General features: G+C 42.9%; 1 protein-coding gene across 10 annotated transcripts; it reads left to right on the top strand.

The window, feature by feature from the left end:
* Positions 1 to 9,296: 9,296 nt before the first annotated feature.
* On the top strand, positions 9,297 to 109,844 carry BCAS1 (brain enriched myelin associated protein 1). 10 transcript variants are annotated; one of them, XM_075901170.2, is made up of 14 exons: positions 9,297 to 9,448; positions 16,867 to 16,948; positions 18,740 to 18,827; positions 38,897 to 39,486; positions 52,490 to 52,633; positions 53,614 to 53,658; positions 58,264 to 58,404; positions 63,943 to 63,978; positions 64,284 to 64,499; positions 82,319 to 82,495; positions 92,953 to 93,018; positions 99,477 to 99,530; positions 100,012 to 100,263; positions 108,409 to 109,844. In XM_075901170.2, exons 2-14 carry the CDS (start codon positions 16,877 to 16,879, stop codon positions 108,484 to 108,486), a joined length of 1,959 nt encoding a protein of 652 aa, XP_075757285.2. In that variant the 5' UTR covers positions 9,297 to 9,448; positions 16,867 to 16,876; the 3' UTR covers positions 108,487 to 109,844. The 10 variants fall into 10 exon arrangements, with proteins under 10 accessions (XP_075757285.2, XP_075757291.2, XP_075757290.2 ...); XM_075901172.2 differs by having other exon boundaries at positions 9,380 to 9,448; positions 16,872 to 16,948; XM_075901171.2 differs by lacking the exon at positions 9,297 to 9,448 and adding an exon at positions 10,020 to 10,154.
* The last annotated feature ends 34,335 nt before the right edge of the window (positions 109,845 to 144,179 follow it).

A 144,179-nucleotide genomic window follows, 5' to 3' on the forward strand; every position in this document is an offset into this window, starting at 1 on the left:
ATCTTGGGGGATAATGCACTTGACCTCAGTGAACTTAGAATTTTTTATTGTGGAAATCCTTTTATTTTGTAATGCTCATTTGTAGATGTGAATTAAGCAACCATCAGTAGGGAGTTGACTCAGACTTCATAGCTAAACTGTGAGTCATGCCATAGTGAACTTAAAGATCTATCAAGGGATCAACAAATGTTGATTCTTCTCTCATTTCATGGTCAATGACTTTGCTTAGAGGACATGGAAAGTGTTAGATACCACCACATCCTCTCTTATGCTGTCTAGAAAACAAAAGGGTTAATTCAATATGAGCCCTACTCATATGGGGAGGATGTGAGAAGCTCTGACCCCCACCCAGCCCTCTGCCAATTGGATTGTTGCATTTTGGTTAAAATAAGCAATTGTCAGTAGAATCAAACTGTATCACAGCTCCGCCTTTTTTTTTCCACCATCCTCCTCTGGATTCCTAACTTAGCTCCCTCTAGTGCTGGTATGCAGGTATTGTCACCCACTTATTCCTGTTCCTTTCAATCAGCTTTAAATAGAGCAACCTGCTAATAATCCCTATCGAATATCAAATCATTGGGTCAGCCCCATTACAGGGATCACAGATAAAGCAGAGAACAAAATAGGTGCACACATGGGCTGACGTTTTAAATCTCTCCTCAGTTGTAAACATTTGATTTGTGCTGGCATCAGTATTAGACATGAATAAATAAAAATGACTAGCCAGTTGATTAATGGGCCAGCGCCCCTTTATAATTTAACAGGAAGGCTAATGAAGCTGTCTAACACGGAAGTTCGAGTTGCTCTGGGAAGCACTTCCTGCACAAGATTTTGATAGTGACAGTCTCCTTAAAAATTCCTGATAGAAAAAGCAGCCTTTTAAATTGCTGGGAGAGAACTGAAGCTATTGTTCCTTGAGGAGAAATTCATCCTGGCATCCCCCAGAGCCTCTAGTGAAGGTAATTAACTGCATAGTTAGAAGCGTTGTGCAGGGGCTACTGTCAAAGCCAGGATACTAGCCTAGATGGGCCAGTGAATATTCATACACTCCTATCTCCAGTGTATGAATATTCAGAGTATCTTTGAACTGGATGTAAACAAGGACAATAAAAGCGGTTCTGAAATATTTCTCAGAAGAAGTTATACTCTGACAGTGGGTAACTGTACATTAAGAGGTGTCTGAAAAATAAAATCCCTTTAACAGGAATAAGACTAAGTTCTGCTCTGTTATAGATCAGATTCATCCCTGGTGTAACTTCATTGACTTCAATGCATATAGAACTACAATGGTTTGTTTTTGATGTTACAAATACTTCTTACCAAATCATGGACAAGAAAATGAGTTACAAAGGTTGCAGAGGCTTTGACTTCAGATTCCTATTGAGCTCCACAGGCACTCGGGGACCACAGCACCTTGTAGAATCAGACTGTTTCTGAACATGTGAGGAATCTAAGAGATCCAAACTCAGCCTTTCACTTCCATGGAGGGAGGAATTGGGATTAGTTTGATAAGGACTCTAATCATAGAATCATAAAACACTAGAACTGGAAGGGCCCTCGAGAGCTCATCATGTCCAGTCCCCTGCCCTTATGGCTGGACCAAGTACCAAGTAGATCCATGGTGTCCAACCAGTTCTGAAGCAGTAGCCACTATAGTAGCTACTGCTATAGCGAACTAGCCACACACAACCAGCCAAATAGCCACCTGGCTAGTGGCTAGCATGTTGGACACCACAGATCTAGATCATCCCTGATTGATGTCTGTCTAACCTCCTCTTAAATATCTCAAGTGATGGAGAGTTCCACAATCTCCCTTGGCAATTTATTCCAGTGTCTAACCACCCTGACAGTTAGGGAGTTTTTCCTAACATCCAACCTAAACCTTCCTTGCTGCAATTCAAGCCCTTTGCTTCTTGTCCTATCATCAAAGGTCAAGAAGATAAAAGAGCCAGGCCCAAGCATAGTTGAGGATGGTTTTGATCCATCATTCCTTGGGTTATGGGCTCAGCACACTTCCACTGCAGCACTCTGCTCCCTTTTATTTAAGGTTGCCTTACAATGGCAGAAAATGAACAAGCCTTTAGATCAAAATGTTAAATGAGTTCCACCCAGCTCAAACCAAATTGAGTGACACAGTGAAGGAAAAATGCCAGGGCAAGTAATTGTGAGAAGAAAATCCTTTGGTAAATAAAAGAAAGCAAACAGTCTCCAATGTAAATACCATGAGCTAGAAGCTGGATACAAAGAATGACCTGCCACTTAGAAACAGGGATTGGTTGTGTCTCAGTGTGTGTTATACGTGATGATACAGATGACAGTCAACATTATGGTTTTGGACAGAAAAAGTGAATGCAGTAAAAAGGACTGTGGGGTGGAAATCCAGGGTCCTTGCTCTGCTTTACCTCAGTGCTCACTCAGACAATCTCTTAACGGAAATTTGCCTGAGTTTCGATAGTTTTTAAATCTAGCTCTTGCACTAGGAAAGTGATTACAAGATAAGGTCCTAGGTCTGAAATCAGAGAATAAAAGGTAGAGTTGCTCAGAAATTTTCTGACAATGTTTTTCCATCAAACTGCCAATTTGTCAAAAGCAAAACACTTTGTGGAAATGTCAATTTTGATGTGTGTGTCTCCCAATTTTAGAAAAAATTCAAAAAGTGTTTTAAAGTCAAAACATTCAGTTTCTGCATTTTTAGAACAGGAGTTTTGTTTTTCATTTAAAAATGACTTTCGGTTTCACATTTTTATATTAAAAATGACACATGTCCAAGTAGAATGAAGCATTTTAATTTTATTGGAAGAAAACATTTCAGTTTTTTTCCCCAGATATTTTATGGAAAATTTCAAAATGTTTGTCTTCAATCTTTCTCAGAACAAACAACTGCAACTTGTGGAATTTCCCCCAGAACAGAAAATATACTTTGTACCCCACTTAATAAATGTTAAGTTATACCTACTAGCTTTTTGATAACATATGATAAATACAAAGAGCTATACAGCACATGCAAACTGGAAAAAAAATCAGTTCATCCCTACTCGTTTTAGCTTCCCCACTAGGTTTCATAAGTAGCCAGGTCCTAAGACTAATGTCCATTCCATCTAAACCAATGGAGACCAAGTGAATCAGACTTAGCTTCTAATACAGCAGTAGAAAATAACTCGCCTGCAGGCCAGATGTGGATCACCAGGGTTAGCCCCTAGAGGGTCTCTGGAACTTTATTGACATGCGCCACCATAGGTGCAGGTAATTGAAGCTCCTGTTCACTATGGTTGCTGTTCCTGACCAATGGGAGCTATGGGAAGTAGCACAAAGCAGCACACTTCTTCCTGTAGCTCCCATTGGCCGGGAATGGCGATCCACAGCCAACAGGAGCTTCAAGTGGCCGTACCTAGTGCCACAACTGGGTATTTTTGCACCCAGGGCAAACTATTAATTATGCGCCCCCTCTCCTTAAGTTAGCATGTGTCATGTTATTTACTTTTGCAGCTTATTATTTTTACTGATTGCATCTTTGTGCCCTTGATGTGCCCAGGGCCAGTGCTCCACTTGCCCCACCCTTGTTACAGCTCTGGCCGTACCTCTGGAGGTGCAGTCAAATAAAGCACCGGTGGCCCACTTGCAGCTAACCCTGGCAAACTTCATCAATCTTCTTGCCCACCTCTGTTCTAATAGAAGCAACTAGAATTTGGCAGTTGGGTTATACTGTAGTTCTTTATTTGGTTTACCATTCACGACTGCAAATTGCTATTCAGTGAGAACCTTTCTTTTGATAGTTGGTTGTGGTCACCATAATCAAATGTTGCTCTCTGTGGAGTTATAAGCCCAGAATGTACATTGTTATTTGGGCCAATAGCAAAGTTATAAAAAGGCTAAAAAATCATTTTTATTAAACAAAAACACCCCCTGAAGTGACATGAGCTAGGGTAAAATAATCCTCATGCTTAGAGAATGGGTTGATCACTAGCAGAGATCCAGATGTGTCCCTATCCACTCCCATGGATCTGTATCAATAGTTATATAGGATGAACCCTCTGGATTGACAGTGTTAGGGACAGGATACTACAACAGTTAAACCATTGGTCTGTTCCTGTATCAAGAATAATAAAAGGTACCAACCAAAGGGAAATGAGCAAGCTGGGATGTGGAAAGAAATGTATGGCATGCATTGGCTTTGTAAGTTAACTGAGTTCTGAGATCAGGTATGGCACAGACATTGCAGTGCTAGAAGCTAGCTGATTAACATAGTTGAACACTTGAAATTGATATGGCATCTGTGCCACCCTGACAGGGCTGCAGAGGAAGCGTGAGTGAGAGCCTCTGGGAATCCTCCCACAGGTTCTCCAGTAATAATTTTCACGTTGTACGAGATACCACTATGGTTTGAAGACGTGTGACACTCGGGTTGGTACACTTTTGCTTTAGTTAAGCAGCATGGTCTAAAGCTCTGCATGTGGGCCCCAGAAATTGAAACACGTGCATTCTAAGCCCAGCTCTGAAACTGTTTTGCTTTGTGTCCTTGTGTGAATCTTTTTACTCTCCTGTTTTACAGATGGGGAAAGGCAGGTCATCAATAAGAAGGTGGTCAGGGAAGATGTGGGACCCTTATTGGATGAGGGAGGTAACCTAGTGATAGATAATGTGAGAAAAGCTGAAGTACTCAATGCTTTTCTTGCCTCTGTCTTCCCAGACAAGGTAAGCTCCCAGACTACTGCACTAGACCACAGAGTATGGGAGGAGGTGGGCAGCCCTCAGTGGAGAAAGAACAGGATTAAGAACTATTTAGAAAAGTTGAACATACATATCCATGGAGCCAGATCTAATGCATCCGAAGGTGTCGAGGGAGTTGGCTGATATGGTTGCAGAGCCATTGGCCATTATCTTTGAAAACTCGTGGGCTGTGTCTACATTGGCATCCCTTTCCGGAAAAGGGATGCTAATGAGACACTTCGGAATTGCAAATCCGTGGGGGATTTAAATATCCCCCGCGGCATTTGCATTTACATGGCTGCCGCTTTTTTCCGGCTCGGGGTTTTTGCCGGAGAAAAGCACCAGTGTAGACACAATTCTCCTGAAAATAAGCCCTTCTCCGGAAGATCCCTTATTCCTACTTTCAAGGGAATAAGGGATCCTCTGGAAAAGGGCTTATTTTACGGAGAATCGTGTCTAGACTGGCGCTTTTCTCCGGCAAAAACCCCGAGCCGGAAAAAAAAGGCAGCCATGTAAATGCAAATGCCGTGGGGGATATTTAAATCCCCGCGGATTTGCAATTCCGAAGTGTCTCATTAGCATCCCTTTTCCGGAAAGGGATGCCAATGTAGACACAGCCATGGTGATCGGGGAAAGTTCCAAACAATTAGAAAAAGGCAAATGTAGTGCCCATCTTTTAAAAAGGGAAGAAGGACAATCCAGGGAACTACAGACTAGATAGCCTCACCTCAGTCCCCAGAAAAATCATGGAGGGGATCCTCAAGGAATCCATTTTGAAGGAATGGAAGAGAGGAAAGTGATCAGGAATAGTCAATATGGATTTACCAAGGGCAAGTCTTTATTTGGCACTGGTGAGGCCACATCTGGAGTATTACATCCAGTTTTGGATCTCCCACTATAGAAAGGATGTGGATGTATTGGAGAGAGTCCACCAGAGGGCAACCAAAATGATGAGGGGGCTGGAGCACATGACCTACAAGGAGAGGCTGAGGGATTTGGGCTTATTTAGTCTGCAGAAGAGAAGAGTGAGAGGGGATTTGATAGCAGCCTTCCAAAGAGGATGGAAAAAGGCTGTTCTCAGTAGTGACAGATGGCAGAACAAGGAGCAATGGTGTCAATTTACAGTGGGGGACGTCTAGGTTGGCTATTAGGGAAAACTATTTCCCTAGGAGGGTGGTAAAGTACTGGAATGGGTTACCTAGGGAGGTGGTGGAATCTCCATCCCTACGGGTTTTTGAGTCGCAGCGTGACAAAGCCCTGGCTGGGATGATTTAGTTGAGGTTGGTCCTACTTTGAGCAGGGGGCTGGATTCAATGACCTCCTGAGATCTCTTCTAGCCCTAGGATTCTATGATTCTAAGTCATGACTGACCAACCTTATTGGCTTCTATGACAAGGTAACTGGCTCTGGGGCTATGGGGAAGGCAGTGCAGGTGATATGCCTTGACTTAAGCAAAGCTTTTGATATAGTCTCTGTGATGGGGTGTCTATCCTGCATTGGCCCTTTAAAGGTAAAACCCAGCCCTGGGAGAGGGCTGAGGGAGCAAAGCCCACAGCTGAAGCAGATGCTGCCAATGAGGGCCCAGATGGGGGCTGGATAAATAAGGGCTCCAGGAGGGAGATAAGGACAGAGACACTCTTGTTCTAGCTGGGGAGCAGGAAGGACCCAACTTCAAGAAAAGCGGGAGGCTTCCTGGACAATGTAGTGCTGAGAAAAGGCAGGCCGGGCTGGGGAGCTCTGGCTTGGCCTCACTTGCAGGCTGCAGGGCCTGAGGCAAGGCCTGAGTGTACTAGGGCTTCAGGGAGACAGCAAGGCTAGAAAGAGGCAGCTGGTCTGCACCCCCCTTGCCAATGATGAGTGGCCATTTCAGACTGCAGTTTGCCCCTGTGGCAGGGGCTAATGACGATTGGCTGTGGGTACTGAGACAAGATGGGAATAGGGGGTTCCCTGGGAGGGGAGGACCCCAGAGTGCAGAGACACAGGACTGCTGGTAAACCTCCCAAAAGGGGGATGACTGACAACTGTAGTGGGCACTGCTAGAGGACAGTGTCCTGAAGAGGATGCTGTGATCCAGAAGCAATGCGGGTCCAGAACTGGAATGTGGAGTGAGGACACAGGGAGACACCTGTCAGAAGGAGGCTTCTGGCAGGGAGATAAGAGCTAATTCCCAGTGCTACCAGCAGGAGGTGCTATGGGGGCGAGTCCCACCCTGTGACAGTCTCCTGCAATATTCTTGCCAGCAAGTTAAAGAAGTATGGATGGATAAATGGGCTGTAAAGTAGATAGAAAGCTGCCCAGATTGTCAGGTACAACGGGTAATGATCAACAGCTCGATGTCTGGTTGGCAGTCGGTATCAAGCAGAGTGCCCCAAGGGTTGCTTCTAGGACCAATTTTTTTCAACATCTTTATTAATGACCTGGATGAGGGGATGGATTACCTCCTCAACAAGTTTGTGGGTGACACTGAGCTAGAGGGAGAGGTAGATACTTTGGTGGGTAGGGATAGGGTCCAGAGTGACCTAGAAAAATTGGAGGATTAGGCCAAAAGAAATCTGAGGAGGTTCAACAAGGACAAGTGCAAAGTCCTGCACTTAGGAAGGAAGAATCCCAAGCATTGTTACAGGCTGGAGCCCGACTGGCTAAGCAGCAGTTCAGCAAAAAAAAAAAAAAAAAAAACCTGGGGGTTACAGTGGATGAGAAGCTGGATATGAGTCTACAGTGTGCCCTTGTAGCCAGGAAGGCTAATGGCATATTAGGGTGCATTACGAGGAGCATTTCCAGCAAATCTAGAGAAGTGATTATTCCCCTTTATTCGGCACTGGTAAGGCCACATCTGGAGTATTGCATCCAATTTTGCCTCTTCCCTCCATTACAGAAATGATGTGGACGCACTGGAGAAAGTCCAGCAGAGGGCAACAAAATGATTAAGGGGCTGTAGCACATGATTTATGAGAGTTTGAGGGATTTGGGCTTATTCAGTCTACAGCAGTGAACAGTCAGGGGGGATTTGATAGCAGCCGTCAATACCCGAAGGAGGGTCCCAAAGAGGATAGAGAGGGACTGTTCTCAGAGGTAATAGATGGCAGAATGAGGGGCAATGATCTCAAGTTGCAGTAGGGAAGATTTAGGTTGGATATTAGGAAAAACTATTTCACTAAGAGGGGGGTGAAGCACTGGGATGGGTTAACTAGGGAGGTGGTGGAATCTCCATCCCTAGAGGTTTTTAAGTCTTGGCTTGACAAAGTCCTGGCTGGGATAATTTAGTTGGGGTTGGTCCTGCTTTGGGCAGAGGGTTGGACTCGATGACCACCTGAGGTCTCTTTCAACCCTATGATTCTAAGTGGGTTTTAGTACCAACGAAACTTATTCCCAAATAAACATTAGTTTTAAGGTGCCATGGGACTCCTTGTTGTTTTGTACTAGAAGATTTACCTGATGTTGCTCAGGTCCTTAATTCAATTAATTTTTGTTTTTTGGAAAATAAAATTAAAATGCACCTGCTTCATTTAAATCATTGCTCTGAGGTGGGACTGGGGGCGAGGGGTGGAGGGTATGCAAGCTGCCCTGGGGAGAAAGGACTATCCCAGCCCTCTCTCTCTCTCTGCAGCAACTTGGGGCCAGGTGAAAAGCACCTCTTCATGACCGCTGCAGCTCCAGTGGGCACAGCTGGCAGACGGGTACATGCCCCTCCCTGGCGGGGTCATGACCAGGTTCCTCTGCCCCTGAGTTCCCTTGTCAGAATGCAGCAAACTGTACACTTTCCCTTTGCTCCCTGATAAAGAGGAACAGCCAGCAATGCCCCCATATAAATTAGGGGGGAGCAGCTTCCTTGCCTTTCCTAAACGGTGCCAGAGGATGGGAGGCTCATAACTGGGGCAGTCCCAGATGGGGGGGCATGCCCCCAGCCCGCCCCTTTCCAGTGCCTTGTGACTCTTTCCTTTATGGTTTTATGAGAAACAGTCCCATCCCAGGCACATCCCATTTTCCTGGCACAACCAAGCTCTTGCCTGCATTTGGAAGCTGTATTTGGTATTCCTAGCTCTTACTCTTTAGGAGGAGTCCTTGAACAGACAGACACACACAGAGACTCTCTCAAATATACAGTAGACTGTGGGAGCACCTCAGAGCCCCAATAATTCTCCAGCACCCCATTGGGCTGAGTCCTGTAAAACACAGAGTAAAAAGACAATCCCTGTCTCAAGGTCTATATATAAAATAGTAAAATGAAGGTTAAATATTTAATTTTCGCAATGCTCTGAAAATAAAAATGGATATATAGTATTGCCCTTTTCAGAAGGAAATATAAGATCCATCTCATCTACACTGAACAGGAAAATCATCAATGATTTTCCCTTGGTCTGTTTTGGCAATGTGAGGGAAATTGTGCTCTTTTAAATAGTGTTCAGCAAATAGTTGTTAACCCTGGGAAGAAACAGAATGTATTGCTGCTGGGACAGCACAGTGTAAGAAGTCAGCAGAGAAAAAAAAGTGAAGCAAATGGATGCAACTGAACAGGTTTGAGTGGCCCTAACGTCCAGGAACAGAAAATAGTTGGACAGGGCTGGTAGAGTAGTGCACTCCACCCCTCTCTTTATTTGCACCTAGTGTTCCTGAGTGTTCTGACAGCTGATTGTTAAAGCCACAACAAGCTACAGCTGGCAGCTGTTCACTGAGGGACTGCAGCACTGCCACCTAAACAGCTCCAGTGGTCGTGGGACTCTTTGGAAAGAGCCTCTACAAGGTAATATTCAGGGTAATTATTTCTCCTGTGTCTTGGACTGGGCTGTTTTCCTGATGTACTTCTATCCCACAATTCAATCTAGATCTGTCTGTTCTCATGAATTTTTGTGAAGGATGCAGCTGCACAGTTGTGTCTTGATTTGTTTATTGTTCAGCGTGGCTTGTGCACGTCATCTTTTACTTTGCATCACCATTTGCCAGCTGATGCTTAGTGCAAATTGACAGAAAGACAAAAGGAAATAGACTTTCCAAGAGAGATGCTTGCCAAATTGCATGGGGGCTATTAACGCTTTCTTGATACTTGTTGAATTTCCCTCTTAAGATTTCCCAGGAGAGCATGGGGTGTCTATAAATGCCAGTCTTAGCTAATTTACCCTTCCTGTTTGACTAATGCACATCATGCAATGCACTACTATCTTGCAAAGCTTGAATGTGAACATTTAAGGATTTCAATTTTGCACCTTCTGAATGAGTAGCCACAGCTTTGTTGCTGTTTGAATTTTTCCGGGGTGGTTCTTGTTTGCTCAGTGTGAGTAATTTCACTCCTCCCTTGTTCCTTCTGGTCCCTTCCCTTCTGTGTAAGGTGGATAAAATCTCCTTTCCAAGTTCAAGAGTCCTGTTCCACCTCCCACAGCTTGTTAGATCACAACTCCTGTCCCACCCATCTTCTGCAAAGAGTGAATGAGAGCTGGATGACTTCTGTGAAGGTAGGAAGGGGATTTTCTGAGGGCCCTACCCCACCTCCTAGTCCGTCTTTGGTTACATATGGGTCGGATCAAAAGCTTCTTGCACTCGTTGGATATTTGTACAGTGACAGATCCTTGTACACCTCTGCTCTGCATTTATTTTATTTTCCTCTCTCAGCAGCCACCTGCAGTGCAGATCCAATCAGACTTACTTATGCTCTCACTGAAAATCAGCAGCAAAACACGCTGTTCCCTAGGCACAGAACATAGTGAAACAAGAACTAAGCCTGACTGATTGTAAAGGGACTTCCAGCAAAGCACATGGCTGTTTCAGTGCTGAATTAACTGAATGCCTGAGCTCCTTGTGTACGTTCCTCTATTACTGAACGCTATCTGATTGTGGTATTACAATCTTAGGTTGGTCAATAAATGGCATTTAAAGGGTTAGTTTCAGAGTGGTTTCACACAGCATGGGCAAGAGATCACTTTTTATTTATTACTTGGTCAGTCTTTACTCTGCAAAACCACAGAACCAGACCTATGATTTTTAGATGGTGGGGGAAGGGAGGATGATATTCACCCTTACATAGGGAGATAGGGAGCCACACAAAGACTGAACTTCTCCCTTAAGGAAAGTGCTTTGGTTCCAAAAATATATATAAATGCTACTCCTCACAGCAAGTTGGAACAATTAGCCTATTTCTTTCGGAATTTCTTTTCTCAGTTCAAAACAGAAGAGGTGAAAAAGTGTTCCGAAGAGGAACTATTCACAGGTTGTGTTTGACTTGGACATAGCATGCTTTCCTTTTAAATCCAGTTAGACTACATTCCTGTCTTCCAGGTTTGACTGATTCTCCTGCAAGGTTACAGTTGCAACTTGATATAAAAACCTGTAGCCTCTTAAAAAAAAAAATGCCAGGCTGATGACAAGATTACCTTTGTCTTCCTCCACAAGGCAAGGACTTTCTCTTCCCACTCGATTCCCATGAGGGTGTATCACTCTACCAAAAAAAAATCACTATTTGCCCCCAACACAGGCTAGGTCTGGAAGAGGTTTATTAGCAAATCTTATGTGGAATCATGCTTTGCCTACATGCCCGTATCTGGAAGAGACAAGCTCTTTGAGGGCATGGACCATCTTTTTATTTTGCGTTTGTACAATGCCTAGCACAATGTGGTCCTGTTCCATGACTGGAGGGGGCTTATAAATAAGTGATGCACTGGTAAAGTATAAAATCTGAGAGACATGAGGAGATCCCATCAGGCAGCTCTAAGAGAGACTGACTCTCAGACAGTGACAGAAAAGATCAGATTCTGCTTAAAAAGAAAATATGCAGATGATCATAGAATTTAAAGTGAAGTGCATATGAAAGTTCAGGCATTTTGTTAATTTTGCACCAAAGCTTAAATAATTTACTTAAATCAATATGAACTACAGCTGCTGAGTACCTGTGAAAACCAGGTGGCTTTTTTATGTGGGTGTCTAAATGGATTCTGGAGCTTAACTTTGGGCAACCCAATTTCCAAACCACTGATCTAAATAAATTTGCTGGTATTGAAAGGTTCTGGCATGACAGCCTTGGCTAGTAAAGTTCAGAGAATAAATATAGAAGAGAATGTAGCTGTGCACACATCCTCAACCCAGCAGCCTATCAAAGCACCACCTTGCTGACTTGGAGAAGGGGGAGTTCCACCTTAATTTCTTTATATGGGATTGTACTGTGATTTTAAGTAATCTGTTGTAATAGCAGACTGCCCCGACTGTCTATTACATGGTGATGAGCTAACAAGCTTGGCCTGTCAGACTAGAAGAAAGGAGGGAATTATAATGCTCCTAAGTGCCATTGTGAGATTTTTCCTCATAGGTACATATAAAATAGTGTGGGCATTTTCATGCCTAATCTGTGCATACATTTACTGAAATTGCATGTGCAAATAACATACTTGCATGCACAAATGGCTGCTTGGACCTCTAAGCAGCAAAGTTGGCAGTAATTGTCATGGTTTGCACCAATTGCTTGTGCATATATTATACACTCACATTTTGTTAATGGAGCTGGGCTTCACCTCTTTTGCTAACTGGCCTTAAAAATTAGACAAACTGCCATAAAATGAGTTCTGCTTCTGTCATCTGAGCGAGAATAGCATACTGGAAAGATGTTACCCATGTTGATTAGATGTGTGCAAAAAAGATCCTGCCAAACAAGTGCTTTCCTTGGGAAAGAGTTTAGGACATTGGAAATGGTCCCTAAATAGAGCCCTGATTCTAGTCATTCTGCACTTGGATGAATTCAGCTTTGATTTGAACTGCATAGACTGACACTTTAACTATTTCAGTAATAGACCTAACTGACCTACTGGAGGCACTTTAGCCTGTTAGGTGAAGGGAATATTTGAAAAAAAAAAAAAAACCCTGCACCTCTGTGAAAATTTGAGTTTTTACAGCATGATCTTAGGGCATCACTGCCCCCTGCACTCCTCAGAGCAAGGCTGCCCCCTCTATAGAGGCAGGCAGGGGGAGTGGCCGTTGGTGGCGCACACGGCCCCTCCTCCTTTGTGCCTCCCCCCTCCCCAAGTGCATCTTGTGCCCCTACTGGTAGAAGCGGGGCAGAGTGTGAAGCCCTGGCCAGGCTGCCATCTTACCTGGGTGGTAGTGGGGAAGCGCCTCCTGCTCCATCTCTTCCTGTCACCACCTCAGACCTAGCCCCACCACCCTGCAAAATTAGCCACCACGGCTGCTGGAACCGAGTTGCTGCAAACAGCCAGTTTCAGCTCCAGCAGCTGCCACAGCCCAGCAGCCAGCAGTTTGCGGATCAACACCAGTCCACAGACAGGTGCTTGGGAACTGCTACTGAAGAATGTCTGTCACAGCAGGGGCTGGTTTTGCTTGGCCCTGAGGCACTATAGCAATAAACATGAATAATACAATCTGTTTTCTGCTGGAATTATATTTTTCAATCAAAGTTATACATTTAATGTTATGTACGAACATAAAATTACTAGACCAGGTTCTGATCTCAGTAATTTATCATTCAGGTGCAACTGAAATCTGAATTGTATGAATATCAAACTGATACAAATGAGTTTACAGTTAGGCCCTAGAGACTCTTGTCAAAATACCTAGATGCTGTGTTCTTTTTCTTTCAAATGCACATATATCTGTTACAACTGCATACATGGAAATATGCATAAGTGGAAAGTGAAGTACCTAGTTTGCAAACATTGCTTACATTGTGTAAGTTGTATAGTCCGCTTGTATAAGCAGTTAAACCTAGTTACATTGTTCATGGAAAACAGAAATAAAATCTCCAGATTCAACTAGATCCTGAATTTTCCTACTGAGATTAAGCAGTAAGAGTTGAACCCTTTTTAAAAAAATCTCCAGATAACATGCTACTTACTGTTGCTAGGCAACAGAACTACCCAACCCTGTGGGGAAATATTGGCCATTTTCCAGAAAAAGTCAAAAGTCCTGATGTATAACTCAATTATTAGCTAAAACGATAAGCCTCTTGTAAAACTTCACAGTCTGAAGTTAGGGCTCAATGCTACTGTCTGTACCCACACAAGTATTCTTATTGAAGTCAATATATCAGCTGTGTTTATGTACTGAAATCAATTGGTAATATTTCAATGTTCACTGCAGTCTGGTATCAGACCCTTAAAGTGCAGCAATAAGGGTGCGAGAGAGAGGCTCAGGGCTTGTCTACACTGGCACATTGTGTCACCAAAAACTGCCTTTTGGCGACAAAACGGTGAGAGTGTTTACATGACAATACGAATTGTGTTGGGAAAATTTGTGTTACCAGTTTTGGCAACAAAAAACTTCCAGCCCTGTGAGACACTTGTCTTTCTCTATCTCTTTAAGAGCTAGTGTGGACTCTGCTGTTTGTTTTGTTGAGAGAACTGGCTTTCACCAGTCTCCCACAATGCCTGCCCTGGTGGCTGTGCTCAGTATTTTGTGATTTCTGCTGCTCGGCAGGCATGCAGCCCTCCTTTTTCAAAGCTCCAGATGCTCTGTTTGGGGAACAGAGACCAAATCATTGAAATGCTTTTGTTCTGCCCTGCTAGGAATACAGCAACAGGCAGACTGATGCTGCAGGAGGAGGGCTGGGGAGACTGCTGTGCTGGTTTCACATTCCTCAGCCCAGAGAGCTCACAGAGCTATGAGGAAATCTCAAAAAGTGCAGAGATCAGCTGTGCCATCCCACAACACTGCTCTATGGGATACTTACTCTGTGGGATGCTTTGCTCTATCTGTCTTCGGAGCTAGCAATGTGGCTATGAAATGTTGACAATGGGAGGCAGAAAAACTGGTTTGACTTGTTTTCACTTTTGGCGACAGCACTTTTGTCATCAAACCTTCTCAGTATAGACATAGCCTCACCAAATTTGGGAGTTTGCATACAAAAGGAACCAGTTTTGAACTAGCTCAGGGTGAGATGGGGGTGTGAGGAGAAATCCTATTCGATGAGGTTTAGCAAAACCATTCCAGATTTTAGCCCATTTCATGACAATTTGGTCCCTAACTGTGACCAGTTATTTAAACTTTCAATCTTGGTGGCTTCAAATACTAAGAGACCTTGTTCTGAATGAGTTTTGCATAACTAAAGGTTTAATTACCCCTGCATTTCCTCCATCTTGAATATTTAATGATTGCCTAATGAAAACAGCTAGAAAAAAATTCTCCTCTGAGGTACATCTAAGCAACATGACCAAAGCCATCTGGGAGTGAAAGAAAGAACTCAGCACTTACTGCCTAATTAAAACAACAAACTGGATCCTCATTTTCAAAGAGGAAAACACAAAACTGCCTGCCAATTGGGGCTTAAGATTGCTTTGCTTCTTTGTGTACAGCTAGGGTTGCCAGGTGCCTGGTTTTTGCCTGGACAGTTCAGTATTTGGGTGCCCTGTCCGGTAAAAAAACCTCCAGAAAATACCAGACATGTGCAATGTCCAGTATTCCTGTTTCCCTCGGAGAGAAGCCCTTATCTGGTGGTGGCAGGGGAGTGAGGACTGCGGGAAGCACGGGGGGGAGGGGCAATTTTCCCCTGCCGCATCTGGCGGGGGCGGGGGAGTGAGAAGTGCAGGGCCATTTAAAGGTGCAGCGCCCCCCCTCTTTTTTTGTGCTTAACAACTTTGGTCTCCCCCCCCCCCTTTTTTTCCTCAACAGAATTTTTCCCTGGTGTTTTTTTTTGGGGGGGGGGGGGTGTGAATGGGTGGTGTTTGGTATTTTTTGTTAAACCATCTGGCAACCCTATGTACAGCACTTTGATACAATCAGTCAAAAGACAGAATGGGATGAAGTGGAATGAACTACTAAGGTCGGCAATGACAGTAGAACTTCACAGTCCCTAAATACTTGGGAATTTGCAGTTTTAAGGTCTGATTCAGGCGGGGGGGGGGAGGGGAATAACTTCCACAGGACCCCAGGCAAGGTCTGGGGGAGCCTGACTCCATACTCCCAGAAAGGGCAGGGCCTTGGGCAGAAGGAACATGGCTGAGGGTAGCGCTTGGTGTCTTTTCATTGACTTCTAAGGCTGTTAGATCCTGTCGTTTCTGAATTAAACTATTATTACCTCACTGAAATATCTCACCTGGACATGACCCCCACATTTGGAGCTATCATTGGGTCTTCCCTGCTCTTGTGCCTGGGGGAATTCTCTCCCTGACACTGTCTGGTGCTTTTATCCCACTAGATGCCATTGGCCAGGTGTGTGAGGCTGTTGGGAGGCAGAACGTCTCGTGTGCAGTATGGCAAATGCTACAGACCATTCTCTGACAAGAGCCAGATTTTCAAAATGCCTGCGAGCACTTTCCTCATCCTCCTTTTAATTGCACTTCGTATGAGAGCAGCTGGGATAATCTCTACGCTCCCTCCCTCCCATATTTCAGTACTAGATACTCATGGTGTGCATCTAGACTGGCAAGATTTTGCGTAAAAGCAGCCGCTTTTGTGCAAAAATTTGCCAGCTGTCTACACTGGCCACTTGAATTTGTGCAAGTGCACTGACATTCTAATATAAGAATTCAGTGCTTCTTGCAGAAATACTTGACGCTCCCGCTCAGGGATAAGCCCTCTTGTGCAAGAATACTTACGCAAGAGGGCTAGTGTAGACAGGCACCTTAATTTTTTGCGCAAGAAAGCCCGATGGCTAAAATGGCCATTGGAGCTTTCTTGCACAAAAGCGTGTCTATACTGGGCATGGATGTTTTTGCGCAAAAGCGTCCGTGCCAATCTAGATGCTCCTTTGTGGAAATACTTTTAATGGAAAAACTTTTCCGTTACAAGTATTTCTGCAAAATCATGCCAGTCTAGACGCAGCCACAGTGTTTAGCCTCTCATCTTAATAATGGGCAATTCCTTGCATATCCTATGTCTTCTTTGCAGCTAGCAGCCACAGGCTCTATGCTCTTATTTCACACAGTTCATATAGTCTAAACAAGCAAAATGTGTCAGCTGCAACTAAACTTCATAAAGAAGCCAGAAATATTTGGGAATATGCCCTCTTTTTGGTGAGCAGTTGTCAATAGGGCAAACTATATCCAAGCAATGAGGCCTGTAGTATCAGAGACCGTGATGTAATAAAGAACTTTCTCCAAAGCAGATGAAACTTTCCGGAAAATTTTAAGGTGTCTGTCAAAACCTGTGTTCAGTTGCCTTCTCTTAATTTGATAGATTCCTTCACAGCCATGCATTAACTCTGCATTAATAAATGGTTTTTCTCCATAGTGCAGCAAATATGGGAAATAATTTGACGGTTCAAGAAGAAGCTGAAGACCAAGATAACGTGTGCACAACAGAGAATTATCAGGTAACCAAAAAAACCTCATCCCTTGACTATTGTTGCATTAATAAGAAAGGCACCCAGAGTCCTGTTCAAACTGCCATTGGTGCTTTTGAAAATCCCACTCTCATTGTATAAAACCTTCCTATGTTACGGGCTTCAGTATAGATTTCTTGTTCCTGTGTATATAGAGTAGGAGGAAAGGGTGCACAGCAGTGTCCCCTGTAAGATGAGCACTTGGGCAACCATATAGGAGAAATTCAGGTGCTGCCCACAGCCAGCAGAATGTGTTTATACTGGTGGTGCACATCTGCACGTGCCGTGGTGCACATAACAAAATTTATTCTGCACATGGGTTGAAAAAACAAAAGAAGAAACTAGCTGAAGTTACCGGGCGTTGCTCGGGAAACTGGAGGAACAAAATGGAGAAAAAACAGTAGTCCATTATCTTTTTTTGAATGGTAGAAAAGTTGCACTGATTTCTATAGGTATTAAAATATAGGTCCACGTCATCCCCGGAGGAGGGGGAGGGTGCGACCCCAGGTGGAGAGGAGGTTACACATGGGAGGAGTGCCCCAGCTCTCACCTGGGGCTACAGGTGCTGCGGGGGGCAGAGCAGGTGTCTGAGCTGTTGTGCACATGGTGGGTTGGAGCACTATGTGCCGGCATAGGGGGAAGGTCGGGGGGTCGCTTATGTAACCTCACAGGTGGGAGGGGGATAGTCCTGGATGGTACTGGGGGCCGCAGGTGGCAGGCATGGAACCTAGGGTGGGCGGGGCGGCCACGGCAGCGCAGTGCGGCCCCTGCAGCGCAGTGCAGCAGGTTACTTTTTGATTTTTACAGCTTGACCTCAGGCCCAATCAGGTCCAAAAGTACCTTAAAACCTTCTCCTGGATGAAAGGTTATCCCATGCAAAGTTTGGTTGCAGTAGCTCTTATAGTGTCCAAGTTATTAGCGCACACACTTATAAACATTCTCCTTTATATATTAGATACTGGTGCACAGGCCCCAAAATCTTGAGATAAAGTATTATCCTGATTGATTTCAATATGAAACCCCCTATTGATGTCATTGGCACCACATTTTCACTCCTCTCCTTTTGATGGGAACACTAACACAATACATTCTAATCATTTAGGTGCCTATGGGTGTGTCTAGACTACATGCCTCCGTCGACGGAGGCATGTAGATTAGACAGATCGGCAGAGGGAAATGAAGCCGCGATTAAAATAATCGCGGCTTCATTTAAATTTAAATGGCTGCCCCGCTCTGCCGATCAGCTGTTTGTTGGCAGATCGGGGCAGTCTGGACGCGCCGCGTCGACAAAGAAGCCTTTCTTGATCGGCACAGGTATGCCTCGTGAAACCAGGGTTACCTGTGCCTATCAAGAAAGGCTTCTTTGTCGACGCGGCGCATCCAGACTGCCCCAATCTGCCGACAAACAGCTGATCGGTAGAGCAGGGCAGCCATTTAAATTTAAATGAAGCCGCGATTATTTTAATCGCGGCTTCATTTCCCTCTGCCGATCTGTCTAATCTACATGCCTCCGTCGATGGAGGCATGTAGTCTAGACACACCCTATATGCCTTAAGATCTGGGCCTCGGGCATGAAAACTCCTATTTTTAAAGATATTTAGGCATTGTTCTACTCAATTTCTAAGGTTTTTAAGTCAATTTTAAAATTGGACTTAGAAACCTAGGTCACTTAAACACTTGAATTTTTTTTTATCAGATATCTTCTGCTACATTGTGCAAATTCTTGACAATGTGTATTCTAAGGCATGCAGCTAAGCAAATATATAAAATTTGGTGTTTCAGGTTGCGTCTGAACCTCCTGCCTGTGCTAAAAATGGACCTGTCACACTTCAGGCTGTACAGACTGATTCTTCTGAAAACAATGATAAAGGTATGTAGTGGAAAGGGAGAGCTGTCACATCCACTCTGCTTCTGCTAGCAGCTAGGAAGATGCAATACTAAAGCTGAAACAATAAGAGCCATGTTCAGTATCAGATGAAAAGATTAGTTTGTGTGTCAGTTCAGACTTGTGAATCATCACTTGTGGTTTCCAAAGCCTAGGCTTCTCAAGAAGGTAAGACAGCTGCAGCCTTTGCTAATTCAAATACTCTCATTAAGATGTTTATTTAATCAGATTACGAGTCTGCTGCTTCAAACCCTGCCCAAATTATAAAGTGTTACACAGTAGACTGAATATTTCAGACCCGATTAATCAGAGTCCCCAGTGGGCACAAAGAGGCTATGTCTACACTTGAAGCTTCTTGCGCAAGTATGGCTGTTGCGCAAGAATCCGCAGAGCGTCCACACTGCTCGCCCACTCTTGCGCAAGGAAATTTACAGTACGGCGAGGCAAGAGAGAGCTTCTTGTGCAAGAGCTACGCTCTTTTTTAACAGGTGTAAGTCCTCTTGTGCAGGAGCTCTTGTGCAAGAGGGCAGTGTGGACGCTGGGCAGGGATTTCTTGCACAAGAAAGCCCTATGGCTAAAATGTCCATCAGAGCTTTCTTGCGCAAGAGAGCGTCCACACTGCCATGGGCGCTCTTGCGCAAAAGCGCAGCTCGCACATGGCAGTGTGGACGTTTTCTTGCACAAGACTTCTTGCACAAGAACCCTTGCACAAGATGTTCTTGTGCAAGAAGCCACCAGTGTAGACACAGCCAGAGATTATAGCACAAGTGTAGATGTGACAGAAGGACCCTCTGTACCTCTACCTGAGCTCAGGAATTAGGGGGCATTTTGGGGTGGACTAAGGATGGACTGGAATTGGTGAGGATTGGCCAAAGGAGGAAGGGCATGATTTAAGGTGTGAAACGGTATAGCTGGGGCAGCTTACTTTTCAGATACTTTATGCAGCTGCATAGCCGCATAGGAACCTTTGCAACAAGGAGCACAAGTGAAGGCCACCCTGAAGACCCCATCAATCCTTGTAAGCCCCTTCAAGAGGCCCTGAGATTGAGGGTACATGATGGGAAGGTATTTCACAGAATGGGATGGAGAATACTTAACATTCTAGAGGATGTAAATGTCGCTTGCGGGTCAGCAGCAACAATGATACTCAGCGAGGAGTTACCAAGTTATTTCACTGCGCTCATGGGGACTGTACTAGTCACTTGCTTGGAAACTGATCATTAAAGGGAGAAGGAGAGGATAAGTACTGATATTTAGGAAGTTGTCAGGATTTATTGCCGAGGTGTCCTCACAGGTCTCTGGCTCCATTGATGATGACAACCCAGAAGGCTGCTTGTGCAAAAAACCCTCTTGCACAATGCTTTTATTCCTGAAAATAATGAGCATAATGGCATTGCTCAAGAGGGTTTTTCTTGTGCAAGAAGGGGCAATGTAGACAGCTCCTTCTGGCGCAAGAGGCTCTTCTGCAAAAATGGTGGCTCATTAGGTATGCAAATGATACTCAGCGATATTCCACACTTAGTCACATTTGCATATTTCTCGTGCAAGAAGTCGCAAGTGTAGACATAGCCCCGGAATGTCCCCCTTATGGCTCAGCTGAGGACCAGATCTCCACTACTGTGAGGCCCCCTCCTTCAGTTGCTCTCTATGTGGTTTCTTTCCCTGTTCTTTCAGCCTAGATTGCTCCCTCTTCATGGTCTTGGCACCTCACTATAGTTCTCCTTTTCCAGGATCTCAGCACTGCAATAGACAACCATCACTGTTTTTTGCTCTACTGCCACTTTTCCAGTGGCTGTAGCAGAACCTGGGCCCATCCTTTGCTCAAGGTTCCATCTCAGGGACCCTTCATCTAGCAACCACAATCTACACAGTCTCAAACTCTTGTTTTACCGGGGCTCCATCCTATCTTTGTTCACTATTGTCTGCTCCCCTTCGGTTTTTCTAAGATCCTTGTAGCAAGTCTACAACCTCTGATATTGTTGTTAAAGACTCTGCATTCACAGGCAGGATTGCAGGGCTTATATCCAATGTTTCCCCTAATTTTTTTCCATCCATGTACAAAATAAATTTTACGTGCACCAAGGCACAGGCAATAGAAACACTTGCTGTGGGCTCTTGGTAGCTGTGAGCACTCTGCCAATCAACTGGGTTGCACCTGAAACTCTCCTGGGCAGCCACCAAAGCACTCATCTTACAGGGAACACTGTTCACATCCCCTCGGACATGGAAATCAGATTGGAGGGGGAGGAAGTTTTATGCCAGATGGTTAGCAGGTATAAACCAACGTTCCTCCAGTGATCTGGACCTTAATCTGCTCAGATGGGATATATTCTGGTTTACTGACATGCACCCAAATTGCTACAGTTTCAGGATTTAAGACCTATTTCTAGATTGCTAACAAGACTGTTGTAAGGAAAGGCAAGGTGCATGTTATTGCAGAGGTACCAAATAAATAAAGTTACATATTATATATTTATAGTTCCCAAAATAAAGTGGAGTTGAATGAGAGGAAGGATTAGAAACCAAATGAATGTTCCTAAGAAATGTCAATAAAAAACATGTAAACATTCTTCTTCTTCTTCATCTCCTCTCAACTTTTGGGCAAAAATCAAGCACAGTCTCTGTTACTGGATGTCTTTTCTGTCTGGAACACATTGACTGAAAAAAATCACTTTCCTGACTCTAAAATACAGGGAGTGGGAATATGCAAGTTCATGCTTTTGTTGCCTAGACAGAAAAATACATTCAACACACATTTTTATTTATGTATTGCTTAAGCCTCTGTACTTCAGGGCTGCGTCTAGACTGGCATGATTTTGTAATGTACAAAATCAGTGGTTCTTGCACAAATACTCTGATGCTCCCGCTCAGGGATAAGCCTTCTTGCGCAAGTATTATTGTGGAAGAGGGCCAGTGTAGGCAGCAACGTTAATTTCTTGCACAAGAAAGCCCGATGGCTAAAATGGCCATTGGAGCTTTCTTGCACAAGAGAGCGTCTACACTGGCACGGATGCTTTTGCACAAAAGCAAATCTTTTGCACAAAGGCACATGCCAGTATAGATGCTCTCTTGCGCAAATACTTTTAACAGAAAAACTTTTCTGTTAAAAGTATTTGTGCAAAATCATGCCAGTCTAGACGCAGCCCAAGTGTCTAAACTGGACAGAAAATGGCAGCTGCTTTCATTAGTTATCTACAAATTTAAAAGTATAGTACACAGGCACGAAATCATAATTTACATAGCTACATATGGAGCAGGCCAGCTGAGAAAAGCAATATATTTTAAGTTGATCCAATAAAACATATTACTTCTCCCACCTTGTATCTCTAAAATCCTGGGACTAACTCAGCTACCACCACATTGCATAGCTACATATGTGACAGTTAGGGTTGCCAGGTGTCCGGTATTCTACTGGACAGTCCAGTTTTTGGGCCCTCTGTCCAGTAAAAAATTTCAGAAAATACCAGACATGTGCACTATCCGGTATTTTCTGGTTTTCCAGCTGGGTGCCTGAGGGAAGCCTGGCAGAATGGAGGAAGTGACTGGGAGGCAGGGCACAATTGGTGCTGGGAGCCTCTGGTTGCACCTGAGGAGGAAGGGAAGCCCTGTCTGTGCTCCTGAGCACTGGTCAAGCACATGGTGGAGCTGCAGCCAGACTTGATTGTATTTCACTGGGACCGTGCATGGGACAGGCAGCACCCTAGGATCTGCATGTGCCTGAGTCAGTTCCACTCCCTGCCGGCTACTTTGACACCTCCCCCCCCCCCCCCGCTCTCTTCCCGGCTGGCCGGTTCTCCCTCACTTCTCCTCCTGATCTTCCCTAGCCAGCCCTGCTTCCGGCAGCCAGTTCTTCCCTCCTCCTCTTGATCTCCCGCCCTCCCCCTCAACCAGCTCTCCTTCTCACCGGCCGGTTCCTCCTCCCAATCTTCCCCGGCCAGCCCTGCTGCCCCTGACCCCTCGCCTGCTCTGCTTCCCACCCTCCCCTTCCTCCCTGCCATACCCCGCCCCCGATCAAGTGTGTCTTTTTTTTTTTTTTTTTTGTGACTACCTGGTAACCCTAGTGACCATAAGGACTGTAGCATGATTTGGAAATTTGTGGTTAGCCAAGGATTCCATCACATCTACACTGCAAGACCAAAGGCTGGGTTATCTGTGTTTGGAGACTATCATAACGTAATTCAGCCCTGTCACGGGGCAAGCTCACCACCACAGTGTCTCTTGCTGGTAGCCCTGGGAATTAGCTCTTGTCAGCTAGCTGGACACCTCCCTCTGGCTGATGTCTCCCCGTGTCCTCCCTTCCTATTCCAGTGTGGACCCACGTCATTCTTGGACCGTGGTGTCCTCTTCAGGAAAGTGCCCACTCCAGTGTATCTCAGCCCACTTCCAGGGGAGGGTGTGTAGGTATCAGTCTCTGTACTCTGGAGTCCTCCCCTCCCAGGGAACACCCAGTTCCCCTGTACCCTGCTTGCCTCAGTGACCCACTCACTGTCAGTCTTCATCTAGCCCCTGCCTCAGAAGCAAACTGCAGTCTGAAATGGCCACTCATCATTGGCAAGAGGGTGTAGACCTGCTTCCTTTTCCTATCCTGCCTGTATCCCTGCAACCCAATACACTCAGGTCTTGCCTTAAGCCCTGCAGCCTGGGAGTGAGGCTAGGCCAGAGCTCCCCAGCCCCACTACCTCCAGGAAGCTTCCTGCTTTCCAGGCAGCCAGGTCCCTCCTGTTCTCTAGCCACTGCAAGAGTAAGTCTTCTCTTTCCCACCAGGAGCCCTTCTTTATATAGCCTCCAGCTGGGCCCTAATCAGCAATAACTGCCTCAGGTGGGGCTTCTCAGCCCTCACTCAGGGCTGGGTTTTTGCCCTTAAAGGGCCAGTGCAGGGCAGATGCCCTGTCACAAGCCCCCTGACCCATTTGACTGTAATAGTCTGCACTGGATTGTAGTTTACTGGTAACTATACATAGGCGTAGCCTTGTCTTTTCGTACATAGAACATATGTCAGTACTATGTATAAATTGTGGGTGTTGGCTCGATACTTGGATGATTAACACAATTTGATTTGATACAGCTCACATTTAGCTACCTTTTCCTTCCTGTTTTCCAAGCCAGACTGTCAGCTAGAGAGAGAGTGATGCACATGTGGGGTTGGGAGGTGGTCCCCTCTGGTCAGGTTATGCTTCCCCTATACCTGTGTGCTAGCCCACAGTTCTATCCATGGGATTCAGCATTATAGCAGAAGCAAAGAGCCATCTGCCTGCATGACCTTGGCTGCTACATAATCCCAGAAGCCTGCAGATTAAGGTCGAACACCTAGTTTACTCTACAGAGGGGTAAATCCTCAGTGCAAGAATGTTAGAAACTTGGCTGGTTTCCTCTCCCATAGGTGAGTTACTGCCAAGGAAGAAAAAATGGAACTTTGATTAGCTACTGACACATGCATGGTCAGTTTTCAAAGTTGTGTGTATCAGCTCCAGTGTTACCCCCATTTAGCTTTCCCCCAAATATGTCTGTGTGATGAGTTGGTGAGCAGTTAAAGTAAGCCTGGTGAAATTTATGAAACAGGGAAATGTATTCATAATCAAAGTTTATTTTTCCAGAGGCTGGGAAACTCATGATTCATGATTTCCCATTTTTTTTCTTTTTGATTCTTGGTGAGTTAATGTATGAATGTACTTAACGTGCCTCCAAACTCAAACCTTGCAAATACACACACACACACACACACACACACACACACACACACACACACACACACACACACACACACACACACACACACACACACACACAGTGATTTTTTTGTTAAAAAAAAAAAAGGTACCAGTATTCCAGGGGAAAAGTTGTTGAGCTCTGACTGGAGGTGCTGGTACTGCATCTAGAAGTGCCAGTACTGTGTACCGGTCAGTACCATCACAAAAAAAGAACAATATATATATATATATATATATAATCTCTTTTGCCCTAAGCCTTATTGATGTTTTATGTCAGTTTTGCAACCCTTCCCCCCACAAATTTTAATCTCATCTATACTACAAGATCAAGATTTATTGTAATTGAAGATAATCATGGTGCAACGCAGACCTGTGACCTGTCTATATTATTATATTGTCTGTAGTTCTTTTCTTTTGGAAACTATTTAATTACTCTTCCACCTGTTACTTTTGAAGCCTTGTCAAGCTTCATGCTACGTGCTGAGAAAATACTGGTTTGTGACCTTAATGTTTCAATTCAATGTTTATAGATACAGCAGAAGGAATGTTACTAATGTTTCTCCTGCATGGGACATCTTCCATTTCTCACTGTTTACAGATTATAGCAGCTATTAAATATTGTTTCCATTCTTATTGAGAACTTTATTATTAAGTGAAACTACTAGCACGTAACAGCCAGTAGAAATATCTAGCCTTTGTGTTTTTTTGGAACAGTAAATAAAGATTCAGCTGTTTTATGGTATACATCCACAGTTCAATACTGTGTTGCTGTAATAAATCTTAAATAGCCTGTTAAAGCTAAATATATATGTATGTATATAAAAATAGCATGGCCATATCCTCAGCTGGTAGAAATCAACGTAGCTCTGAAGTAAATCAGCATAGCTTTATTTACACCAGGGTGTGATCTAACATATAGGCACATTTGGTAAATTTTTTGTGCAAAAACTCCATCCACACTGCTTCTTTTTGCACAAAAACCCCTTGCGCAAAAAGAAACAGCAGAAAATATGCTAATGAGATTGTGATTTATGCTAAAGCATCCTTTATTAGCATATTTTCTGCCAGAAGAACTCGCAGTGAAGATGAAGCCTAAGATGCCACCAGACTACTTGTTGTTTTTACAATATTTTAAAAGTATTGCTCTGGAATTCAAATACACATTGAAGTACTATTGAAAACACAAAAGCTGGTCTAGCTTAGCCAAAATATCAGCACATAAAAATGCAGCTGCTCCTTGTAAATAAGAATAATTCCTGTGAGAAACCTTCTTATTTCTTATGAATGAACCCTGCTGTATACCACTGGAAACTTAAATTGTGCCTCCTCCCCCTCTATCAATAGTTATGCATCATCTCTACAAGGTCCAAATCTTTATTTTACTGTGCTTTCCAACAACGCCCTTATCATGTGAGAGTAGTTTGTATTTAACAGTATATTTGGTAAATAGGTGGATTTCACACACCCATCTGCTAATATAACACAAGTAATCCAGAGAGTTAACTACACCTGTCATTCAATCAAAGGGATTAACATTATTTGGAAGGCTCCCTTACAATTTGCTACTCGCTGGTGTGGGCGGATTGGTAGCTACCTCTACAGGTATGCTGCTCCTGTAGCTGGAGGCAAAGTTACAGTACAGTTATATTGTATTGTAAAGCTTTCCTGCATGAACATATTGATCTAGTTTAACAGCAGACTGTTGGAAAAACAAAAGGAAAGTAACAATCAAGGCCATGTCTACACAACAGATAAGATTGAAGCAGCTGCAGTCAATCTCCGGGGGTTCAATTTAGCAGATCTAGTGAAGACACGCTAATTCAAACTGATATTTAATGTTGATAAATGCAAAGTAATGCACATTGGGGAAAAATTATCCCAACTTTACATACAAAATGACGGGGACTAAGTTATAACTACTCAAAAGAGAGATCTTGGAGTCATTGCGGATAGTTCTCTGAAAACAGCTACTCAATGTGCATCAACAGTCAAAAAAGCAAACAGAATGTTAGGAATCATTAAAAAGGGATAGAGAATAAGACAGATATTGCCTCTATATAAATCCATGGTATGCCCCCATCTTGAATACTGCATACAGATGTATTCACTTCATCTCAAAAAACATATATTGGCATCAGAAAGATTTTAGAAAAGGGCAACAAAAAGGATTAGGGTTTGGAATGGGTGCCATGTGAAGAGAGATTAAAAATACTGGGGCTTTTCATATTAGAAAAGAGGAGACTAAGGGGGGATATGATAGAGATCTATAAAATCATAACTGGTGTGAAAAAAGTGAATAAGGAAAAGTTATTTACTTGTTCCCATAATACAAGAACTAGGGTCACCAAATGAAATTAATAGGTAGCAGGTTTAAAACAAACTAAAGGAAGTTTTTCTTCATGCAGCACATAGTCAACCTGTGGAACTCCTTGACAGAGGATGTTGTGAATTCCAGGATTTTAACAGGGTTCAAAAAAGAACTAGATAAATACATGGAGGTTAGGTCTGGGCTAGTTGGACCTTTGGTCTGACCCATTGTGGCCGTTCTTATGAGAGGTACTCCCATTGACGATGGTAGTTCAACTTCCTGCAGCATGGACAGCACCAAAATTAAAGTTAAGATATTTTGACTTAAGCTACACAATTAATGTAGCTGAAGTTGTGTATCTTAATTTGAATTTATCCCTTAGTGTAGACCAGGCCTAAGCGATTTGACTCCTGGGTAGCATGATCAAAAGACTGGGCAGCTTTGCTCTCCCTAATGTAGCCTTTATCCACCTTGTCTCTCTAATATCTTGGGATTAGCATCACTACAGCAACTCTGCCTGTGTACATATCTACAGCACTGGGGGACTTTTAAATGTACATAAATGTTAGCAATACAAAGCAATGGCATTTTAAATATCTGTGAAAAGAGATTCACACATACTTGTTATGTACACTGAAAATTAAGTTGAAAATTTAAAACAAACAAAAAAGTTCTTGTATTATAACAAATGAAAATTCCTTTAAAAAAATGTGCATTATACACTAGAAACACTGCAGTGGCTCATGCAGAGCTAGTACAGTCCATCATGCAAGTCAATGCTGATGGACTTTTAAAATGTAGAATGTTTTCAGGAGTTCATAATGGCCCCATTACAGCTATTAAACTCGATTCTGTTTTTCAGTGGACTCTAAGAACAAGATAATGTAACTGCAGAGCTGTAATTACATTTCTAAACAAAATGTCTAAGCTATTTATCACATTAAATCATCCTGATTTCAACAAAACTGCAATTTGTTACGGAAACTATTCCATCAAAAATTCACTCATCATGTACTTGCTTTAATTAGCAAGTCATTTAGTCTGTTTACAAAAATTAACTACAGGTTCAACCTCTCTAGTCTGGCATCTCTGGTCTGGTAACATCCATGGTCTGGCATGATTATAGTTTGCCAGATGTCCACTTGGTGTGGCCAGGTTTTCCGTGGTCCCATAAAGTTTGTTTACATACATCAGTCCTGGCAATCAGCATTCAGTGCTGTTATTTAGCTCTAATGTATCCCTAAATGTCTTCTAAGAGCCCAGTATGCTGTGGAAATGTTGGTAATGCTGCTAGACAATATTGACCTCCCATGATTTGGCAAATTCTCTGGTTCAGCACCAGTAAGGTCCCACAGATGCTGGACTAGAGGGGTTCAACTTGTACTATAAATTCATCATCACTTGTCAAATAAAACTAATTTGTGATCATCTAATAGTCTAGTCCCGGATGACCCAAATGATTGGAGGCTGTTAAAGAATAGAAAGACTGGTTACTTACCTCGTAGCTGTGATTCTTCAAGATGTGTTGCTCATGTCCATTCCAATATAGGTGTGTGCACGCAGTCTGCACGCGTCGTCGGAAGTTTTTTCCCTCAGCAGTACCCTTAGGGACAGCAGGAGCCCCCTGGAGTGGTGCCGGTATATCAGTGCATATATATCCCTGCTGGCCCCTTCCCCACTCTGTTCCTTCTTACCAGTATGTTCTCAGCAAAGGGTGGGGATTTGGAATGGACATGAGCAACACATCTCGAAGAATCACAGTTACGAGGTAAGTAACTGTTCTTTCTTCTTCGAATGATTGCTCATGTGCATTCCTATATAGGTGACTCCAAAGCAGAATCTAACTAAGCGGAGGGTGGGGAAAGAAACTACACCTGAGCTAAGAACCGCCCTACCCACGGTGGCATCCTCCCTGGCCTACTGGGGCAGGGCATAGTGATTGGCAAATGTGTGGACCAAAGACCACGTGGCAGCCCTGCAGATGTCGGGGATGGGGACCTGCGCTGCAAAAGCGGTGGCCATCGCCATCGCCCTCGCAGAGTGCACCCGAAGAGATGGAGCTGGGATGTCCGCTAGGGAGTAGCACTCCCTGATACAGGCGGTTATCCATAAGGTGATCCTCTAGGTGGATATGGGTTGGCCCTTCATACATTCCGCGATAGTTACAAAAAGCTGTGGTGATTTATGGAACAGTTTGGTCCTGTCCAAATAAAAGGTTAACGCCCTTCGGACATCTAATGTGTGTAGGACCTGTTCCTTTCCAGATGCATGTGGTTTTGGGTAGAAAACTGGCAGAAAGATATCTTGAGAAGTGTGAAAAGAAGAGATCACCTTAGGCAGAAAAGCCGGATGGGGGCGGAGTCTAACCTTGTCTTTAAAAAATACTGTGTAAAGGGGATCACGTGTGAGTGCCCTAAGTTCAGATACCCGCGTCACGGACGTGACTGCCACTAGGAGGGAGATCTTGTATGATATGTGAAGGAGTGTGCACGTGGCCATCGGCTCAAACGGGGGCCCCATAAGCTTGGAGAGGACCAAGTTTAGGTCCCATTGGGGAACAGATTGTCGGATATGCGGGTAGAGCCTATCCAAGCCTTTCAAAAATCGATTAACCATCGGGTTGGCGAACAATGTTTTGCCCCCCTCCCCTGGGTGGAAGGCCGAGATGGCCTCCAGGTGGACCTTAATGGAGGAGGAAGAGAGATGCTGGAGCCTAAGGTCTAGCATGTAGTCCAGGACCCTGGGTACTGGTGTCCATCTTGGGTGCATTCCCTGGTGGGACGCCCAGGAGCAGAACCACTTCCATTTAGCAAGATATGTGGATCTAGTAGAGGATTTCCTGCTACTCAGCAGGACTTCCTGGACTCATTGAGAGCACTGGAGCTCCTGAGCCATAAGCCATGGAGCTTTCAGGCTGTCAAGTGGAGAGGCTGCAGGTCCGGGTGGTGCAGCCTGCCCAACTCCTGGGATATGAGGTCTGGGACTAGTGGGAGGGCTATGGGTCTTTCGCACAAAAGACTGAGGAGTGTTGAGTACCAGTGCTGCTGGGGCCACGCTGGGGCGATCAGGATTAGTAGTGCCCTGAACTCCCACACTTTCAACAGGACCCTGTGGATGAGAGGGAATGGTGGGAAGGCGTAAAGAAGGCCCTGTGGCCAGCATAGGAGAAGAGCATCCCCTAGGGAACCCCGACCCTGCCCCATGAAAGAGCAGTAATGGTGACATTTGGCATTCCGAGCCGTGGTGAACAGGTCCAGGTGGGGAAACCCCAAGCGTGGAAAATGGATTGGGCTATGTCCCAGAGCAGAGACCTCTCGTGTCTCGCAAAAGACCTGCTCAGTCTGTCCGCCAGGATGTTCTGGGAGCCCGGGAGTTACGAGGCCATTGGGTGGATATCTGCCCCAATACAGAGCTCTCATGGTATGTCTACACTACCACCCTAGTTCGAACTAGGGTGGTTAATGTAGTCATATGAACTTGCAAATGGAATGAGATGTACAGATAGTTCGGATTAGGCTTCCTATTCTGAACTATGTAGTTCGTGCCGCGTGTAGCTGCGGGCACGGAGTCCGCACTAGCGGACATTTAAAAATGGCAGCGCCTGGCAACATGCAAATGAAGCCCTGGAAATTCAAATCCCGGGCTTCATTTGCAAGTTCGTATGACTACATTAACCACCCTAGTTCGAACTAGGGTGGTAGTGTAGACATACCCCCAGAGATGGACCGCCTCGGAGCACAGGCAGGAGGATCAGGCCCTGCCCTGCTTGTTTATATACGCTACGGCAATCATATTGTCCGACAGGATGAGAACCGACTTACCCCTCAGTTGTGGAAGAAAAGCCGCACAAGCGAGCCGGACTGCTCTGAGTTCCCTGACATTGATATGAAGGGAGGTTTCACGGGAGGACCACGTACTTTGAGTGTGCAGCTCCCCGAGGTAAGCCCCCCCATCCCGTGTCCGATACATCTATTACGAGCCGGAGTGACAGGGCTGGTCGGGAGAACGGGACTCCTGAGCAGACCTCTTGGCAGGTCCACCACTGCAGTGCGAGGAGAACGTTCACGGGGATGGTCAACACCCTGTCCCAGGAGTGGACGGTCGGCTTCTGGACCTGTGAGAGCCACATCTGCAGCGGGCGCATGCACTGCCTGGCATGTAGCACTACATAAGAGCAGGCAGCCATCAGGCCTAACAGGCACATGCAAATCCGGGTGATGGTCATGGGGAAGCTCTGAAGCAACGCAACCTCTGATTGCAGCATGAGGCAGTGGAAGCTGGGCAGGGAGGCTCTCTGGGATCAGGAGTCCAAGGTGGCACTCACGAATTCTATAGTCTGGGTGGGAGCTTGGGTAGATTTGTCCAGGTTTAGGAGGAGATCGAGTTCTAGAAAAAGCTCACATACTATGGTGATATGGTTTCTCACCTGGGTATCAGACTCCCCTCTGAGGAGCCAATCGTCCAAATAAGGGAACACTTGGACACCTCTTTTCCTGAGGCTGGCGAGCACTACCGTCATGCATTTGGTAAAGACCTGGGGGGCTGTAGAAATGCCAAATGTGAGGGCCGTAAATTGGTGATGGTCCCAACCCACAATAAAACACAGAAACCTGCAGTGAGAGGGGGCAATCGAAATGTGAAAATAAGCGTCCTTTAGATCGAGGGCAGCGTATCAGTCTCCGAGTGCTAGGGAGGAGATAATAAATGCTAGTGTCACCATTTTGAACTTCTAGGCGATGAAGAGATTTAGGGCTCTGAGGTCTAGGATAGGACGGAGGCCCCCTTTCGCCTTTGGAACCAGGAAGTAGCGGGAGTAAAAATCCCTGTTCCAATGCTCAGGAGGAATGCCTTCCACCACCCCCAGCTCAAGGAGGTGATTTATTTCCTCCTGTAATAGAGGCTCATGAGGGGGTCCCTGAAAACAGAAGGGGTGGGGGGCTGGGAAGGTGGGGGCGACAGGAAGGCGATAATGGAATTGGGCTATGCTATTTCCAGGACTCAGTGGCCTGATGTAACCAACCTACAGGCCTGGAGGAAGCGGGATAAACGATCCCAGAAGGGAAATGGGGGGACTGGTACAAGGCCCTCAGGGGTCCCGTCAAAACCCCTGGTGGGGGCTGGGGGGGCTTGCTAGGAGGTCCCTGGTAGAATCCGAGGCTGGGCAGGAGTGTCGGCGATTGTTCCTGCCATTATTGCCCCTGCCCTGACGGCATGTGAAGTCAGGGCGTGGGCCCTGTGGGGGCATTCTAGGAGCATTTCTGTTGGCATAGGAACACCTCTGCATGGCCAGAGTGTGTAGGCTCAAAGATTTTAATGTAGCCCTTGTGTCCTTCAGGCCATGGAGCCGCTGGTCAGTTTGCTCCAAGAAGAATGAGGTGCCCTCAAAGGGGAGGTCCTGGAGTGTATTTTGGACCTCAGGCAGCACCCCTGAGCCCTGGAGCCAGGAACTACGGCGTAGTACCACTCCCGTAGCCATGACCCATAAAGCTGCGTCGGCCACATCAAGTGCTGCTTGCAACACCACTCAGGAGATTGCCCGTCCCTCTTCTTGCAGGGCCTTATATTCTGCCTGCGAGTCTCAGGGAGCAATTTCACGAATTTGGCCATCTACACCCAGGTGTTATAGCCATACCTGGAGAGGAGGACCTGTTGGTTAGCAATCCGGTACTGGATGCCCCCAGAGTCACAGATCTTCCTGCCCAGTAAATCCACCTTCTTGGCGTCTCTGTTTTTAGGGGTAACCGCTGGTTGCCCCTGCCTCTCCCTCTGATTGACTGCTTGAATGATCAGGGAACCAGGGGAGGCTGCGAGAAGAGGTGCTCAGTACCCTCCGGGGGGACAAAATACCTCCGCTCAGCAAGCTTATCCATGGGTGGGATGGAATCTGGCATCTGCCAGAGGGTAGCTGAGGGGGTTTCAGCGTGCAAGATGTTGACGGTTGGATCCGAGTCCTCAGCGACCTTATCCACCTGAACGCCTAGGCTCTGAGCCAGACAGCAGAGGAGATCTTGGTGGGCCCTGGCATCCATTGACGGCATGGGGGGTGCTTCATCGGCCAGCTCTTCATCCGGGGAAGAGGACGATGACCCCTTTGTGATATCCTCCACGGGGGCATCCCTGTGCTCAGGGCCCTCTGAGGTGGTCACAGAGGGAGCGGTAGGGGATTGGCTTAGAGGAGCCGTACTCCCCCCTGGCTTCGGAGACGACTGGCCCAGAGGCAAGGAATGCGTCGAGGGGGGGATCGGACCAACAGGGTCACCTATGGGGGAGCCCATGGCCCTGAAATAGTGGAAGCCAGTTGAGGAGGAGCAGAGCCCTGGCTCTGATGGTAGGCCCACAGAGTCCAAAAAGGCCACTGCCCAGATGGCTGAGGAGGTCAAGTCTGCTGTAGCATCGGCACCAGGATCGGCTGTCCCCACTGTTGTTGAAGGTGGTGTGGAGGGGAACAGTGCCGGGAATGATGCCAGTATCAGGAACAGTGCTGTGAGCAGGACTGGTGCCGCAAGTGGGACCTAGAGCCTCTTGATGACCATGCCAATTCTGTGTCGGAGTTGGAGGAGTAGTCCGACGCAGACCATAGCGGTGCCGACACTGAATGTGCTGCAGCATGTCACGACATGGCTTTGGGTTTGCCATGGTGTCGAGGCAGAGGTAGAGGCGAGGGTGGAGGCATATCCATGGCTTGGTCCTGGGGCGGAGCAGGTGCCGCAGTGCTGAGGGTCGGCAAGGGCATTGAGCGAGGAGCGCAGGCTGCATCTGGTGCTGGTGCCGGTGCTAGTTGCAGCGGCATCTCCACGCCCAGTACTGAGGGCGGTGCCGCCTGCAACCCATGGCTCCGTGCCTCGTGCGTTGGCTCTCGTGATGCTCTAGAAGGAGAGCAGTGCCAGGCATCCCTGTGCCGTCTGGGAGGTGGCGAGATGGGAGGAGAGGAGGAAAACGATTCGATGAGTACCCTCGCCACCTCCAAAGCCACCGGGGAGGACGGGTCTGGGAAGTCGTCCGGCAGGCTGGCATCCCGTCGACGGGCAGGATAGTCACATGACCTTGAGGGTCCAGGTTGTGGGCTGACTGGCACCACATGCCCCACTGAGGAGCGCACGGAGGGTGCATGCCTGGGCATGGACCGACCCCTATCAAGCCACCTCTTCCTAGGCTGTGCCGGCAAGTGTGAGCGGTGCCAGGCCTTGTGCGGTGCCGGGGAAGAGTGGTGCATTGAGGTGTCCCACACCAAGGCCGGTGCACTGCCAGGGCCTGGTGCCGAGGCTAGTGCCAAGGCTGGTGCCGGCTGGAGAGCTGCCTCCATTAGGAGCGTCTGAAGTTGAGATTTGCGCTCTCGCTTGGTCCTGGGTTAAAATGCCTTGCAGATCTTGCACGCAGAGGTTATATGCAACACTCTTTGGCACTTCAGACAGGAGGGCTACATCTAGACTGGCATGATTTTCCGCAAATGCTTTTAACGGAAAAGTGCTTTTGCAGAAAACTTGCCAGTCTAGACACAGCCGAGGAGTATGGGTTGCTACAGGGAATAGACTTGCTGCACTTCTTACAGGCCTTGAAGGCTTGAGGGCCAGGCATGCCCTGCTGCGGGTGCAGGGAGCTTCGCGGTGGGGTGGAAAGGGTGAACACAAAGGAGAATCTTTAGAACGAATTCACAGGTTCTTAACTGAAGCATGCTGATAACAGGGTAGAAGAATTAGCAAGGGAAACAACTCGAGGAGGAGCTGAGGGTTGTTCCAATGACCATCACGGTGGTAAGAAGGAACTGAGTGAGGAGGGGACCAGCAGGGGTATATATGCACTGATATACCGGCGCCACTCCAGGGGGCTCCCTGCTGGCCCTAAGGGTACTGCTGAGGGAAAAAACTTCTGACGATGTGTGCATGCTGCACACACCTATATTGGAATGCACATGAGCAATCACTCGAAGATGAAAATTCAGTTGATTATCTTCGTATTTATGGATTTAAACTAGACTTTTAATGTTGATTTAATGGCTATAAACCTGGTATATGGTGCTATTCTCAACCTTCCATTCATGACATGAACACTTCAACTTCACCCAGTGCAACTGCTTTCCTTTTGACCTACTTTTGCCTGGTAAATAAACAGAACTTTCCTGACACTAAATTTAATACAAAGTGCATGATACTTTCCAGACCTATCATTCCTTCCATGGTAATTAGTGACATAAGTTATTTCTTAGCTTCATAAGCTGTGTTTTGAAATTGAGAATTAAACACAATTATCTTTCTATTTTTGTACTAGTGTATAATTTTTTGAAAAAGTGCATGTCTAAGATACATAATGGGAACATAGAATCTTTTATGATATAGGCTTCTTTATTTATTTTCTTGTCCTTGCTATTCATTTAAAGAAAGAAAATGTATAGTCAATTTTTTGTTCTTTTTTGTTTTTTTCTGGATTGTCTTTCACATCCCTATCTGAGGCCCTGAAATTCTGTCTCACGTTTTCTTTCTCTAAATTAAAGGCCAGATTCTGCAGTCTCTTCTCAGGCAAAACTCCTGAGGAAGTTCAGGAACTACACTACGAACTTTTAAAAATCTTAGTAGGTGCCTATCTGCGTCTTTAGGTTTCTAAATACCTTTAAGAATCTAGCTGTGTGTGCTTAGAGAGAGCTATCAATAGCTAGTGGACCTTACTGGATCAGCTATTTAATAATGCATGCAAACCTCTTTTTGCATGCACGGATACTCAAACAGATACACACTGAATATTGAAGAAGCAATTAGATAATATTGTTTTATTAAAAGCTAACAAAATTGTTTCCAGAAAAAGTTACTTTCTACATAAGAAGTAACAAGAACATAAAGTCTGCCACAATTTATGCCCTTTGAAGTGCAGACCTGGAAAAGGGAAATCTGATTATTGACAAACTAAAAAACACAAGATATTGAAACAAAACACACAGTAGGAGGGAGGTGGGAAATGCAGGAATGAATGTGGTAAAAGTAGAGAAACTAAATGAATCAGTCCTTTTGGCATCTGGTAAGAATCTGGCCTTGGTGGTGAATTTCAATGTCACAGCCTTCCCTTTTCATCGGCTGTTTCCTTTCCTGCTGAAGCCTGTCAACAAATACCATTTATATTCACTTTGGCATATCAGCTGATTGATAATCTTGGTCTAGCTCGGTCTTTCTCTTGTCACTCCAGTTTATAGATGTTTCCCACGTGCTACTACTTGATAGGCATGCAGGAATGGCGACATCAGTGTCGGGAGTCTAAATTACTCACGCAGAGTTAACTTTATGAAGGGAATGTAAATTTGATTTACTTGTTGTGTGTGGATGGGGTAACCTGTCTTTGTTCTCTGTTTGTACCTCACCTAGCACAATGAAATTTCCATGCATGACTGAGCTCCTAACCACTACCACAATATAAATAATAAAGTCAACTTAGCTACATTGTGCATGTTCCTGTAGGCAGGGTTTCCCTTGAGCATGATCAAGAAAAATTCCAGCATAGCCATCCTTTGATCTTCAAGGATTATGATGATGTCCTACTGTTCTCAGGCAATGAGAAAGAATCAAAACAAAATATTCTAGGCAGAATGGCTGTGATTTCAAACTGTCATCTGTTGAACAAAGCCTTCATCTGAGCCATGTCGCTGAATGTGAGCTACTTCTTTATGCTGCTGCTTAAAGATGCCTGCTAGTACAGGCAGTCCCCGGGTTATGTACAAGATAGGGACTGTAGGTTTGTTCTTAAGTTGAATCTGTATGTAAGTCGGAACTGGTGTCCAGATTAAGCCGCTGCTGAAACTGATCAGTTTCAACAGCGGCTGAATCTGGACGCCAGTTCTGACTTACATACAGATTCAACTTAAGAACCCCAGGCTCCGGGGCTTTGCTCTGCTTTGCTCCCCGTCCCCCTGGTCTACAGACCAGGGGGACGGGGAGCAAAGCAGAGCAAAGCCACGGAGCACGCGGGCAGCGGACAGCCCAGACGCGTCTGGGCTATCCGCTGCCCGCGTGTTCCGCCGCTTTGCTTCCTCTCCCTAGTCTGCTGGAGACCAGGGAGAGGGAGAGGGAGGGCCCCGTTCGTAACTGCGGATCCGACATAAGTCGGATCCGCGTAACTCGGGGACTGCCTGTATTGATGCCTCTCAAGCATTTCATCTGAAGTGTAGGAAAAACTCTAAACAAGATGAAATATGAAGATTTTTTTCACAGCTCATTACCAACTAGATAACAACATGTGGTTCTGGTTAAAAAAAGGTGGGGTGCTTTCCCCAAGAATGAGCCAATTTCAAAGCAAAAAAAGGGCTCATTTTAAGTGAAAAATTTTAAAATATCGTCTGAAATTAGACTTTCAGTTGTTTCTATGTTAAAATGTCATTTTAGCATGTTTTACAGAAAATAATGGACATGTTTGCATAGTGCATAGCACAACTGGATCCTTTTCTAACTAGGATCTTGGGGCGCTTCCACTGTGTAAATATTAGATGACAAAATGAAGCATGATGTTCAACTGACTATAATGAGATGGCAACAATTTTCCCTTGAATTTTTGTTGACTTATCACCTCTTTTGTGTAGTTCTAACATAAGGAGATCTAAATCATGCTTAAATATTGTTGTGATGGTTGTTTGATACATTAAATTAGTTATATTTTACCTTACTGTGGACAGTAAGTAAATCTTTTCTATAAGGGCAAATAAAAGGCCACCATTTTTGCAGAGCTTTTTTAGTACGTGGCGGTGTAACCCACACCTAGGCAACGTCTACACTGTCAGTTTTTTGTGGAAGAAGAAAATGTTGGTTTTTTTTTTTAAAAAAAAAATGGCCCTGCCTACACTCTGTTTTTTTGCATAAAAACCTCTTCTGCTAAAAGGATCAGAAGAGACTATGCAAATCAGAGTGCGAGATTTGCAAATTTGGGGCTCTCATTTGCAATGTCTCTTCTGATCCTTTTGCAGAAGAGGTTTTTGCTCAAAAAACCACAGCGTAGACGTGGCCATTTTTTGGGAAAAAACCCTTTTGCACAAGATCCTGTAAACCTCATTTTTTGAGGAATAAGGGATCTTGCACAAAAGGTTTTCTTTTTCCGAAAAATGGCCCTGTCAAATCTGTGTTTTTTTGTGCAAAAACCTCTTCCACAAAAAGGATCAGAAGAGACTATGCAAATGAGAGCCCGAGATTTGCAAATGAGTGCTTCATTTGCATTTCATCTTCTGCAAAAAACTGACAGTATAGATGTAGCCCTAGTGTGGTTTTCTATCCCACGCAGTGGCACTTAAATCACAGCAACAGATAAGATCAAGAGACCTCTACAGCATGGGCTAAGAGCCAGGTAGCTTTATAGCTCAAGCTGTAGAGGCTCCTGCACTAAGCTCCAGAGTTCCTAGATTCAAATCTGATTGGTGGCAGTGTTACAGAGGTGTCAAATGTTTATTTATCTTAGATAGTACTCCCGAGTCACAGAAATCTTGGCTCCTAAGAATCTGTAATTTATCCATCTTCACACATTCCTGAGAGGCAGGGCACTGCAATTATTCCCATTTTACAGATGAAATGAGGCACAGTGAATTAAGTGACTTGCTCAGGGATCACATGCAAAGTCTGTTGTAGAATAAGGCATTGAAGCTGGGTCTTCCAAGTTCTAGGCTAGTGCCTAATCACTGGGCCATGCTTCCTCTTTCATCTCACTGCGCCTCAGTTTCCCATCTGTAAAACAGAGATGGAAATACTTCCTCCTTTTGTTAGTCTTTTTCTAGCTAGGATATAATTCTGAGAAAAGAAATAATGGGTCTGATCCAGGGCCGATGCTGAGCCCCAAAACTCCCACTGACTTCGGTGAGAACAGAGAACACTGGAAACTCACATCAGGCCTCAAAGCTAAGCAGAAGCTCACATTTTGTAACAGAGATCACCATATTTACTTAACACATTGCAGTCTTTATTGTCTTCAAACAGGCATTGCATTTTAGAACGAGTGTATTAAAGCTCTGCACCACCATGATTGATAAGATAACTTCCCTGCTTAGTTGGATAATTGCTGTTTTATGTTTCTGTTTGCAGTGGATGCAAGGACAAGTGTGGAACAGAATAATGTGACCATTTCTTCCCAGAAGACAATGGAGATAAGCTCCACTTCTGATGCAAACGGAAAGAATTTTGGGAATGACGCCAAGAATCCAACACCAGCTGCAAAATCTCGTTTTAGCTTTACTTTTTCACGGCCTGTACCAGGGCGTACTGAAGAGCAAGTTAGAGATTCATCAGTTGGACCAGCTAAGCTTGAGGTCAGTTCAGTGATGCCTGAAGCAAACAAAGCATCAAGTGAGAAAAGAGAGAGTCCTGCAACATCTGTGCTGGAGGAAGGATCAGATAAAAACCTAAACCAGGCTCCTTCTGCTGCAGAACTTAGTGAAACTGAACTAATAGCCTTATCACCACCTGAGACAGAGGAAGCAGCCCCATCAAATTCAAAACAAGTAACCTTCTTTGACAGACTCTTCAAATTGGAAAAGGGAAAGGAGAAAGAAAAAAGTAAGACACCAGTTGAAACCCAAGAGGAAAGCCAGACTGAAGAAATCCCTGACGCAGGCCTCACAGCTGAAGTGTCTGCTGGATTACAGAGCACACCTAACAGTGTCTCACAGGGAAAGGCAAGTGTTTGAATGGGAATATCAATGTCTTCCTTAATTAAATCTCTTAGGAATGTTAATGGTGCAGGGCAAAGTCATGTTCAGATGGTTGTGTGAATAAGACAGCAAATACTCTTGCTCTGTAGTGTGACCCCACACTTATCAGGGATATCTATCAATCTCTGGAAGACTAAAAAAAGCTGTGGCTTCTGTTATGACCAAATTGTTAGCGTCCAACCTACAGCTTAAATTTATTTGTATTTTTACAAAGACTTAGGAAAGATAGCTATATTCATGCTCCTTTAATCTAGAGCTAGATGATGAATGGCAGCTGGTTGCAAATGTAAAAAAAAGTACTTGGAAGCAGAAGTAACTTTCATGCTTTAGGAACTTTGGTATTGGATGGTTTTAGGAAATTCTTTACGCATATTTCACAAGAAACTTATAAAATACTAACACTCTTTCTTATGCAATAGCTACTGATTGCATGTTGTACATGCTAGTTCACAACTCTTAATGAAGACTAGAATACAATAACAACTCTTTGTACTTTGTATGTCTAGTGCCCTTCATCCAAGGAATGATAATTCTTTAGAATGGTTAGGAATACATTTTAGAAACACGGAAAATGAAACATTAAGAAGTTAACTGACTTGCCTAAGGTCATATGCTAATCAATAGCAGAGCTGGAAATAGACCTTGACTCTCTTGTGTGACTTGAGGAAAGATCTCAGCATTTGAGATAAGCAATCTATAACAATTGTTCTGATGCTACTATTGTGCTGCTTTAGACTTGTCACAAATGTGATGCTATTTTTTTACTTTTCCTGTGGAAAAGTGGGTAGAAGCAAGGAGAATGTAAATGGTTTATTGTTTATTTTACTTCAGTTTATTTATTTATTTTTATTTATGATGAAGGGCTGTCAGCACTTTTCCTCCTACATTCTACTACTTCTATTTTAATGTGATCTGAGTTCTTTCTGGCTTTAAATTATTATTAGTAGGTTCTTAAACTTAATGGGACAACTCAATATAGCTTTATTGACTTCAACACAGTCATGCTTCTTTACAATAGCTGAATAGCTAGCCAAACTTTTTCCAAGGGATGAGTTCAGGTTTCATTTGTAAATTTTTATATCACCCAAATTACTAGAGATTGATTTTGCATATCATGGTACTTTAAGCATAATTATGTTGGTCAAAGCACCAGACCCTCAGCAGCTGTAAAATGGTGTAACTCTACTATTAGCTTCAATGGCCAATTTACATCAGCTTTGGATCTAACTCAAATATTTTGATGACCTCTGGGGAAAAATTATAAATATTGGATATGTTTATCAGAATCTATGGAGGAAAAGGGATTTTTTTAGAGAAATTAGTATCTTGATGGACTTAGGATAACTTCTTTAATATTGTTACCTCAAGCAGCATTGGCCATATCTCTGAAGGAGATCTGTTTTGCCTTCTGAATATATTATTACTGTATTGTTTCTAAAATAAGTCTCTCTTTTTCCACTCTGAAATTCATTTCCCCTCCCTGCAGAAGTTTGGTATCTCAGCTCTAACCTCAAACTTGATGATCTCAGCTCCACACTAAAGCTATTTCTCATTTTAAAAAAAAGTTTGCCAGTTTGTTTTAAGATAAGAGTACGATAGAAGTTTATAGATAACAAATGTGGTTTGGTGCCTGTTCTTCAAAAATGGTGCACATCACTGAGTATCCCAGACAGCTCATTTATAACAGATGGGTTAGAGTGCATATGCCCACTTGTGTATATGTGTTCTGACATGGATTCATGGAATCTAAAAAACCCACTGTTTAAAGAAGAGATGAGTGAATAATCCACAATCAATAGTGTATTCAGTATATATTGCCTTTTCTTTCAGTTTGAAAATTATCCAGGGAAAGACTGATATCCTCCCAGTATTCAAATGTATTTACAAATTCCTTCACGATTAAGTCTTGGCCTATATCTGATTAAAATGATTACCTTTACAGTTAAATATAAAATTAACAATTCATAGTTTGTTTGTCCTGCTCTTTTGACTTGCCCTATGCCATTTCACTTTACTAGGAATGGCAAAATCTTTGAGGGCCCATCTACACAGCAGGGCAAAAGTCAAATTAAGCTATGCAACTTGAGCTACGTCAATTGCGTAGCTTAAGTCAAAATAGCTTAATTCAGCTTTTGGTGCTACCTACACAGTAGGAAGTTTGAAGGAAGAACACTCTTCCTTCGACTTCCCTTACTCCTTGTGAAAGGAGAGTTAGAGGAGTCAGAGAAAGAAGGGCTCCAGCTCGCCATTATTTTGAAACAATGGCTTGCAGTGTAGACACGCTCTTTGTTATTTCAGAATAACATTAGTTATTCTAATATAATGCTGCTGTGTAGGGATGTAAGTGACTAGTGGACTATTTACTTCTCCCCCTTGTTGCCTCTATCAGATGCAGCAAGGAGAGGAACATCATCTGCACAGGGGGCAGAGGAGGCAGGGACATGCCAGCTCTTAATATATTTAAAAGTCAGAAGTGCAGTGGGGGGGAGGGGGGGGGGATCCTGGTGCGAGCCAGGACAACTGATTCCCGCACTGGGTCCCCTGCTGTGCTCCAAGCTTTTTACATTTAAGGCTGGTGCACAGCAGAGGGACCTGATGCGGGCAGGGAATCAGCTGGCCTGGTTTGTGTCAGGTCCCCACTGTACTTCAGCCTTAATACATTTAAAAGGCTGGTGCACAGTGCGGGAGACCCGGCGTGACCCAGGAATCAGCTGTCCCAGCTTGCACTGGGTTCCCCCTGCTGTACTTCAGCCTTTTAAATGTATTAAGAGCCAGCAGACTCTTAATATATTTAAAAGGCAGAGTTACAGTGGGGTTAGTTAGTTCCTGGGGTGGGGAGATAATCCCACTACACCTCCCCCGCTTATCAATTAATCGACTAGTTAATGAAAAATCTATCAACTAGCTGATTAGTTGATTAAATGGAATTTAACATCCCTAGTGGACATACCCTGAGTGGAGACCCAACTTATACCAGAAAAAGAATGTTTTTAGTGCTCTACTTTAGTGCCTGCCCCCCAAACTAAATAAGCTATCTCAGCAAAATAATATTGCTGGCATATAAAATCACACCCCTCGCTCACTGGGAAACACTTGTTGCTCTATGCTTCTCTTTTTTTCTTTTTTTTTCTCCATTAAGACGTAAGCAAGCACAAAGCACAAATTTCAAATTGCATATTGATTATATAATGTGCAGTGTACAGTTCATGCTGTGTGTGGGTTGATAGGAGTAATGAAACGTGAGGCACACATTATTCACTGCAATACATAATCCAAAATAGCTTTTCACTATGAATCTAAGTTAAACATTTGCTTGTTGTCAACAAATTCCGACATCTGTAAACCTCAAGCATGCGACTGTTTGTAGAAAGTGCCCGTCAATGTACCACAAACACATTCAAATCAAAAGAAACTTTCCCAACTCAGACAATGACATGTTAAAATGCTTCTGCTATTCACACAGCTTTAGCTCAGATACTTGGACATCTGCTACTCTCATTCCTATTGAATTCTACTTTTGACTATGCATGTGAAATCAATGGGACTACTCAGAGCAGTCTAGTTAAGCACATGCAGAAGTGTTTGCAGGACTGGGCCCCTAGTTTTTTTTTTTAAAAAAAGAATCCCTTTGGAATTCAGTGGAACTGCTTGTGGACTAAGTCCCTGGTTCTGTAAATACTTTTAAGTTTAAGCATGTGAGTGGTCCCAAATGCACACAGGTGTTTGTAGGACACGGGCCTCAATTGGTACTCAGTGTGAAAATGGAACTTCGGTCTTAGCCTCAAATTTCCTAGCATTTCTTTGTGTATTTGAGGAACAGAACAAAACAGTAGGGGGTGGGGAGAGGATGGAATAGGAGACCTGGATCTTTTATGATGTCAAAAATGATAAGCTATGGTAAAAATGCAGTAAAATGTATAATTAGTCTTGCGCTGCTGAGCTTTGCTTAAATTCCACATTATTAAACTAAGGCTTGGTCTCTGTCTTGAAGTATACACAAATTATGTTCCCTGTGTAACCCAGAAACACTGAGAAATGACAAGTGAGAAAGGGAGTTCTCCCACCTTAGCTAAGAGCATTTAGCTTTTAGCTCATGCAGGAGAGGCGTGTGGCTTTAGCCTCTAAGGTCCCTAGTTCAATCCTACCTGCTGATGGGCTTGACCCCCATAAAACTGATTATTTTTCACGTATGATGGCAAAAGACCTAAGATTTAAAATTACACCAAAAAACTTCCGAATGGCTAATTAAACTTGTTTGTGTCTGCACAATATTACACAATTAAAAAGAAACTCGTGTTATTGCTGTTGGCATGTTACCCTTTTTGGTGAATCATGACTTGTAGCTGCTATAAGAGCCCATTCAAGTCAAAGCATCACTGAGAGTGAGCCCCCACAAATGGCCAGTAACAGTGCTGGTAAGTGAAGGACACACGCCACCATTTTAGCTTAGGAAATGCACAAGCCTTCAGTCTTTGACAAACTGTTCTTTATTTTTGTGGCCTACAAGACTACATTCACATAACAGCATAATTAAAACAAGAGTAGAATTCATGAATTGATGAAGAATTTACTATTTAAGCCAAAGAAAAGATAAATTATTTGCCTGAAATGTTTCACTGAGCCAGGATTCATACAAACAAGTGTTGGCAGCAATGCATTCTTTTGATACATTTTTCTAATGACTGAACTTAGACTATAGTATAAGCCCTTAATTACTCAGAAGCTTGGCTCTTTACCAAAACGCATTTACCCAGGAACATTTACCCAGGAACATTTAGCTCCTAATGTTGACTTTCCTCCTATGTTATTTCCAGAGGGTATTTAAATATGGCGCTAGAATGTGATATTGTGAGGTTCCATATTTATCGTCTCCTGCTGACATACACAGTAAGGGCCTGGTGCTGCATTCCTTACTCCAACAAAATTCCTGTTCAAGGTAGCGATGGGCCACAATTAAAGCCCAAATCAAGACCCAGATTTGCATCTGAGTTTGTAACTTGAATGCTGATGGGGACTAATAGCTTAGGGAGCTCTTTGTACAAAATATGCAATTATAGTTCACAGGTAACTGTATGAAACTGCCCACTTTCTGTAGGAAAAGTTATATGTTATGAGTGCATTTTCATTGTTTGTTCCTATGTGCACCCATTTTGGTGATGCAACTTGGTTGCCAATGTATGAAAATATGAGTTTGACTATGTGTGTGTGTCTATTGGTGGGGAAAGAAAGAGGGATAGAGGAGTTAGTTGTGCATTGTGCCATGTGGGATTTTGAGTTGGCTCTGGATAGCATGGTATCTCAGGCTCTGTATATCTTTCACGTCTCTACATGCTGGCCTGGTATATACTAAACCAGGAAAGTCAGCTTAAGGTATGCAAGTCCAGCTATGCAAAAAGAATAACTGGAATTGGCTTGTTTTAAGCCAAGCCGTGGCAGTATCTACACAGTGGCAAGCCAACAAGAACAAATGCTTCCATCAGCTTCCCTTACTCCGCACAGGAGTACCAGCTGCTGCCGGGGGCCGCTCTCAGCATTTGATTTATGGGTCTATACTAGACCCTCTATATTGAATGCTAGAAGATTGACCTCTGGCGTGTCAATCTTCTGGTAAGTATAGACGTGCTTACTGTATTGTTTGGCTCTTCCGAGAGTGTGTTTCAGGTCAGCCAAGAGATGCTTTGGAATGGCTGTATAAATGTATAATACCTATTCCTATCTGACCAGACCAAATATAGTCACTAGTTAGTACTGTGTGTTTTGTTTGTGTGTCTCTCTCTTTCGTTTCTATTTGTGTCTGTGTGTGTAAGACAGAGAGAAAGAAACTCAAGTTAAAGATACTAAATAATTGCCACAGAAGTGCTTTTGAAGATGTCACCACTTTCAAACCCTAGTTTTGCTTGGCAATGTATACTCTGCATTCTGTGGTGTTTTGTTTTTGGTCTGGTGCCTCACACTTTCACTGTCCTTTTCACATCTGAAGCAGAGCTTTTATCATGTGGCCAGTACCACTATATATGGCATCCTTTGAAGACTGATCAGTGAAATTCAGAGCTGGCCCTACCATGAGGTGAACTGAGGCAGCCGCCTCAGGTGCCAGACTGTGGGGGGGGGGGGGGCACCTCTAGGACCCAGAGTGTAGAAAATTGTGTCTGCTGCTGGTGCATATGTAGGTAGCAGAGCAGTACCATGAGAGGAGTAGAACAGGAAGAAGGCAGAATTAAGACCTTTCAAAGTTTTGGCCCAAATGAGGAGGCATGGGGGCGTCATTTGAGCTCCCCACCTCAGGTGCCAAAGTTTTGTGGACCGGCCCTGGTGAAACTGGCACAGAACTGCTGTGTTTTGCATGGGACATGCTGTTCTTGGAAAGCTTTGGCCTGTAATTGGCAGTTGTACCAACTATTGTGTCAGGTCCTAGCAAGAAAGTTCTAAATAGTCTGTTAAAACGTTTTGAGCCATTGTGATGCATTTCTTTTTGTGGTGTATTTGCAAAATGTTGGGTGGGGATTTAAACAGGTAAAATCCTGTTGTTGCTAATGAAATCAGTGTACTTAACTCCTGACAGGTCTAAGACCAAACCACACTCTGCGCACACTTTGCAGTGGCAAAGAAGCCCTCTATTAAAGTCTTTAAATTGCATTCATGGTTTTACATGCTCAGAATTCCACACCCCTGCTCCCACAGCCCACCACTTGCCCATACAAATACATGTTCATTTGTAAATCATATATAAATAGTTCTTTTAAAATTCTATGGTAGCAAGGAAGAAAAATTCAGAAACATGACCCAAGGGAATATTTCTTTGAAAAAATGGAGAGTGCTAAAAATGCCCAATGGCAGGTTGACATAGAAACCTCCTGTGTGTCTTTATAACTCCAGCTAGCCCTTTCTCTTGAGGTATTTCAAAGATTCCACGTACCGAAGATACATTGGCAACTTTTTTTTTCAGTTTTGTCCCCCAAAGAAAGTGAGCACATTATCTCCTAAAGGCTATTACTACTTCTTGTGTCAGAGTTTTCCCTGCCTCTGGTAAATTCATACCACACTTTCAAGAAAACATATTGTAAGCAACCATAAGCACAGAATATTGTAGCTGTTATTTTTGTTCAGATAATGCTTAGTCCAAGACCAGGAGCCACTTGTACTGGGCACTGTAATTACTGAGTGCCTGTGCGTGTGTGTCTGTTTGTGTCTATGCATGAACAGCCAGCTACTGCTCTGAAGAGCTCATAGTCAAATAGACAACACAAAGGGTTGGAGAAATTTTGTATTAATGTCATCCCCAATTTATAGATGAGGAATTATATTCAGGAGATTCAGGGCCAAAGATGCACATAAATGCCTAACTCCCAATGATTTCCAATGGGAGTTAGGTGCCTAAACTTCATAGGTGCTACTGGATCAAGAGCTAGACACCTATCTGCATCTTTAGGTGCCTAAATACCTTTGTATTTCTGCGCTTGTGTGATTGATCAGGATTATACAGGAAGGCTACAGCACAGCAGAGAAACAAACCCTTATCTCCTAAGCCTAGAGCCTACCCCCCTACTCAGAGATTTCTGGTGACTGGATTTGCACTAGTGTCCCTTTCTCATCTTGTCCCTCTCAGTGTTGTGCAAGGGGTGTAGTTAGCCCCTGTATCAGCACTTGATCGGTGCTAGAATGTTCCAGAATGGCTTTTGGTATTTCTGACATGACTCAATGAAGGGGGGAGCACAATGAAGTGGCCAGGATGCAAAAAAAGAGGGAGGGGGCACCAGTGTGAGGCAGCTTGGCAGCCAGGGATCATTTACCTGCATCCTTCCCCAAAGGGAAGCCCCTGCTGGTATTTTGGCACTTCAGCATGGCAGGGAAGGCCAAGGCATGGCCTGGAAGGGAGGAGGCAGCTGATGGGTCTACACTCACAGCCAGCCAAGGGCAAAGCCTGGGCACTTGTTCACTGTGTCCTGGCCCTGCCTTCCTATGGTCAGCGCTGCAGGCACTCTATTCTTTCCACCATGCGGAGTAGAGGGATGGGGAGAGCCTGGACCTCTGCACAGTCCAAAGGATGCTAGCAGGAGTACAGAGTCGCCATGTGTCTGATTTTGAACCGGACAGTCCAGTATTCGAGCTTTCTGTTCGGGAAACAAATTGAGAAAATATAAATGTCGGGTATTTTCTAAATAAGATGTAATGTAGATTGTGATGTAATGTCAAGTGTGTCTGGTATTTTTGTGAACCCTCTGGCAACCCTAGAGTCACTACAGAGTGGTGCTTTTCCTTAGGACTCAAGCACAGCTCTGCATAGTAGCCGTCATACTAAACCCCTGAGAAAATAAGAAGAGCCTGCTCCAGGAGCAGTGGAAGTACAAGGACCCAAGGAAACTGCTTTCCATGCCCTCCTTATGCCCCAACTTGTGTAGTACATCTAGAGACCAGGCAGAATTCAGTCCCTGTGCTCTCTGGGTGCAAAAACCCCCCTTCCTCTCTACTCACTGGGGAGGTAGGGTGCTCACTACCCAAGGGAGTGGCAAGGAGGAAATGGGCCCCCAATGCCCTCTGGATTAGCCTATCAAGCAGGATTGGACGACAGAAGGGAGCAAGCCCTCACCCTGGGGCAGGCAACTCTAACCATAAGTAAATTAATCAATAGAAGTTCAAATGCATTTGTGTGTAATGTCCCGCACTCCTCATTACAGTTACCTAGACGCTAACGTAAGTTCTCAAGATGTGTGGTTTGGACGGCAGGTCAACTTTGTTAGGAGAATGAAAAGGACAGTGTGTCCCTGGTGCACTTAAACATGAATTTGAATGTTCATTTATTTAGCTCATCTGGGAATACACCTCACTAAAGGGATACAGAAATATTCTTCTTTCTGTTGGTTTCTTTTTTCTTGTAGTTATTGTTATATCTGCACCTCTGGTGGGTGTGCAATAGCGGGCAAGAAACTAATAAATGATAAGATTTTAGGCCCCAAGTCAACAGCACATTCAAGCAGCACTGAATCAGAATACAGGAATGGGTTCGTGTTATAGTACGCTATCGTCCGCCCTAGTTCGCGGTTAAGTTTATAGTTCAAGCCTCGGCAAGGATTCAGGTCCTAGTTGTCAGATCCCAAAAAGGGCCGGGTTGCTGAGAGGGAAGGGAGACCTGGGCCTGCCCTTTCTCCAGATCTCAGCCCAGGACCCTAAGAACAGGTTCTGACGATACCTGTTCGGTCAGTGGGGGAGTCCGATACGAAACTTACTGGTCCGCGGGCAACTTCCTGCCCTGTCCTGGGCTGCTTCCTTCCCTCTCTGTGACCCCTGCTCCGATTCTGACTCCTGCTCCAGTCCCGGCTGTTGCCCCATCCTCAGCTCCGTCAATCCTCCTCCTGCTGGGGTCCATCCCTCCTTTAAACCTGGCGCCCTGTCTTCAGGATGCCAGCGCATGCACTCCTTGCCCCCGCCCAGAGTGTCGGAGCCGGAACGCACAGTGCATGCGCTTTCAGCAGTTCTTAGGCAAGCCCAGCTGAGACGCTCATGCTCATGACACCGGCGCATGCGCTCCTCACCCCCGCCTGGAGAGTCCAGGCAGGGACGTGCTGTGCATGCGTCTCCTGCGGCTGCTGAGCAAGCTCATCAGAGCCGCTTGCTTTTCGCGGCACGGGGGCTCAGCCTGGCTTTTGTGCGGGGAGTGGGACTCCTGCTTTCGGATCCCGTGTCCCCGTCACAGTTACAGTAAGATTCTGCATACAGCATTCCTGCATGAAATATGTTCTCTTGCCATGGTTTAGTAGATTATAATTGGAGCTGGCTGAAAAATTTTGAATGTTCAAAATTTATGAAAAGGGAGTCGTTTGCAAAAAAAATATCTGGATGACCACAAATAATAAGTCTGATGCTTCCAAAATATTAAAAATGTTTTGCAATAGAGTTAGCAAACATTAGAAACTTTGTTTAATACTGAAGCCTTGTTTCTGAGATGTAAGCAAACATTAAAGAAAACCTCACAACCCCACTTAAAAGGAAACAACGCAGAAGCTTGAAAGGCTCCAGGCTCCATAAAGATTATCTGATCTATAAAGAGATCTTGCATGTGTTGACATTTTTTCAGCATGACAGTCTGGAGTCACTTAAAGCAATCGGGGTGTGCTGTCTGCCATGAAAAAGGAGGAGCAGGAAGAAATTCAGTTTGGTGAAGAGACTACTCATTCTGGGCGGATATAATGCAGCTTGAGCTGTATGCTTGCTCTCAGCAGAAATACCAGTTTCCAAATGAGTGGCCCCATAGCATCTCATTCCCTAAGTATGGGTAACGGCTCAGCACCATGGTCCCCTTGTTGTGCCATTCCCTGTGCAGAAAAGCAGAGTGTGTATCTCAGAAAAGACTTGATCCAGTATCCATTGGAGTTGACAGTAATCCTGCCATTGACTTCAATTGGAATTTGTGCAGGCTCAAACATCCGATTTAAATCTCATCTCTGCTCTCTGTCAGCATCAAGCAAGACCTTAGAACAACAAGAAACCCAAAGTCTGAAAACAACCATGTTTTGAACCACCGGAGCGGATTAAAAAATGGAATTGCTTTCTCACAGGATATGTTGACATGTCCAAATTTGTTTTTCCCGAGAAAAGTGGGTTCATGGAGAAAACTTCAATATTAATCAACTCACTCATTTTCATGTGTAAAATGCCTTATAATTGTGATAAAATGAGCTACTGCCCTCTATAGTGCTAACAGTTATGAAGTTATCTGTTAAGAGCAGGAATCTCCAAGGACTTATCTACACTAGGACCTTAGTCTGAAATAACCTCCCCTGCACGGTCACATTTGTAAGTGATGTGTCCACACTACCAAGCCCATTATTCCAGAATAAGGAGCCACAGAATTCGGACTCTGTAGTCCTGTTTTCATGAGGAATAATGCTATTCCTGAACTTCTAAGCCTGAAATAACGTTAGGGTGGACACTCCGGTGCCTCTAATTCAACTAATTGACCTCCAGAAAGCCTCCTGCAGCTCCCCAGAGAGCTTTCTGGAGCTCTAAGTCTGAGGTAGCGGCATCCACATTAACGGAGCCTGCCTCAGACTATATTCAATTCTTCCCCATAGGGAGGACACAAAACTTAGAATTTGTAAAATCAGGTGCCCAGATGCCAAACTTAGTAAATTTCATATGGCATACCGGAGCAGTCGACAAAGGCTTCCCTTGTTGACCGCGCCGCATCTAGACTGCCGTGCTGTGCCGGATCAGCTGATCGTTAGCACAGCGCAGTGGCCGTTTTTATTTTAATGCAGCGGGGATTATTTAAGTTCCCGCTTCTTTGACTGTGCTGAATAAACTATCTTACATGTCTCCGTCGACGAAGCCATGTAGTCTAGACGTAGCCTTAGTGTAGACATGGCCTAACTGGTCTGCTTGCACTTCGCTAATCATGCTGTTGCTTGTTAGTTACAATGAAATCTTCTGCATTGTAATTTTGTATGGCATTTTACATATGAAAACAAGTACATTCAATGTCAGTTTATGGTGTTTTACATATAAATGACTATTTGAAAAGGGAATAACCTGCAGGCTTTGTCTACACTTAACAGTTTAAAACGTAGCCGCAGCAGCACTTTAAACTGAAAGTGTGGCCACAGCACGAGTGCCGGGAGGGAGCTCTCCTAACCCTCTGTGTAAACCACTTCTGCGAGGGGAGTAGCCAACAGCGATCCTGCTTCGCACTGGTGCTTTACAGTGCTGTATCTTGCTGCTCTGGGGGAGGGGGTGTTTTTTCAAACCCCTGAGCCAGAAAGCGACAGCACTGTAAAGTGTAAGTGTAAACTTAGCCGAGTCCCTAAAGCCCAGGGCCCAATCCTGTAAGGTGTTCAGTGACCCAGTATCCAGAGATTTCAGTGAAGATAGGGATGGTCAGTGCCTGAGGCACTTAGGACATTGCAAAATCAAGCCCTTCAGATGTAGGGTTGCCAGGGGTCTGGTTTTGAACCAGACAGTCCAGTATTTGAGCTTTCTGTTCGGGAAAATATAAATGTCCAGTATTTTCTAAACAAGATGTAATGTAGATTGTAATGTAATGTCAAATCAGTCCGGTATTTTTGTTGAAACCATCTGACAACCCTACATGTGAGGACTCACACTTCTTGTTATTTCTTCTAGGTATTCATGTAGAAACATATTTGGAAAGGGGAATGAGTATGTTTTGCCCTGCATGTTAGATAATTTCTCAGCCATCAGTGGTGCCAATGTCATAAATGATGAAGACAACCTAAGGACCACATTTTCTAAGATGTTTCAAAAAGCTCAGCATGGTGGATATTGCGCTCTTGAAAATCAGGTTGTAAATGTCCTTGTGGCAGCTACTGAGCATGTCTGACAATCTGGTCCTTATTCATTGCTTACATGGGAAGTGAGTGCCTTTGAAAACATATTCATAATGGAAGGACTGCCTGATTGTGTTGTTTGGAAAATCTGGCCCTGCATACATGAGATACAGCTCTGCGTGACCTAAAAAGCTAGAGTTATTGTTGATGTTTGATGGTGGTATGAGATTCTTTTTTTAATACGGGTTTTGATTTTCCGATAAAAAATATTTCTGGAAATTGCAGTATATTGAGGAGCAGAAGCTTTCTTTGTATGTTGTCATCAGACACGGAGGCTTCAAAGGCCAAAATCTCAGCCATTTGTTACCATTCACAAGTGCTAAAGCCATATGAAGAGAAAAGGGGGATTGTTTTAGATGCTGTATGCAACTTTACTTGCTGTCTGTGTTATACTCTGTAGCTCAGAACAGTGTTCCTCTGCCAACTGCAAATGCTTACCACATTAGAAGAGAGGGGCAAAAGATTTGTATAAATGCATGATTGTTCTGACTATGTGGGCTGGAGAAGTATGGCTGGAATTGGGGTTGTGACTCTGAGAGCAACAGGATGCAAATCACAAGTGTTACTTTTACATTCCTCTGGAGGTTAAGCAAGTTGGGGCTGAAGAAACTGTGTTGTCTTTTTAGGATATAGATGACTGCAACCAAAAAGCTGCACAGCCAGGCTCTGCGAGTGTCAATCCTGACGAGGCAGTAGTAAAACAAGAGAACACCAACATTTTTGGCTCAGAAGACTACAATAATTCTGTCATGAGTTTCTTTAGAACATTGGTAAGTGTTTGCTTACAGTTTTTCTTCATAGAATACACCTAAAAACAAAGACTTATGAAATTCCAATCTATATGCATCTATGAATATCTAATATTCTCATCATCTCAGGTACCAAAAATTAATGTTATAAAACTGAATTGATGCCTAAATGCTTAGATTGATAGGTAGAGAGAGACTGTGGCACCTTAAAGACTAATTAGGGCTTAAGCTTTCATGGGTAAAAAACATTTCATCGGATGCATCTGATGAAGTTTTTTACCCACGAAAATTTGTGCCCAAATAAGACTGTTAGTGCCACTGCACTCGTTTTTGCAGATAGACTAGCACAGCTACCACTGTGAGATTTAATTATATTGATTCGGAAAGCTTTGTCTATTTATAGACTATTTTAGAACCCAAGTTCTGTTAAAAATATTTTCCGTGAGTTAAAACATGCTTTGAAAATGTCTAAATATACCAACAAAACAATGATTAGTTACTGGCAGCACAAATGTAAGTCAAGGAAGAGACAGGAAAACCATTAAGTACTTGGAAAAACAATAGTTGTTAATGAGAGTGGAAGATGAGTAATGAAAATACTAAATTAGCAATGCAAAAGAAAAGCAAATGTCATAGGTTATAATCCAGGAGGATTAGAATTCATGAGTGGGTTCATCTTGTATTGATAATAGAAGCTGCATGTTTGTCTAATGTATTTTGATCTTGAATTTTTTGTCTTACTAACTAGATGCTGTCTCAAAATTATATTCAGGAAATGAACGCATCTCATATTAATATGGAATAAGTCTTCCCCCATTTAGAAAGCAAAATATTGTTTGATATTTGTAGGTTGAATGTGTATTCTTTCCCTTATTGCCATAGATAAGCCTGCTAGTTTCTAACTAACTGATGAAATTCCAGATCTTTCCTTTTGAAAGAAGCTAAATTTAGACATATATTTCATCCACAATTACCCTATTTTGTTTTCTCAAATATTTAAGGTTTCACCAAGCAAATCAGAAGCCAAAAGTGACTCTGAGGACAAGGTAGGCAGTTTGCTTGATGTTTTTCTCTCTGTCGTTGCCATTACATTGTGCTCAGATTGGCTTCAATGCTATCCTTTCTTCTCCTGTGCCTTCCCTTCAACTGTACATGAGATTACTGCTTGTTGTAGTGAAACAGTAACCTTTCAGAAACAAAATACAAAAGAAGAAAGATGATCATAGACCAGTCTATTTTTCCCATTCAGTTTCAAATATTGTACTGAATATACTACTCAATTCACTTTCCATGGCAGAGGTTTGAATCTGAAATAGTAATATTATTATATTGGACGCTATTTAGATTCTCAAACTAGATGAGTTTGCGGTTTCTGGATGAAAATCTGGCCCCACTGAATTTAATTGCAAATTTTTCATTTACTATTGGAGCGTCACAATTTCTTTATGATTTTGCTTATATAGCTGTGCAAAACTTCCAGGTTTCACTTTCTATTATTTAAATGTGAAGATAGATATTTTTCTTGAGTCTTTGCATACAGGAGATATTTTCACCTGTTTGTATAGAGGGCCACAGAAGTCCCTTAACACAACAGAACTGTAGCTATTCTGTGCAGGGTGTGGCTAGCCGTGGAAAAGGTACATAGGAAGATGTCAACACATTCTGCTCTTGCTGGACCTGAGGTCTAAACCCAATGTATATTTGGTAATAAAAATAACTGTTAATGTAGGTAGTTCTTTTACACCAGTTTCCTAATATTCTTTATGCCCCTTTCATTCTAATAACTAGCCACATTTTGACAGGTTGGACATATAATAGGGTCATGCACACAATTTACTAACTTATCCACACAACTCTGTCAACTGCCCCTAACTATCAAGGATAAAGTTTTTAAAGGAACCAATACGAGTAAGGCAACCAAATCCAATTCAATATCAATGAGATTTGTCTATCTAGCTATCTCAAGAGCCTTTGAAAATCCCAGTCTATATACAGTTGCATATCTGGCTTTGTGAAAACCAGCCTGATATTTCTATAACACTTGACTATAGTTGTAGGCACAATGTAGTCAGGAAACAAATACACTGTTTGGGATTGGTTTGCTAACACACCTGTAAAAGTAAACATGTCCGGGTGCCTCCAGCAGGATATGCCAATCAGTCTTTGTACACAATATACAGAGCTCGCTGGGGAGTGCTTTCTATAAAGAACACATTTTTACTTCCAATCATTGTTTTCTAGAATTAACACCATGAGTAAGCATTTGGATTGTCAAGAAAAATAAATCCCCACTCCTGGTGAGATTTATTTCCATTCAATAAAAATAAAATAAAAAGAAGGTATCATGTTGTGCATTTGTTTTGTATTATACTAAATTTTACTCCTGCTCCCCTAAACCCTATTTTAAAATCAGTTTGGTAGGGGAAGAGTGAGGAACAAATGATGAATTTCTGATAGGGGTGACAAATATGAGAGGGGTAACTGTGTTAGTCTGAATCTGCAAAAGCGACGAGGAGTTCTGTGGCACCTTTATATAGACTAACAGATTTACTGGCGCATAAGCTTATGTGGCAAAGACCCACTTCGTCAGATGCATGGCGAAGTGATGGGGGTGAGTTTGTAATCAATGTTTTTGCTTAGGACAGGATTTTTTCCACTTTCACCATAATAAAAATCCTGTCAGAAAATGAGAGTACTAAAATTTGCCCCTAATTCCAGTTAGGGCTTGGTCTTCCGCTTAGTGAAATCAATGGGAATTTTACAGCTAGCTTCAGAGAACAGGAGCAGGCTGTTCTTCATGAATACAACAGGGAACGGTTTTTAGAGTGCAACCACTTTGTCTGCAGAATAAGTTCTTTCTATATATGTGTCTTCATTGCAGAGACAGCCCATATGCTTATTTGCCTGCTGCCCTTAACTCTCTGCTCCTGACTGTCCTCACCCAATTTAGGTGGTGCTCTCAATTCAAGCTAGCTGGCACAGTTGGTGCAGTGGGTCAGCCTGCTGATGGGTGGAGAGGTAAAGAAGGCAAAGGAGACTAATTGGTGGAGGGGTAAAGGAGGAGAGTAGAAGTGACAATGGCCAGAGCTCTGGGACCTTTAAATTGTTGCCAGAATGATGTGCCAAATGCTCCGGGCAGCACTAAGAAGGCACACCACACTCTAGGTGGGGGCTGGCTTGGTGTGCTCTATGTGGTGTGCCCTGGCCCCTGGCTGCCCGAGCCCTGCCCCTTTTGCCCAAGGCCCACTTCTTCTGGGAGCCTGAAGCCAGCCCCCGCCTCCCCCCACACACACACACCTTGCACAGGGGCCCATAGGGGCTATCAGCACCCCTGCTAGGGTTTAGAGACCGGGTTCTACTTCATCTCAGACTGGTAGCCCACCCACTTTGCAGTGAGGATTCATTTGAGTTCCGACAGCCCTCAGTCTTCCCACAATTTCTTTCAGGACAAATATTCTCCCACAATTCACTGGGAAGGAATTGTAAAGCAACTCGTTTTCCTGCAGCACAAGAATAATAGGATATGCCCCATAGAGGATATGTCTAGACTACATTGGTTTTTTTGAAAAAAATTGCCCTTTTTTCCAAAAAAGTCACCTGCATCCACACAGCAATCGCGTGCTTTCGAAATTAAATTGAAAGAACACAGGGTTTTTTTCGACATTGGTAAACCTCAAATTACGAGGAAGAACGCCTTTTCGAAAGAGATCTTTCGAAAAAAGGTGTGTGGGGACACAGAACAGGGACATTTTTCAAAAGTAGAGGCAACCAAAAATAGCACAGGTGCCCTGGATAGCAATCAGAGCTTTCTTTTGAGAGCATCCATGTGTCCATCACTTTTTCGATCTGGTTTTGAGGTGTGAATGCTTTTTTTCGAAAGAAGCCTTTTCGAAAGAGTTCTTTTGAAAAAGCTTCTTTTGAAAGAAGCTTGCAGGCTAGACGTACCCTCAGTGACACACAGCTGTACACAGCACCAATGACGACACAGTAGTTTGGAGAGGCCTTTGCAATGTGGCTGTTGACCTGGGTTAACTCAGCAGTGAAAACATACCCTTAGATCTATCCAAAGAACATAAGGAAAATCCTCACCTTCACCCTGGCAAAGAACAAATCAGAGTTGAATTTAGCTTCTTAAAACACACCAACATGCTGTTAACATGCTCTCTGATCATGGGTGCAACCTTATTGATGTCATTGGAATTTCAGCCTTCTAAACAAAGGCAGAATTTTCACAGTACAATAAGTCTGTACTCATCCTGAGCTGAATCACACTGTCATAGGATTAGCTGGTTCTTTATAAGTTATTATTGGCTAAAGTTCATAAAACCCTTCATAGAACTCCTGAACTTGTCATCTGAAGAAGTGGGCTGTGCCCAGGAAAGCTCATGATACCATCTACATGTTTTGTTAGTCTTTAAAGTGCTACCAGACTATTTGTCATAGGATTAGCTGGTTCTTTATAAATTATTATTGGCTAAAGTTATTCTCTTGACTGGAACAAATTTGCCCTCAACTGCATATCTATTCAACCCTTCATAGAGCTCCTGAACTTGTCATCTGAAAAAGTGGGCTGTGCCCACGAAAGCTCATGATACCATCTACATGTTTTGTTAGTCTTTAAAGTGCTACCAGACTATTTGTTGTTTTTTTAAAATTTATCCTGTACAGACTCACTCAGCTACCCCCTGAAGCTTGTCCCACTATGTTCTACCAGTTAGTAGAGCAAGGGGAATATCAACAGCACTGCAAACACAAGAGGGTAAAGAAGAACTGACCATTTGTTAATCTTAATAACTAACTCAAAGATCCAGAGAGAGGCTGCAATAGAGTTATGAACAACTACATGTCCAGGGAAGATCTAAGTGTCAGGCTGACTTCTAATTTCTATGTCGGCTTCAGTTTCCTGCAAATTATTTCTTATTATCCTGCTTGATCCAGTGAACAATGTGCCTTTAATTTTCTTGAGGGCACTGTAGATCAAACACTATGTATTGCTTTAGGACTTGGATCTGCTGGTTTCTGTAATTCAATCAACTCTGATTGGTCAAAGCTTTCAATACCCAGTTAGCAGTTTTCATTTTGGATTTGATTAGTTTAATCTGGTATAGTCATACTTTTGAATGGATTAGGCCTGATTTTTTTAAAAAATTCATTCATGTAAATATAAATCAGGAATACCATGTATGCAGTAAGTGGAGTTAAAGTGGGGTAATAGATCAGAATTAAGCCCAAGACATTTTCCAGTAGCAAATGAAAACAAACATAGTGTGATTCTACTATTCCACCTAAAATTAGATTATCTCAGTGATCCCGTCTGGCTTTATAATGTTAAGTTGCATGTATAATGCCCTGCATTGAACACCATTGTGCTTTCATACATTTATGTTCACATAATTTTTCTAAGAGGTTGATGAAAGAGTAGTCTGCACCTAAAACAAAGTCCATTGGAACTGAATAATATACACCTATTATACAAAAAAAAAATATAACATTGTTTGACGTGTTGTCCAAGATGAAATGAAATGTTTGGCTTTAGTATACCACATATAAGTGTTTTTATTATGTATTAATTATCACTTCATTATGTATAATTAATAATGCATTAAAGGAAATGGAGTATGTAATAAGCTATGATTGCTGTTGCACAAAAGGAATCTAAAGTGGAAAAGAGCCATGGTGAGCATCCTGCTCAGAAGACAGCACCAGAATTCCAAGCTAAAGGAGCCAAGAAAAAGAAGCCAGAGAGTCCCATGTTAGGACACAAAACATTTAGCAAAATCTTTAGGCATAAGGTCTGTATATTATTCTAGCAAAAATGGAACCCTGAGCAGTAACAGATGGTCCTTGTCACAGCATGAAGTATTAAAATAATTGCATTTAATGTGGTGTGACTGAGATGGGAATCTGGCCAACCCGTAAATAATTTGAAAAATAATGAAATGAACATTTAACTAAAACCTATAGAGAAAAAAATGTTTTGTAACAAAACAAAGCAAAAATCCCTCATATACCATCTGTGAATTCAGGATTCTGAAAGAATCCCTCTAATCCTCTAAAAATCTATGTTATTTGATTATTGTCCTAAATCATTCAGACTAACTAAACTTACAATGGCCATAACCAGAATACATAGAAGATTAGCACTGACAAACAATGAATTACGAAAAAAGGTCTCCTTCAATGGAATGCTAGCTCTAAGGGCCCAATCCAACTTGCACTGAAGACAATGAAAAGATTCCCATTGACTTAATTGGATGATTCGCATGCTTAAAGTTAGGCATGTACATAAGTATCTTGCTTAATTGAACCAGCACCAAACATGCATTGAATAGAGATGGTTGGAAAATGAAGTATTTTCACATACAAATATTTGACTTTTCATTGTAAAACTGAAACATTTTTGGCTGAAAACTGAATTTTGTTTTTGAGTGAAAATCTGATTTATTTTTCTGCAGTGAAAACTTGAGGAAAGCAGACACTTTCCATGAAATTTTTTATGTAGGTTAAAAAAAAAGAAGTGTTCACAGAAATAGCTCCAGAAATCAGTGTGTTAGATCTTAATCAATATTTCTGTCTAATAAGGACAATCAAGATTGATGGTGAGATGCACTGTGATTGGGAGGCAAAGAACAGTCCCAATATATCCCAAAGAATGTAGCGTCAGAGGCCTTTTAGTTGAGGGAGGAAAATAATATTAATTGCATGCGTAAACTCCATTCAAACACACACTTAGAATTTTTTGAAAGTAGGGGGCTTTTATAATTGGGGTTGGTTGTGCGGAAAAACCTCTTTAAATCTAAAAAGAACATTTTATTCTCTGTTCACTAAAAGTTTCACGTTCCTTCACTTTTTTTCTAGATTGGAAATGTTCAGTCTCATTTCCTGGAAGGGATGACAGTCTTTTTGCAGCAGTTGAAAATATTGGGTCTCATTTTGAAAACATGACAGCTAATCTATTTTAACAAATATGCTTTTATTAAGTTAGTGGGTCACACTCTACCCATTAGAGTCACTCCACTAGTGTCAATCTAGGGATATAAAGTCCCATTGAAAAAGTTAACCAGTTAAACATTATGGCTTAACTAGTTAACTGGGATCCTGTGGGCAGAGGGCTGCTCTGGCCAGGCAGGGCCCACCTCAGTACACTGCGGGCAGAGAGCTGCTCCAAACTGGCCGGGCTGGAGAGTCCCTCCCCCACCGCCCCATGGTGCGGCGTGATAGGCCTGGCTGGGATAGTGCAGCCTCCTGACCGGGGCACCGGTAAACAAGTTACCCAGTAAGGTGATGCTTACCAGGTAACTGGTTACCCTGTTAACCTTTACATCTCTATGGGTGTGTCTAGACTACAGAGTTTTGTCGACAAAAGTGGACTTTTGTCGACAAAACTATACCTGCGTCTACACTACCGCTGAGTTCTGTCGACATAACGTCGACAGAACTCAGCAGTTTTGTCGACGCTGGTAAACCTCATTTTACGAGGCATAACGCCTTCTGTCGACAGAGTTCTGTCGACAGAAGGTGTTATTGCATGTTATTGCATGTAAACTGTCCTTGCGTCTACACTGCCATGTCGACAAAGCAGCTTGCTTTGTCGACAGAACTGAATGTAGTGTAGACGATCTTTGTCGACAGAAGCTTTGTCGACAGTATCTGTCGACAAAACTTCTGTCGACAAAACTCTGTAGTCTAGACGTACCCTATGTCAAATGTGACTAATTAATATGTTTTTTAAAGCTATTCAAAATGCATACTTTGTAAGATGAATCTCATGCCTCTTTCTATGGAGATTTTTTTTCTTGTGTTTTTTGAAGTATGTAGTTGTTTTGTTTTAAAATATATATGAACTTACCACACTATAAAACAAGTGTAAGTAATATTATGACTACAGAGTGTGACACTCTCCAAAGAAAAGGCAGGTGGAAAGTTCAAAGTAAGCTAAGACACTATCCCAGTAGTTGTAGCAGAGGACTCAATTCAAGACACTATCTTTTGTGCCAACAAAGGAATGTCAGTCCTTTGTGTTGGTTTGCTTCAAAATCTTAAATTAGTGACTTTAATAATTGAACAATGAAATTCCTCATGTTTTAATTTCTGGTGCTGTGACGTGACAAGGTTTGTAACTTAAGCATGCCACATCTTCTGAATAATTACTGTAGGTAAAAAAGCTAATCTACTCAAAATGATGGTTAATTATTTTACTAAACTTAAACTGTGAACACTTCATTTTGAGAACCCTTAGCTACCCTTAAGAGTTTTTTGTGTTTGACTGTCATCATCCTGGAGTGTCCACCATAGTGAAGGAGAACAGCAATTATTTTGAGTTTTTTTTTAAATCCATTGTTTTTCAGTGTTGTCTTTTATAGAAAATACTAACTTCTAGTCAAAATAAGCATGATAAAAAAAACAAGTTTCAAATAGGGCTCGTGAGCAGTAACATAGGATGTAATAACTGACATATTAAGTCTGAGGCTGTGAGATTTTTGTCAGATTTGATGGAATTCTCCCAGCTGGATCCCTGTGCATCATGCACTTTAGATCCTGAGTGTATGTTGCTTTATGTTCAGATCCAGTTTTTAAACATAACGTTATTGATTAATGAGATTCTATATGGAAAGCAGAGAGTTAATTAATTAACTTTCAGGTGTTATTGCTGAAGTCAGTTTCTGGCATTCACCCTGAAGTTCTGTAAATTACTGTGGAACATTGGTGCTAACCACAAAAGGGAAAGTTCATGTCTCCAGCAGAACACTTCCACCTGGTCTTCCATGAAATCTCCCTACAGCATGGCAAAAAGCCTAGAACTAGAGAAGCAGGAAGAGCATTTGCCCTGTATTCTAACTTATTGCTTCTCTTCCTTTTATAGAATTCAGCTGCTCATTTCCTAATATAAACTGCACTATAATTTGGAATGAGCAACTCAAGGATCATGATAACTGGGGTTTAGATTATTTTCTGAAAATTAGTTCAGTGACGTTTGGATCTGGTGGCATAAATGTTGTGCTGCAAGGCTACCAGTGCCTCAGTAAACCCAATGATCCCAATTTTGATATGACCAATTTCCCAAATCTTTTACATAAAATTATTAATTGGTTCTGAGTTAACAGGCTTTATAGGGAAACTCTACAGGGAGGAGGAGGAGGGGCAATGGGATCAACTTCCAACCTTCACTGCCACTCCTCTGGAGCCATACCACTAGTTTATAGCCTGGAAATTAGCTGCTGTTCTGTTCATGGAAATTCGTAGTCCCTGGCTTCACATAGGTGCGGCTTTCGTAGACTCTTCCCTGTTCCATGCCCACTCCATGGTCTTCAGAGTGCAGAGATGCCCCTCTGGGTGACCATCTCCCTCTCTGCCTGCATAGCCTTAGTGCAGGTGCTTTAGAAGCAGGGCTGCCAGGTGTCTGGATTTTGGTCTGAATACCTGGCTGAAAGGAACCCCGGTGGCTCCAGTCAATACCACTCACCACGCAGTTAAAGTGCAGTTGGCAGGGCAGGCAGGCTCCCTCCCTGGCTCTGCACAGCTCCCTGGAAGAGGTGATGTGTCCTTTGGCTCCTAGGCAGAGGGGCGATCAGAGAGGCTCTGTGCACTGCCCTGCACCGACAGGTGCTACTCCGAGCTACGGTGCTGGTCCCTGCAGGCAGAGGTAGCACATGGAGCCCCCTGACTGATCCCAGACCTAGAGGCCAAGAAACATATTTGCTGCTCCCAGGCAGCCATCCAAGGTGAGTGCTGCCCAGAAACTACACCCCACAACTCCTCTGCCTCAATCAAGAGCCCCCTCCTGCACTCCACTGCCCCAAGCCAGAGCCCACTCCCACACTCTGAACCCTTCAGCCGCAGCCCAGCTCTCTCCCCCCCAGCACCCTAAACCCCTCATACCTTGCCCCACCCCAAAGCCCCAGATGGAGCCCTCATCACCACCAGTACACTATCCCCTTGCCCCGGCCTGGAGCCCCCTCACACACCATGAATCCCTCCTTAAATTCTAACCCTACCTCAGAAACCACACCCTCAGTCAGAGCCCTCAGCCCTCTCCTGCACCCCAAACCTCTTACCCCAGACTTGTAAAAATGAGTAAGTGAGTGAAGGAAAGGGTGAGCAAGTGACAGAAGGGGAGGATGGAGTGAATGGAGGCAGGCGCTCAAAGAAGGGGCAGGGGAGGAGTGTATACTTCTGTGCAATTAGAAAGTTGGCAACCCTATTTAGAGGGTGTGTGCAGGCCTTCTGAGCTTGGTAAATGTTACTCCCTAAATGTTTCAAGAATACAGAACTTTTATCTTCACTATTGAATTAGAGTATATAGTACTTTTCAAAACTCTACAATAAGATCTGATGTTCAAACAATCATAACAATAAAAATCTACTTAAAAAGTAATTTGTAGTGGGCATGGCTTACATATTAACCAGGCCTCAAAACAGAAATTAAAAACAAACATTACATCGCCCTACATAGCTCAGAATACATCCAAGACAATTCTCTACCTCAACCACACCTAGTACAATCAGATCCACTATATTAAAAAGCCTGATTAAGAAATTTTGTAGCTCTGTTCACAATATCTTATCTGCGTTTTGCTACAAAACATAGATTACATTATATCATTTAACCGTCAACATTTCTTATCCCAGGCATTAAGACCCAGATTTTCAAAGACACCGTTTTGCAAACAGTTCCCATATACAAACATAAGCCAGGGTTTGTACACAAGCATTGAGAGTTGTTTTGTATATATGAACATGCAGGAACACACACAAATGTGTACCACTGAAAAATTATGTCTCTTTTTAAAAATTTGTTACGCCTTATGCTACGAAATTAGTTGGAAGGGTTTTTTTTCTTTAAAGTACAAGTGTGTGAAAATAAATGCACAAGAATTGGACACAAAACAACTTGACGTCAAACTCCAAATAAAGGATAAAAATAGGCAGATGGGAGAAGAACATGGAATGCACCAAATAATGGATGATCTGAGTTTGATGATTTCCACAAAGAATGAAAGCCCAACACCATTAGTAGCTAGCTCTACTCCAGTGAGGTTCAGGACTTAGGTGATGTGGCATTAGTTATTCTCTATTAAAGGACAATTCCTCCAAGTCAAGCAGAAGGCTCATTGCTGAAACTGCTCAGACTAGAGCTGTCTTGTTTCTTTAAAGAGGTTGGTAGAGGCAGGGCAGGCCAATTACATGGCAGCAAGAATCTGGACTTTTACACACACAAATATTTACTGAAAATAACATGATTAGAGAAATAACCAATTCCTAAAGTGTATATTTGTGGGCAAATGGCATTGTTCAAAACAAACTTGTCTTTGTGCTTTGTTTCCCTTTAGTCCACAAAAGAGGCCCAACGGACAACTGATGCCAAAGTGAGTAGGATTACTTATAACCACCCATATATGGTTCCATCATTGTGTAACTAATATAACTGCCGCATCCATTCTCACACAGTGTATGAAAGTAACAATAAACAACCTTTGCAATGGAGAGATTTCCACTTCATTTACATTTTCCTTGCTAGGAGTTCACTACAGTTACCTCTGAAGTGGGTGGCAGTGCAATTTGTATGAGTGATGCTGTACAAGTTGTGCTATGGTTGTTTCTTGGGATGCTTGGATGTGTTTTGTGTCCTTTTTCCTTTACAATGTTTTAATGATGCGGTGTCTGTTTTTAGGTTGTTGAACAACAGCCTGTCACCTCCGTCAGTATAAAATCAGAAAAACATGCCCCTCCCTCTCAAGAATCACAGATGACAAAGCAGAATGTAAAACCCCCTGAATCTGCAGCTCAGCAGCAGGCAGCAGCAGCAACTACTGAAGCCCCGAAAGATATGGCTAAAGAGAAATCTGCTCCTACTCCCACACCATTGAGCAAACTCTTCAGAAAAAAGGTATGTATAGATTTCAGAATTGTTTCCTCCACTCCACACCTCCCCAGTTTTGAGGGCTAATATAAATGCATTCCTGATGAAGAAACCAAAACAAAGAAGAAGGTAAGTCGAATCACATTTTTAAACAAGTTAGGTGAATGTGAGGGTATGTCTCTGTTCTGCACTGTGGTGAGTTCCATCCACTTTGAATATCAACTGCCCTCACAGACCACAACCCCCCTCAAATATGTTAGTCATAGGCAACTCCTTCATTTGTTTGTTTGTTTGTTTGTTTTAACCCCGGTCATCTGAAGGGGTATGAGAGCATCTCAAGGTCCTTCCTAGCATGTGTGACTCTCCTTAAACCCACAAAAAAAGTTTGATCTTCCTACCAACTGTTCCTTATGGCCCTCAAAATTTGGAATGAAAATAAACACTATTACTGCATGACAAAAATCCCACAGGTTCTCTGGCTCCATTCCCCCTCCAGCCTTGGGTTTCTTATCTTCCTTACCATATTGTTAAAGGCAATCAGGACGAAAATTTGCCCCAGTAGTGGACAGGGTCTGTGGAGAGCTCTCCATATCTCTGTGCACACCTTACACAGGCTGTAGCAAATATGGGTAATACTCAAAACTTTTTGAGCATATATGGGCCTTCACTAAACACCTAAATCTTAACACCTCTGAACTTTTGACATCTTTGAAATCTGGACCCAAATTTTGCTTCTTGGGCTCATCTTTGCCTAATTTTTAAATATCCAGACTTCCTGATTCTGCAAACTTTGGCAGGAAGTCTTCTGAGAATGAGATTGGTTGTGAGATTTGTGGTCTTTCCTGCTCCTACATGGGATAGAAGTATCATGAGCTAACTGTAGCCAAATAAAGGCCAACGAAAAATAACAGAAATTGGGGAAATTGCCCAAACTTTTACAAAGCAGAGAAAAGAAATGGTTTTGAATTTTGAAAGAAAGCGCCATCTTGTTTCTTATTAATCCAATCCAGTTTTAGAAATCTCTTTGATTTCTCTCAGAGATGTTGTAAAATATTTGCATTGTTAGCTGAACAGGTGTTGTTTTTAAATGTTTTATTTTCTCAGTAGGAAACAAGACATATTGTAATTACTTCATAATAAAATTCCTAGTTTGGCTTTGATTGAAATAATGCATTGCACCAGTCTTCAACTCCCTTTAGGGAGTTCATGTTCATTCATGTTCTCTCATTCTCTCTCATTGTAATGCAGCTGATTTAAAAGTACATGAATATGTATCTCTTGTCTGCATTAATGAATTAGTTATTGTCAAAGGAAGGTTGATTGTCATGGAATAATTATATATCTTATTTCATATGTGACAGGCACAGTCAAAATTAGGCTAATTAAAAATATGAGCCAGGTCCACAGCTGGTATGAATTAACTGTTCGTCAATTTCAGTGGACCTATACCAAATTATACCATCTGAGTTTCTGTTGCTATATTCCATTAATTTAAAATAATCTTTGGACCCAGTTCTTCTTCCACATTCACTATTCTACAATCACTGATGTTTATCTTGCATGTGGGGATGTAAATCAGAGGCTAATTAGGCCCATGTTTTTTGAAGATCTTACTCTTCTCTCTGAGAAATGGATACTGTCAGTCAAATCCAAACCTTGCATTAGTGCAAATTCCATTGACTTGACCAGTGGAGTTACGACAAATACAAATGGGTCTAGCAAAGAACAGAATTTAGCCCTTTATATTCAGTTGTTTCAAAAAACTAAAACTACCTGTTTGATTTGAATGATTATCCTTTACCAGCAAAAAAAAAATCGTTTTCTTAGGTTTTCTTGATAGAGGAGGATATTATATTTCCTTTAGCCAGGGATCTTGGTGACCTAATTAGTTGAGGTTAAAGAATTACATAAATACTCAAAATGATTTCCCCCTCACAGATTAGCCTGAAACTCAGGTTGCTTTGGAGATATTGCTTGTTGGGTTTGATTTTTACTTTATCAATTCTTTTTGCATACCTGACCTCTTCCCTTAGTTGTTGGACAGCAGAAGCTAGCAGCAACTCAAAATAAATGTATGTAATTCAGACCGATGTGTAATGCTTCTTCTGAACTAACAAACAGATCCAGTTACTTCTCCCCTTCCAGCAAGACTCCCTGGAATTTAAAATGCTTATCTCTAGAAGGAGCTTGGACTTCAAAATACTGTATAACTAATGAACTGACTGTTAACAGACTGTAGTGCTAACGCTTTAATTAGAGCTTGGTAAACAGTGCAAAATAATACCCGTGAATGCTTGTTTAACTTTCCAAATTAATTCACATCTGCTGTGTTTGGCCCCATTTGTGAATACTTTCCAGGAATATTCTCACAAATGACGGGAATGTTTGCCATTATAGCTTTTTATTTTTTAAGCCAATGATGGATATTAATGGAAAAGCAAAATTTTGCATTTGCAATCACAAGTATTTACACTGGAAACCTGAATCCAGGACTTATATGTATCTAGGCTTAGCAATTCACTTCATGACCATTTAGAATATAGAATAATTACAAATAAGCTGCAGACTAAAAAGGTTCCAAGAGAATAGGTTGGTGTATAGTCTCAAATAACGAATAAACATTGTAAGGGGGGATCACAATTTGAAGCTGTTACCGTTTTGATGTTATATATGTTTCTGTAAAAGACCTGCCCCTGTTACCAAAAGGGGAGGACTTATCTATTGACAGAATAGCCAGAAACCCAGATAAACACTTACCAAACAGCAACCTTGAGCACTGAGTCATTAGCATGGAATTTGCAGAGCAACCAATGCCTGAAAGATGGGTGCCATAGAGAAGAAAAATGAATATCATTTGAAGGTCTGGGCTTGCTCTCTGCAGAGTCTGTTTTCTCTCTTTTTAAGGAATTTAAGATCCTTCACATTGGTGCAAATCAGGATTAACTCTTGAATTTTGTGGAATTAATTACAATTTACCTGAGTGTAACTGACAGTAGCATTTCAACTTATGAATCCAGACAGCTCAGTCAATGTAATTGATGGCAATAGGAATAGCACTGTGTATTCAGGACAAATAAAGAAGATATAATTGTTCTCCCTGTAATGTATTAGTGCACAAATTGTAGATTCCTCCTTATAAAACTAATCACAGAACATGATGTCATTTTAATTTGTATTATTACTTTGCTGAGTAAAGAGAAAGACAGGCCAATACCCTAGAGGAGAATTAAAGTGAACATAAAATCATTCAAAGTTTATTGACTATTCATCTTTGTCAGGGTTGTCCCATTAAACTTCAGCTGCTGTCAAGAACATCTCTCAAGATGGTAAATGGAAAAATTTGTTTGCCCTGCTATCAAAAGTAGAGAGTTAAAAGTATGTTAAAAATATCTTTGTGATTTGGAGGGCTTGTTTTGCCTTTGGAAGTCTGTATGCAGTATTCTCTAAGGGTACGTCTAGACTACCGCGTTTTGTAGATGGAAGTTTTGTCGACAGATACTGTCGACAAAACTTCCGTCGACAAAGAGCGTCCAGACACATTGAGTTCTGTCGACAAAGCAAGCTGCTTTGTCGACAGAACTCCGTAGTCTGGACGCAGTGTTACAGGCAATAACACCTTCTGTCGACAGAGTTCTGTCGACAGAAGGTGTTATGCCTCGTAAAATGAGGTTTACCAGCGTCGACAAAACTGCTGAGTTCTGTCGACATCATGTCGACAGAACTCAGCGGTGGTGTAGACGCTGGTATAGTTTTGTCGACAAAAGTCCACTTTTGTTGACAAAACTAGGTAGTCTAGACACACCCTAAAAGTAAGAGGAGTTATATGCTATCTGTTATGTGCGGTCAGATTCCAGGAATCTGCAAAATGTAAGACAACTTGTCTTCTCCCACCTTATGAGAATTTTGTGGTGTCTCTTTCTCTAAAGTTTCCCTTTGTATAATGCTAGGTTTGCATACCAAGTTCTGACTCTGTGTGAATCCAACCTTCTTCTATATAGACTTGAAGGTCAGAAGAGATTGTCATGATCATCTAGTCTGACCTCCTGCATATCCCAGGTCACAGACCCTTACCCATCCACTCCTGTAACAGGCCTCTAACCTCTGGTAGAGTTATTACAGGTTGCACCTCCCTAAATTGGGACTCGCTGATCTGTCCTGCTGGACTATAGATGTTCCAGGGCCAGAAAGCTCCGGTGGCCAGGAGTCAGGCAACAGGAGGACTAGCAGCTGGGAGCCCAGCAGGGGTAGCTGTAGCCCAGCAGGGGAGCTAAGATTGGGACCAGGGCTATGCAGCAGGTGTCAGGAGGTCCGGGGCTGTATGGCAGCCCTGCAGAGGATCCAGGGCCAGCAGCAGGCAGTCCTGCTGGGGCCAGTGGCAGGGTGAGCACGTAGGGCCAGAAGCAGAGCTGGCAGCAGGCTGGGGACCTCCCCTGGTCCAGCAAATTCCCTTATTCAATACTGATCAAGAACCAAGGGTGCTGGATCAGGGAGGTCCAACCTATAAAATCCTCAAATTGTGATTTTAAAACTTCAGGTCACAGGGAATTCACTATTTTCTTCACAGACTCTGACTTCTAATTCTAGTCAACACTGTACATCAATTACCTAGTTAAAGGTAATATCTCTTTAGCAAGCCATTATCATGCTAGCATTTTCAATGGCTTTGAAAAGTACACTTTGAAAGGGCGACGTACGTGGGGTTTCAACCACCATTCTCATTCAAATAAACCTTTCAGGACCCTTCACAATGTTCCAGGGCCTGAAACATACCAAGTAAAAAACATTTAAAACCATCTTAGTGACGATGGAGAGCTTATCTATACTTCACAGTCTTGGCTTGAATCACTATGCTGGCATAGCCCCCTGGTGGAGATGCAGTGTAAGTTATCAGAAGATCTCACACAGCTACACCACCTACTCAAGTAACATTAGCTAAGCCAACAAAAACACTCTTCTGTTGGAATAGCTGCATCTATGCTGGTGGTTTTGCCAGCCTAACGATGTCAATGGTATAAACTTAAAGTTTAGCCTATTGCTTGACTATTGCTATTTGATGTTAAAAATATTCCAGAGACAAAATAATCAAACAGCCCATGTACTGTCTAAGGCCAGGTCTATAGAGTCCTGAATGGCTACAAAATTTGTATCTGTATCTGCATCCATAGCCACAAAAATGAGCCATGAATATCTGTATCCATATCCGCAGGTGCAGATATCCAGGCATTTAAAGTAGATATCCATGCATTGCAGGACTCTTTAAGACTACACTAAGGGGCAAAGTCAAATTAAGGTACAAACTCTAGTCATGTGAATAACGCACCTGTAGTTAACGTACCTTAGTTTGAATTGCGGGGAGGAGGGGGTTGATGAAAGAAACTCTCCAGCTGACTTCCCTTACTCCCTCTGACTCAGTGAAGTACTGGAGTCAATAGGAGCGCGATTAGTGGTCAATTTAGTGGGTCCTTACTAGACCCACAAAATGAACCCCTAGGAGATTGAACTCTGCCATGTTGATCTCCCTGTAAATGGAGACAAGGCCTAAGGATCAATCAGAGTGCAGAGAAGAGTTAGTATATCAGCAATTCATATAGGAAGTGGTTTCTTGCAGGGTGTTCAGTTCACAGACACAGAAGATCAGCTCTCAAAATGTGTCTCCAAAACTACCTCTATTTATATCAGTACAAAACAATGAGTTCTGTACCACCTTAAAGATTAACAGATTTATTTAGGCATAAGCTTTTGTAGGTAAAAATACTTTGTCAAATGCATGGGAAGTGGCTTTTTACCAACAAAAGCTTATGCCCAAATAAATCTGTTAGGGTATGTCTACACTACAGCACTAATTTGAACTAACTTAATTCGAATTAGTTAATTCGAACTAAGCTAATTCCAACTAGTGCATCTAGACCTAAAAACTAGTTCGAATTAGCATTTTACTAATTTGAACTAGAATATCCACATTGAGTGAACCCTGAACCAAAGTTAAGGCTGGCCGGAAGCAGTGCCGGCAGGGCATCAGGTTAGTACTTAGAGTGTGGAGCTGCTGTCTCAGGCTAGCCGAGGGCTGTGCTTAAAGGGACCCAACCCCCACCCTGGACAGACAGTTCTCAGGGTTCCCCGCTTGTTTGTCTACTTCGATGAGGGACAGCAAAGCAGTCCTGTCTTGGAGTGCCCTGAGTGCACGCACTCGGCACATCAGAGCACTCGGCCATCAGCCCGGCTGCACTTGCCGCAGGCTGCCATCCGGGGGGGGTCAATCGGGGGGCTGCAGGAGAGTTTCCACCCCGAGGAGCCCGCAGAGCCACCCCAGTCCTCCGCATTGGGGGCTCATACCTCATTCCTTCCACTTACCCCTCCCTAGCCCCCCTTCCTGATGTAAAAAATAAAGGACACGTGTGTTCAAAAATAGAAACTCTCTTTATTTAACAAAACTGGGAGTGGGGGGGGGGGGAAATTAACCTCTGGGGAGACTGGGGAAAGGAGTTGGAGAGGGGAAGAGAGAGGGTAGGATAGGGGAGGGGGAAACCTAGGAGGAGGGAGCTGGAAGGGGGAAGCCGGGGAAGAAGGAGGAGGGGAAGTATAAAACTATGGTATGCCCACATCTTCAGTACTGTGTACAGATGTGATCTCCTCACCCCAGAAAAGATATTTTGGCCTTGGAAAGGGTTCCGAAAAGGGCAACTAAAATGATCAGGGGTTTGGAACAGGTCCCATATGAAGAGAGGCTAAAGAGACTGGGACTTTTCAGCTTAGAAAAGAGGAGACAGTGGGGGGAAAGGATAGAGGTCTCTAAAAGCAGGAGTGGGGTGGAGACGGTGCATACAGAAAAGTTCTTCATTAGTTCCCATAATAGAAGGACTAGAGGACACCAAATGAAATTAATGGGTAGCAGGCTTCAAACTAGTAACAGAAAGTTGTTCTTCACAAAGCAAAGAGTCAACCTGTGGAACTCCTTGCCACAGGAGGCTGTGAAGGCTACAACTATAACAGAGTTTAAAGAGAAGTTAGATAAATTCATGGAGGTTGGGTCCATGGAGTGCTATTAGCCAGGGGGTAGGAATGGTGTCCCTGCCCAAGGTTTGTGGAAGGCTGGAGATGGATGGTACGAGACAAATGGCTTGGTCATTGTCTTCGGTCCATCCCCTCCAGGGTCCCTAGGGTTGGCCGCTGTCGGCAGACAGGCTACTGGGCTAGATGGACCTTTGGTCTGACCCAGGACGGCCATTGTAAGCTCAGGGCTCAGGGTCGGGGGTCTCAGTGGACCCCCTTGATTCTCTTGCACACCTGCTCCTGGGTGGCCAGGCTGGCAGCTATCCTGACGAGGTCCATGAGGTCTGCACTAGCCCAGCCTGGTCCCGGGAAGATGGGGGGGGCTGGGGGGCATCGGGTGGGTGGCTCGATCCGTGCCAGGTGCAGGGTCTGCTGGCTGGGTGCTGGCAGGCTTGCACCTGGCACGGGCACCGTAGCCAGCCCGTGCCCCTTTAAGGGGTCCGGGGCCGGGAGGGGGGCAGATGAGTTTCCCTGGTGTTGGCCAGAGTGGCCACCAGGGAAACCTGGGGAGGGCTAGCCTCCCACTAGTTTGAATTAAGGGACTACACACCCCTTAATTCGAACTAGCTAGTTCGAGCTAGGCTTAATCCTCGTGGAATGAGGATTACCTAGTTCGAACTAAGCGCTCCGTTAGTTCGAATTAAATTCGAACTAACGGAGCGCTAGTGTAGCGCCTATGAAAGTTAGTTCGAACTAACGTCCGTTAGTTCGAACTAACTTTGTAGTGTAGACATACCCTCAGGCATTTCCTTCTTAGCTACTCTGGGAGCAGAACGGAGTAGAGAGGGGGGTCAGGGCCCACCCTCACTCCCGGGCCCCAGCCCAGGGCCCTAAAGGACACAGACCTGGTTTTGGTCCAGGTCCGGCTGACATGGGCATCCGGCCAAAACCTGCCAATCTGCGGGGTTCTTATATGACCCCGCCCTGGGCTATTTCCTCTCCATTCCGGCTCCCCTCCCCTGCTGCTGGCTTACCCGGCCCTTCGTGGGCCCTCCGCTCGTCGCTCCAGAAGGCCTTCTGGACCCCATTGCTCCACGGGTGTCTGCAATGTCCTGCCTTCCGCAGCCGCGTGTTCGTGCCCTCGCCCGTCCTCCGGGGTCGAAGGCTCCAATCTCTGGCATTTGTCTTCCTGCCGCATCCCCCCTTCCCCACACAGCTCAGAGGCGGCGTTTAAAATTCTTGCTGTGTCCGGCGCCGGAGGGGGACGTCATGCTGACGTCATTGGCTAGCTCCACCCCTCCCGCAGCATTCATGCCGCTGCCACCGCACCTGAGGCTGCCAGCTGGTCCGTGGCATATGTATACCCAGCACAATGCTGGTGCGCGCCTCCCCGCCGCCTGAATAGGGCACTTGCCGCGGGGGCTTTAGTGCGGGGTTGCGGGGCCCCATCACAACAACCAAACCCAGACCTTGAAGTTATGACAAGAGGAAACTGCATACCAAATGTAGTGGTCCTAGCTCTTGCCATTTAGGAGGAGTTCTTGAACAAACAGACTCATGGACTGACGGACAGGAAGACAGAAAGATGCACATTTCTAAAATATATCGATAGGTATGTAACAGTATAAGTTTAAAAGCTTTGGCATTTCATTGAAACATCTTATCCAGAAAAAAACTATAGCAAAGCATCAGTGTGTCAACCAAGATGCTGAAATAAAACTGGAAGTTAACAGAATCACAGCAGCAGTTGGGAAACCATCTTTATAGTTATAGGAGTGGCATTTCCTTTGAGATGTTATGGCAACAATGGAGTGAATTTTGATGCTTGTTCAGCTGCTCTACTGTGCTCTTTCAGCATTTATTTACAAAGCACCATTTGAAGGATTTTGAATTTCTGGAATGAAGTATTTTAAAATAAGATCTGAAAATTAAATCATCATTATAAGATGTAAAGCATAATAGGAGCCAAAAGAATATGAAAGGCCTGAACCTTACAGAGCTTTTGTAACTCACAAATGCATTTTTGGACAAATAACACACAAAATGGGTCTTGACAGGAGGAAGGCAGTCATTTTCATGTCTGATTCCTCAAGCTGAAAGAATAGGTCAGGCATGTACTGTAGAAGCTACAGCAGCATATCTACAGTAGGCAATACTATAGGAAAAAGAGAGAGGAAGCATGTAAAGTTATATCAGCATAGCCTCTGACCGATGGAGCTATGTGAACGTAACCCACAGCATAGGCACAGTTATGTTGACACAAGAGACTTCTGTTAATGTAGCTAACATCATTCAGCAAGGTGATAATCCTACACCAACAAAAAAAACCTGTTCTGTGACTCCATTACAGAGAGTTATGCTGGCAGGCTATGCCAGTACAGAACTCCATATCATATACATACCATGTGTGCACATGCATGTTCAGGGGGGCCAATAGCATCTGCGGTCCCTCTGGGCAAGGTGGGAAGGGGAACAGCTCCACACCCCTGGAAAGGGCAGGGCCTCAGGTGGAAGGGGCAGGGCAGCCAGCCTTCAGAGCCATGCAGAGTGGTGCTCTGATGGTGATTTAAAGGGCCTGGGGCTCCAGCTGCCGATGATGCCACAGTAGTAGCAACAGCAGCCGGGGGGCCCAGATCTATATGAATCATCAGGCCTTAGGACCAATGTCCCTTTGGCCCTCCTTCCCCATCAGTGGGCCTCTGTGTGTATGTGTATGAGTGAGTGACGGAGAAAGAGAGAGAGCAGTAATGTAGGCTGAGGTGTTTTAGAAAGTAGGAATAATACAACATGTAACTGTATATCAAATATGTACTCTCACATCTAGTAACAACACTCCAAATGGTTATAGGGATTTCATCTATCAGCGATTGGTTAGGTACAAGGAGTGGAACCCTGATGTGTTGGAAGGCAATAAAAAGACTCTTAGGAAATGTCTAGCCTGTGAGCTTCTTTCGAAAGAAGGTTTTTCGAAAGAGCTCTTTGAAAGAGAGCATCCACACCTCAAAACCCGATTGAAAAAGCAATCTGCTTTTTTGAAAGAGAGCATCCAGACTGCAGGGACACTCTCTCGAAAGAAAGTCTTGATTGCTATTCACAGAGTGGCCACCAGTGTACACGTGCTTTTTTCAATTGCCTCTTCTTTCGAAAAATGTCTGTGTTCTGTGTCCACACACGCCTTTTTTCGAAGGAACTCTTTTGAAAAAGGCGTTCTTCCTCAGAATTCGAGGTTTACCAATGTCGAAAATAACCCATGCGTTCTTTCAATTTAATTTCGAAAGAATGAGATTGCAGTGTGGACGCAGATGAAGTTTTTTTCAAAAAGGGGCAGTTTTTCCGAAAAAAAAAACAATGTAGTCTAGACATACCCATAGGCTGCATCTAGACGGGCATGATTTTGCAGAACTACTTTTAACAGAAAAAGCATTTCTGCAAAAGCGCGTCTAGATTGGCATGGATGCTTTTGCGCAAAAAGTGCTTTTGAGCAAAAGCATCCATGGCCAGTCTAGGTGCGATTTTGCGCAAGAAAGCCCTGATCGCCATTTTAGCCATCAGGGCTTTTTTGTGCAAAACAATTCTTCCCTATCTACACTGGTCCTTTTGAGCAAGTATTCTTGCGCAAGAGGGCTCTTGAGCAAGTATTCTTGTGCAAGAGGGCTTCTTCCCGAGCGGGAGCGTGAAAGTATTTGTGCAAGAAGCACTGATTTTGTACATTACAAAGTCAGTGCTCTTGCGCAAATTCAAGCAGCCAGTGTAGACAGCTGGCAAGTTTTTGAGCAAAAGCAGCTGTTTTTGCGCAAAATCTTGCCAGTCTAGATGCACCCTTAGTGATTTCAGTAGGGTCAGAATTTCACCCGTGATCAGTTAGCACAGAAACATTGAGAATTGCAGTAGTGGGTTGGGCAAATTAGGCACACTAATGTACAACATACAAAGTGCACATAAAGTTCTGATTGAGAATAGTGGATCAACACATATGTAACACAAAGTATAATGTGGTAGTAAGAGGCAATGATATAATCATGTCTATATTTGAAAGAATTATTCACAGATCTGCTCTGAGTTCCAAAGCCAGCACCTACCTAGCATTTAAAAACATTTAGATTTGATGTATGTTTGTAAGTATAAAGAAACCATGATGTGATAACTGTACACAAAGTTTTACCCAAAGAGAGTGGGGCTGACAGCCACCAAGGGCCCATGGGCAAGGTGTGGGGATGCCAGCTCCATGTTCCTGGAAGGGGCAGAGCCTCAGGTGGAAGGAGCAGGACTGAGGATAGGCAGCCCTTAGCGCCATCTGGACCACAGCATTGGGTCCCTCTCCCCAACCCCTCAGGGTACGTCTAAACTACATGGCTCCGTCGACGGAGCCATGTAGATTTGTTGTTTTGGCAAAGTCAAATGAAGCCGCGATTTAAATGATCGTGGCTTCATTTAAATTTACATGGCTGCCGCGCTGAGCCGACAAACAGCCGATCAGCTGTTTGTCCGCTCAGCGCGCTAGCCTGGACGCTCCCCTGCTGACATCAAAGGCCTTTGTCGGCAGCCCCGGTAAACCTCATCCCACGAGGAATAACGGGGCTGCCGACGAAGGGCTTTGATGTCGGCAGGGGAGCGTCCAGACTAGCGCGCTGAGCGGACAAACAGCTGATCAGCTGTTTGTCGGCTCAGCGCGGCAGCCATGTAAATTTAAATGAAGCCACGATCATTTAAATCGCGGCTTCATTTGACTTTGCCTATGTGTCTAATCTACATGCCTCTGACGACAGAGGCATGTAGTCTAGACACAGCCTCACAGTGACAGTTTGCTTGCAATTCAAAAGAGCCAGGGGCAGTGATGGTGGCTGGGAACTCTGGGTCCCTCTGAAACGTCAGGCCCTGGGACAAATGCCTCCTATGCTGCTTCCCCTTACCTCCTACCCCACCATTGGTGGGGCCTACCCAAAGAAACTATTCTGGACCAAGTTAACAGCAATACTATAAAAACTGAAAAGGGGATTCTAGTGTATGTATACATACACATGCAATTGTATACATAATTATAACTGAATTATTAAAAAAATACCATGCCTAATATCAGGCTAACAACTGCATACAATATAATTTCTTCAGGAACACTGTGGAATGCCTAATTAAATTGTATATTAGCAACATTGCCCAGGTAAAATGAGAGATTTCATATGTAGCACTGTCATCATGGCAAATTAGATATGTATTTTGTATGTCTATTTTTGAAAAATCTGGCTCTGTAGCCGCATTTATAAAATAAGTTTGATATTATTTTTTCATTGGAAGTTTTATTTAATTCTCCTAAAGCTTTTTGACACTTAATTTCCAACTCTTAATTTGTACAGTTCAGTGACCAATCAATAAATTGGGAAGCATGGAATATTCAGCAAATTCATTCCTCTGAATGGCTGATTCTCTCTTAATATTTTCTAAAAGGCAGCACATCTTTCTTCCTTTCTTCCCTCCGGTACTTGGCATTTCCTCCCAGGATGCATTTGCTGTCATTTGACTGGAGGAACTAACCCCCCTTCACTGAAAGCCCTTTAGATAAAACTCTTTTGTGCTGCAGCTGTAACAGCAGTAGCTGTAATACAATCCCAAATGCTAATCTTTGAAAAATGAACTCCTGGAAGCTAAGTCACTGCCTTACCAAGCCACTTTTCCAGTTCATGCAATGAGCCATTTCCTACTAGTGAATTGTTTGTATATATTATAAGGCAGGTCAAATAGAAATACACATTAAAATTACTATAGATTTACTGTTTCATTAACGTTTTAATCCTGTTCACAGAGTAATTTTAAAACATATTTTAGGTGCATGCAGTAATTGCTATAAGAGGAACATTGTGATTAAAACTAACTGTAATACTGGAAAAAGTTATGATTCTGAATATCTAAGATTGATTCTCATCAAAATACTATTCATGCCTATGAAACAGAAAAAAAAACAGGAAAAGAATAGATCAGACAAACCCATGTTTAGTAATATATCACTATCTCTTTCAATGCATCTTAGGAAATGTCATGCTACTTTGTCTGAACTAGTAAATGGTCTGATCATGCCATTCTTACACTGAAGGGTACTGTTAGTGGTTTCATTGCAATCAGTGGGGTTACTTGGGTGCTAGACAATGTGAATCAAGACGTCAGAACTGGGCCCATAGATACAGGTTGAACTCGTCTAGTCCGGCACCCTCAGGACATGACCAGTTCTGAACCAGAGAATTTGCTGAATCATGGGAGGTCAATATTGTCTAGAGGCATTACCAACATTTCCACTGCTTGCTGAGCTCTTAGAAGTCATTAAGGGGTATATTAGAGCTAAACAACAGCACAGATCACTGAGAGCCAGGACTGGTGTCTGTAAACAAACTTTATGGGACCCCGGGAAACTTGGCCACACTCATGATAAGCGGACATCCGGATAAGGAAAATCATGCCAGACCCTGGGTATTGCCGGAGCAGAGAGTGCTGGACTAGAGAGCTTCAACCTAGCTATGTGCTGGACCAGGGGAGTAAGGAGGTCAATACCACATTACCAATGGCAGCATGGGGTAGAGAGAGTCAACTTGCACCAGGCTGCTACTCCCACTTCCATACAGGCTGAGGAGAGGGGAGGAATCAGGGTAGGTCAGGGACAGGATTAGAATAGTTTTGGTTCTGCCCCTTGAGTGTGCTCTGTGGACCAGTGGAGCTGGGGTGGTGGGAGAACTTATCGGCAGATATAGGGCTGATTCAAATTACCTTCTCTAGAGAACCAGTAACCAGATTGTGAATATGCCTGGCCCTGGGTCAATGGGACTATGCCATTGGGGGCTGGTAGCAAAGCTGCAGGTGCGCTCTTAGTGGATCCAAATGACCAAAACAAAATACAAAAGGGTGACGTTGGAAGTGGGGATGAACAAGAAATCCTGTGGGCCCTTTACACTCACATGCGTGGTGCAGAGACCCTGTAGCCACTTGTCTTTCATCAGCTGAAGTAGTAGTCATATAGTCATGGAGAACGGGGACTGCGCTGTGGAGTTTTTGAGACTGGGGGTCAGGGAGACAGATATCTTCCCTTCTAACTCTACACACAAGCACACATACATCCCAACACACACCACCAGTCTCCATGCATTTCACCCACAAAAGGCTGAATTTCATCCAGACAATCAGGATTATCACTGCCAATTCATGCACTTTGCCAACCCCATTTTCAAAAATTCAAATGAAAGCAGGTGTTACAGCCTATATAGCAAGAGAGTCATGGTTCTTCAAATCAAACTGTCGCAGCTCGTGCTTTTTAGGTTCCCCAATTCAATCTGCCGTGTATCAGCCAAGAAGAGGTCATCATACAGGCATGCACATTAAAAGTAACTCTATGCAGTGTACATATATGTTGCCTGTCTATAAACTGATGTGACACCTTTACAGCATGTGGTTTGTACATTATTTTTAATTATATTCACGTTGTTGGCAATGTAGAACAGCAGGTCATGTTTAAGTGTCAATGTCTAGTGAAACTACTGTCATTTTAGTTCGGTGTTTAAGGTGCTGAACGTAATGTAAGATGCTTTTATAACATTAAGTATCGTTTGCAACTGGCTGTAAAATGTTACAAAGGCTTGCACTGGAGTTCAGGTCAAATTATTTGAGTTATTTCCATGCTAATAGCTTAGGGTATGTCTACACTACAATGTTAGTTCGAACTAACGGACGTTAGTTCGAACTAACATTCATAGGCGCTACACTAGCACTCCGCTAGTTCGAATTTAAATCGAACTAGCGGAGCGCTTAGTTCGAACTAGGAAAACCTCATTTTACGAGGAATAAGCCTAGTTCGAACTTACTAGTTGGAATTAAGGGGTGTGTAGCCCCTTAATTCGAACTAGTGGGAGGCTAGCCCTCCCCAGCTTTCCCTGGTGGCCACTCTGGCCAACACCAGGGCAACTCTATGCCCCCCTCCCGGCCCCGGACCCCTTAAAGGGGCACAGGCTGGCTACGGTGCCTGTGCCAGGTGCAAGCCTGCCAGCACCAAGCCAGCAGACCCTGCACCTGGCACGGCACAGAGCCACCCACCCGATGTCCCCCAGCCCACCTCCTCTTCTCGGGACCAGGCTGGCGGCTCCCGGGAGCTTGCCCGGGACCGCAAGAGGTGGGCACCTTCCTGGTCTAGTGCGGACATCATGGACCTCGTCCCCGATCTCCGCACTAGGCACAGGAAAGTGGCCATCTAGGGCAGGAGAGCTGCCAGCCTGGCCACCCAGGAGCAGGAGTGCATGAAAATCAAGGGGGTCCACTGAGACCCCCGACCCTGAGCCCTGAGCTTACAATGGCCGTCCTGGGTCAGACCAAAGGTCCATCTAGCCCAGTAGCCTGTCTGCTGACAGCGGCCAACCCTAGGGACTCTGGAGGGGATGGACCGGAGACAGTGACCAAGCCATTTGTCTCGTGCCATCCCTCTCCAGCCTTCCACAAACTTTGGGCAGGGACACCACTCCTACCCCCTGGCTAAGACTACTCCATGGACCCAACCTCCATGACTTAATCTCACTTCCCTTTAAACTCTGTTCTAGTTGTAGCCTTCACAGCCTCCTGCAGCAAGGAGTTCCACAGGTTGACTATTTGCTTTGTGAAGAACAACAACTTTCTCTTACTAGTTTGAAGCCTGCTACCCATTCCTTTCCTTTGGTGTCCTCTAGTCCTTCTTTATGGGAACTCATGAAGAACTTTTCTGAATGCACCCTCTCCACCCCACTCCTGCTTTTAGAGACCTCTATCCTGTCCCCCCTCCGTCTCCTCTTGTCTAAGCTGAACAGTCCCAGTCTCTGTAGCCTCTCTGCATCTGGGACCTGTTCCCAACCCCTGATCATGTTAGTTGCCCTCCCCTCTCCCAGCCTTTCTCTTCCCCTCTCCCACCTCCTTTTCCCAGTCTCCCCCAGTTTTGTTCAATAAAAACAGAGTCAATGTTGGAAGAAACGTTATCTTTATTTTGTACATCAGGAAGGGGGGCTAGGGAGGGATAAGTGGAAGGAGGTGTGGGAGGAATGGGGCACGAGCCCCCGATGGGGAGGACTGGGCTGGCTCTGCGGGCTTCTGGGGGTGGAAGCTCTCTTGCAGCCCCCCAATTGCCCCCTCTCCCCAGATGGCAGCCTGTGGCAAGTGCAGCCGGGCTGATGGCCGAGTGCTGTGATGTGCCCAGTGTGGGCACTCCGGGCACTCCAAGCCAGGACTGGTTTTCAAGCGGGGCACCCCTGAGAACTGTCTGTCCGGGGTGGGGGTCGGGTCCCTTTAAGCGCAGCCCTCGGCTAGCCTGAGACAGCATCTCCACACTCTAAGTTCTCCTCTGATGCCCTGCCGGCACTGCTTTCGGCCATCCTTAAGCCCTGTTCAGGGTCCACTCAATGTGGACATCCTAGTTCGAATTAGCAAAACGCTAATTAGAACTAGTTTTTAGTTCTAGACGCGTTAGTTCGAATTAGCTTAGTTCGAATTAACTAATTCGAACTAAGTTAGTTCGAATTAGCGCTGTAGTGTAGACGTACCCTCAGTCTCTAAGACAGAGAAGAAGATGCTTCTCTATATGGTGACTGTGAGTGCCAAATTAATTAACTTTTCTTTATTGCACAGGAGGGGCCTTTTTTATTGTCTATCTGGGCAGGGATGCTGGAACAATTTTTTATAGTGAGGATGCTGAGACTCATTGAACCAATCTGTAAAGTCTGTATAATGGAAACTAGTTCAAGGCAGGGGGTGTGAGACAGTTCCAGCACCTATGTCCGTAAGCAGTTGTAAGAGAGGTCAGCCCGGGGAATGCACATTTAGCCCCAGGAAGGATCTGAAGCATCCGTACATCAATGAAGCACCTATGTTCCCCCTGGTTATACTCTGAATTAAGCAGTTTTCACTGTTCACTTGAACATACTAAGCTCTCAGAAGTAACTCTGAGTAGGCTGTGGGATGAAGCATTAAAGTGAAGAATAATAATAGACACAATTTTTCATTAATCTTTAAGGGTTCATTGTGACCCCAATTCTACTAAATGCAAAGTGCCTCTTGCCAATTGAGTACACTCTGGAGGTGTTCTAGACCTTATAGGATCAGCACTATGGTAAAACAATGGTTCTGATTCTCCATTGCCTTATGTCACTTGTGATTATTAACACTTGTGCAAAGTGTCGGGGGGGGGGGGGGGAGTGTACTACAGATATGACTGAGTGTAGAATTCTGAGTCTGATATCTTTCATCCACCACACATTTCCTTTGCACTCCTGTGCATCACTAATTAATGTGAAAGCTAGTGAAGAATTAGACCCACTGGTTTTTTTTCATAAGTTATTTAACCTCATTCCAATTTCTGTTTACAAGCCCCTGGGCCTGATCCTCCTCTCACTCGTGTCCATTTTGTACAGGTGTAACTGACTTCAGTAAAATTGCTCCCGCTTTATGCCACTGTAACTATCCACATTCTTTTTGTTGATTATATTTTGTTTTAAATTTATAGTAAAGGTGAATGATTGTACTTAGGAACTAAGGCCGCAATTCAAGAAAGCACTTTTTTTTTCCAGAAAACTTCTCAAACAAATGTCTGACAAAGCTTGTGCTTAAATCCCACTGATGTAAGTATTTTATTGAACAGGAATGGATTTAAGCACATGCTTCAGTGCCTTCCTGACTGGGGGCCCTAAAGCATATAATGCAATCATGGACCATGATGTTCATTTTTTTCTGTATGGGATTACTGCATTTTCTAATTCAGGAGGACATCATGGTTAAATCATAGCAGCATTTAAAAACCTTACTGCTGTAGAGAATATGACAGATGAATGATTTTCTGCCTTCTTAATATTTGTCAAAAATAACCCTAGACTGCACCAGAAGATACAGAGGTTGTAAACAATGAGAAAGTGGAAGCATCTTTAGAAGCAGTGGCTCCTGATAAAGATGAGACTAAAAGCCCAGAAGTTGCAGAAGCTGCAGAAGTGAAACCTAGAAGAGAAGAAAATAAAAACCCCAAAACAAACCTGAGGAAGTTTTTTAAACTGGTAAGCAGGGTCTTTGAACAAAAGGATCTGAGGGTGACTTGCTCACAACTTGTGGATAGCAACTTTTTAATCAATAGTCGTAATGAGATCACAATTCTATTTAGATATAGCAATGAAAACTATATATCTAAATAATGGGGGCAATCTACATAATTGACCAGAGGCGTGTAAATGCTCTTGTAATGCTATGAAAACGTGTGTGCCTATTTTGCATATGAAATTACTATTACTGCACATAAAATATCATTATTTATATTTCTGTGGCATCCAAAATGTGCTAGGCGCTGTAAAAGTGTCACCCATAGCTTATTTTGTGTTGAATTGCTCCCTCTCGTGGCTGCTCCACACATTTTTATGGGTCTGCTACAGTTCCTTACTGAGGGAGAGCCTGATCCAAGGCCCACTGAAGTCAATGTGTTTGGTTTTTTTAAATTAATCTCAGTAGGCTTTGAACCATGGAGCTAATTTTTTAGGTCAAGACATAGAGGGTTATGCCTAACATGCTGAAGGTCTCAGGATTACATCCCATTGTCAGCCCACGTGGGATATCTAGACACAACCCTTTACTCCAAGGAACTTACAATCTAAAAAGACAAAATCAAAATGTACTCCTCATCTGTTGACAAAGTGGGCTGGAAATGGGAACAAACAACATATAAGGAAGTGATCAAAGTAATAATGTCATGTACCTTATTGTTTCTCTGAACATGAACCACTCTCGGTGAATGCACATGCAAATGACAGTGTAGTAATCTAAATGGCAATTGTACACTCATTTACTGCAGTTGAAGTCAGTTCCTCAAATGATTCTAAGGAAGCAGAAATGAAAAACAGTTCTAATATAGACCTAACCAGCTTCTCTGATTAAAACAATATCAGGTCAACTTTTAATAGCATTTTATTCATTTTGGCATGGTTGTTCAGGTGCTTTTTTATTGTTTAGATAATTACCTAATATGGAGTCATAATTTCACAGAACTAAGCTTTTATCTAATACCATATAACGGCCCAAACAGTCAGACTGGATGTTTGCAAATATGTGCATGCACAATTATGCAGAAATTAGGTAGATGTACAGTTTTTGGAATCCAAGTCATTATCTAGAGCAGCCTACATTTTTCTAGCAAGTTAGGTGTTTGTTTGGCTGTACCACTGCACATCTAATTTGAAAATACCATTGCCACAGGTGAATTCACAAATGTTTTTTGACACATATGTGGATTCTTCAGTCTGCTCTAGTTGCTGAAAGCTGAACTAGAAAGCCGATTCAATCAATTCCCTTAGGATTTGTAAAGGATATCCAGAGGGTACAGTGCTGACAGAACAATTCTTCCCAATCTCCTGGTCCCAGACCTGTGTGCAGTGGACATTCCTGGAAAAAAGACACTGGTGTGTGCATCTCTATATCGCTGGAACCTCTAGCATCCAGAATGGCTGCTTGGGGCAGCCAGGTAAAAGTTAAAGCAGATCTGAAGATTGTGGAGAATTGTTTGTAGTAGCGCCTATGGGTACCAATACAGGATCAGAGCCCCCATCATGCTAGGAGCTGGGCCAACACGCAATAAAAATAAAAACAGCCCTAGCTCCAAAAACGCACCCTTTTGATTGTGACATGAGACCAACAAATTGAGAGGAGGGGAGATGAGGGACAGTGAAGAGAACAAGTTTTCATATTGTTGTCCCTTTTGGCCAGAGTTGTTTCCATTAGAAGGAGAAATTGATGATGGGGTCAGGTATTTCTTGAGCACAATCTTGTTTAGGTGCAAAGAATGCACATAAAGTCCTGTTTCTCTGAACACAGTAGGCTTGCACTTCAAAGCATTTTTTCAGTGAGCACTCTCAGGTTCTTTCTAAGGCCAACCTAAAAATGCTTTTCTGCTAACTTTCTGCTTCTTTTCTGCCACAGTCATATTCAGTGAGCCCTGCAATCCAAAAACGGCTTGCCTAACCATAATCTGACAGGTGGCGGGCTTGTCATAGGCCAGCTCCTCAAGCCGTATTCACAGGGAAAGCCTGGAATTACATTACATACACAAATTCAATTCACATGCTAATGGACTCAACTTAAATTTAAATTGGTGGGAACTGAAGGTGCAACAACTTTCTGAGTGGTATCCTTCCTGTTTTAGCAATCTATCTATTGACTTAGATCTTTATCTGCTTAGGTTTAGCACCCATTCTCCAGACACTTAAAGAAAAAACAGGAAAGGGTGTGGGAGACAGAGCATCATTCTCTTCCCCCCTCCCCTTTCCCTTCTCCTATTTATTTTGAGTTTTCATATCCCCTACTCATAACTCCGATCATCTGAAGAAGTGGGCTGTGCCCACGAAAGCTCATGATACCATTTACATGTTTTGTTAGTCTATAAAGTGCTATCAGACCATTCGTTGTTTTTAACTCACTGCGGCTTTTTTAAAAAAAATCCCAGCCCCAATTTTTTGTTTGCATCTGGACTTTGGTAATTGCACATAAAAATTGTCACCTAATTGATCATATAAGCTTGTAAATGAAAGCATAGCTAACTTGTTAGAAAAGCAGGCCCTATGAGTCAGCAACCACGTGCATCGGACTTCAATTCTGAGATCATCATGACTTTAAAACACTCCCCCGCCACTACTGAAGAATAAAAGAAAGTAGCACTGTTTAAATATAAAGCTCTATTCCACGGTATCTAAAGTCACCATGACAAAACATACAAGATTGTTAAAAAGTACTAGATGTAACACAGCTCTAATCAGAGCAAGGAGTTAGCCTCAGCTTAGCTTCGCTGTTTTCTGCTTCTTTAAAAGTGGAAGCTGACATTTTATCTTTATTGTTAAGGAATAAACACAAGAAACTTCCTTGTTTCCTTCCTAAAAGACAGATATTCCCTCCATGTTGGAAACAGAACTGTACTCATTATATAACTGAACCTACAGCATTTTGTACAGTTTATTCTTGATTCAGCCCATTTTGGTATATCCAATCATTCCCAAACAGACCCTGATTTCCTTTTGGCTATATTAGTTGCTCTTGAAGTATGTGCCAAATAGTTTTACTGAATGATTTTCAGTTTACTGGATAATATCCATCTGGCTGCCTAGAATACATGCTATTGAGTAGGCATATTATTTGCTGTGTGATTGGTCTAAGTTGCATGGTGTTATTTCTGCTCTCTAATTAAATTAAAGATTTTAAAAGCAGGAGGGTAACAAATGATGAATAATAAAACATTCCTAACATGTTTCAACTAATAATTACATGCTGAAGTGTTTAGAATTCCCCAGCTGTTGTCTATAGTTGCGTCATTACAGCATCATGTCTCTCCACCTCATCCTGTTCCTTTGCATGATTGGCCACTGCAGGGGGTGACATGGAGAGACAAGCTTCTGTGCTGCAGTTGTGGTTGGTATTATAGAGATGTATGTGGAGAATCTCTGCACAGAACAGCTGGGTACTATGGAGACTTTTGCTAGTAGCTGTAATTACTACTCAAAGGCTATTCAGTTTCATCTGTACATCTCTCTTGGAGGCACACTGCAGGTGTCTGACTGAACAATCAGGCCCACAGTGCTTGGATTGTGCCTCTCAAATGTTTGTCCCTGCCTATATGTCTCCTACATGTGGGCAATGAGTTTAATCATTAGCCCCTGCTACCTAAAGTACCAAAGCTAATGCAATGACTTACGTGATTAGATCTGTTTTACACAATCACTATTACAAAATAAGAGAAAACTCAAATCTGTGCCCAAATATGCTTCCTGATTCAACACCTCAAGAATCGTAACATGTGACACCAGGACAAGGAAGCTACTACAGCTGTAAAAAAATGACAAAAAGAAACACACTCAGCTGTTCAAGGTATGCCACATGACTGGATACAGGCCACCACTCATCTGACATTGCCTTAGAAAATGCTCAAATTCTTGCAACAGTCTATAAATCTCTAAAAGATTGTATCTTCACAAATATTTATTCAAGAAATCTGGTATTTAAATGATTATTATGAGGGGAGTTTGTACCTGGAATGGAATGTTGCAGAGCTTCATGGACAAACCACGACTTCATTGGTGAGGTGGTGGTTTCTCTCTAGCTTAGCTGTTGTTATATACCATTAGGCAGTAGGTGTATCATTACAATTGCTGAAGTAGTAACAATTGCTGAAGTAGTAACTAACTGCCTTAATTTTAAATTGCTTATCTGGGTTTCTGGGTTTCCCCCTTTTCTTGTGGAATGGGATCCAAAGCTATCACTTTCCCAGTGGCTACAAATATAAGAGTTTTTTGTCTCATTTTATATCTTCATGTTAACTTGATGACTCAGGAAAGTAAAGAGATCACTCCTCTCTATTTCCTGAGGTGCATTAATAAGGGGATATTAAATAAAAATGAAAAGTAGCAAAATTAAGAATTATTATTCATTCATTTAATAATAAATATAGAAATGTGAATAATTTACCAGTAGAACGCTCTGCTACATGATATCAGGGCTCAGTGTTCAGCACGATTCAAAACCAGATCATATGTTGACATGGATAATGGGAATACCCACAATTAGACAAAATAACAATAAAGAGATATCAATTTTGAAGTTTAAGAGAAGGATGGTTTTCAATTTAAGGCTCTGGGCTAGGATTCAGAATGAATATATATATATAAAAGGAGATATACCATCTCATAGAGCTGGAAGGGACCTTGAAAGGTCATTGAGTCCAGTCCCCTACCCTCACAGCAGGACTATACCATCCCTGACAGATTTCCTCTAGATCCCTCCCAAGGATTGAGCTCACAAGCTTGGGTTTAGCAGGCCAATGCTCAAACCACTGAGCTACCCCTACCCCTTCTCTAGGTTCATTTCAGACTCTGCCACAGATTTCCTGTGTGACTCTAGACAAATCATTTAACCTCTCTATGCTTTGGTTTCCTATTTATGAAATAGGGAAATATCTCTAACAAGATATGTGCTGCTCTCCTTAGTGGAACACACAAGAGATAAGTTAGAGCTTTAGGCTATTTGATGAAGATTTATATAGATACCTTTGATTATCAGTGAAGGAAGGAGGTCCCTATTTTTTCATGACTCGTTGATTAGAAGTCACCATTTCCACAGAGGAAATTAAACAAGTTATTATTGCCTGTGTGCCTATTGAGAAATGCTCTGGACCACATTTTCTGTCATCCATGGCTCACAGGCTATTAGACACTGGAAATATTCTTACATTCCCTCAGTGTAAGACCTCACCATATAGGGAAGGTCTATACATACCAGGAGATTGACACTGTGGCCATCGATCCCCAGAAGGGTCGATATAGCAAGTCTAGTAAAGACCTGCTAAATCAACTACCAATCACCAGTACGAGAAACATAAAGGCAGTTGATGGGCGAGTTTCTCCCATCGACCCCCTGCAGTGGAGACCCCGCAGCAATTAAATCTAAGGGACATCCTCTCTAGCTACATTAGGTAGAATTGCGTACCTTATGTTGACATTGCCCTTTAGTGTATACTGCCATAGTGAAGGCAGAAGTCGATCAAGGTTTACCAAGGCTTGAGCAGAACAAAACATTTTGGACTACATGGGTAGGCTGTTCATTGTCCTCCTAGATTAAACTCTTCCTGTCAGGATCCTGTTCTGAACTATGTCTTGTCTTTCTTTGTTCCTGAGTTCCTGATTATTCTTTAATACTGGAGAATATAGGTAGAACAGCCAACACCTCTGTGCCACTTGCTGTTCTGCTTTGACTGAGACAGGCTCCCCTTCAAGCATGATTCCAATTCCAAGGGATCCAGTCTCCCTTAACTCATCTTGATTGAGGGGAGTCCTCAAAACAGTCAGAGGCCAGAGTGAGGGGAAAGAGGTGCTATTCTACTCAAGCAGTGCTAAGACCATCATCCTCACTCACAAGGAATGGATTCCTTGGGACTGGAGCACTATAACCGAAGGGGAAACTGTCTCAATCAATAGTAATTGGGCTTTTCTGCAAAAATGATGAGTGTCAATATGGCTAACATTCTTGACATTTAGAATTTCATCATTAGACTTCAGAGTTAACTGTGCGTATTCTGCAAGAGGCAGCTCACATCTCACAAAGCTTTTTTTACAAGCCATTTACAAACTCAGTCAGGCAGCACTCTATTCATTCTGTTGGGAAGGAATTACTTGCAATTCTAAAGGCTAGAAATACATGTAGAGAGGGTTAATAAAAGACTGTCACATGATTCATAACTTCATATGTAAAAAAAAAAAGCTGAAAATAGCTAGCAAATTGAAAACTGGACAGTAAGAGACTGCAGTGATGATTGAACTTGGTAATATTCTGAACAAAAAGAGCTCCTAGCTTGTTGCTGATTCCATTGCTTCGTAGTGACTTGCAGACATTCTAAGTTTCACCGTGATGTTTGGGGAGATTGTGCATGCAGATTGTGTTATATTGTGCATGCTGACTGTTTTATATTGTGCTAAGAGAATTGTGTGAACTTGTGAGAATTGTGGATGAGCATCATGTGTTGCCATGAAGGGCTGCATGTGTTTAGGGATATTGTGTTGCTGTGTGGCTGGTTGTGTAGATGTGAATCCAAGAGGCAAGACCATCCTTATAATTCTTGGTGCGCAACACAGCCAGAGCACTTGCACCCCATGGCAACTCTGCAGGGGGGTTGCGCTCAGGGTCATGGGGGCAGGACAGAGTTGGGGGGGAGCAGGCCCAGGGTTGCAGAAGTCAGGAGACTGGCAGGGGAAAAGGCAGGAGGCACCAGGCAGGGAGGAGTAGTATGAGCTGTAGGCTAGAAGTGGACCAGCCAGATGGAGACAGACAGTGACTTGCAGGATGGCACAGCCCATGGGTGGAGGAGATGAGGCTGGCCACTGGAGCCGGTACTACCCACCGCTTACTGTCCTGTCCTTGTGGTGGTCATAGGCCCAGGTGTTCCTGTCCTGTCCTGATAGTGGCCATAGGCATACACAACATAATGGTACTTTGTGAAGTACAGATGTCTGAGACTTGAACACTGGACAGTAACAGACTGCGAAACCCAGTTATGATTCAACCCAGGGATCTCCTGAACAAAAAGATCTCTCAGTCATGCTACTTCCATCACGCCACACTTACTCATAGATTTTAAGCATCAGAGTGACTCACCAAGAGACAATCCTAGAATCTTGTTATGTAGAATAAATATTACAACACCTACTGGTGCTATCAGAGAAGGGCTGGTAGAATGCTCCACCGAGTACTGACTCAGTCCAATCCTGTATAACAATATTAAACATAAAGGAATGTCAGCAACTGTAATCAAGCATGGATGCAAAATCCAGTCCTGCCACTAATGCTTACTTGATCAAAACAAGTATGTGTCACATGTCATAAAGATTTGTGGGTATTATGAGGAATTTTTTGAACAGTATGAAAGTTTTCTTTGTTCTCTGACCACAATGAGTGAAAGTCATAAATCTGAGGTCAATGGGAAAACTGGAAATGAACTCTTGTTTATATCGGGAAAACTGATTGGCATAATTCTTCTAGAACAACTATTTAGCTGCAGTTATTCTACTATAATTTAGGTATTCTGAAATAATTCCCACCCGTGGACATTGTCCTGAAATAAAAAGTGATTTTATTCTGCTTCAGAAACAGAGCAATTATTCTGGAACAAAGTCACTTTCTGTTTCATAATGGAGTGTTCCTGTAGGAAATTATTCCAGAATAGCTAAGCCAGTCAATTTCCCAGTGTGGACAAGTCCTTAGTAACAGCTTCCTCTTAGTATAGATAAAGGTATTTTACACTGACCAAATTCTCAAAAAAGCATAGCTTGTATTTATCAAGACTATTACCTGTCCCCACCCTGTCATCGTCTGTCTTGTCATGTTGACCCTCCTTTCTTAAATGGAAACAGTTCTTTAGGGTGAAACCATATAGTCTTCAGGTAAAACTTCCATTGAAACAAACAGGATTTCCCCTTGTTTAAAGACTGAAAGATTTAGGCCATAGTTAATTATGCTCCACTGATGATAATTAACTGTTTAAAATATGAGAGATTACTGAAGGTTTGCTATTGTTCTTTCCTATGTATAAAAGGCAGTATTGTGGTAAATGTACTTGTTTATAAAATTCACTTTAAACATACATGAATAAGAGTCACTGAAATAGAAATGCAAACTTGATCTTATTGCTTTATAGTCATCAAACACCATAGACTAGGGTACTAGCCTGTAATGAAACAAAGACCGTGCAGTGTTTCTTCAGCCCCATTTCTTCAATCTTTCCTACAGATTGCAACTATCATGCATATAACTAAGTAATTGTCCAACCAAACCAAAACAAGTTCCTAAGAGAATGAGTGTAGGTATATAACTAAGTAATTGATCAATCAAGCCAAAACATGTTCCGAAGGGAATAATGCTTTCCCCAAATGCGATTGCTTATAGTAACCACTTAAAATTTTAGCTTTTGAACAAACTCCTATTTAGTATTAATTTTCAACATCTAGAGTGAAAAGAAATAATCATACACCAAAACCAAATCTTTGCTAAGAGATTGTACTCAGGATTGAGCTGATAATGTTGTGTTGCAAGTGATAAATCTACAAGCTGCAGAAAACCACAAATCCGCTTGGTCTATCTTTAGAGCAAAAGTCACATCCTTTCATTGTTTTCATTGTACTTAGGCAATGAAAAATGACATTCAAACTCGGGAACTTTGGGGTTTAATACTCCATGGTTAAACAATGTGCAACAGAAGACCATATTATATATTCTGTTGACCTGCCATAAACGGAACCCATTCTTAAACTCTGAAATATTTGTATATTGTTCTAGTCATTTTTAAATTATTAATGTTAACCTAACATGTAACCCAAATTGAAATGAATCCTTTTACCATACCCAGCCATAAAACTGATTATATATCATATTCAAAATATGGGTACATTAGATATTCTTTTAAAAGGTCTTTTAGGCCATGTCTATTACTGCAGCACTATTTCAGGATACTAAAGGTATCCCAGAATAGTTATTCCACATCTTTTGAGTGCGCCCGTTATTTCAAAACATAACGGGCCACTATTCCAATGTCCCTGTAAACCTCACTCCACGAGGAGAAGGGATGTTTCGGAACAGCGATTTATTTTGAAATAAGTGCTGTGTAGACAGTGCCAAATTTCAAAATAAGCTATTTTGAAATAACATCAAAATAAGATACAATTTGCATAGCTCAAATTATGTAGTTTATTTCGACCTACAATGCAGTGTAGATGCATCCTCAGAGACAGAGTTTACTTTGAACAAGCTGCTTGTGCAACAGCCTGAAAATCTACTTTGCTTATTCTGACCAAAAAGATCTGATGCCAGGAAAGGTGGCTACCTAAGAACATAAGAACGGCCATACTGGGTCAGACCAAAGGTCCATCTAGCCCAGTATCCTCTCTACCGACAGAGGCCAGCACCAGGTGCCCCAGAGAGGGTGGACCAAAGACAATGATCAAGCGATTTGTCTCCTGCCATCCCTCTCTAGCCTCTGACAAACAGAGGCCAAGGACACCATTTTATCCCCTGGCTAATAGCCTTTTATGGACCTAACCTCCATGAAATTATCTAGCTTCTCTTTAAACTCTATTACAGTCCTAGCCTTCACAGCCTCCTCTGGCAAGGAGTTCCACAGGTTGACTACACACTGTGTGAAGAAGAACTTTCTTTTATTAGTTTTAAACCTGCTACCCATTAATTTCATTTGGTGTCCTCTAGTTCTTCTATTTAGGGAACTAATAAATAACTTTTATTTATTGGCCCTCTCCACACCACTCATGATTTTATATACCTCGATCATATCCCCCCTCAGTCTCCTCTTTTCTAAACTGAAAAGTCCCAGTCGCTTTAACCTCTTCTCATATGGGACCCGTTCCAAACCCCTAACCTCTGTGCATGTGGTCCTTTGAGAGTTAAGGCATAAAGTAGAACAAATAAGTTGTATGGAAATGTAGAGCAGTGGTGAAAATCTACACATCTCAGTAGTTTTTAATTGTCAACTACAGAGTCAAGCACATATGTAGAAATAACATATAACCACAACCTCAAAAGAGGATTGTCCTATAAGAGTTAGTTGTCTCAGAGCTGTAAGCTAGAAACGTGACCCTAGTTAACTCTGATGGAAGGAATGATAGCATCATCTATCCCACTTATCATACTGCACAATCATCAAGCCTGTGAGAGGCTGTTCATAGTGTGCAGCCCTCAACAGGAAAATTGCCTTCCAAAAGACAATAGTGCTGCATTGAAATACATATGCAAAAATTAGCTTTGGAGATAGAGACATGGGATGGGAAGCATTTCAATACTGTTTGCAGACAGTTTGAGAAGTGATGGTTTTGTTTTGCCAATGTACTCAAATTAATCCGTGGTTTTGTTTGACTTTTGAATTAATATTGAAACTGTGCTTAAAAAGCAAGAGTCTGCTGGGAAGACCTATATTCCTTTGTTATTTTAGTCAGTTAAAAATGATGGCGGGGCCACCAGTTCAGAAGAGATAAATGGGCCAGACCCCAGTCACCAAGTAAGTGTTTGGATTTATTCATCTCTTGGTGATGGGTTTCACTGTATCTTATTTTCCACTTGTGTGTTTGATTGTTTTTTTAATACAAAAATCACTGATTGTAAAAATACTGCATCATGTCCATCGAACCTCTTCAAGTTATTGTTGCCTAATAAAGATGAATTTAAAAGGTTACTGCCAGATTAAAAATCTTACTTTTAAAATGTTTTCCATTTTCATAATAAAATAATTAGCTAAATGAGCCAATTCTCATAATCTATTTTCCTTTACATCCTTTATGCTATTTGTTTACCTTTTTGCACTTTACTTGGCTTGGACAGTGAAATTAGACAGATCTTTTTTGAGTTGGCTATTTCCTAGTTTTTCAAATACACTATTGGAGAGATTATTATTTGGTAACAAACCCTATGGAAAAAGAGTTAAATTTAAAGTAAAAACTTTCACTGAAATTTAACAAAAATCAGGAAAACATTTCTTTACTTAGAGATAGAAATGTAGCCGTGTTAGTCTGGTGTAGCTGGAACAAAAAACAGGACTATGTAGCACTTTAACAAAAAACAGGACTATGTAGCTTTCGTGGGTCTGGCCCACAAAAGCTCATCACCCAATAAACCATCTTGTTAGTCTTTAAAGTGCTACATAGTCCTGTTTTTTATTCCTTTATTTAGTTTTCCTTCAAACACGTGGGCCAAAACTGCCTGATTATGTCCTTTTATGTTCCTTATTATCCAAGATTTTTTTGTAAAATTACTGACTTTTCTAGTAGACATTCAAAAGCTGTAATCCTTATATGAGCCAGACCATCATATTCTATTTAAGTCACTAGATCAGCAGAACTCTATTTAAGTCACTAGAACTAAATCAACCGACACCAGCTAAATCAATTGACACCTAAGAACCTGGTCATGTTCAGGATGTTATGGTTTTCTATAACTTACTAGCAAAATTAAAGCAGTGATGCAAGTTGACCTGTCAGAACTTCTTTCTTCATTCTCATTTTTAGCATCAGGAAAATACTTTTCTGTTGTGTAACATCCGCTGATAGTTTAAGTTAATCTTAGCTGATTAGTGTCTTATAGAGATCACAGAAGATACAGGGTCTGATCATGTGACCTTTACTCTTTTAAACTTACAATTCTTTATTTACAATGAGGTTTCTTAAATGACTAAAGGTTACAATCCTGGGCTCATATTCTTTACTTTTTTCTTTCTTTCTTTTTCTTAAATTGTCATTTGCTAAAATTACCTATTGGCTACATCTACACTGGCATGATTTTCTGGAAATCCTTTTAATGGAAAAGTTTTCCGTTAAAAGCATTTTCGGAAAAGCAAGTCTAGATTGGCAGGACGCTTTTCCGGAAAAGCACCTTTTCCAGAAAAGCGTCCGTGGCCAATCTAGACGCACTTTTCCGCAAAAAAGCCCCGATCGTCATTTTCGCGATCGGGGCTTTTTTGCGGAAAACACTACTGTGCTGTCTACACTGGCCCTTTTCCGGAACAGTTTTCCGGAAAAATACTTTTGCCCAAACGGGAGCAGCATAGTTTTTCCAGAAAAGCACTGATGATTTTACATTAGATTGTCAGTGCTTTTCCGGAAATTCAAGCGGACTGTGTAGACAGCTGGCAAGTTTTTCCGGAAAAGCGGCTGATTTTCCGGAATAACTTGTCAGTGTAGACACAGCCATTATGTTTCTAGGGAAAAAAACATGAATATAGTGGGCCCGGTTCTTCTCTCATGTGCAATAATATCATCTAACTTAAGTTTCACTAACAGCAGTATTAGAGAAGAATAAGTCAATTTTTTACTTTATTTTTTTTAACCTGGTTTAAATGGTTACACTAATTTATCTTTCTAGCTTTTCCTGGAAAGTTCTGATTCCATTTCTATTGGCATCACTGACATTTTGTACTGCATTAGGGGACTAATCCATAAGCCAATGAAGTCAGTGGGAATCTTTCTTTTGACTTCAAAATCTTTGGCTCAACCCTATTAGAACACAACAAGAAAAATACTATGATGTTAATTTTTTAAAATAAATTATTACACATTTCAATAGGAGTAAATCAACGCCAAAACCAGTACAGGCAGTCCCCGGGTTACATGGATCCGACTTACATCGGATCCCTACTTACAAACAGGGTGAGGCAACCCCGCACTAGCTGCTTCCCCCCAGCAGACCAGGGAGACGCGAAGCTAGCGCCGGCCTCCCCCCAGCAGACCAGGGAGACGCAGAGCGGCTTTTCTCAGCTTGAGAAGAAAGGACTGAGGGAAGTGAGGTGTGGGAGAATAAAACTGAGCTCTGGAGAAATGTTTGGCTAGAGTTTCCCCTACAATATGTACCAGTTCCAACTTGCATACAAATTCAACTTAAGAACAAACCTACAGTCCCTATCTTGTACGTAACCCGGGGACTGCCTGTAATGTAGATTGTCGGCTGCAGGTCAGCCTTTAAAATGAGAAACATTAATGTGATTCATTATTCATGGATTTCAGTTTGCATGTCCTGATGTCATTCCCATCAATATTAAATCTGTCAATTTCCTGATTAATTCCTTTCAAGATTAATATGAAATGCCTCAAAGAGATTATCTGATTGTTTTCTGCTTTGTCTGAAAACAAAATTACCGATATTGTTTCAAGTGTTTTGTCTGAACATCAAAGGCCAATATCTGCTTGCTGCACGCATCAAAACAGTCCCCTTGAAGCTAGTTTGGACTTGGCTGGAAAAACTACAATAACTATCAGGGACCCACTCAACTGAATAAACATGATAGGGCAAACTCTGCTGTAACTTCACAACCTGTATGGCCCCATTGGTTTCACAGGATGTTAATCAGAGCTAGACTCTGTCCTTACATCTTGGAATTTAGGCCTAATCTACACTTAACAACACAGGTCAACATAGCCATGGTGCTCAGGTATGCAAAAAAAAAAAAAAAATCCACACCACTGATTGCTGTCATTATGCTGATCTAATCCCAGCACAGCTGGGTCAATAGAAAAATTCTTGTTTACGGATCTACCATCACTCAGGGAGGCAGAATTCCTACAGCAGAAGCAATTATACCACTAACCAGGTCATATAGAGTCTGTGTAGATAAATCTGGCAATTCCAGGATAGCTCTGAATTAGATTTAAGAATATTTCTTTTCCTTTGAAACTATGGCTAACAGCTGGCCTCAGTATGGTAGACAGTGCTGTTGCTCAAACAACATTATAAACCCCAATCTAGCTCCAAACCTGATGTGTCATTGTATGGGCTACAGTAGAATTAGGGAATGTCAAAAAAAATGCTACAGCTCTTTTCATATAAAGGCTGAGAAATTAATGTACAAGCCCGCAATGCCTAGATTTTGTACCTGCCCATAAGAAAAAGGAAGGGCTCACAGTTAAAAATAAAGAAAATATTATAAGGCAATATATAGAGAGAGACACCACAGCAGCCCATCTGGTGAAGACACCCTATGCTAACAGGAGAGAGCTTTCCCATCAGCATAAGAAAAAAATCTGGAAGCAGCGGCAGCTGTGTCACGACTTATCCCTGTTCACATAAGGGTTTATGTAGCTGTAACTTTTATTGCTTAGAGGGAAAGGTTTCTATAGCCTTGAGTGACATGTTATGCTGACATAGGCTGTCATGTAGACATAGCCTTAATCAAAGAATTAAATTGTTAAGTCTTAAAGAGCAGAGGAATTAGCAAGGACATATAATCAAAGGTTCCCTGACCTTCAAGACTGTGGTGTGAGCAGCACATGTACTGAAAGGGTGTAGTAGAGAAAACTGGAAAAGAGCCAGAGGCGAGTGACAAAAGTGATCAAAGGGATGCAATGCAAGCCATATAAGCAAAGGCTGAACGAAGTGGGCATGTTTAATTTGGAAAGGAGGAGATTAAGGAGGGGACATTATAGTGCTCTGTAAATACTTGAAAGGCTTGCATAAAAACGATGGAGAAAGGTTCTCTCTTGCTAAAGAGGGCAGGAGAAGAGGCACTGAGTTCAAATTCCAGCACAGTCACAGATTTAGGCCGTTATTCTACACTACAGATCTTAGAGCGGCACAGCTATACCACTGAAGCTATGCTGCGCTAAGGTCTCCCATGTGGTTTCTCTATGGCAGTGGGAGAGAAATCTCCCATCAGCATAACTCAGGGGTGGGCAATAATTTTTGGTGGGGGGCCATGCCAAGATTTTGGAAAGTGGTCAAGGGCTACACTTTTCTGTGGAGGAGGTGTGAGGTCTAGGATGGAGGTTGGGTGCAGAAGGATGCACAGGGTAGGGACTGGGGTGCAGGAGACAGTGTGGGGTCTGAGAGGGAATTTGGGTGAAGGAAGGGGTTGTGACCTGGGTCAGGGGATTAGGGTGTAAGGTAAGGGAGGGAATATGGATGCAGGAGAGGTTTTTGGCCTGAGAGAGGGACTATAGGAGAAGATGCAGTCTGGGAGGGAATTGTGACCTGGGAGATGGGGAAAAGGAGGTGCAGACTGAAGAGGATTTGGGTGGTGACCTGGGGCAGGGGAATGGGGTGCAGGGGAGTATGGGTGCAGGAGAGGGATTTTGGCCTGGGGGGGAGTGTAGGAGGAGTTAGAGGATCTAGAAGGGAATTGTGGCCTGGGGCAGCAGGGTGCAGAAGGTTTGGATGGTTACCTACAGGAGGGAGATGGGGCGCAGGGGGGGCTGGAATGCCAGAGGCAGGCTCTGACTTGGAGGTGCTTACCTATGTATTTCCCAGCCAGCAGCCCTGCAGCACCCCCAAGACAGGCTGGGCTCCCTGCCTGCTGCAGCCTCAGATCACTTTAAACTGCAGGCTGCTCCTTCCACATGGATCTCAGCTCTGGGAGTGGTAAGAGATTTGCACTGCCTCCATTCCCCAGACCATTCTCTCAGTGCTTATTGGCCGGGTGTTCCCAGCCAATCGGAGCTGAGGATTGGACTGGGGGATGGGGAGATCACACAAAGTGCCCTCCCCCTTCCCCACACAGAGTAGAGAGCCCACAGACTGCACTTTAAACTGTGGCAGCTGTGTGCCTGAGGTTTCTGGCAGGGTGGTTTGCAGGTTTACAGGCCAGATCCAGTGGCATAATGGGCCAGATCCAGCCCCCGGGCCTTATTTTGCCCAAGCCTGGCATAACTGAATCACTCTCAATGAGTAGCAGTAGCTATGTCAGTGAGAAAGCATATATCCCACCAATATAGTCATGTCCATACTAGCCCTTTTGTTGGTCAATTTACGTTGGTCAGAGGCATATTTTTTCCACGTCCCTGACCGACCAAAGTGCTAATTTAGACACACCATTAGAGTAAATCTCAGAAAAACATATTCCCACCTGTAAGAACCATAAGATAGTGAAACAGTTTGCTTAGGGATGTTGTGGAAACTCCTTCTCTGGAGGCTTTCAAAAGAAAAACCATCTGTTTTGGATGGTTAGACACAACAAATCCTGAATCTTGCCAAGGAGTTAGACTAGATGACCCTTGTGGTCCCTTCGGACCTTGTGAATCTATGATGAAAAGGAAAAAGGGCTTTATATGAAATAGACCATTTGCAGTATTTCCAAACCCAGGAAGTCCAAAATCATACATCAGCTCCCTCCCCTCCGCCAAAAAAAAAATGAGATGAGATTAAAAATTATGAGTATTTTAATAGACTTGGGGGTTTTTTTATTTGCTTTCTGACTTTCTGAGCCTTTAGAGCAGTGGTTCCCAAACTTTTCAGCATCACGCCCCCTTTTTGATATTTGAGAAACCCTCATGCCCCCCACAAAATAGCAGCAAAACTTGTTCGGAGGGGAAGGGAACTGATGGGGGACGAGAAACAAAAATAGCAGCAAAACTTGGGGGGGAGATAGATAGGGAGCTGAGACACCTCACGCCCCTCCTGGAATTTCTTCATGCCCCCCAGGTTGGGAACCCATGCTTTAGAGTTTATAGTTTGAAGTTGCTCTGTAACTTTCTCTATGATAGCTAAAAACTCACTTTGTTGCCATAAAAGCTGTTATTCTCCTGTAATCACATGATTCCAGGAGATGGAACTTTAAGAAAAACAACTACTATGAGACTCACAATGAAATAAAAAAATTGGTAACACTGCAATTTATTAAACCATGGGGTCATCTCCACGCTCCCCAAGTCAAATTTGCAGAGAACCTAAACATATCTAATTTCTAGGCTCGCCTACCATATTTCTTTTTAGCTGAATAAATGTCAGTGTTGTTTTGATATTCCCATTTGCAAGCAAATGTTTTAGCACAAATGTAACCAGTAATCTACAAGCACAGAACCTCACAGAGCCATCATGTTATTTTATTTGTCCTTCAAATCTGAAACTTGATTTGTGAACTTTGACTACATCCAGTGTTTTCTCACTTTGAATTCTTATCTTTACTGTATTTGTCTGCTCTGTGATGTTGTTTGTCTTTTAAGGAATTCATGCAGTGTCTCCTTTTGCAATTCCACGCAGCATTTTCTATGGCATTGGACTTCCAGGGCCAAATCATGGCTTGTTAATCACCTGGTGGAGTATTGTAATTTTATAGACGGGATATTTTTACCTCTGCTTCATGTGTCCTGCTACCTGCCTTTATCTCTCCTCCCCTGGCACTTCCAAGTTTCTATGGTGATTTTGCAGCTTCGGATGCAGAGATGGTTATATTTTTGCAGCTATGGGTGCATGCATGTAATTCTATCCATAGCTATATGATCTTGTTTTTTCTTTCATCATATGCTGCTGCCTGCGAAAGCTTTGCCACAGAAATATGTAAAAATAAAGGCTATCCTCACTCTTTACTCACATGAGTGATCTCAATCCCATCGGGGCTCCTCTTCCACATAAAGGCTACAGGAATGAGGCTTAAACTCTGTACACTGGAGAGTCCTCTCCCCCCCCCCCCCCCCCACACACACAGGTGGCCTTTAATTTTTACTATATTTATGAACCTCCTGCCAAAATGTTTATATTTTCCACTAAAAATAACCATTGTTTGAAACTGCTTTAGACATCAGGCTCCACAGAGAGGCCAGTCTCCCCAACGGAAAGTGAACCTGTGGGCCAGAAGAGCAAGGGGAGTTCAAAAGACAAAACATCTACAGCAGAGCTAAGCAAACAGGAAACCAAAGAACAGCAAGACTCCAGAGAACAGCAAACCACAGCCACAGAGTCAATCCAGAATGGAGGAGACACTGCAAAGGACAGCCCCCTCAAGAAGACAGAGAAGAGACAGTCACTTGGAGGGTTTTTTAAGGGCCTTGTATGTTAATTTTTTATTGCTTTTAAATCATGATTCAGCTCATTTTAAATGATGATCAGGCAAGCTGCCTCTTGTGAGCCTATCCCTACACTGGTGCAGGCTATAACTTCAGTGGGGTGACACAGAGGTCCACTTACATGGAGCTGCTTGAAGGACCAGAGCATATTTTCAGCCGGAGGCGGAGGCAGGGGAAATGGGAACGCAGCTGCCAATCAACAATAGAGCAGAAAATATTTTGGGAACACGTGTGTGGATTTTTCTTCCCCTCTTTATTTTGTGGCATTTCACGCCCCTGAAATTTAGATTTTTGGAAAAAATGTTGTAGGCTGAAAGGCTCCTTCTGCTTCCCTCCTCTCCCCCAACTAGTAAGACCTTAGTGAGCAAGGTTGTTGTTGTTGTGTTGGTCTAGGATATGAGAGAGACAAGGCGGGTGAGGCAATATCTTTTATTAAGTCAGCCAAACAACAATAATGTGGGTAAAACCAGACAGTCACTAAACTGTCAAATTAACTGTCACAGAAAAAAGTTAGACAAAAACACTCTGTGGGTGAACAGTTGTCACAAAACAATCACTCTCCCTGTCTGACTTCTCAGATCTTCCTGTCAAGGGAAACCTGCACAACCCCTTCAAAAGATGAGCATGGGAGCTAACAATCATAACTTGCCAGACATTAAAAATCACATCAGACTCTGATGTTACATCTGATTACAATAATCTGTAATCCACTAAATCTCCCTTTGTCGTGTGACTGTAGAGGTGTTTGTTGCCCACTTCATTGTGTTAAGTCCTTATGCTTAACAATCTGTCCCGCCTTATATTTAGCTGGGAGACTGTGGTTATATTTCCCAGGCCTGCAGAAGAGCTCTGTGTAGCTCTTTCAGCACAAATTGGTCTAATAAAGATATTACCTGTCCATCATGGTCTCTCTCATGGTGAGCAGTGAGAAAGCTAATTCACAGAGTAGCCACTTGCCTCCATGAAGAAGCCTTCTCTCTAAAAAACAACTAATGCTGGGAACATAAAAAGTCACACATTTTCTAGTAGCTTTTTATAAAACAATTGGCAGGAAGCAACTTATTCCGCTCTTCTTACCACAACAGAGAGGCTGAATACAACATGCTGTGGGGTCGCTCCTGACTTCAGGAACTCATCCAAGACTAGCCACTTCCAGCGAGGCCAACAGCCTCGCTGGGCCCCTGAGCAAGGTGGCTGGGGCGGGGCTGGGACTAGGCAGCCCTCAATGGCGACTGAAGAATGACATGCCTTCCTCAGCGCTGCCTGGAGCTAGGGTTGCCAGATGGTTGAAACAAAAATACCGAACACTTCCCTCCCCCCAAAAAAAACACTGGGAAAAAATTCTGTTGAAGGGAAAAAAGGGGGGGAGACCAAAGTTGCCAAATAAAATAAAATAAAATAAAATAGCATTAAAACAGCATGTCCCCTTTAAGAGTGAGTGCAGGGATAGGAGCACGGGTTGAGCATTGCTTCCCCTAGGTCTTTTGGCCGGCAGCCATTTTGTGCCTGCAGCCTTGGGGAACCAGGTAAGCATAGGGGTTGGAGACCAAGTGGAGGGTTCGGGGGGGGGGGGAGGCAGGCATTGAGTGCTTGTAGGGTTGCCAGGTGCCCGGCATTTTCGTCTCCTGGCTGGGGAAAAATTCAGAAAATACCAGACATCTCAGGTGCCCGGTATTCTCTGAATTTTTTTACCAGACAGGAGCCGAAAATAGCAGACTGTCCGAGTGAATACCGGATACCTAGCAACCCTACCAGGAGCACTTGGCATGATTCTCCAGCAGTGATATAAAGGGCCCAGGGCTCCAGCTGCTGCCACAGTAGTAGCAGTGGTGGCTGGAAACTCCAGGCCCTTTTGTATTGCCGGGCCCGGGGAAGTTGCCCCCTTTTTCTCTCTCTCCTCCCCCTCCCCCCGCTGCCGCCAAATCCAGCAGCATGCCTGGCCACATCTTTTGCTGTGCCTAGTGCGGGGAGGAGCACAAAATGACGAGGACACATCTTAGCTGTAATGAATCTGGTTATTTAAAACATTTCCTCCTCTTCCCTGCCCCCGCTCCCCTCCCCAGCTCTGCTTGTAAGGTGGTTAGGAAAGAAGCTAAAATTGACCCAATGATCACTGCCCAAAAGAGGAAAAAGCAAGTAGAACAGAATTTAAATTGACACTGATTTGAAATCTAGCCCTTTGGAACATTAGGTTATCAAGTTAAGCTGTTGTTCAGAACCATATGATTCATTTTATGGCAGATGTTTTTCAACCTCATAAGGAGTGTTTGATTTACATGCATTTCACAGAATTGTAATCTATCCTATATTGCCATTTGCATTACCAAAAAAAATGTATATTGTGTTCAGTATTAGCCAGGGAAGAAGAAGGTAAGAAACTTCACTTTTTCTGCATGAACTCTTAGTAATAATGAAGCCACTAACAATTTTTTTCTATTTAAAATATATTTGTCATTCAAAGGCCTTTGGTGAAATTCTAGCCTTCTAAAATAGGGGGCTTTTAGCCATTGAAATCATTGGGGCCAGGATTTTATCCCAGATGTTCAGAGATGCTAAGGCCAAATAATTTCCATTCACTTCCATTCATCTGCAGCCAGTACTTAATTTGTGCTGAAGTAACCAGGTTTGAGACCTGGCACCTCTAAGTTTGGTGGTTCATACCTCCAGCACCACTGTGCTTGCCGCATCAGTTATGAAAGTAAAATATTGCTTGAACCTCAGCACCTCATTACAAATTAAGCACTGTCTGCAGCTCTCACTGAAGTCAAGGAGATACATCTCATTGCAGGAGGAGTAACAGTTCATTCGAACTAAGGACTTAGTTCGGATTAATTTCTGACTGCCGCATGTAGCCGCAGGCAGTCAGTTCGAACTAAGGGGATTTTAAATTGGCGCCCGCCCAGGAACATGCAAATGAAGCCCAGGATATTTAAATCCCAGGCTTCATTTGCAAGTTCGAATCCCTAAATGAGCCACCCTAGTTCGAACTAGGGGGCTAGTGTAGACATACCCTGTGTGATAAAGGACTTCTATAGTTATAGGGTTTTTTACATGTGTATTGTGTAATTTAGAAAACTGCATCCAAAAACCTTTCATACAAGTTAGACTGGGTCTGCATGAGCACTTATGTCAGCAAAGCTTTTGTCACTTATGAGTGTGGGGAAAAAAATCACCCTGTGTGATATAAATGTTGCTGGCCTAAGTGCTCATATACACAGCACTATGTTGGTGGGAGATGCTCTCCCGCCAACAGAACTACTGTCACTCACTGAGCTGTTTTTATTCTGTTGATGGCAGAGTTCTCTTCCATTAGCATAACATGGCAACTTGAGCTGTATCCATATAACTGTGCCACTGTGAGCTTGTAAGTGTAGACATAGGCCTTAAATACCTACAGCATTAGAATAACTGCTAAAGAGATTAGGAGGGAAACAAGAAAATATGTTTTTATACGAAAGTCAATAAGGCAGGAGGATGTCTCAGATGCAGAGCAGAGGAAACTTGCATTGAGAGAGGTGAAATTATGTGCAGGGAAAGAGAGAGGTGGATATTTCTACAAGCAAGTAAAGTGGAGGGAGAATAGAAAGAGAGATCATCCCTAATATTTTTCTTTGATGATTTGTATTCCTCGTTCTTGATACTAATTTGTCTGTGTAGTCCATTGTTTTCTCTTTCATTAACAGAGCTCTGAAGTACTCAGGGATCTTTCCTCTTTTATGAACGGAATAATTCTTCTTTTTAAAAATAGACACACACAGGGTGTGTCTAGACTACATGGCTCCGTCAACGGAGCCATGTAGATGAGTTTACTCGGCAAAGGTAAATGAAGCGACGATTTAAATAATCGCTGCTTCATTTACATCAAAATGGCTGCCGCACTGTGCCAATCAGCTTTTTGTTGGCAAAGCGCGGCAGTCTAGATGGGGATCTGCCAACCCCAGAACCCTTTGTTGGCAGGTCCTGTAAGCCCTTTTTCATGAGGCATAAATGGAGCCATCAACGGAGCCATGTAGTCTAGACACACCCATAGAGAATAAAGATTTTAGATTTATAGCTCTACAGTTTATCTGGCCAATTAGCTAGCTCTACAACCCACTCCTAAAGTTATTACTAGCTCTTTCTGAACAGAGATGTGCAGGGGATTTTTACCTCTTCAGTCAGGAAGAATATTCAGCATTTAAAATAGAAGTGTTCCTCAGATTGAAATATTTGATAGCACACTACCACTCCTTCAAATATTTGTGACTCAAATTGTTACCCACATCTAAGGAACTCAATACCCAATTCTTCCAAAGACCAACATTTCCCAGTACAACCATAGTTCTGAGGAAACCAAAATAAGTGTCAAAGTCTACACCACAAATTGTAATAGTTAATCTAAAAATACTAGGCTATACATAATAATCTAATCACAGTATCCTCCATTCAGAGTATCAGTCCAGAAATCTGGTAATAGCTTCTCTGATAAAATGCTGAGCTCTGAACTGATGAAACAGAGTTGGAAGATATTTTTAGAAGAAGTGGAAATTATCTAGACTTTACGTGTCTCCTTTCTCCATTGTGCATTTTCATGGACAAAGTCCACTGGATTGTCCCCTGAATTCTGGCCACGTGTTTAAAACACTACCCTGAACCCATTGGTTATTCTGGGAACGGACATAGTGTAAAGGAAATTGAATATGCAGGTATGCACTAGATTAGAAAGGCCAGATCAGACATCTGTTCCTACTACTAATAGAATTGATGATGCTATTAAAATTACAGTACCAATGGTGTGGGTCTGTCAGAGAGCAAGGGTTAACTACCTCAACTTCACTGAGAGGAACAATACAATTTTGTGGCTGTTACATAAGCAAGAGAGGGATGCACAGCATAATAAAATGGAAAGGAATTTAGAATAGGGTGTGAATCAGGAAAATGTTCACTTACAAAAGGTAGAGATTAATTGTCTGATTTTCATAACTAGTATGACTAAAAATAAATGGAAACCCTGGAGATTCCCTTTGTCTGAAACCACTCTCAGAAATTATCTGAATCAGAAATGATAATGTATATTGAGGCATTGCTTTTTCTGAATTCACTCTGAATGAGAACTGCTCTGTCACCACATTCCTGACGCCAATTTAGAACAGATACAATCCAAATTAAATGAGTTCCAAATTAGCACCTCAAAGGGGCTGGAGTAACCGAGAGCTGAGTTCAGACCATGGGAAACCATGCCAGCCCGTGGATCTGAGGGCAGAACTGAAATTTGCTTATTAAAACAAAGGTATCAACACTTTGTTTTATAAAGATAAGAGCCTTGAAAATTCAAGTTAAGAAGACTCCTTTATAGTTTCCAGTTTTATTCAACAAGCCACTTTGAAAATTGGTGCAGCAAAGAAGATGCACTAAAGGTGAACATTAATAAATGATGCTGCTTGGTAAATGTGCAAAGTGAGTCAAAATGAGTTCACTTCCAGCCTGCCGTGTTTCTAGGAGATGGGGCAAACAGAAGTTTCTTATGTCCTAAGTGTAATACATCCACCCATTGCACAGACACAGTTACAGCTGACAGGCTTCAAACTTGTTGTCTAACATTGGGAAATCTTTAAAATGATGTCCAGACTCTTTTAGTTGGCTTAAATTGGAAAAACTTGCTTCTTTTGTTGATCTGTAAATATGGTCAGCTACCAATGTTGCTGCATTTAAAAAGTAAAGTGTTTTGTGCTGTCTGTGGGGTATAACCATGTAGAAGCCATTTAATTCTAGACACAATGGCCCATGTTCAACTTTGGTCTAAACAGATGCAATTCAGTTAACAATCAGCTGAGTTGCACCTGCCTGCACCATGGTCAATACAGATTGCACAGGATAAAACAGTGCACTCGTTGACCCATTGTGGCAGTGGGAGTGGGAGTGGTGGCTTTGAAGGATGGTATATATGTTTCTGAATTTACTGTGTTAGTCAACAGGACCTTCATTTAAAATTTGCTTTAAAAATATTTAATTAGTGTGTTGCTGAAGATTATAAAATCCCATCTTTAAACAACTGTCATCCTCTCTCCCCAGTCTGTCACTGAACATAGAGACACCAGTTTAATAGTACTGCGTAAGGTCCCATGAATCCTAAGAACATACCTGTTTCCTCCTTTTGTCAGCCTATATTGACACGCTGTCTTCTTTTACCCAGTTTGTCACACTGCCTTTGCAGAGTTGATAGGAGTCCCTAACCAAATTTGTTTGACTAGTCTCCCATTCTCCCATTTCTCTGTAAAACTGTGTGTCCCAGAGTGTATTCAGCAATGTCCTATGGATTACTGGTGCCATGCTGTATACATGTCCTCTCTGGTCAATAGAGCTAATACTGAAGTTGTGAATGATAGCTGATCAAATTTTCTAATAATGCACTAAATTCACATAGTTAGACAGAATGGTAGGTATGGCTGCATAAGTACAACACACACGTGACACTTATCTAAAGCAGGAAATCTTTTACCCAGATTCAAATCTGGTTCAGCTAAACTACGTTTTAAAACAGATTATCTCTGTAGTTTAGACAGGGGTTTCGACTTAGACTGTTTTAAGAAGTCTGTCCTTCAGAATTACTCAACTGCTTTTGCATATTTCTATTTATTGTGCTGGTTTCAAGACAAGTAAAAGTAGGTCAGGGCACCTCAAATCACCTAAAATGGGCTTTACAGTATGGCTTTAATTACTTGGAAATTTGCACCTAATATAAGATAGAGTCATATTTGTGATGTGAATAGAGATGATGCAACTCAACCATACTTGTTATAATTGGAAAAGAGGAGTGTCATGAACTATTACCAAAATAGTTGTATTTGTAGTGTATACAGGGCATTAAAAATGCAATATCATTATGATATATAGTATGGCTTCAGTAACCAATTTGGACAATGATATTTTACTGAGCACTATTCTAGTACCCAGGGGCAGATATACGGCAGGGCGAACGGGGCGGCCGCCCCGGGCCCTGCGCTTCAGAAAGCCCCGTGCATGCGCCGTGGCGCCGCTGCACATGCGCATGGCATCACTGCGCATGCGCCATGGCAAAGGGGGATCCTGCGGAATTATGCTGCCCAGGGCCCCGCAAAACGGTCATCTGCCCCTGCTAGTACCCCAGTAATACAGCATGATTAGTGAGTGTAGTTCTCTGAAAACAGTAATTCTTGCCCAGGGAAATAATCAAAGAGAATGAACAGCCATGTTTAGGTATAGTTGTGGCTTGCACCATTATACTCCCATTGTGGTGAATGTGCAGACTCCTACTCTCAATTAGGGATGGTTAACAGATGATGCTTACTGGTTCTGGTTAACTGGTTATCCGCTGTAGATAGGGGAGCTGCAGCCCAGCCTGAACAGCCCCTGTCTGTGGCAAGCCCTGGTGTGATGCAGATAGGGCAGGGCTGGGCAATAATTTTTTGTCGGGGCAGCACTTCAGAAATTATTGAAGTGGCTCCAGGCTGCACTGAAAGGGGCGGGGCCTCAAGCATAAGGGGCAGGGCCAGGATACTTCCCTGCTCTCCCACCCGCAGACCACGATTGGCCTGGGGGTGGGGGAGCGCATGAGGTCTCTGCCCCCCCCTTCAGGTTCCCCTAAGGCGCCCATGCCCCTGGCAGTTGGAGGAGACTTTGCGCACTGCCCCTTCTAGCCCCAGGCCAATCAGGGCTTGGGGGTGGGGGAGCACACGAAGTCTCCTCCCACCCTGCCAGGAGCGTATGGCACTAATTGGCTTGGGGGCAGGGGAGTGGCAGGGCCTCCACAGAACACATCAACACACTTGGTGGGTTGGATTTGGCCCGCGGAGGCCCTTTTGCCCACCTCTGAAGTAGGGGCTGCTTCCGCCGGGCTGCAGTGGGGGTGGGAGGGACCTGTTCATTCTGGCCCTGCCTTCCACCCCTTAATTATCCGGTTAACTATAATTAACCAGTTAACCAATTAAAGTAACGATTTTACATCCCTACTCTCAATAGTATTAAAAACTGATTAAAGGAGAACGGAGGAGAGAAAAAAGGTAACATCAATGAAAATGTCTGTTTGCAAAGAACTAAAACATAACCACAGATGTAATTGTTCCTCAGTATTGTTCAACTATTTTTATGTCTCTCTATATATTCTTCCTCAGGGGCCAAAACGGATGTCTGATGCTGAAGTGCAAACAGATCCAGTGTCTATTCTACCTGCTGGAAAATCCAACCAATGAATACATTGGCTGCTGAAGAATCAGACACACTCTTTGAGCTCCCTTGCAGTAAAGACGTCTCATTATTTTCCTTTATATGGCTGTCATCAAAAGAGGGCAATGCTGAAGACTAAAGTAAACATTTGTGTACATTTGAGATGTATCATTTACAGAATTTGTTCATTAGATGTTAGTAAGTAACTGTAAAGGTCATTGAGAAGCAATGTGTAATATTATAATTAAAGAGAGGTCATACGGGTGATTTTTAAGTCTGGGGAGGGTGAAAGGATGCAGTGGTTTTCAAACTTTTTTTCTCAAGACCTAGTCGAAGAAAATTGTTGATGCCTATGAAACAACGTAAATTGACTAGAGTGTGGACTCCAGAATGGGGCTGAGGATAAGAGTTTTAGAATGTAGGAGCGGGCTCTGGCTTGGCGGGAGGGCGGGGTCAGGGCTAGGGCTTACCTTAAGCGGTACAGTGGGGTGCTAAGGCAGGCTTCCAGCCTCTCCTGGCACTGCAGACCATGCTGCACCCTGGAAGCAGCTGGCAGCAGGTTGTTAGCCAATGGGAGTGCAGAGCTAGTGCTTAGGGCAGGGCAGTGCAGGGAGCCCTGTGCACTCTCCCCCCTCACCTAAGAGCCGGGCCTGTTGCTGGCTGCTTCTGGTGCGCAGTATGGTCTGCGGTGCCAGGACAGGCAGACAGCTGCCTTAGTACCCCCACTGGTCATCCGATCACACTGCAGCAATGAGACCCCGTGCCTGACATTTCACGACCTACTACTGGTTTGCAACCCCTTGTTTGAAAACCACTGAGAGGATGTAAAGGTGAGGTAAGAAAGTGGCCGTGAAAAAGATGACTTGTGGAGTAAGTGAATGTGACGAAAGCAATGCATTTTTGTGGCAAAACAGTGAACAAAGAATTCTCAGCTACCAAGCTTTGAAGCAGTCATGAAAAAAATCATATTTTGATAAAAGTTATATTTAAAAGTAAATACCCACCAACCTTACATAGTTTGTCATTATGCTGTAATTAGCAAGGTCTGCAATACAACAGAATCTGTGTTTTTAAGATTATGCTTCAGATTGGTCTACACATTATTAATGAAAATTAAAAGGCTAAAATGCAAAGGCTTGAAATGATTTAAAGTACAATTTCTTCCTTGACTTAGTGAGGTGGAATAACAAAAATACTTAAGCTATTAATACAACACAAGGGGGCGCCAGTATCTCCACTCTCTTACTAATTCAAAAGCTCTATCTACAATCTTATGTTGTTAATGTTTTTCAGAGTTAGAAAAAAAAATCTTAGTTGTTTTGTCAGTTACTCATCTCCATTCATATCTGTAATTTATCCTAATAAAAACCAACTTTAAGACTGACCAGGATTCCTCCTGCTTTACAAACTCCTGGAATAATCAGGGTTAATAAATTTTACAAATAATTTCAGATTTCTGTGGTTTATTCAACCCTTCTATTAACTCAAACAGGGAACTGTGGAATTGACATTTAAAGCATAGTAATATCTGAATTATAGATTATTAAATCATACTTAAATCAATATATGCAAGCAAATACTTTTCCTTCAAAAAATAACTCATTTGCATCTTTGATCCTTAACTGAAGATCCTTATAAAAGGGACCCAGTTTGTCCCTATTCTTAGATCATTGATATGGAAGCCAGGATATCCACACACTATTCTTGGCTGTGGAATAAATATCTGTCATCCTCCCTCAGTGAAAGATTAGATTAATCAGATTTCAAACTTCAGTTCTTTCCAGATATCATCCCTGTAAGCAGATGGATTCTGTAGCATTTGCAGAACTACATTCCTGATGAGTATTATGAAAGGGGAGGTGAAGAGATTTGTCTCTCTCATTAGGAATCTTTGTAGATAGATAATAATGCTTCAAGAGGCCCCAGCAAACCCATAGTCTTGTGATCGATGACCAAACTAGCACCAGGTGTTACGTGCTCAGAAAGCTACATTGGTATTTTAATAATTACAGCACTTGCTATTCTTCTTCCAAAGCACAATGGGCCTTTAATCTGACGTCCTATACAATGATATAAATCAGGAAAACCACTGTATACATCTTAGGCCTAATCCACAGCTCTCTGGTTTTACACCCAAGGGTACGTCTACACAACAGCGTTATTTCAGAATAACTGTTGTTATTCTGAAATAACAAAATGTGCATCTACACTACAAGTCTTTATTTCAAAGTAATGTTAAGTTGGAGGACTTCTTACTCCTATCATGGTAACTCTCATTTTACAAGGAGTAAGGGAAATTGAAGGAAGTGTTCTTCCTTCGGCTTCCTGCTGTGTAGGCAGCACCAACTGCTGAGTTAAGCTATTTCTACTTCAGCTACGCAATTGACGTAGCTGAAGTTGCATAGCTTATCTGACTTTAGCCCTGCTGTGTAGACGTATACCCTATGTTATTCTTTTGACTGCAATGAGTTAATGAATAATCCTGTTATACACAGCTCTGTCAGATTTAAGTTAACTTCCTATTTTCCCACTGTTCCACTTCATACAGGAAAGTTTAATGTGGCACAAAACCAGCCATAAGCCTTATAATTCTCGTGGTGCATCTATATACCAACAAAGCTGCATCCACAATAAAGGTTGTACCAGACCAACTAATTTCAGTTGCAAAAAAAAAAAAAAAAAGTGTTACTCCCGTAACCTGACCTTTTATAATACTAAAGAGTCTGTGTAAGAGCCTGACTTTCCTTACAAGCAAAATTTGCCTCTACACAGAAACAGGGAAGTGACTACCCAGGGAGCAGTAAGAATAATGATTTTTTTGTTTGTTTGTTTTTTGGCATTTTTAACAGGAAACACATTTTTTTTTTGGCAAATCAAAAACTGCAAAAAAAGTTCTGGACAATTTTGTTTCAACAAAATCTAAACATTTTATTTCCATTTCAACCTTTTAAAAAATCAGATTAAAGGAAATGTTGAAACAAGTCATATTGAAACAATTTTTCAGTTCAAAAAAGTCGAGTGTGATTGTCAATGACTTCATACCACTGTGTGGCTAATACTGATGAAATAGTGATTAGCACTGGCAGGGCCCATTACGCAGGAACTACCCCTTTCATTTGATTCAGCTCTGATAACAGGAAGATTACAAGCTTTGAAGAAGCAGAGTCAGCTTTCTCATAAAGCAGCACCACATGCAGCTCTAAGAGGGGGAAAAAAGTCTTAAGGGATTAATCCACCATTTAATTGAGCTTCCTCATTCCAGTGACATGTTACTAAATTTCAGTATTTTTTAGATGGTAGGTGTTCACATAAAGTAAAGATGGAGAACTGATTTGTCGAGAAGCAGAGCTTTGTCAAAGCCACAGCCAAAGACAAAGGGAAAGCTTGCTAATGTTTCTTAGTTCCCAGACTAAAATACTGCATTGAGCTGCAGTTGTCAAGAAATCATGTGAAGAACTTTACTGAATCCACTCTGTCTTTAAATTTAAGCTTTTGAATAGCACACCACATTACATCAGAATATTACAAAATATCTAGTGATCGTAAGGTAATATTTTGAAAGAAATCAAATTTTAAAGACAAAAATGCAGTTTCAGGAATCAGTAAGCTTCCTAGGAAATGAGTTTAAATAAATAGCTCTGCCATTTGGGTAAGAAATGCCTCCCTCCAACTGACAGTGATTTATGAACTGCCCTCCATAAAAGAGCTCATTCAACAGTTAAGTTGTTTTGCGCTCCATGGCCATGTGTTCTTCTCATTACAGGATTAGTTTTCTTTCAGCCAGGCTATGTGGTGGAAATGCAGAAAAACAATTAGATTCTTGTGAAGTTTCATGCTTCAGGTTTTTCAACCTGCAAACAAATTATCTCCTATGAAAATACTCGTGAGCTCAATTGTTCTCTTTTGGAAACTGGCCAGGGGCTCAACTTTGTTAAACTAAAAAAGGCCAATAGTTGATATTTTCAAGAGTGGAACTGTCTTGAGCTGACTCAGTACCAGGTATATACACAGCTTGAGTAAAACAATTTCCAGTAATTTCCAGTGTCAAACAGGCCAATGTGGATTTTATGCAGAAATATATGCTGAATTCTCAAGACAGTCAAAATATGGAATTTGATTTTAGTGTTTTATTTTTGTACTAACTCTTGTCTAGAGATCTGTACAAAAACATGACTCCATTCTGTCACCCGCTGCATCTACTGGTTGTCTTTCATCTTATACCTAGACTACAAGTTCTTTGAGACAGAGGGCATCATTTTTGCTCTGTGTTTGTACAGCACATAGTACGTGGTCCTTTTCCATGACTGGATCTTGTTGGTGCTACGGTTCAAATTAACAGTTGTGCTAGGCACTGTTTTCAGACACAGAAGAGCTCCTTGCCAAATAGTTTAGGCACAGATCCACAAAGGGCTCTTAACTTTAATTGAAATCAATACTTTTGGGGATTTGGCCCATTCAAGGTAAACAGGCAAAGGGTGGGGGAAAGGATTTGTCATCCCCATTTCATGGAAGGGAAACTGAGGCACAATAAAATTCAGACTGAGGCTTTTTGCAAATCTGGCCCTAAGTGACCTGCCCAGGATCACTCAGGAAATCTGCAGCTAGGAACTGAACTTAGTTTCAATGGGTTCTCAAGATCCCTCTGTGATTGATTGCATTTATTACACTGGCTTTCCCTACCTGTGGGTCAAAAAGACTCATTTGTGACTACAGAACCAGAAAAAGTTCTGTAGATGCTTATATTTTTTTTAAATGCATGTTGTTCAGGACACAATCAAAAAGATACAAAAAACTCTTCAGGCAACAGAATGAAGTGGATTAATTATGAAAGCATAGTGGCATAGATATTATTTCTATATCATTCTTATCAGATTGGTTGTTTTTTAAGCTTTTTTTCCCCTAAGTGAAGTAACTGCATACAGACTTGCTCATAGCGTTTGCAGCCTCAAACTGTGCCTGGCACAACTGAAAGATTTACACCATCCTGGATATTTTTCATATTAGTGCCCTTTTGGGCCTGATTCTGGTCTCACTTAGACTAAGTCTACAGTACGGACTTTACAGCTATACCTCTGCAATTGTGCCACTCTCATGCTACTGCTCCATGCAGATGGCAAAACTCTCTCCTGTCTGCATAATTAAACCACCTACAACAAGCAATAGTAGCTATAGAGCTGTCCACAATGGCATGTCTGTGGGGGTATTGGTCGGGGAAGGATTTTTTTTCCACGTCCCTGATGGACAGAAGTTTTACTGACAAAAGTGCTAGTGTAGACGTAACCTTACATTACACTTAATCAAAACAACCCTACTGTGAGTCGGATCCAAATCCTATCAAAGCAGAATCTTACCCATTGTATGCAATGGCTCTTTTTCATTAAGAGATTAGAAGCCAGATTCAGATCTGAGATCCCACTCTAGCTCTGCAAGTGGGTAACAAAACAACAGCCAGCATATGTAGATGAATTTCATACTACAATTTGAGTAAAGGCACCAGTTTTTATGGGTAGGCTGCTGCCTCTTGTGCCTATAGAAGTTCCCAAGTTCCTTTCAGCTGTCTCATACAACAAAATCCATTGTTTAAAACAACAAAAGCAGTATTTCCTCTGTGAAGTGATAAGCAGAAAGTACTAACGACATCTACACAGGATATTTGGGGGGGAGAGGAGGGGTTACTTGTGGAACTGCTCTAACTTCCATATACGCACTTGAGAATACCCCTGAAGAGCCTGGAATGACAACAGACTCCACCTCTTCTGGATAAACACCCTAGGTCTTTACTGGCAGTTTGAGCAGTTCTGTAGTTCTAACAGCACAAAAACAGGAAATTGTGCACCAGCCCTTACTACCGTTGAAGATGTGTGTAAACCCCTTTAGTATAAAGTGTGCATTTATTTATTTAAAAAAACCCACCTATACTAATGACAAACCTTGGAGAATAGTCTCTTATCAAGACTTCTTGGTTTTACTTAATCATTTCCTATTAAATTTGTTGCCTAGTAAACCATTAAAAAAATCTAAGCTACTTGAAAGGAAGCATTAACCCATCTGTGTTTAAACCAGTAAAGAACAGAGTCCAAACTTTTATCTTGCCTTACATACTGTGCACAGGTAATGAAGCACTAGATGTATTTGAGATTACCCACTCTTATCTAAGGATTTTTTTTTACCATGAAGAATTTCCTGAAAGGAGAGAAAAGCACTTTCTGATTATTACAGTCTGCTGATGGCATGTGTCCTTTAGTAAAGCAAGACAGGAGGCAGAACTGTGACAGGAACAAACCCCCAACTTTTGACAAGTTCAGATCTAGATCTGAATATTATAGATCCAGCCCCAGTAAAAGTACTCGGAGAATTTTTAAAGAAATTTTAACCCTAATATTTTCTTCATAACAAGTGGGGACAGAGGAATGAATTTGCAAAATTCTCACAAAATATATTATACTTTCTCACAGGAAGTTTATTTTTATCATTTTTTTTCAATCCCCACTAGGGCTCAATTGATGCAAGTTAATATGACTGACTTCAGCAGAAGCACATGAGTTTCCACCAGCTGACAAACTGGCCTCTAATTCAGTCTTCAGGAACCAAACTTAAGACTAAGAACAAACAGGAAATCATAATTAAATATTTAACCGTGGGTGATCCCTATGTGACGTGGAATAAGGCTTTCCATATCCATGAGATAGTAGATCCAATCTAAACACATGACCGTTTTAAATAGAGGACTTATGCCCCGAGAATGCCAGAAGGAAAGCTCTGGTGGCTACTTTATAGGACAGGCTTGTGGGGGGTGAGAGAGTGGCTCCTTGGAAGGGGCAGGATCTTGGTCGGGGTGGGGACCAAGGGCAGCCAGGTCTCATCACCATGGGGAATACAGTGAGCGCTTCCCTCCGCCCGCCCTCCAGCTCATGCAGAGAAACAGAGATGGCTGGGCACCCTGGACTCCTTAGTATTGCTAGGCCCTGAGGCAATTTTTTCCTTTGCCCTCCCTCCAACTTCCCACCCCCCACGTCAGCTGGACTGCAAGTTCTGCTTGCAATCCAGTTGCTATTTGAATGAGCCCTTCTTTGGTTCAGTATTATAGACTGCAGGGCTGAAGAGAGAGATGGCTACCAAAGAGGCTGAGGGAACCTACTGAGAACAGGGGTCTCCATCAGTGGACAAGTGGGAAACTGCCCAGATAGCTGGACCTGCAAAGGAACAGGATTGTAGAATGTGACTCTGGGAAATGGCCTACAAGAGACACATGATAGGAAGCAGTAACGGATTGGGAGAAACATGGGATCTCTGGACTGGAACCCAGGTTCCTCTAGTAATCCTAGCAGGAGCATTAGCCTGAAGAACAAAAGGGTGTGAACCCCAAAAGATAAGACACTATTGACTCTTCATGAGGGTTACTGATTTCCTGAGAGACTCCTTACTGCCCAGAAAAAGGAGAGACTATTAAACATCTGGCTGCAGTTATAGTGAGGAATTTATCAGACATGGGTCTAAATGGAGATTGGGCAACTAAAGGGGAAACTGAGGCAAACTTGTCCTAACACTCTGCTGAACTATGTGGGGAAACATCAGTGGCTGAAGAAACACTAATGGACACAGCAATAGTACACAGAAATTTCCTTTTAGAAATGCGTACTGAACAGAAAGAATTAAAATAGCGATACCTGTGCTGCCTAGAAATCATTGTTGCCAATAGGCTAAAGATTAACTAATGATTAATTTACTAGTCAAGTAGCCAATAGAATTTCCATTGACTACTCGACTAGTCGATAGGCACTTCCACGTTTCTCCTTCAAAATGTACAAGAGCCCCTCGATGTTTCAAAGTGGCAGTGCCTCAAGGAGCTGCCCCCGGGCTCCCTGCAGTGCTGCTCTGAAATGCCAAGGTGGCATTTCAAAGCGACAGTGCCACACGGATCCCAGGTACAGGCTCTCTGCAGTGCTGCCACTTTGAAGTACCCCCTCTATCCTCCCCTCCTTTGCTTCCTCTATGTGATAGAGTCAGCAAGGCGGGAGGAGGGGAGGAAATTGACTAGTCGTCTGACTAGTCCTTAACATCCTTACTTAAGATATGACCTTATTTAGGCTAGAGACACTTTTAAGCATCAGGAAGTATCTCTGGGACCAAACCCTTGCTCTTGGCTCCTATGAATATTTAATTGAATCATTAGACACATCAATAATGCCGTGTTGCTTGGACATCTTTGTCCATTTGACCACAGAACAATTTATACCATAAGAATGTAAGAGTATGTCTACACTACAGCGCTAATTCGAACTAACTTAGTTCGAATTAGTTAATTCGAATTAAGCTAATTCGAACTAACGCATCCAGACTAAAAAACTAGTTCGAATTAGCGTTTTGCTAATTCGAACTAGCTTGTCCACACAGAGTGGACCCTGAACCGGGGTTAAGGATGGCCGGAAGCAGTGCGGGCAGGGCATCAGATGAGGACTTAGAGCGTGGAGCTGCTGTCTCAGGCTAGCCGAGGGCTGTGCTTAAAGGGACCCGACCCCCACCCCGGACAGACAGTTCTCAGGGGTGCCCCGCTTGCAAAGCAGTCCTGGCTTGGATTGCCCGGAGTACCCACACTGGGCACATCACAGCACTCGGCCATCAGACCGGCTGCACTTGCCGCAGGCTGCCATCTGGGGAGAGGGGGCAATTGGGGGGCTGCAGGAGAGGTTCCACCCCCAGAAGCCCGCAGAGCCAGCCCAGTCCTCCCCATCGGGGGCTCGTACCCCATTCCTCCCTTACCTCCTTCCACTTACCCCTCCCTAGCCCCACTTCCTGATGTACACAATAAAGGACAATTATGTTCAAAAATAGAATCTCTCTTTATTGAACAAAACTGGGAGAGACTGGGAAAAGGAGGTGGGAGAGGGGAAGAGAGAGGGTGGGAGAGGGGAGGGCAACTACAATGATGAGGGGTTTGGAACAGGTCCCATATGAAGAGAGGCTAAAGAGACTGGGACTTTTCAGCTTAGAAAAGAGGAGATGGAGGGGGGATATGATAGAGGTCTCTATAAGCAGGAGTGGGGTGGAGAGGGTGCATACAGAAAAGTTCTTCATTAGTTCCCATAACAGAAGGACTAGAGGACACCAAAGGAAAGGAATGGGTAGCAGGCTTCAAACTAGTAACAGAAAGTTGTTCTTCACAAAGCAAAGAGTCAACCTGTGGAACTCCTTGCTGCAGGAGGCTGTGAAGGCTAGAACAAGAACAGAGTTTAAAGAGAAGTTAGATCAAGTCATGGAGGTTGGGTCCATGGAGTGGTATTAGCCAGGGGGAGGGAGTGGTGTCCCTGCCCAAAGATTGTGGAAGGCTGGAGAGGGATGGCACGAGACAAATGGCTTGGTTACTGTCTTCGGTCCATCCCCTCCAGGGTCCCTAGGGTTGGCCGCTGTCAGCAGACAGGCTACTGGGCTAGATGGACCTTTGGTCTGACCCAGGACGGCCATTGTAAGCTCAGGGCTCAGGGCCAGGGGTCTCAGTGGACCACCTTGATTTTCATGCACACCTGCTCCTGGGTGGCCAGGCTGGGAGCTCTCCTGCCCTAGACGGCTGCTTTCCTGTGCCTAGTGCAGAGATCGGGGATGAGGTCCACGATGTCCGCACTAGACCAGGTGGGTGCCCGCCTCTTGCGGTCCCGGGCAAGCTCCCGGGAGCCACCAGCCTGTTCCCGGGAAGAGGGGGAGGGCTGGGGGGCATCGGGTGGATGGCTCGAGCCGTGCCAGGTGCAGGGTCTGCTGGCTGGGTGCTGGCAGTCTTGCACTTGGCACGGGCACCGTAGCCAGCCCGTGCCCCTTTAAGGGGTCCGGAGCCGGGAGAGGGGCAATAGAGTTTCCCTGGTGTTGGCCAGAGTGGCCACCAGGGAAAGCTGGGGAGGGCTAGCCTCCCACTAGTTCAAATTAAGGGGCTACACACCCCTTAATTCGAACTAGCTAGTTCGAACTAGGCTTAATCCTTGTGGAATGAGGATTACCTAGTTTGAACTAAGCGCTCCGCTAGTTCGAATTAAGTTTGAACTAGCGGAGCGCTTGTGTAGCGCCTATCAAAGTTAATTCGAACTAACATCCGTTAGTTCGAATTAACTTTGTAGTGTAGACATACCCTAAGAGATAGTAGTGATTGTAATGTCTGTGGGGTCTTCTCTGAATATTGACACCCCGGGCCATGTTTGCTTTGTTATGCCACTATCAGGTCTAGAAAAACTTATAGTCTGCACTTGTGTTTGTCCAGATTTACACGTCTGTGAGATCAGCATCTGTGCTGTGTTCAGAGACTGAATGCCTAGGAATCAATCAATCAATCCCTCTCTCTCTCTCTCTCTCTCTCTCTCTCTCTCTGCAGTTTTGGCTAGTGATCTGTCTTTGGGCTAATAAGGAAAAAGAGGGGAATTGCTGATAGGAACATTTGCATGTAAAATGAAACCTGTTTCATAAGCAAATTTTTAAACACGCCTGTTTGCATTGCTGGAGTTACATAATACTATGTGGAATACAGCTAGAAGCATACACGTCTGCTTACAGAAGGTGAAATCCTCCCATCTCACCTTGGCTCTGGAATGCCCACTTCAAACCAGAACTGCCCTGGTTCTGTAGCACCTCATGCAGCAGGAGTGGTCAGGTATGAAGGACATTGCAGGAGCTTTCTCCAAGACCATGAAGAGTGACATTGAGAGCAGTCTGGAGGAGTTGTTGGGATTTTGCAGCAGGTCAGCAGTTTGCATGACTGCTGGCCTTAACCTACACCTGGATATGTTTATGGCAGGAGAGAGAGTGTGGCATGCATGCAGCAGATCATAATCATTAGTACAGTGCAGCAGCTGTTGCCTATTAGTGCAAAAGTCCTGCAACCTGTCTCTGTCCCTACATTACTCCCTTTCCCACAGCTTTTTCCCTCAGGCTTTCCATAGGGGGCTATAACTTCCCTGTGAGCGCATAGGCTTGTGTATATTCTTCAATTTTTTCTGAATATTGCATTATTATAAGCTGAGAGGTATTTGCTTTCACTACTCAATAAGTGATACCAAATTATTTATTAACATAAGAGATGCTCAGACACTATGCTAATAAGGACCATGCAAATACCTCAGTATATGAATAGATTGATTAAATACAGCTAGCCAAACTTTATGTCCTCAGGATACACCAGCTAACAAGATGACCCTACGGATACTTAAGTCATATTTAACTACACACACAAAAACAACAGAACAAAGACCTTATCTACACTACATACTTGCATCACTTTAACTAAACTAGGTTTAAAATTGATTTAGGCAAACCAGTCCAAATCCCTAGAGCAGATACCTAAGATAAAAATGATGTAAAGTGATTTAATTGAGTAATGTAGGTCTTACAAGAAATGTACTCATTATTTTTATGTATTTATTTATTGACCTAAATATGCTAGAGACTGAATAAACACAGAAATTCAAGATCCCTGACTTTAAAGGATTTTCCATTTAAATTGGCATTGTGTAGGCTCAGAAAGAACATAAGAAACTGAATATCAAAGGTATGCAAGGTTCTCAGACATCCTAGCATAAAATCTAAGTCTCAGGGATAGGATACAACAAAACACAGATAACCAAGTGCTCGTGCATTGGCACTTTACAGAAACGGCAGAACCTGGTGATTATTTTGAAAGTCCCTTCTTTCTTTTATATTTAATTGTACCTGTAATCTCCAAATCCTGCTTTAAAATCATCACACTGAATCCCCTGCTGTGAAATATCAGTACAATGGCTGCTTTCACAGAGGTGGCTTACAGTTATGGAGTAAAGAAATAGGAGTAGTTCTAGACTGATTTGAAACTGAGCTCAATATGGATAGCTCAACATTGGATGCCTAAAATTAGAACTTCTCTAAACCTGAGAAAGTAATACCACTGTAGCTGTACCATTATTGTCCCCAAGTGTGGATGTAGTTACTGTACATCAGTAGAGATATGTTTCGTATTAGCAAGCTATTTTTGTAGGGGAATAGGAAATAATGATAGCAAGACAAGTCACTTTCATGCTGGTATAACGACATGCACACAGAAGCTTTTAAACTTAAAACCACATCCCTTACTGAAACAGTTATACCAGTAAAACTTTCAAGTGACACCCGGCCTTAAGCCTTCCTAAATCTGTATTTAGGCACCTTAAAAAGGGGCGGGAGGTGATTTTTCAAAAGAGCTCACCACCTGCAGTCCTCCTTGGAGTCAAAAGAAGTGGCAGGTTCTCATTCTGAAAATCAGGCCGCTTTAATTTAGGTGCCTAAATATGGATTTAGTAGCCTAATTTTAGGCTCTTACGTTGGAATAACTTTTATCTCAGTCATATTTATTTAAATATGATCAATGCTAAAATGTAACGTGACTCAGGAATACAGGAGAGCATACAAAATATATCACCCCTCCCTCTATATTCCTCTGTCTCTGTTAGATGCGCAAAAGACATTCCAGAACTACTCTGTGGCATCACATTGACTGTATCAACACACAGGGATGCACTGGACATATTGGCGCCTTTGAGGTTAGAGCGATGAATTCTGGAGTGTCGTTGTCAGCTGGTGGCACAGAATTTCCAAAACGGTAACATTTTCTTAAAGGAGAAGCTGAGCTTTTGATGCTGAATGTTCTCATCAAGTAATTGATGCCTTTTAGCACAGATTTCCAGCATTGCCTCATTGTTTACATTACCAGCGTGGCTCTCCTTTAACAACAAACACATTAGATACTGCACACTTCCTTTTAAATGTATAACATTCCTAATGCAAATAGCTTTAAAGAGAGCAACAAAAAGAGACTGAGAAAGAGATGCTGAGCCTGTCTGGAGAATGTCACTCAGGCTGTGTCTATACTACAAGCTTTTTGTGCAAAACGTCAAGAGCAAGGAAATCGACAGTAAAACGACAGAACAGAGGGCTTTTTGCTGAGTAGGTATACCTCCTTCTACAAGGAATTACTCCTTTTTGCGCTACAGCTCTTGAGCAAAAAAAGCAAGTGTGGACGCTTTGTGCAAAAAGAGTCTATCCAACAAAGCATAGGTGCTTCTTGCACAAGAGCATCTATGCAATGTGGACGCTCTCTTGCACAAAAGTGCATCGCAAAAGCGATGCGCTTTGAGGTATGGATGCGCTTTTGTGCAGGAAGTTTTTGCACAAGAACTCTTCCACAAAAGACGTCTTGCACAAAAACCCTGCAGTGTAGATGTAGCCTCAGAGTGGGATGGAAAGGGTTAAGGAAAGTCTCAATTAATTCAAGTCTTCAGTCTTTCACTGACATGACAGACACTGACTCAAAATGGTGTGATATAAAATGGATGTAGATGCACTTTACATGTGCACCTTGTCAAAAGCACGTGCTTAAAGAGAACATTTTACCTTAGCCTGAATTAAATGTTGATCCTCATGTCTCCAGCAATGGGTGGTGTATTAGCTTGGCAAAACTCGTTCAGCTATACCAGTGGAAGAAGTGAATATACTTTGTTCCATTTCCATCAAATCTTGTTTTTCCAGCTTTAGAAAAGAAAAATCTTAATAAGCGCAGTAAGCACCAACATTTGCCATCCCTAGTCAATTTACATAGGGTAGTTACTGCTTGGCAGTGAACACCCTTAAAATCGTAACTGACCACTGACAGAACTACTTGTAAATGTGTCTATTCTAGGAGAGAAATAGTTTTTAAGGTTTTGCATACAATATTCCTTAAGCTTCTTTGTTCACCAATGCCTCTTTATGTAAACACTTCTACCAAGATTTTCTGAGCTGACTCTGATTTGGGATGCCTAATTTGAAGAACTTTAAAGGGATCCAGTTTTCAGAGTCTTGGGCACCCACCCTTTGAAAATCAGGCACCTTTAAAGTTCCTTACATTGAGCATTCAAGCACAGTGATATCCAAAATCAAACAGTCATGTACAACTAGTGTATCCATTCTGGACCCAATCCCAAACTCATTTTGCCAGATTAGCAGAATTCAGGCGTGTTTTGGAAAAATACATTATGTGCCCAATCTTGATCTTAATTACACTGCAGTAATTCCAGCAGCAGTTTTAACTTAGTATAGGTCTTTTGGAATTTTACCAGGTATATATAGGTGTATCTAAGATCAGAGTCTAGCCCTATATTATCAGAGCTCCTACACTGATCTTCATGCTTCTCTGAACCCCACAAAATCAGTTGTTTGTTTTGCTCCTTCCATCACACACATCATAGTCACTTGTTTGGGGAAAGAAATAGAAGAACATAAACTAATATTAATGAGTGGGATTTTTCAGGAGTGCCTAAGGAAGTTAAGCATCTAACTCTCATTAAAAGTCAGTGGGAAACCAAGTTATGATTCAAAGTGGTGTTCTGGATACAAATACCCCGTTAGCCACAGTTTACTTAACATAACTCTTTCATCTCAATTTCCCCCCTCTTGCATTTTATAAAAATTCAGCTTTCCATATTAAAACTAATCTTGAGTTGGTTACAGTTTAATATCCGGGTTTGTGAGCAGCTTATGTGTGAGCCAAATAATGAACATTATTTGAAGTCTAGGATTGTTGTGTTCTGAATAAATGATTTCAGCACTAAGTGAGCTCTCCTAGCTCAGGCAAGGCTGGCAGTGTAGTTCAAGTGAGATGCTGATGGAAAAATAGACAACCACCAACCAACCACAGCAGAGACATATGTGCTGACTACTCCCAGCAGTAAATCATTAAAGATGGAGCTGATAAAAGCATCATTGATATTGAGAATGATGCTATTGTACGTGTTTATATTAAAACCAAAATCCTTTTTATGAATGGACAGTGGGAGAAACTAGATAGCCAAGGGAGCCAACAGACTTGCTGGGACCTTGGGCAAAGGGCAGGGTTTCCAGCAAAAGGGGCAGAGGTGGGGTTGGAGCAGCCAGTCCTCAGCACTGCCCGGATCATGACCCTCCCCAGCATCATCTGGACTGCGCCATCCAGGGCTCAGTAGCATGCTGCTCAGCGCTCCAGCAGCAATTTAAAGGCCCAGGGCTCCTGGCTGCCGCTACAGCAACACTAGCAGCTGGGAGTCCAGGAACCCTTTGAATTACCGGGCCTTGGGGTAACTGCCCTCTTTCCCTCCTCCCCCCCACCCTTCTGTTGGTGGGCCTATAGCTAGCAACAAACATTATATTCAGAAAGAGCCAGTCTCTTTTGGGTGTAACTGAAGATACTTCTGTCAATAGGCAATCCAAAATGTTAGGCAGTTTAAGTCCAGAATGGCGTCTTAAGTACATATTTGCATAGGTGCTGTATGTTCCTTGATTCAGGCCTTAGGGTGCTACTTTTATATAAATAAATGTTAGTACTAACCAAAACACAACTCAAGAATCTTTGACTCTGCACAAGTTTTTGTCGCTGTTCTTTTAAGCACACGTTAGTTGAAGTTATTTAGAATTCTGATCTTGGTTACATTGACATTAATGGTGTTACAGCTGCATAAAGCAGATGTATGCGAGATTGGAATCAGGCCTTATGTAAAGCTCCTCCAATATCCCAACAGGGTAATTATCCAAAACCTGCATTCAAAATGCAGTTCTGTGCCTTGGAGGCTGAGGCACGACACGTGGTAAAGCAGAAAGATGAGATGATGACAACAGAGATGTACAATCTTATTTTCAAGTGAGTAATTGTAATACCACCCTACATTATTAAGATTGTTCCAGATCATAGTATCTTCTACCCCGCCAAAAAGGCAAGTCTACAACTTTCCTGAGTTACTTCCTCATGCTGCAATTGAACTTTATTCTTAGTCATTAGATGATCATTTTAAGTCACAGTCCAGTTCTCCAGCTTCATTGCTAACTTCCCCAGTGTCTGTCTCCCTATAAATACCTTAAGCCTTAGACATGGTCTTTAAACCAAAGCAGAAGAAAAAAACACCATCTATTATAACACTTAAGAAAAAATTCCCAGATTTTTTGTAATTATTATTTTCACTTCTGTCTAGTTTTGGGGAGGGTTTTTTTACACTTTTTGGTCATAGGGCTTATTGCTCAGTGGATTACTGGAGCCAATCCACAGTATTAGTTCAGTTTGTTTCTAACTATTGCTGAGGTTATAAAGACTCTGCAGAGTATTGTGCTCTATACATTGTTTGTGTTCTTATACTTTATATCACAGATCATATGAGATCATATTTTATATTATCTATATCGGGGTGGGCAAGAGAGCCCCCATGGGACAGATCTGGCCCACCAAGCTGGTGGCTCTCAGCCACCTTGCTGCTCTCCCACCCTCAGGCCAGCTGGGACCTGGGGATGGGGGAGTGCAGGAAGTTTCCCCCTGCCAGGGGCACGTGGGATCAGAGGGAACATCCAGCTGTTCAAAACAGCTAGTGTTTCCTTCTTGGCACCGTGTGTCCCTGGGGTGGGGGCAGGTGGCAAGAGACTTCATGCATGCCCACATCCCCAGGCCCTGACTGGTCTCGGGTGGGGTTCAAAACATCTGGCAGTTCTCTCTAGGCACTGCGCACCCCTTGCAGGGTGGGGCAAGAGGTAAAGACTTCACATACTTCTCCACCCCCAGGCCAATCACATTCTGTGGGTGGGGGAGCACAGGAAATCTCCTGCCCCTGCCCCTTTCGCTTGAGGCCCTGCCCCTTCCAGGCCCGGGGCCACTTCAGAAATTTGTGAAGTGGCCCTCCCTTCAAAAATGATTGCCCACCCCAATCTATATTATATACATCTTATATATGATCAGAGGTGAAAGTAAGCGGATGCGCCCTCGTGGACAGCTCTGGCAAGAACTGGCTGAGCTGTGGCAAAAACCAGCAGGGAGCTATTTAAAGGGCTGGCAGGGACCTCTGTTGTAATAGGATAGTACAGGCATGTACTCACCAGGGACTTATTTTTAAATAACTCCCTAAATAACTCCCCTTATTTCAAAATAATGAGGCGAGTGTCCACACTACCAAGATACTTATTTCAAAATAATGGGCTTGTTATTTCAAAATAATCATTCCTGTGCGTAAAGAGGAATAAGCATATTTGAAAATAGTTATTTCAGGAGTTATTATTTCAAAATAACCTGGGAGTGTAGAAATAGCCTACCTATAAGAAATTTTAAGCTACTTTCACTGCTATATATGATCTCCCAAATTTAATAAGCCATGTTACAAACTTCCATCAGCACAATGACTCCATCAGCAATAAAACCTCACATAGGTATCTGCTGCCCTAATAGGGCTAGGGCAAACTGTACTATCCAGAGAAGCCTATCTTTTTAAAACAGATTTTCCATGAACTGATTTCATCATTGCATACTCTCATCCTCACAAACCCACAGATTCTACGGGCTCATGGATTAAGTTCTCTAAAGCACACACAATATCATTTTTTCCAGACTGACTGTTGTTGCACAACTTCTTTCCTTAGCAATAAATACAGACATTAGATACTGAATAATCACAATCACAATTCTTTCTCTCTTCCAAAATGAAAAAAGTAAAACAAAAACACAAAGCTACTGTGTTAAATGTCTCCAGGAAATGATAAAGGATACAGGAAAAATAATTACTTAAAACAAGTTTTAATTCCATTTTTCCCCAGACAGAAGTTGTTTCAACATCCTGAATTGTTATTGGGTTCATACAAGCAATACAGTACTCAGCATGTACTGTACATTATATTATTACTTGTTGGCAGGCTTTGTTGTTAGTCCTGCTATCTGAGTAGTTTTTGGGCCACGCCCAGTTTGTTAACACAGTTTCCTTCTACTGTTGCTTAATTTCACTTCCCTCTTGTTCTTACTGCCTTTCCCCCACCCACGTTCTCATTCCAATTTTCTCCCTTCACTGGCCAGTAGAGGGCAGTTGGATTTAGTTTCTTAGGAGATGAAGTCATTAAAACTATTCAGTCAGTTGCACTGCAGACTTTTTCCTGTTTTTTTTTTTTTCTTGTAGAAACTGAAAGGCTCAGAAAGGTGAGCCAAGAAGAATAAAGAAAAGTTTTATATCTAGATCAACAGGAGAGAGAGAAGGTGTCTTCAGGCCCCTAAGCAACAGATATATCTGCGATATCACTGCATGAGAAGATAATGGCAGACTCTACGCTTTCTAGTGATAGAAATGTAGCCGTGTTAGTCTGGTGTAGCTAAAATAAAATACAGGAGTATGTAGCACTTTAAAGACTAACAAGATGGTTTATTAGATGATGAGCTTTCGTGGGCCAGACCCACTTCCTCAGATCAAATAGTGGAAGAAAATAGTCACAGCCATATATACCAAAGGATTCAATTAAAAAAAAGGGAACACATATGAAAAGGACAAATCACATTTCAGAACAGAAGGGGGATGCGGGGGGAGGGGAGAAAGGAAGTTGAATGCCTGTGAGTTAATGATATTAGAGGTGGGGAAGGGTAGATGTCTGAGTTAATAGTGTTAGAGGTGATAATTAGGGAAGCTATCTTTGTAATGGGTAAGATAGCTGGAGTCTTTGTTCATGCCCCCGCGGAGAGTGTTGAATTTTAGCATAGTGATAGAAATGTATCCATGTTAGTCTGGGGTAGCTGAAGCAAAATGCAGGACAATGTAGCACTTTAAAGACTAACAAGATGGTTTATTAGATGTTTGAGCTTTCGTGGGCCAGACCCTCTTCCTCAGATCAAATAGTGGAAGAAAATAGTCACAACCATATATACCAAAGGATACAATTAAAAAAAAAATGAACACATATGAAAAGGACAAATCACATTTCAGAACAGGAGGGGGATGCGGGGAGGGGAAAGGAAGGAAGGTCAGTGTCTGTGAATTGATGATATTAGAGGTGGGGAGAGTGGGATGTCTCTGAGCTAATGGTATTAGAGGTGATAATTGGGGAAGCTATCTTGGTAATGGGTAAGATAGTTTGAGTGTTTGTTCATTCCTTCTCAAAGAGTGTCGAATTTTAACATGAATGACAGTTCAGAGGATTCCCTTTCAAGTGCAGATGTAAAAGGTCTTTGTAGCAGAATGCAGGTGGTTAAGTCATTGATAGAGTGTCCTTTCTGGTTAAAATGGCAAGAAACTGTTTTTTCTTTGTGATCTTGCCTGATATCTGTTTTGTGGGCATTAATCCTTTGGCGAAGTGTCTGAGATGTTTGTCCAATGTACATAGCAGACGGACACTTTCGGCACATGATAGCATAAATTATATTTCTGGATGCGCAGGAATATGTGTTCTTGATTTTATAACTCACTTGATTAGGTCCAATAATGGTATCAGCAGAATGAATATGTGGACAAAGCTGGCAACAGGGTTTGTTGCAAGGGAAGATAACAGGGTTAGTATTACTGTGGTATGTCCTGTGGTTGTTGGTAAGAATCATCTTGAGGTTAGGTGGTTGTCTATAGGAGACTATGGGTCTGTCTCCCAGAGCCTCTTGGAGTATGGTATCCTGTTCCAGGATAGGCTGTAGTTTATTGATAATGTGTTGGACAGGTTTAAGTTGGGGGGTGTAGGTGATGACAAGTGGTGTTCTATTGTTGGTTTTCTTGGGTCTGTCTTGAAGTAGATGGTTTCTAGGTATTCGTTTGGCTCTTTCAATTTGCTTTTTTATTTCTCCGGGTGGGTAGTTGAGGTTTATAAATGCTTGGTAGAGATCCTGAAGTTTCTGGTCTCTGTCAGTGGGATTAGAGCAGATGCGGTTGTATCGAAGGGCGTGGCTATAGATGATGGATCGTATGGTGTGTGCTGGATGGGAGCTGGAAGCATGTAGGTAACTGTATGAGTCAGTGGGTTTTCTGTAGAGGGTGGTGTCTAATTTCCCAATGTTGATTTGTACTGTGGTGTCCAGGAAATGGATCTCCCATGTGGAATGGTCCAGGCTGAGGTTGATGATGGGGTGTAGGTTGTTGAAATCTCTGTGGAATGTCTCCAGTTTCTTGGCCACGCGTCCAGATCATAAAGATGTCATCGATGTAGCGTAAGTAGAGAAGAGGTAAAAGGGGACGGGAGTTGAGGAAACGTTGTTCTAGGTCAGCCATAAAGATATTAGCATACAGTGGGGCCATGCGTGTACCCATGTCTGTGCCACTGATCTGGAGGTATAAGTTGTTCTCAAACTGGAAATAATTGTGGGTGAGAACAAAGTTACATAGGTCTGCTATCAGGTTGGCAGTGGTGTCCTCTGGGATAGTGTTTCTAATAGCTTGTAATCCGTCTTCATGTGGGATGTTGGTGTATAGTGATTCTACATCCATGGTGGCAAGGATGGTGTTATTGGGGAGGTAATCGATGTTTTGTAGTTTCCTTAGGAAGTCAGTAGTGTCTCGGAGATAGCTGGGGGTGTTGGTTGCGTAGGGTTTGAGGAGAGAGTCTGCATAGCTGGATAGACCAGTAGTGAGTGTGCCAATACCAGAGATGATGGGGCGTCCGGGGTGTCCAGGTTTATGGATCTTGGGAAGCAGATAGAAAAATCCTGGTCGGGGGTCAGAAGGTGTTTCTGTGTGGATTTGTTCCCGAGTAGCTGTAGGGAGGCTTTTAAGGAGACAGAGTAATTTCTTTTGGTATTCCGAGGTAGGATCAGAGGAGAGAGGTTTGTAAAATGTGGTGTTGGAGAGTTGTCTGGTTGCCTCTTGGTTATAGTCGGCCTTGTTCATAATGACCACAGCACCACCTTTATCAGCTGGTTTGATTATAATGACCAGGTTGTTTTTGAGACTCTGGACAGCATGTTGTTCAGCGTGGCTGAGATTGTGTGTCGCTTGTTGTTGTTTGCGAATAATGTCAGTCTGTGCATTGTTGCGGAAGCTTTGTATATAGAAATCCAGATTGTAATTCCGACCGTCAGGGGGAGTCCATATAGAATTATTCTTCCTTTTATGTTGATAGGGGGGATCTGGTAGGTCAGATTGGTGTTCATTGGTGGTTTGGAAATATTCTCAGAGGCGGAGGTGGCAAAAAAAAGCTTCAAGGTCACCACAAAATTGTATCAGTTTGTGGGGGACGTGGGGCAGAAAGAGAGACCCCGGGACAAGACAGACTCTTCTGCTGGATTGAGTTTGTAGCTGGAGAGGTTAACAATATTATCCGGTGGGTTGAGGTTGTTGCTGTTGTAGCCTGTGGTGTGGAGCAGTTTGGAAAATGTATTGTCTTTTCTTTGTTGTAGGGAATAGAAGTGTGTATAGTAGGTTTCTTGTCTGGTGGAACAAAAGTCTTGCAAGGTGTCAGTTGGTGTGGATGTTTGTCTTGAGATGAGACTCTCTAAGTTAGAAATGTCATTCTTGATGTTTTTCTGTTTCTAGTTTCTTTGTAAGAATCTGCTCACACAAGGCTTGTTTATATTTATGGGGGGACTGGCTGTGGCAATAGATCCCCGGGTCACTTAGAGGATCTAGTGAAGACCTGCTAAATCAACTGCTGATCTCTTTCTCCTCTACTTTGGTACTCCACAGAACTCTCCTGTTGACCCTCTGCCCTGGACACCCTGAGGTAACTCAGCCTAAGTACATCAACTCCAGCTATGATACACACGTATCTGGAGTTGCGTAAGTTAGGTTGACTTTGATTCATAGTGTAGACCATCCCACACATCCTTTCTATTATTTCACATAGGTGCTGTGTAAGAATAACACTTTCACAACAAAATGGTGGCACACCCTAAGAACTATGGATGATATGGAGAGGTAGCATATCTCCCTTTCTATTTACTTTCCTTTGGTAGAAAGTATATTTCAAACTTCACTTTTGTCCTTGGTAACCACTGCCCAATGTACTTGTTGATGACTGTGCCCACTTCCCTCATGTGAAGGTGAGTAGTATATTCAGGGAGTGAGGGAAAGTGCACAGTTTGCTGCATTCCTCACTTTGGCTGGGAAGCTCGGGGAGCAGACAAACTTGGATCTACCCCAGCTGGGGGACATGCACCTCTTCCCTGGAGCAGCAGGCATAGAGAGGCACTTCCCACCTGATCCCATGCTGCTGTAGTGAGAGAGGGCTGGGGTAGTCCTCTCCCCAGGGTAGCCTGCATACTGAATCCCTCAACTCCGGCCCCATCCCAGGGCAATTATTCAAATGAAGAAAAACAAAAATTAATAGTTTTAAGGATCTGAGCAATACCAGGTAAATCTTCTGGTATGTATATATTGTCCTCAGAAACACCCCTGTTCAGCGAGGCACTTACGTACATACATATTCAGGTGAGCACTTAAGTACATGTTTAATTCTGAACATGTGTTTCAATCCCACTGACTTAAAGGTAAGCAAGTACTGTCCTGACTAGGGATGCTTCTTTGGAGCCTATAAAGCAGATAAATGGTGACATTGACAGGAAGGGCAAGGCTGACACTATAGAGGGGGACAAAAGAGTACTGCAGCTAGTCCTCCCATTTTCTAAATATCCCTTTTATGATTAGTACAGTTGTGAAAATGAAAAATTACCTCAATAGTTATTTCAAAGTTTGTGTACACATAAGAGGGCTTTCAGGTAAGACGAGCACTACAGAAACATCTTGAACTATATGAAAAAGAAAAATGTCTTCCCCCAACGCCTTCAAAAAAGCTAGTTACACTTTCTTAGTCCCCAGCTCCTCCTGTCATGTTACCTGCCCCTGCCCCTCCCTGCCAAAAAAGTGGGTCTAAAGCACTAGTCAGACTATATTATTTACTACATGGAAACTGGTTTGTGTTTAACTTTTTTCTCACCTTGTTCTCATCTTGCTTCCCTGTTTGTGCATATGTAAAGTTTTAAAAACATTTTAATAATAAATATGGAAAGGTTGCATTAAAAACAGAAGGGGTGAGCGATTGACTGTTGTTTGTAGCCAGCAGGAAATTCAGCTGCAGTGAGCTCATTTACTTACCTGTGTGCTTCACCGCATTGCTTTGAAAAAATTGCAACACACACTTATCATATCCTTCCTGGAAAACAACTTGTCTTCTTCTGCATAAGACCTGAGACACATCTGTTACTGAAAAAACTTTTCTACCTGCCAATGGCTTCTAAATGAGAACAATTCTTTTAGCTGTAACTAATTGACACTATTAATGCATGATGGGTGGCAAAATGAATAGGGGAAGGGACTTTGAAGATTGTAAGCAGTTCAGCAAAGACCTACACAATGTGATTTTTCAGAACTACAGCTCAAATGCACACACAACTGCATGACCAGTTTTTGCTTGCAGTTATATTTGTGCTTGCATGTGTATATCAGCCAAGTGTGTAGATTGCTAGTGAGATGTATAACTAGCTATTTGCATGCATGGTTAACCAATTCCCAGGTGCACTTGTATCAATTGCATGTGTAAATTAAGAACACAATTGTACATGTTTGCCTGCATGTCACAACCATCAGCTTCTTAGTCAGCACTTCGGTTACTAGTGAAAAGAAGGCCTTGTCTACACCAGAAAAACTAGGGACCACAATTTACCATCCATGTAGCTAAAACAGGGGTGGGCAAAAGGGCTTCCATGGCTTGGATCCAGCCCACCAAGCAAATTGATCCAGCCTGCGGAGGCCCTGCCACTCCCCCACCCCCAAGCCAATTACAGCCTGGGAGTGGGGGAGCATGCAAAGCACACAGCACTTTGAAGCATTGCACACTGCTTGCAGGGCAGGAAGAGACATCATGCGCTCCCCCGCCCCCAAGCCCTGATTGGCCTGGGAGCGGGAGGCGTGTGTGAAGTTTCCTCCGCCTTACCTCCCCACACTGCAAGGAGAGCAAAGCAGTGCAAAGTGCCATACGCTTGCTCAAGGTGGGAGCAAGGTGAGGGAAGGTGGGAGCAAGGTGAGGGAAGCTTCGCACAGCTCCTCTGCCCCCAGGCCAATCAGGACTTTGGGGAGGGGGAGCACGTGACATCTCCTCCTGCCCTACGAGCAGCACGTGGCACTTTGAAGTGCTGTTCGCAGGGCTGGTGTAGGGTGGGAAGAGGCTTTGCACGCTCCGCCTACCCCCAGGCCAATCAGGGCCTGGGGGAATGTGTGAAGCCTCTTCCTGTCTAGGGTTGCCAGATGGTTGAAACAAAAATACCGAACAACCCCACCCCCCAAAAAAAACAGGGAAAAAATTCTGTTGAAGGGAAAAAAGGGGGGGGGGGGAGACCAAAGTTATATTCCAAGGACTTATTAAGCCCCCCCCCCAAATTAAAATAAAACAGCATTAAAACATGTCTCCTTTAAGAGTAAGTGCAGGGATAGGAACAGGGGAGCAGTTGAGCACTAAGACTCAGGGGAAGCATTGCTTCCCCTAGGTCTTTTGGCTGGCAGCCATTTAAGCAGGGAACCAGGTAAGCATGGGGGCCGGGGTAGGGGGGCTGCGGGTTTAGGGAGCCAAGTGGGTACTTGGGGGGGTGAGGCTGGGCACTGAGTGTTTGTAGGGTTGCCAGGTGTCTGGCATTTTCGTCTCCTGTTCGGGGAAAAATTCAGAAAATACCAGACATTTTAGGTGTCCGGTATTCTCTGAATTTTTTTACCAGACAGTAGCCAAAAATACCGGACTGTCCGGGTGAATACCGGACACCTGGCAACCCTGTACCTGCCAGGGGCATGGGTGCCTAGTGGGAAAGGGGGGACAAAGGGCCTCCTCCACCCCCAGACCAATTATGGTCTGGGGATGGGGAAGCCCAGAAGTATTCTGGCCCTTCTCCTTCCAGATTAAGCCCCACCCCTTCCGGGGTGGCCCGCAGCCAAAAATTATTTCCTGTCCCTGAGCTAAAGGATAGCAGCAACAATGAAAACAATTGTCATGACAGAAAACTGGTGTTTCAATCCCTCTGAAATTCATGCCTTCGCAAAGTGCACACAGCCCTGTCTGGAGCAAGAAGTGCCAAACACGTCTCACAAGGCCAATGTTTTCTGTCTTATTTTGCAAGTGCATTTGGGTTTTAAAAACACATCTGGGACAACCAGTGTAGAAAACGCTTTTGCCAGTGGAATCCGGCCCGTGGAGGCCCTTTTGCCCACCCCTACTTCAGCTTCAGAGACAGACCTATCTGGTGCAGAAGCCCAGGCTCCATTATGCAGAGGCAGTTGCTGCTCACTGCTAAATAAAGGATTATCTCTTTCAAGTGTGTTAGGCTCAGAATGATTTCTGAGCACTGCAGGTGGGATCCACTAAGTTCTACTGGCACTGACTGGGTAGGACACAATATGCTTGGGGTTCTTGGGGACTAGGATAGATAAATTCTACACAGGCCTGTTGTCTAGGTCTGTACTTATGTGGCTGGGAGGAGTAGGTGGAGTAATCAGTGTGAGAGCGGGTACTTATGTGGAATGGGGGTGGGGAAATCCTGATGCTGGGCTTTTGTGGTTATACATTTCATTTTTAAGCCTTGGGAAGTTTGGTTGGAGTCAAAAATTGTATCCATAGCTACCGGCCTAACGGAACCACATATCATAATAAGGGTTGCCAGGTGTCCGGTTTTTGCCCAGACAGGCTGGTAATTATGTCTTCTGTCCTGAAAAAAAAAAAAAAACAGAAAATACTGGACATGTAAAATGTCTGGTATTTTCTATTTTTCTTGGACGGAAAGCTGGTGGGGACATTTTTTCCGCTGCTGCGTCTGGAGGGGGAGTGAGGAGTGTGGGAATTTAAAGGTGCAGCAATCCTTCCCCCCGCCCCCCGCCACCACCAATTTTTTCCCTGCCATGTTTGGGATTTTTGTGACGGTATCTGGCGACCCTAATCCTAGTAGATCATGAAGTATAAACTGCCTGGGCAATCCTGTCACATTTCCACTTCGGCAGCATTTCTGCCAGTGCAGAGTGCAGTTTGCATACATAAATCCAGGTCTTGGCCAGGAAGAGGTGGCAAAGAAGGGGAGTGTTGAACAAAGTCTTAGGCCAAAGCTCTCTAATGTAGCCACTCTAAATCGATGGGAGAGAGCCAACATAAGTGGCAAGATAGACATTATCTAATTCCCGCTTGCAAGTCACTTATACACCCCTTATCAGACAATGGGAAAAAAAGAGAGTTCTCTCCTTGATTCAGTTAGCATAGGAGACAGTTTCAGATTAACTCAAGCATCAACTTTCCAAGTGGACTATCTATGCAGGCACTCACACTCTGGGCTGTGCTTGCACACGCCTTCTGACAAAGTCAGGGGAGGTTCCAGTGACTCACAGAGTATGTTTCTACTTTAGTCATAGCCAAGGCAGGGCCATTTTTTAATCAGGCAGGGCCAAACAGAATGCACCACAGACTGAACTATGCTAGAGACAAATTTGGCTGAGCAGCTCTAGTCCATTTGACATCAGCCTAAACATCCCGTATATCTACTGCTGCAGGAGAGCAGAAATAGTAACTCGTTGCCAGTTGAACAGTGATGGGCAATAATCTACCCGCAGGCCAAATGAAGTTCACCAGGGTTAGCCCTGGAGGGCCGCCGCCACTGTATTTACCCGTGCCTCCACAGGTACGACTGCTCGAAGCTTCCGTTCACAGTGGATCACCGTTCCCAGCCAATGGGAGCTGTGGGAAGTGGCGCAGGCCAGGACACAACTTCCTGCAGCTCTCATTGGCCAAGAACGGCAATCCATGGCAAATGGGAACTTCAAGTAGCTGTATCTGTGGAGGCACAGGTAAATACAGCAGCAGCAGCCTACCAGGGGCTAATCCTGGTGAGACATGTCTGGCTTAATGCTCATCCCTGCAGCAGAATCAGTAAAATGTACAGAAGAGAATAGAAATGTTGACCAAAATTTAAATAAGGTGCCCCTCTGACTATAACCCAGGGGTGGGCAAGACAGTCCCCACGGGCTGGATCCAGCCCACCAAGCCAGTTGATCTGGCCCGTGGCCATCCTGCTACTCCCCTGCCCTCAGGCCATCAAGAGCTGGGGGTAGGGGCAGTGCACGAAGTCCCCTCACTGCACCAGAGGCATGTGGCACCTAGAGAGAAACACCAGCTGTTTTGAACAGCTGGTGGTTTACTCTAGGCACTGGGTGCCCCTTGCAGGGTGATGGGCAAAGACTTCACACATTCCCCCACTCCCAGGCCTTGATTGACCTGGAGGAGCGCATGAAGTCTCCTCCTGCCACCAGGAGTGCATGGCGCTTAGAGGGAACCTTTAACTGTTCAGAACAGCTGGCAGTTCTCTCTAGTCACCAGGTGGTGGGGGTCAAACACTTTACATGCTTCCCCCACCCCAGGCCAATCATGGTCTGTGGGTGGGGGAGCACGGGAAGTATCCTGGCCCTGCCGCTTCTAGAGTGGCCCGGGGCCCCTTCACAAATTATTGCCCATCCCTACCATAAGCCTAGCTTTAATGAATGACAACCTGAAGCAGACAGAATATAAATAATTATATTGTATTCAGATACACAATAGATATGGAGACACTTGTCTGCTTGCCTGCTCCAACTCACTGACACTGGAACATACACACCACTGCACATCAGCCTCTGCCTAAGCCAATGCACAGTGCTACTTTATTTCTAACAAAGATTTCACAGGGGTTAACATAGGGCTTGTCTCCACTATGATGGGGATCCACACTACAGCAATCGATCCATTGACCATCAATTTATAGCGTCTGCTTAGACATGGTAAATCAATTTCCGAGCACTCTGCCATCGACACCGGTACTCCACCAGGTCATGAAGAGTAGATGGCATCAACAGGAGAGCAGCTCCCACCAACTTTACTGCACACAAGACACTGCAGTAAGAATGTCTACGACACACTGACGGGACATAGATTAGATTGATGGTGCGGGTTAGTGTAGACAAGGCTATGGATATCAAAACCTAACAACCAAATCAATGCGTGATTTACCTCTCAGGGATCAAGTGCTGGCTTTACTGTTCTACAAAATCTATGCAACCTTGTGAGAAGAGTGCAGAATACCACTTCTCACATTTACCTTCTGGGCCTGTTGGTACAGATTCTTTAAAAAAAAAAAAGAGAGAGAGAGAGAGATTGAGATCTGTTTTCCTGGAAAAAGACTGTGTTGGCTCTGAGACTGCACTCATTTTAGGTTTGTCAACACAATTGTGTGACAGGAAAACATGTTCTTCTGGAGTACAAGTAAGTTTACTGTCCACAGAATGCTGAATAATTCATTGCAGGAAATATTCTTGACTTGCAATGAAGTCAACTCAAGTTGAGAGTGGTTAGTAGTTTGCACGGTCATGCCCTTTTATCGAGAAACACAAAGTGCATGCAACAGTCCATTTTGTAAAGCTTAATAAACAGAGAGAGAACCAAACCAAATCTTCCAGTTCTGAAAGCCACTAAAGCTAGAGAAGTTTGGATCTGGATCCAGTCTCTGTGGGGCTAGGCCCATCACTATGGGTAAAACCACCAAAAGCCATTAATCATTTGTATGTAACAACACATGGTTACTCAAAAGGGAAGCTGATGTTCTCACTTCCAGTTAGTAAAGAATCTTTTGGAGGAAGGTGGGGTTTGGGTAGCAATGATAAGGACAGTAAAAATCAAGTTTTGGCAAACTAGTCTGCATGAAATCATATACAACCTGAATTTGAAGAAAGAGTTTTGAAAAGCTCAGCACTTTCCCTCAATATCCCCACCCAAATGATTAGCAATTGTTGCTCACTTCACATCTCAGCTGTGCCTGGGACTGCCATTTGTATAAAAATTTGGGCTAGGTGGATCTGTTGGATAAATAAAAACTTGATAGAATAAGATAATAAGCCACATTTATATTTCATGGATTCATTATAAATGATTTATCCAATTTAGCCCTTACTTCTGTTCCTAAAGTCTGTATTTGTTTCTTGTTTTGTTATTCAAAACTATTCAGCAAATGGTTTATGCAAATGAATTTTAGCCTATGGGTTTGGTTCAAGAACTGGCCAATACAAGGATTCTCTGTAATTCCTTTTGCTTTTCTTATCATGTGATTGGTCCTATGATACTTTCTTGATTGGATGACTGAAATGACATATAGAGGTTCCAACCGCAAATTAGCTATTAGACAAATAATGAAAATGGATTTTCAGAACAGCCACAAGGACACTTATAGCTAGTGAATGCCCTGCCAAAATATTTATTTACACTAGGATTCATGCAACTTCTGTGTTCACTGAATATACTAGTGTATAAAAACAGGGTCAGTTGCAAACAAGCAAATAAAGCGGTCATACAATTAGAATATTGGACTAGTGAATGTTAGTATGTTTTTTCTACAAGAATAGACAAAAACACTTTCTAAAATCTACGGATCTTTACCAATTTTAGAACCTAATGAAAATTTATATTCTGTAAACACTGGGGGGCACTTTTGGAGGTCTGGCAAACTGTTCATCTTTGCTCATACTCCTCTGGGACCGTGTTCCTAGGATCACATGCGCAGATTGGGCAACTAATGTTAAATAACTATTACGAGAAATCTATGTGTATACACAGCTAGAGGTGCAATTATATATAGGTGTTACATACAATTGCACGCCTAAACTGTAAGAAAATCAGGTCTTTCAGATAAAATGAGATTATTGGCAGGAATCAACACACATCTAAAGCTACAGTGACACAGTGGTAAAACAAAAGCTTTCAATCCTGTTGGATTAATTTCTCTAGCATAAAAAGCTTTTTATAACGACAGCTTCATGGTTCAACATTAGATGTGTCAATCACGTACAGTAAGGAAAATGATATAGCACAAGATCAGATGAGTGAAAAAAGCAACCATTTATCCTATGCCAAGCTACATGTCTCCTCAAAACAGACATTTTGGATATATTTCAAAATTTTCAGATTTGGAACAAAGCCATATTTTTAAATCGCAAACCTCTTCACAAAATAGGACTGCTATCTTCTATACATCTCTAATAGGAATACTTTGTAATTTTAAACTGCTAATGAAGCTAATAAAGCTCAGTTCATATAAATACCAAAGAAGCACAAATATTGAAAAGAACAATGGATTAAACAGGTATTCCTAAAGTAGTGCAAATTAATTTGTATATAAAAGTTGCTTTTATACACATGTACATATATATTTAAAAGAGTCAAATTAATCCCTTGTGTAACTTCATTAACGTCCATGGAGAAATTTAAAATCTGATTTTGTCTTAATAGGACAAAGGAAATGATCACTGTGTATCCTGATGACATACTGCCAAGTTGTTCATTCTGGCAAGATATCTTTTCTGCCCCTATGAAATCACCAATTGGTATGTTCCAGATATAACTCTTGTAGGCAGAAAACGGGGACTTCCATTGTTGCAGAATCAGTTTTAGTTTTTATAGAGCCTGGTCTGAGTAATTATTTTTATTCAGTCCATCATTTAAACAGAGAAAAATTCCCTAAAATATGTAAAATGTGTTGATTATGTTTAAAGTGTTCTGACAACTAAACCATTCTTAATTTTAACTAAAAAGACACTAGAAAAGTTGCACCAGGGTTACTAAATTGATTTTTCAATCAAACTTGTAAAGCTGGTGCAGCTTCTGAATGTAGATCCACTTCAACCCATTTACTTAAAACAGTTTAGCTTAATTTGGATAAATCAAATCTACACTAAATTTTCTAACATGGACAAGTAATTAGAACTAGCTTAAAATGTAAGTTTATTTTAAAAAAATCAAATTTGAGAGAGAAAATATCAATTAGGTCATCAAATATTGTTTATTTCCCTATCATTTCACAATTAGTCTATATATTGTAGCTGGTAAGGTTGCCAGATAGTTTCACAAAAAATACCGAACATGGAAGGAAAAAAATTGGTTGAGCAAAAAAACTTCTCCTTTAAATTCCACCAGACGTGACAGGGAAAGATGTCCCAAGCGGCCTTCCGTCCGATAAAAACAAAACATATTTTCTGTTTTTTTTTTACTAGACAGAAGCCACAAATACCAGACTGTCCGGGCCAATACCGGACACCTGACAACCCTAGTAGCTGGGTTTGTCTACATGGGGACATTGTTCAGAATAGCACCCCAAATAGGCACTCTTATTTTATAATAAGAGAGCCGTTTTTCCGATTTAGCTTAGTCTCCTTTATTCTAGGATTTTAAACCACTGTTCTTCACCGTAGTATCTCGACATCTTTCATGTTATATCAATAGCAATAGTGAAGTCCCAAGTGGACTTCATTGAGTGATTTTCTGGTATTTTATTTTTCTGGGATCCAAACCCTGCCTGGGGGAGTGTTTTTTATTGGAGGGATTTTTTTGATTGATGGCATTGTCCACAGTATGGGCATAGGTCTGCCAATGAGGGGTGGGGAAAATGGGCAGTTGCCCCGGGGTCCAACAATTCAGAGGGACCTGCTATAGCAGCAGCAGCCCCTTTAAATCATCGTCAGAGTGCTGCACTGTGTGCTCTGGGAAGACTGGTGGAAAGGGGCACTGTGCCCCAGGTCATGCGGAGGGCTGGCTGCTCTTGGCCCCGCCCCTTGTGCCTAATGCTTCCCCTCTTCTGCGACCGTGGAGCCATCCCCGCCCCCCCCCCCCCCCGCACACACCTTGCCCAGGAGCCCGTGGAGGCTGTTGGACCCTTTCTTATAGCAGAAAGGCTTTTTTGATGAGGAAAAGAAAAATTCCCATCATTTCCTAAACGTGAGCAAGTTCTGAATGTGTCTTCTCTCCTCTCCTCTGGAAAATTATTTTGTAATCAAGCTTTTTGTCTCCAGCTCTCACATTCTTCATCCTCATCTACATTCCCCCAGAGGAGCACAGTGGTTCAGAGCTTGAAAACCAGCCTTTGATCTATCAGGTTCTTGTTCCTTGTAGTATGCTTTAAATCTGTGTAATGTGAATTTTCATTTAAAACATTAGCTTTTATAAAAATATTCTCTAGTTCCTCATCCAGTCTGGTTTTTAAATGACTCAAGCACGTCTTCTCTCCCCTCCCCATCCACCCACACACTCTTAAGAAAATATTCCAGTCTAGAAGATCTCATTGCTATTCTGCCTAATTTTTCCTTTGGTCAATTTCATTCTCAGCCTATACTATTCATCCCCACTTCTTGATGCTCACAACCTTCAAATATTTGTAGACAGTCACTATTTCCTCCCTAATTCACCACTTAACCATGTTACACATTTAGTTCTTTTACTTTTTTCCCTACAAATAAATCCATCCAGAAATATAGTTACTTTTATTGCTGTTCTCCAAGTTCTCTTGAAACAGTCATTATAGACCCCATAAGTATAAGGGACCGTGGGCTGCAAAGCATTCTTTGTGAGGGCCCCATTGTTTGGGAATGCTTCTTAAGCATGGTCCAAGAATCCCCCAAGCCACCTTGCCTTTCAGGTCTGCTGTAGAGTCCATTTGTTTCACTGGAACAGGGCTGTGGTAGTTAGGAGGGGGATTTCTGTCTAGTGCAGAAAGTAGGTTGGGCTAGGAATTTTAGTGACTATGGGCAAATACCAAATGCTGACCAGTAGATATTGACTGTGGGGTAGAAGTGAAGGAGAAATGCTATTGCACTGATTCATGTCTTGAATGAATACTTGTAATTATCTTTATAAACCAGGGGGCTCCATCCTGCAAGGATGCAGGCATGCTGGTTTGAATCCAACAAAGCATTTGTTTTACTTTATAAATGTGATGTCTTGCTGGCTTTAAATGAGCTACACAAGTTTACTCCAGCTGCAGATAAGAGTCAGAATGAAATCAAGAAAAGAATATTCTGTGTAACATCTGTACTGTTCGTCCACTGGGAGAGAGGTAACATTTGAGTTAGTTTCACTCAAGGTTTCATAAGTTTGGGTGTGTTCTTCCAGCTCAGTTTGGTAAAGGCAAAACAAGTCAGGCTCTGTGTATTGTATGCCGGTTTATGAGGATTTGTCCAACCAACAGTTATGAAAGCATGAAACTCAGACAAAAACAAAACAAACATTCTAGATACACTAAACAAGGCTCACCTGGAGTGACAGATTTGGAAAACCCATATAAGTTTGGCAAGAAACATCAGCTTTTGTTTCTCTTTTTGTCCCTCTATCCAACTCAGTTACGTTTGAGTATAAAAGGTTTCCATACCCCTAATCCTAAGAAATATGAAGCTTTTTGGAGATTTACTTATCACTGTCTGCTTATCAGATAAGTATCTTCCATTTGGCAACCTACAGTGGCAGAGTATATATTAAGAAATCAAAACCTTATTTAACCAGCTCCAAATCTCACTATGATATGGGCAAAGAATAGAGAATATTGACCAACCTATTAGGGACTTCCAAATTCTTCCTGGATAGACAAAATAAGTTTGGCTCGCGGTTTTGAGAAAAGGCAGTGCTTTTTATTGTTGTTATGTAAGCTCCTCCATTTGACCCGAGGCAGTGAAAGTCCCAAGTCTATTCAGGATTGGAATATGTAAACAACTCATAAACACATGTCCAAAGATCTTCCACTGGAATTCATAATACCTGTAGTAGTACATACATTGTTTATAACAAAAGAGTTGTCCTGGGATTAGAGCTAGAGAATAATGAATGGTTTTGAATGGAGATGAGCCTATTTACACCAGGTTTGGATTTGGCCCTAAATTCCTATTCTGGAAAGCTATTACAACAGAAAGATCATTTGGCTTCAGTCATGAATGAAGATCAATAACAATGTTTTTGAAAACAAAAACTGAAAAGGTTCCCTGTTGCTTGTTCCTCATTATGGGGCAATGCACTGAGCTTGGACAATCATCGTTAGAGCTTAACTGCCTGCTTGCTAGCAGCATTTGAAGCCAACCAGAGCTGCCTTATTTACATGCAAAACAATTGTTACAGTAGCAAGAGTGTGTGAGTTCTCTCTCTCTCTCCCCTTCACTTACTCACTGTGCCGGTTACACACAGCGAGTTTGCAACTCTATCAGTTTCAAGAGGTTGTGGGGTCAGTTTTGCTTTTTCCTATTTCCTTGACAGAAAAGGTTTGAGTTAAAACAGGAAACAAGAATGTGTTGCACATTCTTATCTGAATTTAGCTCCTAGTGGTCCTTTCTTTTCCTTTCAAAGCATGAATAAGATAAAAAAATAAAGAAGTGCCAGCACTAGAGTTTCAGTTTCTAATCAGTTCACAAATGGCAGGAAATTAGCTAGCTTTCCATGAACATCTGTTCCACTTCTGGCTCAGAAGGTTGGAGGCAAATGCTCTCTGTCAAATGTAAGCGTGAGCATCTGTAATAAATACACTTTTCAGTTTTCAAACAGATTCCCAAAGTCCTATTGCTCATTCATCCTATTACACTACAGCAAAATGCATCACATTCTCCTCCTTACAGGGAATGCATTCTCTATCAATAAGATGATGAACTGCCTCAGACTGAGGATCAGGAGACATATCACAGGTCTGTATACTTGCTGAACACCTTGGAAATATCAGTAATACTTCCAAGCAGTATGCTTGGAATGCATTACTATGCATTCATAGTAATGCTTAGCATTTTTCAGGTAATATTTTCAAAAACTCCTAAATGACGTAGGTATCTAAGCCCTGTTTTTGAATTTATCTGAGGCACTTAGGAGTCTAAGGCTTTGTCTACACTAGATTTAGGTTGAGGTAAGGCAGCTCATGTTGACCTAGCTCTGAGAGGCTACGTCTACACTGGCCCCTTCTTCGGAAGGGGCTTGCTTATTTTGAACTTGGGAATAGGGAAATCCGCGGGGGATTTAAATATCCCCCGCGGGATTGAAATAAACATGGCCGCCGCTTTTTTTCCGGCTTGGGGAAAAGCCAGAAAAAAGCATCTAGACTGGCGCGATCCTCCGGAATAGAGCCCTTTTCCGGAGGATCTCTTATTCCTACTTCAAAAAGGGCTCTATTCCGGAGGATCGCGCCAGTCTAGACGCTTTTTTCTGGCTTTTCCCCAAGCCGGAAAAAAAGCGGCGGCCATGTTTATTTCAATCCCGCGGGGGATATTTAAATCCCCCGCGGATTTCCCTATTCCCAAGTTCAAAATTAGCAAGCCCCTTCCGAAGAAGGGGCCAGTGTAGACGTAGCCCAAGTGTCTTCTACACTGCAACATTTCTCCTGCCAGTGGAAGCTGCCCACCACACCAACCTAATAATGTAATCTCTACGCTAGATGTAGCAATTAGATCAATGTAGTACATCGAGCTAACATTGCATATTTCATAAAAAGCAGCACTACCATTATGTGCAACTGTTCTGTGTTTCTAAGAAGTGCATAAAATTGATCTAAAGCAAGTGGAAGCAACATTGCCTGCTATCAGATAATCATATTGTGCTGTCTGCATGCCTATCAATAATCTTTAATGAAAAAGCAGATGGGCAAAAAGCAGACAAAAAACAAAGAAAAAATATCTCTCTGTTAATAAATGTTAGAACATTAGAGAAGCCAACATGCGCATCTTTAACAACCATTTATAAATCTTTGTCTCCTAATAAAAGACATTCCTCTGTTTCAGTGGTCAGCAAGCTGTGGCTGAGGACTATTGGAGTGGCCAATTGGAGTTTTTGTGTAGCTCATAAGGCATTTTGTTTATTGTTGCCCATGCACAGAGTTGCCAGATTCTGCTGGTTTTCGTCTGTGTACTTGTTTTCCTATTGTGCTAAGTTACAAAAGTGACATGCACTTAAAACAAGGGCACATGAAGTGAGGTGCATGCTGATTACACACAATATTGTGAGTCATGTGCTATCTCTGCATCTAATCAAAGTGCTGTTACAGTTCAATCCGCACACCCTGCAAATTCTAGCTACACAAATGCAGTTAGCAAAACTATCCTATCCCGGGATACCATTGTATTATAACAGTCTTGCTGCCCACTAAGATAGTGGACCATTCATGAGGTGCACTCATTAGCCTAGGTTGTCTCTCACTACTCTCTTTGTTTCATTTCAAATACAGTACTTTTGGTGCCAGATTGAG

Source organism: Pelodiscus sinensis, chromosome 17 (assembly GCF_052426305.1).
Source record: "Pelodiscus sinensis isolate ZL-2025 chromosome 17, ASM5242630v1, whole genome shotgun sequence".
Taxonomy (NCBI): Eukaryota; Metazoa; Chordata; order Testudines; family Trionychidae; genus Pelodiscus; species Pelodiscus sinensis.

Coding starts and splice junctions, on each gene's coding strand:
- BCAS1 (XM_075901170.2), top strand. CDS start 16,877: ATGGGAAATAATTTGACGGTTCAAGAAGAAGCTGAAGACCAAGATAAC. Junction 18,828..38,896: donor TTCTGAAAACAATGATAAAG/GTATGTAGTGGA, acceptor TTCTGTTTGCAG/TGGATGCAAGGACAAGTGTG. Junction 82,496..92,952: donor TGAGGAAGTTTTTTAAACTG/GTAAGCAGGGTC, acceptor TTGTTATTTTAG/TCAGTTAAAAATGATGGCGG.